Source organism: Triturus cristatus, chromosome 6, assembly GCF_964204655.1.
Source record: "Triturus cristatus chromosome 6, aTriCri1.1, whole genome shotgun sequence".
Taxonomy (NCBI): Eukaryota; Metazoa; Chordata; class Amphibia; order Caudata; family Salamandridae; genus Triturus; species Triturus cristatus.
In genome coordinates this window covers 1,491,037,360-1,491,181,538 of record NC_140589.1, presented here as the reverse complement: position 1 = coordinate 1,491,181,538, position 144,179 = coordinate 1,491,037,360, and positions in this window count along the sequence as shown.

The following is a 144,179-nucleotide window of genomic DNA, read 5'->3' as shown; positions in this document are numbered from 1 at the left end:
ACTATCCCTCCTGGACTTACGTTTGACGCCTCTGGAATAACGGTTGTGTGGCAAACCTCATTCTTATTGCACACACCTCCAACGTTGCATCAGGCACGTAGCACCAGCTGGCCAGGTCCATTCTGTATAAGTAAGGTTTGCTCCAGGACATAGCTTTGTAATGATTTTTGCAACTACTTTATGGATAGGAAATGGAACTGTACAATGTGCCTGGCAGGTACATTGGACAATAAGAAAGAAGGCACTCCACTCTTCAGTGGAAATCTTAGACATTTTCTTAAATGGTGCAAAATATTGCTAGGCACTTGGTAGAGAATAGGTGCGTAGGATAAACAGCTCCTTCATTTACTGTAGCTGGATGCTTTGCTTAATTCACAGCTCGAATAAGGTGTTCTACTGCATGTTTTTTCGTGGAGGGAGCAGCACGTTTTGGTGACATTAGCATCAGTCTGTTGCCAGATTTACCGAAGCTGTTCAACTGATAGGTACATGAGCTACAGAAAGTAAGGTTAGCACAGTTAAGTGATCCTGAGAATATTATGTAGCACAGTAAGGTATTTCCTTTGCTTGGAGTGTTTTGCTAGTGTGCATTGTCTTGTATTGCCTCCGCTTAGCCAATGACCCACATTCATGTGGCGGCAGGGTCATTTAATAATCCCTGGGCACCAACCAAACAAGTTCAGTGCTGCATGCCTCGCTACCCATTTGTCTACATTATAGTAGCAAAAGGAGATTGGTAGACCCCTTGAGCTCTGCAGAAAGTTGGGTTAGCACAGTTAAGTCTTCCTGAGAATATTGTGTGGCACAGTTGGGTATTTCTTTTGTTTGGAGTGTTTCGCTAGTGTGCTTCGCATGTTTTGCTATTGCATTGTCTTGTATTTCCTCCGCTTGGCCAATGACCCACATTCATGTTGCGACAGGGTCATTTAATAATCCCTGGGCACCAACCAAACAAGGGGCATATTATCAAGACAGGCGATAAAAGTATCGCCGCTTTAGCAGCAGAAAACTGCCGCTAAAACAGAGATAATGGGCTTGATAATATGCTCTATGGAATTCCAATTGAAGCCCATGTTAGATGTGAAGGACGTCTAACATGGGCTTCAATTGGAATTTCATAGAGCATATTATTAAGCCCATTATCGCCGTTTTAGCGGCAGTTTTCTGCCACTAAAGCGGCGATAATTTTATCGCCTGTCTTGATAATATGCCCACAAGTTGGTTGCTGCATGCCTCGGTAGCCATTTGTCTACATTATAGTAGCAAAAGGAGATTTGCAGAATCCTTGGGCTTTAAGGGTCAGTGTTGCCATTGACTATTTGGCCCACGATAGTGGTGGAAGAAGTGGAAGGGTGACTGGGAACAATTTCGGGCATATTTATTATTATTTTTTCTACACAAGAAGCATTGCCTACATCTGTCTCCTGCATGGTCTATTTGTATGTGTCACTATCTTCATGCACACTTCTTATCAACCAGCAAGGATGGTTCACTGGTCTGCATTTTTATTACCCCTGGTAGTAGCTGAGCACCTGTCTTCAACTAAGCACAATTGTCTTCGCTTTCTCCTTATGCACTGACCATTACAAATTGATCTTTGCTTGTTTCCACTTGCTTTGTTATATACAAGCAAACTGATAAATGCAGCCTCTACTGAATACTATGAGCAGTGGACACTTTCTGCTACTTTTATGTTATTCGTGCCTCTCCTTAGGTGAATATACAATTTACAGTGATGCTTGCTAATTTAGAGATGTATCTCTGTGCATCACATGCAGTTTAACTACAACCTCTAAAGACCCAAGACCTGGCTAAAATAAATGTGATGGCCATCTTAAAAGTATAGAAAGCAACGGGGCTGTAATTAGGAGTGTATATATTGGTGGGCATGGTCTCCAGCAATGACATGGGTGATGTAGGGGCAAGCTGGATGAGGGAGCTTGCGAAGAAATGCAGTGCACACGGTGATGCTTTAAAGCCCAAATTATAATTGTTTTTTTATGCTGTTCTCCCCAGAGGTGAAAGTGAAAGACAAATGGTACATTCTGAAGAATGTCAGTCAAAAATGAACTTACTTTAAAGGCATTCTTACATAAAGGGCATCAGATTCCCTCATGGAATCTGTCGGACAGGAAGTTCCAGTGTTGCACATTGGGCTAGTCTATTGGAGTAAAACTAACCAGTATTTTCAGACAATTACTGGCATATGAAACGTTACACAACAAATTGGAGCATGCAAATTAGTTAAAATGGAATCAGTTTAAAGACAACTTTAGAGTTGGAGACCCCCCCCACTCCCGACCCAAGGATTATTCGAGAGGATTTAAGCTAATGGCACATTCTGAAATGAAAAGGGTCAGTAACACTGAGGAAAACTCAAATTTAAAAGATAACTTCATAGGTCTGGGCTCACAGTTAGCAAGTACTTGAAGAAACCAGAGTAAAATAAACGTCAAATTTACTGTTTTTTAATTAATTTATTTTTTAAATTGAGCAGAGCCAACAAGAAGCAGCCAATATTTACATTTAACAAATACTTTAAACTTAAACAAACAAAATTTAAAAAAATCCTTGTTAGTTAATTATTAATTACTGATAGCAGCAGCCAAAAGAAAAAACCGTCATCAAATTAACAATCAACAAAATACTCCCAGACCCGTGAAAATTTCTTAGTTGCCCCCACCCGTTTGTCATAGGCTTCTTTGCAGCGCTTTGTTTGTTTCATCTTTATCAACCATTTCTCGAACAAAGTTATTTCCGATGATCTCCAATTTTGTAAAATTAATGAGCGGGCAACCAACATAACAGTAGCAAGAAAACGTCCCTCAGTTTTCAATAGTATCGCCTCCCTAGTCCCTATCCCAAACAAAGCAGCTTCTGCAGAGGGTTTGTACATTCTCTTAATCGCCCTACTATAATATGCAAATATTTTTTCCCAAAAGAATATCAGCTTGGGGCAAGAAAAAAAAGTATGCCGCCATCCGCCTTCCACTAGAGTACCACAGCGAAAACAACTATTTGCCACCTCTGGATATATTTTGTTTAATGCTTCTGGGGTATAATATGCCATCCAGTGTGCAAGAAATGCCATTCTTTTATAGTCCGCAGCTCTCAGAGCCTTATTACCTAAGGTTAAAATCTTTTGCCATTCTTGATAAGAAAAAACACATTGGGGCAGATTTATGTTTCCTGGCGCATCCCTGCAAATCAGCAAGGATGCGCCAGGAATGATGCGTCACGCAAGTTTACCCTTGCGCCACACATGATGCACCGCATTTACAATGCGGCGCATCATGGCGCAGGAATAAACAGATGCGTGACGCATCCAATGGCGTAAGGTTGGCGCAGTGCTTCAGTTGCGTCGCAAGCGCGACGCAACTCCAGCACTGTTCCAACCTACCCTATCCCTAACATGGTGCGTCAAGCCTTACGCCTGCTTCAAGTAGGCGCAGGGTTTTGGAGCATCAGCGTTGGGAAAGTGACTCAGTCAAATCTTATAGATTTGACTGAGTCACTTTTCAGGGGCGTTCCTGCGACGGAACGCCCCCCCCCTCTGTCGACTCGCCCACGTGAAACCTGACGCAGGTTTTACGTGGCGCAGGGCTTTACATCGTGACGCATCTCCATAGATGCGTCATGATGTAAATATGGCGCAACGTGGCGCAGGGTTTACACCGCCGCTGCGTCACAAAAGTGACGCAACGGCGGCGTAAAAGTGGTGCATCTCCAATATAGATCTGCCCCATTGTGTTTGAGCTGCGACTTTTTTCAGCATCTTTAAAACCAAAGGAGATTCGTCTTGAGAGCTCATTAAACGATACCAATTGCCCACTCCAGATAGTCTCGAAATATATAATGCAGAAGCAATTCTTCCTGGGGGGATATTAAATATAAAATTATAGTTTTTCAAAAAATTGATAATTTGAATGAATTCAAAAAAAGGTTTATTGGGACCCAGGCTTCTGACCTGTACTTATTCCCAAGTAATCAGCCTACCCTGAATACAAAATGGATTAACTGTGCCCAAGCCAGAATCATTAAATTTTTTCAATTGAGTAGAATGAATATATAAACCTAAGTCTCGACACTCGGTTAATTTTAATGAAAAAAAAACAGAGAGTTTTTTTTGTTTAAAAATAGTACAAAGTCTATTTGAAAAGTCTACTAGCGTTTTATATCTTGTTCTCTTTGGGAGTTTGGATGTCTTTAAAAAAGTAGGAAGTTGAGTTCCGGCCTCTTGGATCATTCTGATGACAAAGAAGTTGTCGACCTGGTGCGGTTTAGACAGTAAACATGCTACATAATCAAAAAATGATGAATCATAATATAAACAAATATTTGGAAGAGCCAACCCACCCAGCTGAGTATCTAATTGCAGAATTGGCAGCTTAACTCTAGCTGTCCTTTTATTCCATACAAATGACCTAATCATAGAATCGATCCCTTTAAAAAAACTAACGTTAACCTTTACCGGAATGTTAGTAAAAAGAAATATCAAAAGAGGTAAAATAGACATCTTAATCAGTGCCACTCGTCCTATTAAACTTAAAGGAAGATTAGTCCATTTATCCAACAGTTTCTGAATCTTAATACTGGTGGCTTCATAATTATTCTTAACCAACTCCCCATAATGAGCTGTAACGTAAATTCCCAGATACCATATGGGATCGGTTTTTATTGCCTGTTGTTTTAATTCTTCTGGGAGGCGCTCAAGCCCGGGGTTTAACATTAAAATTTCAGTTTTATCAGGATTCATTTTATAGCCCCCTATTTGTTCGAATTTCCTAAATTCTGCCATAGTTGACTGCAGATTTAATTTTTCTGGATCTAAATATAAAATAGCATAATCAGCTAAAAGTTTCAATTTCGCCATTCCATCGATCGGGGTTCTAATATTCCTATTAGCTCGTAATCTAATAGCAAGAGGTTCAATAAAAAAGGTAAACAAAAGGGGTGATAAGGGGCAACCTTGCCTAGTCCCACGATTTATATCTATTAACCCTGCTTGGGCCCCATTAACTATTATCTGTGCCTGTGTCCCAAGGTAAATGTTTTTAAGCATATTTATTACAGAAGACGGGATTCCAAACCTAAAAAGTGAATAAAATAGTGAATCCCAATTAACTAAATCGAAGGCTTTTTCTGCATCTACCATCATGATGCAGGCAGGTGTCTTATTGATATTTAAAATAATCTAGGGCTTGAATCAGAAAGCGAGTATTGGTGGTCATCATGCGACCTGCTATAAACCCTGTTTGATCACCGTGAATTACTTCCTTTGCTGCAGAAGTGAATCGCTGGGTCCAAATCTTCATAAACATTTTATAGTCTGCGTTTAATAGACTGATGGGTCGATAGGAATTCAAATTATTAGGCGGTTTGCCCTTTTTTACGAAGCTTATTACTATCGCTCTTTTAAATTCGGAAGATACCGACCCGCCAGTTTTAATATGATCAAATAATTTTTCCAAAAATGGGGTCAGCTCCTTCGCAAAACTTTTATAAAATTCGATTGGGATTCCATCCTCGCCGAAAACTTTACCTCCGGCCAAAGACTTAATAACTGCAGATATCTCGGCTTCTGTAATTTTCTTCTGCAATATCGTAACTAGACTCTGGGATATTGTAGGTACTTGAAGTGAAGCGAAATACTCCTGAATCATATCCGGATTAACTGGATATTTAGTAGTCTATACTTGTTGAAAATTATTGACAAAAACTCGAGGAATATCAGCTCTGTCAGTTACTAATGTGTTTGTTTTGGGATCTATTATTTCTACGATACGGGCGGATTCTTGTCAAACCCTTGTTGACCAAGCTAGCATCTTTCCAACCATTTGGCTTTCTACATACACCTTCTGGAAATATGTCTGAGAGCTATTTATTTCTTCTAAGACAAAGAAATCTCTTAATGCCTTCCTGGCCTGTACCAGCTGAGCCCGATATGTGGAGCCCACAAGTTTAGAAGCATGGACCAACGACTGCTGGAGCTGTGCAATTTGACCTGAACGTTCCCTAGTTTTCTTGGCGGAAGCGGCAATCATCTGCCTGCGGGCTGCGGCCTTAAAACCCCCCCAGACAGAAAACATATCAGCAGCAGTCCCTTCATTAATAGTAAAATAATCTTGTAGCCAGCGTCTAAACTCTTCAAGCCATACTGGATCTTGAAGGAGGAGGCGGTCCATCTGCCGCTTGGACCTGCACTTTTTAGAAGAACCCATTTCTATACTAACTTGAACATAAGAATGATCGGAAAAGGCATTAACACCAATATCTGCATCTCTGAGAACCAGTGAGTGTGACAGCAAGAAAAATCAATTCGGGATGCTGTTTGATGTAGGCGTGAAGAGCAAGTATATCGACGAACAGTCTGATTGAGCAAACGCCATGCATCAATTAGCTGAAGATCTTCTACCAAAGCCTCAAAAAGCTTCCTTGTTTTAGGTTTGAGTTGTTTTTTTCCTCTATTTGAAGTATCCATTTTCAAATCCTGAATATAATTGAAATCTCCCCTAAACACTATTTGCCCTGAGACCCCAATCAGAAGTTTGTAAAGTGTACGTAATGCAAATACATCGTCAGTTATTGGGCCATAATAACTAACAAAATTCAGAAGCTGACCATTTAACGAAACCTGCACCCAACTCCACCTCCCCTGTAGATCCCTTTGCTCCTGGAGAAACACCCAATCAAATTCCCGAGAAAAATAAATAGCAACCCCCCGCATTGCAACACCCGCTGAAGCAAAAAAAAAACGTCGTAAACATTCCTGGAATATAACATTTTGGGGTATTAGTTTTCAGATGAGTTTCCTGAAAGAAAAGAATTTGAGGTTTTAAAGTAACTAGCCATCTAATCAAACCACCGTATTTACGTCTATTCAGTATTCCATTAACGTTGACAGATAGAATTTGACATTTACTAGATAAACTCATTCTGCCAGATAGACAAAGAAAAAAATAAGAAACATTATAAGAAACAATATTAGCTGCAATTCTATTCTAAGTTGATTCCTGCACCATTTAGCACTTTCCTGATAGCACCTGCTCATTTTTTCTGTTAATCCAAACCACCCTATCCCTCCCTCAACAAAAACCCTCCTCCCCTTGGGAGATGTGGCTAATCCCGCTATCCACATACTCCACCCCCCCAGTGCACGTGCTGGTGCCCTGATATTGCACCAAAAATTACCTCCCTCCCCTCTCCACAAAAAACAAAAGCGAATCTTCAAGACCAAGACTCTGCAAGTCCTCGAATCCACTAACCCAATATTCAAAAGGAATTCTTTAGAAAAAGCAACAACTCTAAATGCTAATCTTCTAGTTTAGACATAAAATAGCATCATAGCATTGTAAAATAACATAACTCGAGACAAAAAAAATTTAAAAACTATTATTTTCCGACTGAAATTGCCTTGAGCAGCTCCTGTGCTTCTTCTAAACGAGTGAACAAGTGAAACTTTCCCTGGACAAGAGCTTTGAGTTTAGATTGTTGTGCAATAGAAGCTTGTGCCCCTTGAGCCTTAAACACGTATAATAGTTTGACAAACTCTTTGTGTCTTCTAGCCGCCGCTGCCGACATATCAGAAAAAATTCTACATTTTACTCCATTTTCAGTTTTGAACTGTCTCATCTGGGTTGCCTTAGTCAGAACTTTTTTCTTTACGTGGTAATCCGCAGAGTTGACAAGTATCGTGCGAGCGAACTTCTCGTTAGGAGGAAGATGAGCGGGGACCCGATGAGCCCTTGTTAATGTTAAGTCCCTGGAAAACTCAGGTATCACAGCCTTCTTCATAAACATTTCGACCCACTTGAGTGTATCACCCCCTTCAAGCCGTTCCAGAACACCAACTATCCGAAGATTAGACCGGCGTGAAAAATTCTCAAGTTTCTCGATCTTATTCTCCATAATTGCTTTTTCACGGGAGACTGAATCCACTTGCTGAAGAACACCATTCATTTGATCCTCTAGGGAGGAAATCCTTGATTCAGCCTCATGAACACGAACCGTAAGACTGGCAACTGCTTCCTCTATCTTTCCCAATCGCTGCTGAATCGATACAATTTCTAACTGCTGTGTTTTCTTCATGTCTCAGATTTCTTCAAGAATCATGTTTAACATAGTTTTAACATCCATCTGGTATGAAACAGCCTTCACATCCTGGAATACAAAATCAGATTCTCTGGTTCCTTGCTGTGACCCAATGTTATCTGCACCGGTCACGGGATCTAATAAAATAGAACTGCTTTCCAGAAAGGATTTGATCACTGGAGGAGCTGAAAGCATTTGTTGGTTTAACGGAGCATGCTGGTCTTGCTTATCTAACTGACCCCGATCCAGGGCCAGGATGGTGCCATTTGATTGAGTTTGAGAGTCATTTACACTAATGTGGAGGGGAGAGGACGGAGACTGAGGAAGTGGAGTCACGATAGCCATCGCCACGGTCAAAGCATTAGGTTGGAGCGGGGCCAAAGGGCCCAGAGCTGGCTGTATTTCTTCTACCTGTACCTGTACCTGTGGGGCATGTCCTCCTGGGAAAGGCATCCCTGGAGGCGAAGAGGAGAGTGGCCCCGGAGAAGGTACTGACTCTACTGATATGGCTTCCGTTGTTGAATCACCTGTCGCCCCCAAAGTATTTTGCTTGAGAGAATCACATCTCGGTTTACCAGTCAATGTAATGGGAAATAGCACCTTCTTAACAAAGAGAGGAAAATCTCTAGCATTTTTCTACTCCTGATTTGGCCGAGCACCAGTAGTCCCTGGCTGAGTAGCCAAGTTTTGATCCCTTGAAGCAGCTTCTGGAGGCTCCATTGATCTTGTCTCTTTTAAGGGGGGATCATCAGTTTCTGAGCTTTGAGAGCTGAAGAAGGACTCACCATGATGTAATTTATTTCCTACTTTGGTCTGGTTCAGCTTGGCTTTCGTTAAACGTGTTTTATTTTTTGCAGCAATCGCGACATCCGCTTTCGCTGCTTCAGCAGCCAGCTTCAGCTGTTTCCTCATTATGTAACTTGTATAGGTTGAGCTCTATAGTCCAACTTCTAATCACCAAATGCAGGATGTCCACAACATTCTACCCAAGTTTCTCGCTAAGGACTCTGATCCTGCTTCCCCACCGTCCTGCTCCTGCTGCTTTCTTCCCACCACAGCTTTAAATTAGCTCCTTTTGCAACCTACCAGCTCCTCCAGTGTATTTCCAAGGGATTTTTCATTTATACTTTCTCCTTCCCTTGTCTTTTTCCTTCCCTTTTTTCTCCTTTATGTGTCTTTAGAACAATATAAGCATGCTTCCTTTCACCACACCGACCTTTAACAGCTCAACAGAATCAGCGCAATTCTCTTGCCAATTTCTGCCCATTCCTAACAGTCTCTAGCAGAGACTCGTTCCATTCAATTAAATAAGCTTCACCACTCTCCCAGCGCTCACCTCCCGGTTCAGATAAAAAAGCCACCGGTTTTACCAGCAATTTACACCGTCGTTTTTACTGTTTTTATGCTGCCCCTGTTTTTGTTCTGTTATACAAACTGCTCCACACTGCAGCAGCGAATCAGCGGATTAACACCGGCAAGTCAGCAGATTAACTCCGAGCCAGTCGCCAAGCCGTCATACTTTTCCTGTCGGCACACACAGAGCGGGTATGCCGATTACGCGATTACGGTGCCTTCCGAGAGGTGAAGAAAGCATGAGAATAACTCCATTTTCCCCCAGCCAGGTTCTGTTCCACGAACAGATGATATTCGGATAGCAAGCTGATGGCGGAAGGCACTTGCAAAATGCCGTGGAAGAGAGCCAGAAACAAAGAGAAGAACTAGCTGCTGCGCCCAACCTCAGCGCTCTCCACACCTGACTGCAGAGTCGACATCGCCATCAGGGGGAGGAGCATCACTGCAGCTACGTGATAGCGGGAAGTGCCGTAGCCGCCATCTCTCACCCTAAGCGTACCAGGTCAAATTTACTGTTGTATGCAAGTTTGTGGGAAACCATCAGTGCAAACTGTTATGGTTTAATATCAAGCCCTCAGTTTGATAAATAAAATGTTTGGAAGGGATACACATTAGTGCTAGCTACCCACTGTAGGCTCCATTGTATGTGCTAGTACCCCATCAGTGACCACCAATAGGTCTACCAAAAAAAAACAGTCTCAACAATCATTCCCAGTTCTCAAAAAGCAACATAAATCTATGCCTTTCAGCAATTACCACTATTATTCTGAAGAAAGGTGTTACTTATCAATAAATTACAGACCCATCTATACCCAAACGCTCATCTGTACCCACAAACCTGACAGAACAATTATTTATATCTTCTCACTTTTTAACTTTCCTTATAGATCTTCATCGCCCTGACCGCAGTGAGCAATGCATCCCAAACTGATAAACAAACCTAATGCACTAGATATAACAATCTTCTAAATAGATTGTAGAGCACAAGGAAGGGTGCATGGTATTTAAAAGTGGGAGAAGCAGGAAATTAATGTTACCATGTTCTTACAGTGACAACATCCTAAATACTTTTTTCACTGTGGCATGTCTAGCTGTCCTACATAGAAAACCAGAGTATAGATCAAAATACTAACACTCCTATCTCTGGAATGGGACAAGCTAGAAAAATAGTTAAACAACTATTTTAATAGCTATTAAAATTCAATTCAATGTGCAGTCAGATTTTTAATAGAAATGAAAAGTAACTTGTAGAAAGTTACCTCTTACTTGCCTGAACTGCCAGAAGGCTAATTAGCATACGCCAGTGCTCAAGCCCAGGAATAGATGCCAAAGAGTTGTGAAATGCATCCTAGGCACACACTATAGGCAGGTATGAATGTGCAGAGATGACCCTTCTGAGCACAGCAGAATATGCCATCATGTTCACTCCCCTGTGTAAAATTCTATTTGGCACATCTATTGAGCCACATGCAATACTTGGAGCACACTTGAAAGGGAAAGAACAGGATGCCAAGACAATATCTACGTATCACCTGTCTGGGTACTGAAGGACCCAACTTTTGCCCCTCTAGACATCTGTTTGGGATTATTGTGGGTACAGAGCCTCCTTCAAACTGGCTTTTAGTGTTAGAAGTGGAACGACATTATGATTACTATAGCCCAATCCCCACTCACACCCCTAGCATCAGAGCCCAAGTTTAGTATGACCTATTATGCCACTTTGGATTTGCCCTGCCACATTGCATTGTGAGCCCGTTTGCAATAAAGCAAATAGGAACTATTGCAAAAATAGGTAGGTCAGGGCCTGGAAACCTTTACTCCATTGGTCAGAGAGGACCTACGAGTGTCTTTGGGTGCCCAGCGCCCACAGGCTGGTGAACCCTACAAATCTTGACCTTCACACAGTGTTCCTCAGAACACTGCTGGACTTACAAAAGGATTCCAAATTAATTGAACCAGCTGCACTTGGCATGTGAGAAAGATTGAGGAGGTTAGACGCTATTCCAATTGAAATCCAAGGACAGAAAGTTATCCAAGGATCATTGGGCCTATCCCCTTGGTGAATCGAGGAACATAAAAGATTTGAAGAGGACATTCCTTTGAGGAATCCCAGCAGACCAGTGGCAACTGGACCTGGACTGGACTTTGCTGATTCTCTTTCTCTGACACCCTGATAGTCTCTGTGGTTGTTTGGGCACCTAAAGAAGTTTGGGAACTTTGTCAAAAGCTTTGCTCAAGACCATGAAAGATATCCAACCGACAGTTCCACAGCGTGGAGTTTGTTCAATGCAGAGAAGAGTTTTTCCTAAAAAAACAGCAAAGTCCCTTTTCTTAGAAACCTTTTTGATCTTCTCTACTTCCAGGACATAGTGGGACAATCTACTTGTTTTATATGTATATGTACTGTGACCATTGACTACCATTGGTGTTTTTCACTTTTTGATTCTATTTCACTTAAATCTTAAAACATTCATATTTCCTATTTCTGTTATTGGATTTTTGTCATTTTCATTTCCTTTTTATTATTATTGTTTTCTCTATTTTGATAAATTGGTGTGGGATTTTCATTGTGTTGTTTTTTATACCTTTTAACTGTTTTGGTGCAAATGCTTTACACATTTTCTCTAAGTTAAACCTGCCTGCTCTGTACTTTAGCTACCAGGGCTTGAGCCCGCGTTTAAATTATTGAAAACTTTGACTGGTCTTAACAAGTTAGTGACTTCATTATTTGCGGTAAACTACCATCCACCTCAAATAATAATTCACTTCCTCACACTGCTGAGTGGTGTGGTGTAAATATTCTTGCCCCAAATTGCACAAAGTGGGGGAGGGGGTAAGCAGGTCCATTGTTCTCCAAGTGTGTACCAAGAGAGGATGCTCTCTACCTAAGAATATTTTGCAAAATGGCGACCAGAAATCCGTGTGTCTTTCATAAAGTGTTCACAGGCATTCCTACGACACACATCGGCACATGTATTACTATGGCACATGGACAGATTCTACCTTGTATGCCCTTTAGCATAATATTATGCAATAGGAGCCCACATCAGAACCAGTATTTTATGTGAGGTAGGCATTATCATGCCATGTTTGCCCCCAATATTTATTTAAAAAATGACTATCACAATGTCAGTGTTAGCATCATACTACAAGCAGGCAAGATCATGCTGTAGATGCCTTCAGTAGGGTAATAATTACCAACAGTATGCTAGGCTCTTAAACGAGCATTAAAGACTCAAACATATTTTGATATGAACAAATTACATGTTCTTGTTGAAGTGGACACTTGGTGTTGTGACTCAAGAGAAACTTTATATGAACAGAAAGTTGTGTTTCCTCTGCACTTGCAGTGCATCTCCCTTATTACTAAAGATTCAGTATTGTGTTATGGTGTAACACTGATACACTTGGGGTCCACTGGGAACTTGACTCTGGAATTTGTGCACCAATCAAATGATATTGTGAATGAAGGGGACACGATGGACCCAACATGCAGCAGCATTCCATGCCTTTTTATATACTCACTCTGTTACCAAGTCCCACTGTACCCTTGTATAGACTGTGACTGACAGCTCAGGGCCTGCAATAAAGCTCATGTGGCTTGAGTCGCATGGAGGCTGGCAATTATAGGCTGTGCATTGTCAGTCACACTGTAAGCATGACACAAGACCTGTATTTGGCTATGGAGTGCTGTGGAGAGCTGCACTATACATTTCCAGAACCCTTGTTTTTTACAGATCACTAGTGAATCAGAGCACCGAACGGTGTGTGTGTACTAGTCTGAACCTACCCCGTCAATTGAGCATGTTTTTCCACATTACGCCGAGGGTGTGGACTTGTACTGACAAGGCTGTTCTGCAATGGTTCTCAACTTTGAACTAAAAAGGAGAAAAATGCAGGAAGGTCACTTAATGCCAATTTCCACTATATTTTAACTGGAGGTCAGATTGGTTAGCAAAACATTCAAGAAAGTTATGATCCGACAGATGGGAATATTTAATAACATATCATTTATGTAAGGTGCTTGATCACTACTGAGCCGTGGTTTAGCAATGATGGCAGATGTGTATTGCTGCTCGTCTTAGTGGTGCTCTTTTTATCTACCGGGCAAGGTTAAATGGTTTAGTGGACCCTCTGGGTGTTGATTCCTTCAGTGGATTCAACAGGGTACTGAATTACCAAACCTTAAGGCACCTTTAGAGACTGACAATGTTGTATGTTAATTATGTATTTATTATCGTGACTATTATATCGCTTGTAGACTTCTTGTCGTTCATTAATATATGCACTTTGCAAATATATATATCGTGTTGCTTGACTTTAGTATATGATGGATCTAGGAAAAAAAGAGGTGCAGTCATTCCCTCTGTGCTTGATCTTTTTAACATTTATTATTTATATATGAAGTATTATATTTTGTTTTCTATACATCTATATATATAGATAGATATTGTTTTTCTCTTTCTCTACATATACTAGAGTGTCGTATCTATGAACCTTTCTTGCACATGGGACTACTTACATTGCATTTTTACTGGTCATAAAGTTGTCTTTTTGGTGAGTGTTTGGCAATATATAATTTTACGTCAAACTGTTGCATTTATGAATTCCATTATATACTCTCTATTGACTACAGAATATTGAACCTTGTCGAAAATGAATGAATTATACATGTGGGGGTCGCCTATTGGGATTTGTAATGAGATATGGTACGCATATATGCCAGCAGATTGGCATGTGTCTATAGTATATTTGTATGTGTTTTTTATATATGTTTTTAAACTTGATGTTAGTATATATTTATGTTATCCATGTGTCGTTTTTATTAGTGTTGATTCTTTTCTCTTGTGCGGTGATATTATTTACAAACAAAAACCCTTTCTGCTGCACTTGTAGTTTGTATATTTTGTACTGTCATTTATTATTTTTCTGTTATGTTGCTTGTTTCAGCCCTGAAGAAGTTCTTGTGTAGAATAAAACGTGTTGGCTGAGTTTTATCTTTTTGAACTACAAGAATAAACGAAATATCAAGAATACCTATTGGGATTTGGACTTTTTTACTGGTGCACCTTCCTTTTTGTATTTAATGTTGTATGTTAGGATTAACAATGCTGAAAGACTTAGCAAACGGGGTAATTCCTGCCCTGAATGACAAAACACTAACTTTTAATCAGTGCTTAATTTGTAAAATATGAAGTCCAGGTGCTCAAATGTTTGTCAGAGGCCACACCCACTTTTCCCTGGCTCCACCCACTTACCCCACTGGCTCCTCCCACAATCAATCATATATATGTAAATCAGCACATAGTAAATGTTGCATAAGCCAGGCCCTTTAACCTAGTTAAACCCAATCTTGCTCTAGATCCGAAATTTTATTTCGCCCCAAACATATGAAGTAAATCAGAATTTCATCCTAAACCTCCTCTAATATTTATGATATAAACAAATAATCTCTTAATAATCTTGGAGTAACTATCACAGTACATACCTATGCAAGGATAAAGGCTAATACCTCTTATCCAATTAGGAGTATCAATGATATTGGCCAGGACAAGAGGTGCCCCTGATTCTGAATGGCGTAAAGGTATTTTGTCAAGACTATAGATGTAGAGAAATCAAAAATCATTAATGAACTTTCATCAACAAATGTAATGAATCAAAAAGTTCCCCCAGGATGGATCAGATTAAATAGAAATCACAAAATCCCTACTATATTATACAAATGAAAATAATGACCGGAAACCACAAGTAAACAATGATCCAGATCTGGAAAATATTCGAGGATTTGCCAGAAAAACATGGAATTGATGAATTTGGCGAAAATATTACAAGGGAGGCGTTATCATAACATATGGAGAAGAAATCTGGGGCACCAGGCCATGGTCTCTCTCCTGAGTGTAAATGGAAGCAGGTAATGGAGAAAAGCCTTGCATCTAGCTCAAAGCCACTCATACGCTCTCCAAGAGGTTGTGTCTTCACCAAATAGCCACAGAGCTAGCAACAACCACAATGATACATGCGGCAAAGCCAAGCCCCTAGCGTCCTAATAGCACTCACTACATATAAAAAGGTCATTGGAAATTAAGCAAATAACATAACTTTCGAAACAAACACATTTTTTCAAGCAAACATTCAGTCTCAACATCTCAAATAAAAGTAAAGTTAAAACAACTTATATGTTTGATGACTCGTCGTGGTGAGCCGCGAGCTGCCTGTTGCGCTCTGCGGTGGTTATGCTGGGGCGTGGCACTGTGTAAATAATCTGTGCACGTTGCCGCATAGCCCCTACCTCATCATAACCAAAATACAGCCCAAAAACGGACACACCAGTGTCCTCCTCCGGCCCGCCCACAGCAGCAAGTGGCTAAGGTCTCTGCGGCGCAGTGCGATGCGGCGCGGCATGCCGCCATCAACACAGTTTATTTATATATGAATAATACAGACTACAGTGTGAGTGTGACTCACTCCTCCGGAGATGCGAGGCGAAAAACACGCTGCAGCACGACTGCAGTGCACGAGAGTCTGACAGTACAGACACACACAGAAGTGTAAGTTAAATTGAAAAATGTGACGTGCGCCTGGTGCGCGCAGTGCAGCAAATGTGAGTAGACTGTAGACCAGGCCCTGTCATGTAAGTGCCGGTGCTAAGCACCCGAAAGCATAGGCACAAATTAAGCCCTGCTTCTAATTATACCTTGCCTATTATATAGCAGCTAGTATAACAGTTTTTACTTTCAAATGGTTGTAAAAAACAAGCATTATTATCACCCAATTAATTGTAGCCAGGTTATAAACCTGCAAAGGATAGAAGACTTAGGTGGCCCAGCTAGGGCTCCAAACTCATAAACGATCTTGGAAGACTTGAGGTGGCTCAAGAAAGGTCTATACTGGCAAAAGACTCCTATGGTGTTGTCTACTCAAATACAATATGATTGATTGGAAAAAAACTGGCATTGATTTTGTCCTACTGAATGTTGAATTGATGCCTGTTTCACTTTATCCATCACCCCTTCATTTGTTTTTCCGTGTGTGTCTCTCACTCAGTCCTCACTCCTTTCCCTTATTTTCACCCTCTCCGAAGAGATTGTCAAATTATTTCTCATCTTTTTCTCTCTTTCTTCATTGTTCCACTTCTCTTCTTACTAAATGGGTTTAAAAAGTGCAAGTTGAGTGCCTGACCTGCCGCAGTGAGCAGCAGGTGGCTTAAGGTCCAGTTCTGCGTTGTAGACCAAAGAAAGCAGAGACCCTTATGGCAGGTAACATCCAATGACACTGAAGGCACAGGAGCCCATAACTGTGCCTGGCTTTGGTGGTAATAGTGAGCCTATATCCTCAGTGGATGGTCAGGGGTATCCCCCCTCATATAAAAGTGTTAATAAATGGAACAATAACTTATATTTTCTATTTCTAGTCTTCATATTAATGGGCATCAGTGCTACACAGCAGCAAGGAGCGAAAGGCAAGGTGAATGAATAGGGAGAATTTCGAGACAATAATACTAGAGTGTGAGCCGTACACATGTCATTAAAAAACATCATGTATGCACTATTCACAAAATATATGCACTCAGTGGAAACAACTGAGTGCATTGTGTATTCCACTGGGCATTAAATATTGCCAAGCAGTGTCTGCTTTGCCTTTTTGTAATGCAGGTTGAAATCACAAAATACAAGTGGTAGTGATTGTCCATAAGGATGTGGCCTGTGACTGGGAGGCAGTGGAGTTATGGGTGTTTCATGAATCAGTGATCTGTTTTGCAAAACATAGGTACAGACTAACATTTCCCTCCCACAACATTTAAGGACAACACGGGCTGTTTGTTAGGAGCTCACATCCACTGCTGCCGAATGGCATGGTTGCTGAATCCCAAGCTGCCAATAGTTGATTGCACCTAATGCTTCATTCTTCAACCACAATGCCCTTCATTTCTCTATCTCACTCTTGCTGGACCTTTCTCGTCACTGGCTTTTCCCTTTGTCACTGTTTCCTAGCTTTCTCTTCCTGCGTTTTGCTCCTGTTTTTACTTTCTTTTTTGCTCTGAGTTGAATTCTGATAATGAAACATACGCCCCCACTACCCAAGAATGAGTGTAGTGTGACCACTGCATAAATTAGGTACTTCCTAGCAGTAGATGTCTTTAAAGTGTCTGCCAGTTCAAGAATGCAGCTTTGCATGAAACACACAAACATCAGAATCATGTTCTTTGGCTAGTTTAAAAATCTTATTAGAGGGTTAAATCAATAGTAGCATCAGGAAAGGGTTGAGGGAGAAAACAGACCATAGCTGGATTCGGAGAACCACTAATACGCCAAAAGTAGAGGGAAACTTGTGAGGAATTACTTCACTGGTATTTACTCACAGGCTCACCTGGGCTGGATGTGGGCAGCAGCAGTTACTGGGTGATGTCACTTACCGTATAGTGGTCTCCAGTTCTGCCTGGATGTATTGGGGAGTGACAGTAATTTTAACTCAAGTCTCAGATGCATGAATGCAACTGCACGCAGGAAGTGCAAGACTTAGTTTCAAGCGTGCCCCTTGTGGGAGCTGGTGGTCGGGCTCTTTTGGGTTGCCTGACTGCAGGCACAGAGAATCTGGTCAGGTATGATGGCAGCAGCCCAAACCTGGGGGCTCATTAGGATGGCGTAACGATCGATACCGCCGGGCCGGCAGTGGCGATCGCTATGCCATCCTATTGTCAAATATCCCCCGCCATATTATGGTGGCGGTGGGCATCGCGGCAGACGCACAGTCCGTCCGCTCCATTTCCACCGGTCGACAATCGTTACGATTGCCGGCCAGGCGGAGCTGGGCCAGTAATATGGTGGCGGTGCCTAGCAGGCACTGCCAGCCATATTAGGATGTGGGTGGTTAAAGGCCTTTCAATGGCAGCGATGCCGCCATGGAAAGGCTGTCAGGGATTGGCTTTGGGGGGTCGTTGTGGGCCCCCGGGAGTGGGGGACGGGGGTGTGAACTTGGGGGGTACCCATGGTAACCCCCTGCAGTTCCCTGCACCAAGTGGCAGGCACCGCGTGGTGCCTGCCACATGGTGCAGGGAAATGCTGTGCATGCCCTTTTACCATTGCGGATGGTGCTGCAGCCAGCAGCACTGTCCACAGTGGTAAAAGGCCAGGATGTGCCCGCCAGCATTCTTATACCAGCTGTAACCCTCCTTGAAAGAGTGAGCTCAGTGAGTGAATCCAATACTGTCAAGTGTACTTGGGGGTGGGGGGTCACCCCTAATCAGTGGTGCCTGATGACTTTTGAAAGTGTTGGGAGGTAAAAATCAACCCTGAATTATACTAACTGAGCGAGCACGCAAGCCAGCATTCCACTGGAGTGTACAAGGATGTTCTCCCACTCAAAATTTAGAAAACGTTAGGCCAAATGAGGTTTTTATAGCACAGGGGAGAGGATGTGGCCTTACGGCTACAGCGGACGACCTCCAACCTGGGGAACCGGGTTTGAGTCTCAGCAGGAACGGTCAACATGCTGTGATTCTGGGCAAATCACTTAATATCCCTGTGCGTAAAAAAAACCCTAAAAATGAATGTAAAGCAACTGGTGCTCATGTAAAGCACTCTGATACCTTCGGGTCAAGTTCGCGCTATGTAAAACTCCGGAAAAAAAATAAAAATACATGGCAAAAACACCACAGATACTGAAAGTGGACTTTTTAAATATTTCACTACTTTCATAGTGTGACAAAGAAGTCAGACCAAGCCAAGTGACGTTCAGGGTTCGCTGACGCCAAAATATTTTGTGGAAATATGGATAAAGTAAAGATTTTTTCAGTACAATTTCTCCAAGATTTTAAAAGCCAAACATAACACAGTCAGTTCTGTAAATGGACTCTCACATGGCATTATTATTCCCTTCTACTATTTTACTTCCTACCATTTTGCATTCCTGCCCCTTCAGGATAGATTCTAAGTCACGTTACTTATAACTGGAATTCTCCTTCAAAAATGCATGGTAAGAAAATAAATGATACAGAAATCTCTCAATGTCAGGAAACGGAAAGCAGAACTGCAGACTGCAGTACTGATTATCCCACAAATATTTGTGTGTGTGGGGAAGGGGTTGTGTGTGTGTGTTTTCCATTCATGAAAATACACACATTTTGCTATCTAATACAGGTTTATAATTTTAAAATTATAAATTGAATTTTTCAAAACATAAGCTGATCACTTCCTTCAAAAAATATAATTTTATCCTGACAGCCCAGCTTTTCATTTTTTGTGAATACATGCCTAGGGTTTAACTATCAGTTTATCATTTTCATCAGGCATTCATGTGTACTTGTTCCACGCAAGGAAAGCTTTTCCTTTGTATGACCATGTCCAACCAAACAATCCACATACAATATGTTGCCCAAACAAGGGTTGGTAGAGGGTAAGTCACCCTCACATGCATTCAAACTTTAATGAGATGCTTTTCTCTCACAATAAAATTCATGTTTTGTACAGCGCTTAGTGCTGCAATTTTGACACCTCTAGGTGCGGCACATGACTGGTATCAGCAGTAACTCAGTTTACCGAACTCAGAGGGATGGAAGGCTGACTTGAAGGTCTTTCACAGATGTCAGGGCAAACATGAAACTGACAAAGATAAACCAAGTAATTAAAGGTGAATTTTGTCTAAAAGAACCATGGCTTATCACAAAACACCATTTCCATCATTAAAACAGCAAAATTGCAAAGCTCTGACAAAGTTTGCTGGGACTGCTAACTATTACATTGCTGGCTTGCAACAGATATACAATTTCAATAAATGTGGAAAAGCTGCCAATATAGCAGTTTGCCAAATAATGCTTAGATGTTCATACCCAGCACATAGGCTTGTTCACCATGTGGGGCAGATGAATTTTGTATGTTTATATTAGATGCTTGTGTGTGCTTGCGGTTGTGGTTGTGTGCGTGGTTGTGGGTGGGTGTGTGTTTGTGGGTGTGTGTGGTTGTGGTTGTGTGTGTGTGGTTGTGTGTGTGATTGTGTGTGTGTGTGGTTGTGCGTGTGTGTTGTGTGTGTATGGTTGTGTGTGTGTGTGGTCATGTGTGTGATTGTGGTTGTGTGGGTGTGGTTGTGTGTGTGGTTGTGTGTGTGCTTGTGTGTGTCTGTGTGCTTGCGTGTGTGGTTGTGTGTGGGTGTGTGGTTGTGAGTGGGTGTGTGGTTGTGTGTGTGTTTGTGGTTGTGTTTGTAGTGTGTGTGGTTGTGTGTGCGGTTGTGTGGGTGTGGGTGTGGTTGTGTGTGTGGTTGTGTGTGTGTGGGGGGGGGTGGTTGTGGGTGTGTGTGGTGTGTGTGTGTGGCTGTGTGTGTGGTTGTGGTTGTGTGTGCAGTTGTGTGGGTGTGGTTGTGTGTGGTTGTGTGTGTGTGCGGTTGTGTGTGTGGGTGTGGTTGTGTGTGTGGTTGTGTGTGTGTGTGTGTGGTTGTGTGTGGTTGTGTCTGTGGTTGTGTGTGTGTGTGTGTGCTTGTGGGTGTGTGTGGTTGTGGTTGTGTGTGTGTGGTTGTGTGTGTGGTTGTGTGTGGGTGTGTGGTTGTGTGTGTGGTTGTGTGTGTTTGTGGTTGTGTTTGTAGTGTGTGTGGTTGTGGTTGTTGTGTGTGTGGTTGTGGGTGTGTGTGTGTGTGTGGTGTATGTGTGTGTGTGGTTGTGTGTGGTTGTGTGTGTGGTTGTGGTTGTGTGTGCGGTTGTGTGGGTGTGGGTGTGGTTGTGTGTGTGTGGGTGTGGTTGTGTCTGTGGGTGGGTGTGGTTGTTTGTGTGTGGTTGTGTGTGTGGCTGTGCGTGTGTGGTTGTGTGTGTGTGTGGTCGTGGTTGTGTGTGGTTGTGGTTGTGTGTAGTTGTGGTTGCGGTTGTGTGTGTGTGCTTGTGTGTGTGGCTGTGTGTGGGTGTGTGGTTGTGTGTGTGTGGTTGTGTGTGTGTTTGTAGTGTGTGTGGTTGTGGTTGTGTGTGCGGTTGTGTGGGTGTGGTTGTGGGTGTGGTTGTGGGTGTGTGTGTGTGGGGTGTGGTTGGGTGTGGTTGTGGGTGTGTGTGTGGTGTGTGGGTGTGTGTGTGGGTGGGTGTGGTTGTTTGTGTGTGGTTATGTGTGTGGTTGTGTGTGTGTGGTTGTGTGTGTGTGTGGTTTTGTGTGGTTGTGGTTGTGTGTAGTTGTGGTTGTGTGTGTGGTTGTGGGATTATGTGTGCTTGTGGGTGTGTGTGGTTGTGGTTGTGTGTGTGTGGTTGTGTGTGTGTGTTGTGTGTGTATGGTTGTGTGTGTTGTTGTTTGTGTGTGGTTGTGTGTGTGGTTGTGTGTGGTTGTGTGTGTGGTTGTGTGTGTGATTGTGGTTGTGTGGGTGTGGTTGTGTGTGTGGTTGTGTGTGTGGGGGTGGGGGTGGTTGTGTGTGTGGTTGTGTGTGTGTGTTATTGTGTGTGGTTGTGTGTGTGTGGTTGTGTGTGTGCTTGTGTGTGTGTGCTTGTGTGTGTGGTTGTGGGTGGGTGGGTGGTTGTGTGTGTATGGTTGTGTGTGTGTTTGTGGTTGTGTTTGTAATTGTGGGTGTGTGTGTGTGGATGTGTGGTTGTGTGTGTGGTTGTGTGTGAGTGGTTGTGTTTGTTTGTGTTTTTTTGTGTGTGTTTGTGGTTGTGTGTGGGTGTGGTTGTGTGTGGTTGTGGTTGTGTGTGGTTGTGTGTGTGCTTGTGGTTGTGTGTAGTTGTGGTTGTGTGTGCAGTTGTGGTTGTGTGTGTGTGGTTGTGTGTGTGTGTGGTTGTGGTTGTGTGTGTGTGGGGGGGGTGTGAGTGTGTGTGTTGGAGGGTGTGGTTGTGTGTGAGGGTGTGTGGTTGTGTGTGTGGTTGTGTGGGGGTGTGGTTGTGTGTGTGTGGTTCTGGTTGTGTGTGGTTGTGTGTGATTGTAGTTATGTGTGTGTGGTTGTGTGTGTGTGTGGGTGTGTGTGTGGTTGTGTGTGTGTGGTTGCGTGTGTGGTTGTGTGGGTGTGGGTATGGGTGTGGTTGTGTGTGTGGGTGTGTGGTTGTTTGTGTGTGGTTGTGAGTGTGGTTGTGTGTGTGTGGTTGTGTGTGTGTGTGGTTGTGTGTGGTTGTGGTTGTGTGTAGTTGTGGTTGTGTGTGTGGTTGTGTGTTATTGTGTGTGTGGTTGTGTGTGTGTGTGGTTGTGTGTGTGTGGTTGTGTGTGTGGTTGTGTATGTGGTTGTGTGTGTGGTTGTGGTTGTGTGTGCGGTTGTGGTTGTGTGGGTGTGTGGTTGTGTGTGTGTGTGGTTGTGGGTGTGTGTGTGTGTGTGGTTGTGTGTGTGTGGTTGTGTGTGTGGCTGTGTGTGTGGTTGTGGTTGTGTGTGCGGTTGTGTGGGTGTGGGTATGGTTGTGTTTGTGGTTGTGGGTGTGTGTGTGGGTGTGTGTGTGTTGTTGTGGGTGTGTGTGTGTGGTTGTGTGTGTGTGGTTGTGTGTGCGGTTTTGTGGGTGTGGATGTGGTTGTGTATGGTTGTGTGGGTGTAGTTGTGTGTGGGGTTTTGTGGTTGTTTGTGTGTGGTTGTGTGTGTGGTTGTGTGTGTGTGGTTGTGTGTGTGTGTGGTTGTGTGTGGTTGTGTGTAGTTGTGATTGTGTGTGTGTGTGGTTGTGTGTGTGGTTGTGTGTGTGGTTGTGGTTGTGTGGGTGTGTGGTTGTGGGTGGGTGTGTAGTTGTGGGTATGTGGGTGTGGTTGTGTGTGTGTGTGGTGTGTGTGGCTGTGTGTGTGGTTGTGGCTGTCTGTGCGGTTGTGTGGTTGTGGGTATGTGGGTGTGGGTGTGTGTGTGGTTGTGTGTGTGTGTGGTTGTATATGTGGTTGTGGTTGTGTGTGTGCTTGTGTGTGTGCTTGTGTGTGGTTGTGGTTGTGTGTGGGTGTGGTTGTGGTTGTGTGTGTGGTTGTGTGTGTGTGGTAGTGGTTGTGTATGGTTGTGTGTGGTTGTGGTTGTGTGTGTGGTTCTGAGTGGTTGTGGTTGTGTGTGTGGTTGTGGTTGTGTGTGTGCTTGTGGTTGTGGGTTGTTGTGGTTGTGTGTAGTTGTGTGGGTGTTATTGTGTGTGTGTGTTATTGTGTGTGGTTGTGATTGTGTGTGTGGTTGTGGTTGTGTGGGTGTGTGGTTGTGGGTGTGGGTGTGGTTGTGGGTGTGGGTGTGGTTGTGGGTGTGTGGGTGGTTGTGGTTGTCTGTGCAGTTGTGTGGGTGTGGGTGTGGTTGTGTGTGTGGTTATGGGTGTGTGTGTGTGGGTGTGTGGGTGTGGTTGTGGGTGTGTGTGTGTGGTTGTGGGTGTGAGTGTGATGTGAGTGTGGTTGTGGTTGTGTGTGTGTGGTTGTGTATGTGCTTGTGGTTGTGTGTGTGCTTGTGTGTGGGTTGTTGTGTGTGGTTGCAGTTGTGTGTGGGTGTGGTTGTGTGTGTCTGTGTGTGTGGTTGTGTGTGTGTGGTAGTGGTTGTGTATGGTTGTGTGTGTGTGTGGTTGTGTGTGGTTGTGTGTGGTTGTGGTTGTGTGTGTGTGGTTTTGAGTGGTTGTGTGTGTGGTTGTGGTTGTGTGTGTGCTTGTGGATGTGGGTTGTTGTGGTTGTGTGTGTAGTTGTGGTAGTGTGTAGTTGTGTGGGTGTTATTGTGTGTGGTTGTGGTTGTGTGTGTGTGCTTGTGGTTGTGTGTGTGTGGTTATGTGTGTGTGTTTGTGTGTGTATGGTTAGAATTTTAGCCACTACTCAAAATGAAATCCATTTTATCAGCGTTTCCAGTGCTCCTTTATGTTTAATGCCCTAATTGAAACACAATGTTATAAGCATCAAAGGACTGGCCGAGAAGGGAGGGGCGAATGCGAGGAGCAGAGGGGAATGTGAGGAGCAGAGGAGCCAGAATGAAACTGACGAAAAGGAGCCAGAATGAAAGTGACTAAAAGGGAGGTGGGAGATGCAAGCAGAGCATCAAAGGGCTGGGCGAGAAGGGAGGGGTGGAATGCTAGGAGCAGAGGGGAATGTGAGGAGCCAGAATGAAACTGACGAAAAGGAGCCAGAATGAAAGTGACGAAAAGGGAGGAGAGAGCTGCGAGCAGAGCATCAAAGGGCTGGGCGAAAAGGGAGGGGGGAATGCGAGGAGCAGAGGAGCCAGAATGAAACTCACTTTGAAAACTCACCTACTAAAGTCTCTCCGTGCAGCGCATCTCGTTGACTCAGCGAGACCTAAAAATAAATGTCTAAGATGACCATTCCATAAAACAATTGAGGCAATTAAGACAAGGCTTGAGGAAGTTCACAGGGGCCAGTCCCCAGCAGGTGTTCAGTAACCCTGCTGCTTCCGCCGGTACTGGTTTGCTGTGAAACCCGAACCACAGCGCTGAACAAGGGCATCAGTGGGGCTGAGCTGAAGGAGGTTTGGGGAAAAGCTGCCAGCAGGTTCCAAAGTGAGGTGTGAAAATGCCTGTATCATGCTTGAGAATGCTTTCTGGATGAAGAGGTCCACTGTCAGCAAAAAACACAGATCACACCATACAATGACCTGTCATACGTACCTATCAAGTTGAGTTGGATTTAGATTTAGGCGCCTTGACGCCCATCGGGCTATGTTTGCGCATGATAAGATTCCTTTATTATTATTATTATTATTATTATCAGGGACCTGACTTGATGCTAAATGTACTCTTGGGGGGTGGGGGGGAGAGGAATGTCCTGGCAGGAGGCAGGGCAAGGAAAAAGAAAGCTACCATCAATGTCCTTATATAAGGTGTTTTGCACGATATGTCAGACTTCATCCTTTTAAGCTTGCTGCAGGAAAGTTTGTTTTATCAGGAAAATCAGCAGCTGAACCCAGCCCACCCACTTAGCCCAACAGGGTAGAAACAGACAAAAGTTCACTCACACACACACACACACTATCCTGTCTCATTTACGTGCTGCCTCGAGACCGGACTGCGCAAGTGACACAATGGAAGCTACCTGGTCCCACAGCAACGCCTATGGCAAATGCGGTCGCAGGCAGACACCCCCTTCCCTACCCTTTGGCTCCAACCTATATCCCGTTCTTACCGTCTCACCGGTTCGCTGCTGCTGCAGATGGCCTCAGTGACGGCACTGGAGGCTGCGGTACTGCTAGCGGACTCGGCCAAGGCGAGGAGTCATATGCGTCGCACAGCAGCTCTCGGTGATGCCTCCAACAGCAACGAACAAGTCGCACATGCACAATCTTTCACTTCCTACAGGTAGACATGTGCAGTACAGCGCTTCCCATGCTCGAACATGCTTGACATCGGAGCTGCATAAACGGAGCGCATATAATGCTTCCTTTGAAGTCATGATGCATGGGGGAAGCCCCATCCTTCGAACCCCTAGTTACCCCTCCTACAGCATAGTCTACACGGCACTCACCATGCTGCTTTAAATTCGGGTCCTATAGTCGTGGTAACTCCCTGGTCCCAACTTCTCCCTCACAGCACATAGGTTATGTTAAGATGCGTGATTAATGCATTTCAATGTGGTGATGCGGACCACCACACTAAGAGGCATTAGTCTAACGCCTGATGCATGGCTGCTGAAGGGAATCCTCACAGTAGTAGCATCAGAGGCTCCTTGGCACTGCTGCTGGTGATCAAATAACCACCAGTCTAGTGCTGTATAATGTACAGGCTGTGTACTCCAATGAAACAGAGGTAGAAGCAGAATGGGCAACATCTTCGTGTATCTCAGAGCTGGTAAAGAAGAATGCAAACATCTTTAATAGATGCCGATTCAGACTTTCCTGACAGATATACGTGAAATAATCAAATGGAAAGAAGCTGGGTACCAATGTTAATCAATACGAACTTCTTGGAATTAAATAAATCTACAGTACAGTGGCTTTCTTTTTACATACCTTCACACAGACACTCCTGCAGTACTGGAACCCACATGCAGCTTTGCCAGTCATCTCCTGACCTCCAGCCCCCACCTAGTGCTATGCCAGTTTTGGGAACTATGTGCAACATTTCCATGTGTCTCCTGACCCGAAGCAACAACCACTTATCTTTTAGTCCTGCAACTCATAGGCAGCTCTACATTCAACACATTTCCTAACTATATAGGCACCAACATAGAGCTCTGCTTCTATAGCTTAAGCCTCGCGTGAAGCACCAGCCCAATTCTTCCAGTACTGGCACCTGAACTCTGACCTGCAGCACTCAATGCTAATCCTTCTGTACTTCTGTACTAGGGCATATTGTCATACACTTTAGTCATGACTTACAAAAACACACCACTGTATTTTGAATACAGGGACCCACATGCATCAGTACACCTCAGTCCTGCCATTTTTGTTCAACTCTGCTCTTCCAGAACTGTGACGCACATATAGGTCCACCATATACCTCATTACTTGTACTTAACAATCATCAATTTTTCTACCCATCCTAGAATGCCCCACTAACTCTATAACATACCTCACTCCTGACCCACTGCTCTGCTGGTGCTAGGACCGAAAAGCAGCTCTCTTATACGTCTGAGTCTTGACATGCAGCAATCAACTCTGTTGTTCCAGTTGTAGGATCAAAGGAAGATGTGTGGTCCCCATCTACATGCCTGCCAATATTCCAGTTTCTCTATGTGTGACATTTCCATATTTTCAGTTCACTTGTGTGTGACTTTTCAATCCCCTAGGGGTGACACTTTGACACTCTATTGTGAGTAGACCACAGCAGTTATGTCCAGGTAATCAGATAAATATGATATTGCAGCCGTTACTACTACGTAAGATCTAGAAATATCCTTAAAACACCTTGCATTCTCCTGAAGTGCCTCTGTAATATTGCTTAACAATTTTGTTTTTCAAGCATGATTGTGCTGGAAACATTTGTGATCAGGGTTCGGACTAGCCTATAGGGCAATCTGGCAGTCCCCAATGGCTAGTCATTCGGGTCAGTGTGTAGGCCAGTTTTTGGCTGTTTATGTGCCTGTTTTATAGTCTGCCGGGTCACTTTTTACTACTGATGTAAAAAACCAAACATTGCTTTAGCAAGCTCAAATCTATGCAGCCCTCCATACCTAGCGAGCGCCTATGCAGCGTGTCTTTACAAGTTCAAACTGCCTCAATTTGAAAACATGGGCTACTTTTTTTAGCTATTAATTCACCAATGGTGCCACTTTATGTTGGTACCCAGGCCTATTTTCTGTCTCAGTCCGACCCTGTTAGTGATGCTGGATTAAACAATATACAAAGTCTCTTTGTGGCTGTCCCATAGTTTATTAAAGTTGTATGTTATATCAAATACCAATGTGAAAATACAAGTCCCAGAATTCAGTTGTATTATTGGCTTGAAAGGCAGGCAGGATGAAGGTGTGGTACACATAAGCTGCAGGTTATTGCACGTTATGTCAAAAGTTGCAAAGTCAGCATAACAAAAAAACAGAACACAATGCATGCCTAGATGCCTATGTTTCTGCTAGAACGTGTTCCCCCTAGTTACTCATGGCGAAATTTAAAAATCGTGCAAAATGTAACAGTAACTATAAATTTACTAAATGAAAGTGTACAAGGTTGTGAAGTCTAGTGGAAAAAAATAAAACTAATATAGAGGACTCACTACAACCCTGAGCACTTTGTGGCAAGCATTCGTGACTTGACCTCTAGGACTTCATAATCAATATCACCTTTCTCATCAGTTACTATCATGGATTTTAGTAGTGAGTACAATTATTTTTTTGTGCCATTCACTAGAAGACATTTTCAACCCAGAAATTATCAGACAATTAAGATACAAACACTACCTAAAGTATACAATCAAAAGTCTAGCAAATTATGTAAATTGAGCCAAAGTCTGTGACCAAAAGCTGGTACTACCTGGTGTGACGAAAAAATATCCTGGCTGTTAGTGCAGCATCTTTAAGTCATAACAAGGTGAACAGGCTGTTGTTTACCATAGCTGTCAAGTGACTTTATTATGTGACATAGTCAGCCAATACTGTCTTTTTTAAGTAACATATTGTTGCATTCAGGTTGATGTATTTTTTTTTTAATCATCCTTGCAAATATGGTGGGTTGGCTAAAATGCCTCAACTGGCTGAAGGTATCACACATGACAGCTGCTTGTACTTTACATGATTAGGTTACTTAGTAGAAGAGTAAGTGTATGGACAGGGCCACTGGAATTATACGATTGTGCGGACGTGGCGTTTTTTGCATATTCATTGATTTCCCACATTTGCCACATAATCTACCATCTACTGCATAATCTGAAGATTTTAGCTCAAATAGTTAAAACGTTATTAAAAAGGCAGCAATACCTATTGCTGCACAATGCAAGGCCCTTTCCAAAAGATGAATGGTCACCTTTCTGTTGCTTATTGCTATATTTGGGTGTTAACCTGATACTAATGAGGTGTAACCAATGCCCAAACAGTGTTAACAAGTTTAAAAATGACAAAATAATGCAATACTATCACAAAATGTGACACATTACACAGCATAATTTGGCTTTTCTTGCAGCATAATTACTAAAGCCTGCTACATAATGTGGGCTCCCCTGCAATATAATTCCAGTGCACTGGTGTAGGGGTAGGGTACTATTGAAGGTGGCTTTGTGAAGGAGCAGACTGCTCTTAACAATCAGCAATGCAAATTAAAGTGTACTGATAACTTTTGTTATCCTTTGTACTCATTTGTGCACAGACAAACAACTTGTGCATGTAATCCATGAAGTTGCAGTCCAGGACTGAGTTTAAGATGGCAGGCAAGGAAGAGTGGTGGATTCTTATTAGTGCCTCACACTAAACTCAGCGAGGGTGAGCATTTGCAGCATTTATTTCCAGCGTCCCACCTTCCTCTCAAGGCCTCAGTTAGCCCCATCTCCAGGCTATTCATTGAGCCTCACCACTAATGCATGAGGCAATAATCTTTACCAGAAAAAAAGAATATAATTTATTACTTAGCACACTGTCATTTCACTGGCCCTGAAGTAATGAATTTTCTCTGGTACCTAAACTTGTGTGAACATGATCCTCTGCATTTAGAGGCTGAAAGCTGTCAGCTACTCACTTCCGAACCAGTCCTATGCAGGATAACAGGAGTCAGTTTGTAAACTAGACTTTAACTTCATAGAACCAGACTTGCCTGATGTCCTGTAGGAGTCTGAATTGCAGAGGTATTGTAAGTGCCGAAGCCGTGTGATGGTGTGAGTTATAGGCACCACTCTCTTAGAATGAGAGAGGGAAGAAGGGGATGAAAATGTCTGAAAAGCAGGGACATAACTATCTATGTCGTAGCAGGTGAAATAGACAAAACCACAGGAGTGTAACCCGTAGACCCAACTGAGATCAGGGTGATAACAATGTAATTGCAACAATATCTCAGTAGGAGTTATTAAATTATTTGTAGTCGTATGTACAAGACATTACAAACACACAGAGAGAAAGAAGAGGCTGCAAATTTTTTTTGATTAATGCGCCCGTAGGCGTCATATATTAAGGGAAGATTAACGAAGAGAGTCAACAAATTATAACAGCACTTTACGGTCCAATTACCAAAACAACCCTAAGGGAAAAAGTGTACAATGTGCTCGTGACATAAGTGTGACGGCGCAAGTGACAACGTGTAGAAAACCATAGCAAGGGGCGCAACACAGTATATACAAAATATGTACAAATTCAAGGTTCCAAGCAACAATTTCAATTATTCATTTGAAAGTTCTCAAGGAGTAATTTTCGGGAACCAAAAGATCAAAGAGCGGCAAAAGGATTTGGAGCTGATGGGAACAGGTCGACGACGTTTCGATCCTTAGTAATTTCGGATCATCCTCAGGACCAGGGTCGTTAATTTCAGGGAGTGCTGTGTAAAATAAAGGTCCGTATCAGAGCGGAGGTGAACCGGACTTAGGGAAAAAGAAGGAAAGAGGGGAGTCTCGACTAGAGCCTACCTGTGGCCCAGGTTAGGGGGACTCTGTCAAGGAGGGTTCCGGGTAAGTTGATACAAGGTCACGGTGTGTCCAGGAGAGACATCAGAGGACTCGAGGTTAGTTCAAGCGTCTCTGGGAAACAAGAGGGTAAAATAAGCCAGGGAATGGGGAGGGTGAATGAGCAGGGGAGGAAGAACGGCGGTAAAGTATTGTTCACTTACCGCGGGCAGGAACGGAGCTGCGGAACCGGAGGGGCGCAGAAAGGCGCTTCAGTGTTATTCTGCGAATGGGGAAAGGATCGAATGAGTAATTAAGCAGAATGAGGAAAGGGAAGAGGGGGAAGGGGAAGGGGGGGAAGAAGGACGGGTGTCAACTTACAGAAAGCAGGTCAGGGGAGTCGTGGTCCAAAATTTCACAAAGGTACATCAAGCCGCCACGGACGTGTGCGGAGCTCTACCGAAGCCTGTGAAGAGAAGCCGAGCTCTCTTCTACATAAGGGAAATTAATCATCGTGGCAACGGGCACTGATTGGACCATTATGAGAGGGGAGGGACGGTAACTACGGACGCCGGGACAGTAACCAATGCGGGAGCTGGAGGAGTGGACCAAGGGGAGGTGATAGGGTCCTGAGCTGGTGACCAGGGGTGGTAACCAAGGACGCCTAGGGATCGTGAAAAAAGGGGGAAAGAGAAAAGGTACGGGGCTGCTGAAAGGAAAAAAGTCAGACTGTGAATGCATGAGACCTGGTCACGTGGGAACAGCGGGAGTGGCGAAGGAATCGATGTAAATTAAGTTGTGGTGACACGATCATAGTGATTGTCAAATACATTCTCCACTGTAGGTGTAAAACTTAATTAGGAGAGATAATTACGTTTCACGGCGAAAGACAGACCAGAAAGGATAGTGGTCTTCTGTTGGAGGTGCCTGGTCAATGTTACATATAAACGGAGACCCATTAGGACAGACAACATATGTAAAAAAATCATACAATTTCTGGAAAATCTATTTATCATTAAATTGAGAACGTTAATGTGTCAGGTCAGCAAATGTTAAGCATGACCAATTCAGAATGGGGGCAGGGGAAAAAAAGTGAATGGGGAGTAGAACCACTGGGAGATCATGGTGGAAGATGAATAGTGCTATTCCACTCATCGATAGTGTTCAAACCATGGTTTACCGAATTACAACGAGTAATCCATTTGCATTTGCATTTGTTCAAGAGTTGTTGTAAATTTCCACCTCTGGGAGGAAGCCACGGTTGCTCAATAACCTGCCACTTCATGTCAAGTACATCATGATTTTTTTCCAGATAGTGTGATCCCTATCTGGAAAAAAATCATGATGTACTTGACATGAAGTGGCAGGTTATTGACCAACCGCGGCTTCCTCCCAGAGGTGGAAATTTACAACAACTCTTGAACAAATGCGAATGCAAATGGATTACTCGTTGTAATTCGGTAAACCATGGTTTGAACACTATCGATGAGTGGAATAGCACTATTCATCTTCCACCATGATATCCCAGTGGTTCTACTCCCCATTCACTTTTTTTCCCCTGCCCCCATTCTGAATTGGTCATGCTTAACATTTGCTGACCTGACACATTAACGTTCTCAATTTAATGATAAATAGATTTTCCAGAAATTGTATGATTTTTTTACATATGTTGTCTGTCCTAATGGGTCTCCGCTTATATGTAACATTGACCAGGCACCTCCAACAGAAGACCACTATCCTTTCTGGTCTGTCTTTCGCCGTGAAACGTAATTATCTCTCCTAATTAAGTTTTACACCTACAGTGGAGAATGTATTTGACAATCACTATGATTGTGTCACCACAACTTAATTTACATCGATTCCTTCGCCACTCCCGCTGTTCCAACGTGACCAGGTCTCATGCATTCACAGTCTGACTTTTTTCCTTTCAGCAGCCCCGTACCTTTTCTCTTTCCCCCTTTTTTCACGATCCCTAGGCGTCCTTGGTTACCACCCCTGGTCACCAGCTCAGGACCCTATCACCTCCCCTTGGTCCACTCCTCCAGCTTCCGCATTGGTTACTGTCCCGGCGTCCGTAGTTACCGTCCCTCCCCTCTCATAATGGTCCAATCAGTGCCCGTTGCCACGACGATTAATTTCCCTTATGTAGAAGAGAGCTCGGCTTCTCTTCACAGGCTTCGGTAGAGCTCCGCACACGTCCGTGGCGGCTTGATGTACCTTTGTGAAATTTTGGACCACGACTCCCCTGACCTGCTTTCTGTAAGTTGACACCCGTCCTTCTTCCCCCTCTTCCCCTTCCCCCTCTTCCCTTTCCTCATTCTGCTTAATTACTCATTCGATCCTTTCCCCATTCGCAGAATAACACTGAAGCGCCTTTCTGCGCCCCTCCGGTTCCGCAGCTCCGTTCCTGCCCGCGGTAAGTGAACAATACTTTACCGCCATTCTTCCTCCCCTGCTCATTCACCCTCCCCATTCCCCAGCTTATTTTACCCTCTTGTTTCCCAGAGACGCTTGAACTAACCTCGAGTCCTCTGATGTCTCTCCTGGACACACCGTGACCTTGTATCAACTTACCCGGAACCCTCCTTGACAGAGTCCCCCTAACCTGGGCCACAGGTAGGCTCTAGTCGAGACTCCCCTCTTTCCTTCTTTTTCCCTAAGTCCGGTTCACCTCCGCTCTGATACTGACCTTTATTTTACACAGCACTCCCTGAAATTAACGACTCTGGTCCTGAGGATGATCCGAAATTACTAAGGATCGAAACGTCGTCGACCTGTTCCCATCAGCTCCAAATCCTTTTGGCGCTCTTTGATCTTTTGGTTCCCGAAAATTACTCCTTGAGAACTTTCAAATGAATAATTGAAATTGTTGCTTGGAACCTTGAATTTGTACATATTTTGTATATACTGTGTTGCGCCCCTTGCTATGGTTTTCTACACGTTGTTACTTGCGCCGTCACACTTATGTCACGAGCACATTGTACACTTTTTCCCTTAGGGTTGTTTTGGTAATTGGACCGTAAAGTGCTGTTATAATTTGTTGACTCTCTTCTTTAATCTTCCCTTAATATATGACGCCTACGGGTGCATTAATCAAAAAAAATTTGCAGCCTCTTCTTTCTCTCTGTGTGTTTGTAATGTCTTGTACATACGACTACAAATAATTTAATAACTCCTACTGAGATATTGTTGCAATTACATTGTAGCAGGTGAAATGGCACAAGGTTCCAGAAGCCTTAGAGGGCTCATGAACCTGACTGATTACTGCTGCACTTCACCACTCATCCAGCAGTTAGAGGACCCATTTTTCTTGCCTGCACTAGGGTCCTTTGCACAATTGCTACACCACTCCTGAACTATGGTGTTTTAAAAAATGTAATGCTCCAGCAGTAGAAAATTAAACACGCACTAATCTAAATAGAAACAAAGTAAACGAAAGCACCACTGCAGTGATAAATCTGTACCCAAAGTATTCCTCAGTAGCATGCAGTCTGTGCTGCAAAATATCTGGCTTGCAGAATGCCAAGGCTGTGTAGTCTTGTTTCACCCCATGTCTCTTTCATTGACCACCAGACACTCCCAGACACTTTATCAAACTCTCAGAGATTGTTTTATTTCACTTCCTGCTCCCATCCTCACTATTTTGATATCTTTCTGTTCTTTCTATTGCCCTTTTCTTCCCTTCCCTCATTTATTCTGGACCAAAGTCTGATAACAAAAAATACGTTTTGATGCCCACAAATTAGTGGACTGGCCGTAGCTGTCTACAGGAATTGTGGCATTTCAGAATGTTAGTACAAGGACATAAACGGTCCATTCCAAACACCTAAAAACTGAACTCCTTGTCCTGTGCAGATGTATCTGTCAATGGAGTTGCACACCAATAGTAAAAGCCTCCAGGACATGCATACTCATGTCATTCTTGTCACCCGTAAGGGTATTGAGGTGCTGGCAGGGTCCAGTTGATTAGCTAAATAGTCAAGTCTTCAGGGACTTATGGAATTCTGGAAAAGATGGAGAGGTCCGTAGATCAAAGGGTCCTGTATGTATATGTCAGGAGCTTGAACTGGCATCTTTTCTGTACAGGGAGTCAGTGGAGTTCCCTGAGGTAAGGGATTATGTGGGTGCCTCTAGGGAGGTCTAGGAAAAGTCAATATGTGGCATTCTGTATGGTATGTAGTGATTGGGGGAGGTGAGCTGCAATCCCTGTGTAGAGAGCGTTGCCGTAGTCCTGTCAGCAAGAGATGAAGGCCTGGGTGATGGTGTGTCTTGAGCTTTGGGGTAGCTATTTGAACATTTTATGAAGCATGCAGAGGAAGAAGAAGCAGGAAGAAGAGTCTGAGTTGACCTGAGTCATCATGGTTAGCTAGTTTTCCAGAATGATGGCTAGGATTCTAGGGTAGTCAGTGGGGGTAGGAGCTTTGTTTCTGAAAATCAATACCTCTGTCTTGAACGAGTTGAGCTTCAGGCAATTGATGTCATCTGTTATGCAGTTGTGGAAGTTGGTCTTGGTGTTGGTGTCTTCGGAGAAGGAGAGGATCAGTTGTGAATCGTCGGCGTAGGATATGATGTTGAGTCCATGGGTTTTGATGAAGCTGGCTAGAGGTGTCATATAAGTGTTGAAGAGGGTGGGACTGAATGAGGATCCTTGATTTCCTTAGGTACAAAGGTAAAGGCCCCTTGGCCAAATGTTGAAATTTCAGATGTTCTGGTCTAGGTTGTTGGAAGAGATGGGGTGGGGGTGTTGAGGATGTTGATCCATATGTCTTTTGAGACCTTGCCTCAGCTGTGGTAGGGGGCTTTGGGCAGACTGGAGGCAGACGCCTGTGAATTGGTGATGTTGAAATGGCCAATAGAGTGGTCGGTCCAGGTAAATTTCGTGGTGTGGCCATACCTGATATGGTCTCTGGAGGTGAAGATGGAGGTGAAGATGGGGTCTAGCATGTGGCCTACAGTGTGCGTGGGGTCATGGACAACTTGAGTGAGTCTGATGTTGTTCAAGCTGTGGAGGAGGTTGGTTGTGTTATTGTCATTATGGTCATCGAGATGGAAGTTGAGGACGCCACGGAAAATGTAGTTTGTTGGAGTCTATGGCAAGGATGCAATGAATTTGGCAATGAAATTGCAGAAGACTAGATGTGGTCCTATAGGATGGTAGGCGAGGGTGCCCTTGATGGAGGTTTTGCTGTCTGCTTGGAGTCGGACGTTGATCTGTTCCATGCCTGGGGTGATGCTGTCATTTGTGGTGGTTCATTGGATGGATTCCTTGTGTATGATGGTGATCCCTTCGCCAGGCTTGTTGATATGGTCATGGTGGGTGATATTTTGGGTATTGCGGTGGTGATACCAGGAGTAGAAGTGGGATTAAGCCAGGTCTCACTCAGTGAAGAGAATGTTGAGTGTGGGGTGGAGATAAGGACCCAAATCTTGGTGGTGTGTTTGCATAGTGAGCATGTGTTAAAAAGGGCAGTGTGGACCTGTTCCGTGGGCTGGTGTGTGTCCTATGGCAAGTGAAGTGGCAGTGGGTGCAGGTGAAAGATCCTACCTTGGAGTGTCAGTCAGTGCAGTGGCAGTGCTTGTTGTGGGTGTCCAGAGTTGAGGGTGTATAGCTTGGAGATGATGTATGTTGGACCCGGCCTCGTGGCGTGGTCTCGAACCCTCCTACCAGACTAACCGAGGGCTACCCCAACCCTCTGGGGTCCCCCTGGATTGTACCCCGCTACCCTCCAGCCGTCGCGACGTGACCCGCCCCCGGCCTCGGTCCCCGCGAAGCCCTGACCTCAAGGCGCCAAGACCTGACCGGAGGGGGTCGAGTGGCCACTCCACAGATCCCGGAGGAGGAGAGTTTCGATGGGACCTCCAGCCGTCCCCCGACGCCTGGTTGCGATCGCCCTTCGGCCTCCCTGGGCGCTGGCTCCACCCCCCGCTGGGTGTCTGGACGCTCTTCTCCCGGTCACTCCGACCTCCCCAGGCGCGAGGGTCCGGACATCAAAGGGCTCCAGACCTATATCTGGGGCAGCAGAAAACCAGGACGGCAGTTGTATCCTGGAGTCGAGAGCCCTGCTGATCAGATCGCGGCTGACCCTAAGGAGAGAGACTCATTGCCTGGAACTTGGAACTCGAGCCCTGCTGACTGCGTCGCGGCTCCCCCTTGCTGAGAAGAAGACCCTCACGGAACCATCGGAGCCCTGCTGACCTCGTCGCGGCTCGCCCTCGAAGAAGTAACCATCGGAGCCCTGCTGACCTCGTCACGGCTCGACCTCGAAGGAGTAACCATCGGAGCCCTGCTGACCTCATCGCGGCTCGACCTCGCAGAAGTAACCATCGGAGCCCTGCTGACCTCGTCGCGGCTCGACCTCATCAAGGCAACCCTTTGAGCCCGGCGGACGACGTCTCGGCTCCCGGAACCCCCCCAGCTCGAGGATTGAGAGCTGGGCGCTGGGTGTTCCCGTACCAGGCTGGTACTGAGACTGTCCCGCTACCCCGTCCCTGAACGACCCCGAGACTTTTTTGGATCCCTCGATCCGCCTGTAAATATTGCCACAAAAACCTGCCTTTTTACTACCGATAAAGACTTGTGAGAGTTGATACCCTTGTTGTGTCCCTTTGTGGTGGTGGGGGTGCTTGGCTGGTGTGATCATAGGGGAAGGACCTCGCCCAGGAGGCTTCTCAGCGGCGCTCGGCTACTTTCCTACGGAACGGTGGCTCTCGGGGTGGTCAGTCCGACACCCTCTGACTCCCCGGAGAGCGCCCTTCTAACAATGTATCTGTGGGGGGCAGGTAGGCCAGGGGTTGTGGCGCTGGGTGCAGTCAAGGTTCAGGCGGGTGCAAACGGGCTTGTTTTTGGCACTGCCGCCTGCATTATGTAAGTCCTGGAGTAGGTGGGGCTTCTGTTGGTGGGAAGAATGGCGAGAGAGAAAACCCAGGCGGGAAAACCCAGGCAGCAGCACTATCACTGGATCAGGCTGGAACAAGCAGGTATTGAAGGCCACTGGCAAGTGGCAGGCTAGGTGGCCAGGTGCCTACTAGTGCAGTCACACTATAACCTGTATTTAGTAGGGCCTGGGGTGGGTGGGGCTTCTATTTGGTGGGAAGAAAGGTGAGCAGAAAAACCAGGGCAAGAAAACATGGGCAGCCATGGTGTCACTGGATCAAGCTGGAACAAGGAGGAACTGGAGGCAACAGGCATGTGGCAGGCTAGGTGTTCAGGTGCCTCAGGCAATCCGTGACTTGGGAGGCCCAAGGAGTGTGTTGTTAGGTGACACCTCTGCTTTTCAGGCTGAATTGTAATAGCTGCAACTGTTACAATCTTAAATGAGCTGCTGCCATGAGAAACTCCAGTTTTCTTTACTCTGGAACATTTTACTTAGTAAGATGTCCCTATTCCTGGTGCAATCTTTTCCCCTCAGAGGCTAAAGGTTGCGGGGGAACTGTCAGGGGAAGCAGTTGGGACCATTGACAACCTCCAAATGACGTCCATGATCTGGCTCCTTGCTGTGACACAGGCTTGGGTGCCTATGCCACAGCATGGAGCCAGACACTCTTTGGATTTCTTCTTCGTGCACAGTTTTGGTGCATTAAATTCCAATTTGCAGTGGGTCGTAACCCCACTTACATTATGAATATTATTGAGATAGGTTACAAATTGAGATCCACTCTAATCAGAAGCCATCACAGGATTGATGGCTTCCTACCAACATACCACAATGTCTGTGATAGCCTATCAATATAGTAAACATTTTTTAAAGCTATTGCCTGTTTTCCTTATAGGGAATGGGGCTGCATTTTTAAAATAAAGTATACCTTTTTAAAGTTTGTTTGAGAGTTTGCAGTGGTCCTCTAGACCGCTGCCTCCTTTGGAAAGATTTTTTTAAAGATTTACATAGGGAAAGGGGTTTCTTGGGGAAATTAAATTATGCCCAAATATATGTATAATATTTTGATTGTAAAATATAAAATATAAGTTAAGTGCATAAATAAAATTGTTTATATTTTTGTTTATTTCAAAATAAATTCTATCGTAAAAATGGTTCATATAAATTGAAAGATCGTACCAATTGTAATTCACAAAATGTAGTTTATGCTATTTTATGTCCGTGTAATCTGATTTATGTTGGACAAACTGCTCAAAAGATGCAATCCCGATTATAACAACACAAAAGTAGAATTTGTTGCAATGTCATTTCGACCCCATTGATCCCTTATTAACTTGAACAGAATCATTTTCCTACCAACTATGGGTCTATCTTGAGATCTTGAGAACAGCTATCTAATTATTTATTACACTCTTTGATACCTTTTCTTATCTGATCTTTTATTGTGATGCTGTGAGCAGTGTAATTTTGCAATCCCAGCACTTTCTTAGGTTTGTTTGCTTATTTGTCTTAATTATTTCTTCAGGGTATCTAGGGTCTTCATTTAATATTTTTTTCTCGCTATTGCAGACCAATTTTTTAGGTTTTATTAGATGTAGTATTTCTTTTGTGTTTATTGTGGGCGCTGCCTATGACGTCTTTATTTTGGGTCTCCCAGCATGCGTGGCTTGTGCCTTTCCGTGTTCATAGAGTTCTCCAGTCTGACGCGGCCACATTGGAATAGCTAAATTAGAGAGCTACCATGTAACGTCTGGCTCTACTTTTTCTGTCCGCAACATTGTTCACTTGACTGCACAAGTTGTAACCAGCTGTTTCCCCCTTCCTTTTATAGAATTAGTTACACATTATGGTTTGGCATCCCAATTTTTCTGTGTTATCTCGTAGGCTTGAGTAAGTGGCAGATTTCTTTGCTTACCTTGGTGGCAGACCACTCTGAATTTTTTCTCACTAGATGTTTAGCTATTAAGTAAATAATCCATATTATTGTTTGGTGGCCCAATTTTTTGAGGGTGATACTTGGGTTTGAGTGAGGGGTAGATTCTTGTTTGCTTAGGTGATTTTCTTACGTTCATCGACTTTTTACTAACCGTTGCAACTTGCTGATTTATGGCGTTGGATAATTTTTCGGTTTAATATAGGTGAGCTTGTCCTCTTTCTTGATTTCTTGGTTGTCTAAATTAGTTGCAGGCTTTGTCCAGTTAGTCAAATTTGTGTACTGTAACAATGTAAGTATTACAAGAACTATTTGAGGTTTGGGTCCTCTATGCTTATTGTTTTTTTTCTTACTAACTAATGTGCCCTCTTTCTGTCTGTTTGGTTTTCAGATATTACGTTTTGCTCATTACATTAACTTTGTCCTGATGATGACCTTTTGACTTTGTGGAATCGAAACACCATCAAAGTTTCTGACATTTGGAAGGGATTTAAATCCTCAAATTTGGATCTGGATTTATGCATTATCTACAAAGTTTATTATTCTGATGTCAGCTTTTGTTTGTCTTTAACACACTATGTGGCTGATTAGGATGGCAGATTTTGGCACATCCGCGGTGCCGGCAGTGGCGGAAAATGTCCTTTTCCTCACTCCTGCGGCGGTCTTTGCATCCGCCATATTACAATGCGCAAAGTTAGCCCATTACTCGTCCGCTGTGGAGTTTCGGGACCGGACAGAATTTACCTTACGCAACGGTGGCAGAGGAAGCCAATAGAGAAAGACCACCGTGCGGAATGATGTTACGACCGCTGGACAAATCACGATGCCTCAAACAGCCCATCAGAACGCAGTGGAGAAACCAGCCGCTCGGAGATGGCGGAAGCACTACTGCAGAGATTGAAACTCGAATCCCAGGGACCTCCACGCGTTTCTGACCGCTATGGATCCAGCTCTTCAAGCCCTTCGGCTGCTGTACCTGATCCACTACCAGCGGATAAGACGTCGCCACGGTCAACACCTCAGGTAAGTACATGAAACATCTCCGCATACAACCACAGCACACAACTATTGTGCTAAAATAGGTCCTTGTCTACATCAGACACCCTGGTGGAGACAGGAACATATCTCCAGTGTCCTCACACATGTCCTGCCTGCTAAAAATCGACACCTCTGCATCCGGGTCATCCATCAACATAGAAATCACTGCAATGTCCCGTCATATCACCGCAGCGGTGAACAAGCGGGAAGACCTGCGCACAATGTAGTAGGCACGGCCGGCGCCAGGCATGGGCAGTGTGGGCAGCTTCCCAGGGCTCCACCTCCACCCTACTCACATGGTGCCCGCCATCAGTTGGTCACAGTCCACAGCACGCTTCCCACATCCATTTCTGCCCATGCTGTGTGCTCCTCTTGTGCCCCCCCACATGCACTATTTACCAGGCAGGTGTGGCTGTACCTCGCACCTCACACTTCAAAGGCCAAGATAGATTGCTTGGGAAGGGGGGGTGAAGATCAACACCCTGCACATAAGCTCAGGGGCAGGATAACCCTCTTCCTCACACCTGCCTTCGACTCATGTGAATCAAACTGAGTAAATTAAGAAATGAAGAGTCACTCTGCAATTTAACAACCATGGAACTGTTCACACTGCATGTCAAGTCCCTCAGACAGATCCCACACTGAAACTCTGCCACATACACATACCATAATTCAGCAGCAATGTATGACAATAAATAGACTAGACCAAAGTGGGGTGCACAGTGCGAGAAAACAATGGAGCAACCCACACAGCATTTGTACATGACATACAAGAGGAGGAACATATCACACTACCCTTAGGCCATCAAATTAGACATGGGTGGCACAGTGATTGACATTAAACTAAAGTAACATCTGTGTAATATCTCTGGGATACAGCAATGCAAGCTATACATTGGCACAGGAATGATAGAGTCAGAAGCCATACAGTGGCAAGCCCCACATCAGTGTCAACTACCTTGACATGTGTATGCCACCAGCATAACACACATGGCTCGTTGTGACACTCCCTGACTGTCAAACCCAAGTAGGACCTTCACACATACCCCTCATCTACCCATCTCACACGTGCACTACTCAACACCTGTGAGAAACACAGATAAAGGTGCAAATAAGGTCCTGTGAGTTTCCTGACAACCAATGACACACCCTGGTGTGTATCCACATATGTCAGAATCCCACTCGGGGATGTCTGAAACAATGCTGATCAAAAACCAATAGCCAAACACAAATCTCACAACCAACATCCAAAGAAGTCCTACAAGCTCAGCCACGTGCAGGCAAACAGTGGATTGGCAATGTGACCCTTGACTGAACAAGAATACACAACATTTTCACTCTGGACAAAAGCACAGACACCATACCTCAACCCAATTTAAAATAGCATTATCCGATGCCAATCATGAACACCAACTGTGATCAATAGGACAAATCTGCCAACACAGACATAGACACCACACTAGTTATCAGGTGAGCATTGTGTCAATGTGTAGCACAAGCATGCACATGCACACTCCTAACAAGTCACAGGTCAAATATAGGAGGACATAGCCCAAATGTGCACTCAAAAGAATCTCATGAACATGAATACACATTGCTGCATGTGACATTCACACAAGAAATGCACACTACAAATTCAACACACATCAGAATGTATTACAATGCACAACATTCTCACACATAATGTCATGCACATAGAACATTACACACACATGCACCTGTCAGTAGAAAGAGCCAACACAGGCCAAACACTGTATACATCATCAAAAACACAACATATGCACATACCAATTTCTCACATAGCAAACTCAGCTGGACATCAGGGTGATGCTCGCCAGGCAAGTACAAGGCAACATACACTGACAGCAGTGCATGCACAGCAAGCAGTGTGTGAACACCAACAAAACCAGTATCACACATATCTGAGTGCTCCACCATGAACTTCAACATCACAAATCATCACAGCACACAGATCACATCACACTCAGGAAGGGTAGAAGTACCTCAGGAAACAGACATGCACTTTAGCCATCACCGACAGCTGCACAACTCAGGAAAACCCAGATGCATACAACATGACGAGAGGACTGTGCTGGTCAAACATATGCACTGCACATGAGCAACCATGACTGCAATCAAGTAGAAGAAAATACCACATAACTAATTGTGATAATGTCCTGAGTGGCACCTTGGTCCTGTACACAGATCATCCTCCCACAGTATAGTGTCACAGCATGACGTGGTGTTGAGGGTCACACACTGGTAAGGCATGGGGTGGAAGACATGAGACTGTAGTGGTGTGTACATCAGTATTGGACAGGTGAGGAGTGTACAGTGCACAAAACAATGTGTAGGCATCAGAAGCACCTATAGGGGATGGTATTACTTTTCATACCACACACTATACTTGTCCCAAAAATGTGTCAAGTGACAGCAATGTATGAAAAAAGTCACATATAATGTTAGTGTGGCTGAGCAGGTCAGCACAGTGAGCGCAAACTGAAACAAGACCCATGGCTGATCAACAAAACACAACACAGACGTTGCAGTGACACACTCTGCATACTCACAACTGACAGCCACAACCACTAGGTGTACCAGGGGATTGCAAGGTCACACCGACACACTGCACAGTGCTCAACCTACAACTTCTACATGTGCCCACAATCTAAAGAACATGCCTGATAATGTAAACAAACAGTCACTCATCACCTGGATTACACATTTGTGTAGGTGTCATGTGCAGGGGCACACACACCTCAACACTTCTGACAATGACAGGCCAATCACACTGTATGACTACTCAAGTGCACATATTCAAATGTCCCCAAGTGACTATGAAGACAGGCCTACACAAGATGACTACACATCAACACCGCTGTTCACACATCAAGAAAGATCCCACAGATATGACGGACCATGTCCACTCCGCAAGTTGTCCTGTGGTTAGAATTCACCTCTTTTGTGGAACTGCATCCTAATATGACAATTGTACATTTTTGCTAACCTGACTAAAGAATAATTAGGATAAGAGTAGATCATCACAATTAACCATCACTGCACCCTCAAGCCTCAGAATCAAGAAGCACAAAAGTGCCTCTAACCTCTGAAAAAGTAAATCAAGTAATTGCCTATGTGAATGTGGCATACAGAGCATGTGTCACATGGACATATACCCATATATCAAACTTTTTATTTAGCAAGGACAGCGACAAAGCAGAGAACATGAGTAACAATCTTTATTACATTATCTGGATAACCATCAAAACTGCAAAACATTAAGGCCATCGGCCAGTTCAAACTTCTAGTACGCACATGTGTGCATGAGAACTTGCACAGGAAATGGGCATCAAAAGTGCAAAACATCAAGGCCATTGGCCAGTCCAAACTTCTAGTACGCACATGTGTGCATGAGAACTTGCACAGGAAATGGGCATCAAAAGTGCAAAACATCAAGGTCATTGGCCAGTCCAAACTTCTAGTACGCACATGTGTGCATGAGAACTTGCACATCAAATGGGTTACACCGTCCACTGCCATAGGAATCACCACAGCTCAGGGGCTACATATGGGCAGTCCAGGCACCGCTGTGGGAGAAATGGTGTGGGGGGAGGACTTGGCTTCAACTTTGGCTTTAAGTTGAACTGGGAGGGGGCTGATTGTCGGAGCCAGTTGGAGGACAGGACCTGGGAGGGAGAGAACCGGCTAAGGTAAAGGCATCGGTGGCTGTGGGAGTCTGAGGGCTGCTTGGACCGGGTGGAGTGGTAGGACGGGGAGGTAGAGACATGCTGCGTGGAGGCACAGTGACTGAGGTGAATGTGGAGGACTGGGTCTCAACTTTTTGGGGATTCGATAGCCCACAAGTGTCGTGGCCGGAGTGGTAAGTGAGATGGGCACAACAGCCTCACTCTCCACCAAAGGTGTAGCAGGTGCAGGTGGCTCTCCACGTGTGGATTGGCTGGACCTGGTGGTACGCTTGGGGTGGCCTTGCCTCTTCCTATGCATACCCTGTTGTCGAGGTAAACCCCCCACTTTGCTCTCCTGTCCCTGCTTCACAGGGGTGTGTGTGGGAGTTGACATGTCTGGAGTGGGATTGTGCTTAGTTGTGGTAGGCCGCAGGTTCACAGCAGACAGGGCAAGTGTTTGTGGGTCCTTGGGTGCAGGTGTGGGGATGGGAATGCCCTTGGATGGTGGTGATTTTGATGAATGTGATTTTGATGCCTGCTTTTTGGCCTGATGGCCCGGAGTGTCACGTGACGGGATTTTTGTTTTGCGCTCATGTGTACCCGTTTTGTGTTGTGGTGATGGTGTCTGTGGTCTGGTACGCTTAGAGTGCTGCTGTTGTGGGCTGCATGTGGAGAACTTGGTGCCTGAGGGCTCTGGTGTGTGTGCACTCTCATCAGGTGGTGCAACTGGCAGGTTGGTTGCTGAATGGACAGGAGCTGGACTGGGAGCTTGTGACTGCTGAATGGCTGCCGTCACTGTGGAGGACAAAGACTGGACAGTCCTGTGTAGGCCACCCACGTCCGAATGAATGCCCTCCATGAATGCAACTACCTGTGCCAACTTCTTGTCATGATCCTGGAAGGCATTCAGGAGAGCAGTCTGACCCACACACAGATGGCGCAAAATGTCTACCGCCTCCACACTGAGGGCAGCAGGGGAAACAGGGGCAGCGGTGGCTGGGGGAAGGAGACTCTACCCTCCCTAGGGCTGCGTGCATGGACAGCACTTGGGGGAGCATCCGGAAGGGTGGGCACTGGACGAGGTGTGGCAGAAGAAGATGCAGATCTGGAACTGCCTGTGCCCGCCAACACCGAGGAGTCAGCACTGGTGTCTGAAGATGTTGAGTTTGGTGTTTCCGGGCACTCCTGTCCCCCTCCGAGGCACTGGTCCCCTCAGTGAACTCCTGTGTAGCAGTCGTGCCAGTAGATTCCCCACCGGTGTCGGTCCCAAGTCCTTCCCTGCCCTCGGTAGATGCTGCAAGAGACAGAGACATAGGTTCAGTATAGTGCCACACTCACAAACATCATATGCAAGCAAACCACAAAACTTTAGAATGATACTCCCATGTTGAACTTCTCCATGAACATTCTGCATATGCTACCTTTATGCAATCATCAGATGACGCATGGAAACATGCATAGTTGATAGTAATGCTCCATGTGGCGTTGACACAGCCAAATAGCTGGGCCTGTGCCTCTCAGTAACCACACATACTATTGGCTGTAAGCATATCTACGTGCCTGTAGTTGAGATAGCTATACTTCAAAACATGTTGCCTCTGTCACATATGTCTGTACTTTTATGAATTTAAGTAATTCGAATAAAGGTCTTATGATTGATTGATTGATTGAGTCTCTTTAAGTGAACACCACAGATACAAACTCTAATCTGTCCTTTTGCAAGGGCTACAAGCTCCTGAGATTCAACATGTTGGGCTTCAGAGCACAACTACAGTTGTCCATTGGTGTCAGCTGTGTAGATGTTACAATGTATCTGATGTGCACAGCACATCTATGAATGCACACTAACATGATGCTCACTGCTGTTCACTGCCAGTTGATGTCTATAACACTCATACTGAAGTATATGTCACAATGCCACATCTTATCTGTCAATGAAGTGCCAATGAGCACCATTGCACAATGTAGTCACACACACACTGCACTTGAGAATGTTAAGTCAATGCAAGGCCTTCATTGGTTGTGACATGTCACATACCAACATGTCCACAGGTCCCTGAAAGTCTCTCAGTGAACCAAGACAAGATTATGTCTGCTGTCGATGATGAAGTTGTTGGACTCCATAAGGACAGCTAATGTGTGACAATACCTAGGGTCTGGCATATGACATCCATATGTTGTGCTGACTGATGACACTGAGGACACATCAATGCACCAATAGTCACACTCTGATTAAAAGCATCAGCCACAACTTAACCATGCACTGATGCACAAGGACACCCCTCCACAATGCACACATAGGTCCCGACACACAGAACTAACTTAAATCCTAAACTTACTACCATTTTGGTATTCACAGAATGCACTTATGTTATGTTATGTTATGTTAAAAGAAATTTGTAACGCGCGCTATCACCATAGGTTTCTTGGCGCTCAATTGACCGGTAGCGTGATCCAGGAGAGAGGGTTAGTCATATGCAGATCGGAAGAGCAAAGTTTTTAAAAGTCTGCGGAAGGAATCATACTGAGGACAGAGACGGAGTGAAGGTGGTAGGGAGTTCCAGGTAGAGGAAGCCTGAACTGAAAAACTCGAGCCACCGTGCTTTTTCCTTTTAAATTTGGGGACCTCAAGGAGATTGAGAGAAGCTGAGCGAAGGGCCCTAGAGGGAGTGTAGCGAGTCAAGCACGAGGAGATGAACGCAGGGGCTGCATTCGAGAGGGCCTTGAAGGTGGAACATGCCAATTTGTAGATGCAACGCTTGGAGATGGGGAGCCAATGCAGACTAAAGAGGAGGGGAGTGACGTGCTGATATTTGGGCTGGTGGAAAATCAGGCGGGCAGCTTGATTCTGCACCAGCTGAAGTCGGTGAAGGAAACAGGCCGGGACACCCGCATACAGCGTATTGGCGTAGTCAAGCCTTGAGGTAATGAGTGCAATAACAACTTGGGTCAGAGCATCTTTGGTAAGGAACCTGCTGATCTTACGGATCCGCCTGAGATGGAAAAAACAGGCTGAAGTGACCGAGTTGATTTGCGAATTCATTGAAAGATCTTCCGAAATGATCACCCCAAGGCTTTTGACTGAGCGCACGGGAGTCGGTGCCGCCCCCAGAGCTGTTGGCCAGTAGGTGGAATTCCATGGGTGGTTAGGGCCACCTACCAAGACAAGCTCGGTCTTGGTAGGGTTCAGTTTTAAGTGGCTGTGATACATCCACTCTGCAATGGTCAGCATGGTGGTCTGAAAATTAACACGGGAGGAAGGAAGGGAGTCAATAGGAAAAATTAACTGAAGGTCGTCCGCATAATTAAAGATTGTGGCCGGGGAGTTGCGGAGGGAGGCTAATAAGGGTTGGAGATACAAATTAAAAAGAAGCGGGGATAATGCCGAGCCCTGTGGGACTCCGCAGGGGAGGGAAGTTAAGGGTGCGGACAAAGTGGAGAGATGGACGGACTGTGATCGCTGGTGGAGAAAAGATCTGAGCCAGTCGAGGACCACTCCCTGAATGCCGGCATTGTGGACACGGTCGATCAGGATGGTATGATCGACCGTGTCGAATGCTGCTGAGAGATCCAGTAGGACAAGGGCCTGAGATATGTTATTATCAGCGCCCTTCCTGAGGGTGTCCAAGACTGCTACTGTGACCGCCTCGGTGGAATGGAGGGGTCTGAATCCCGCTTGTTGAGGATCCAAATAAGAGGATTTCTCTATAAAAGAGCTCAAGCAGCGGGTAACGTAGGTCTCCAGAATTTTTCCTAGGTAGGGGAGGAGAGAGATAGGTCTATAGTTGCTAAGTATAGTGGGATCAGCGTTAGATTTCTTCAAGATGGGTAGGATAGCAGCTTGCTTGAAGGAGAGAGGGACCTCCCCCTTTGCAAGAGAGTTGTTTAGTAAAGCAAGGGGGGGGCCAGGACAAGCAAGAAAGGCCTCTCTCAAAATCTGCGGGGGGCAACAATCGTTAGGGGAACCTGACTTGACTTTGAGAAGGAGTGAGGAGAAATTCTTGAAGAGAGATAGGTGGGAACTCCGACAAGATACTGGTGTTTCTGGGAGGAAGAGTGGGGGGGACAGGAGATACCGGGTTAGGGATATTGTTCCTTATGATTGTTATTTTCTCTATAAAGTAAGAATTTAGTGCGTTACAGAGGGTTTGGGTCGGCTGGGGCTGAGGGGTAACCCTGTCCGGCAAGGAAAGCTCATTTACTATCGAGAAGATGTCTTTCGATTTGTTGTTAGAGTCCAGGATTAATTGTGAGAAGTATGCCGTCTTGGCTGTTAAGATCGCTTGTTTATAGGTTTTTAAAGCCCCAATATAGACAAGTTTTAGCTGTGGGTCATAATGGTGACGCCAACGGCGTTCAGCTTGCCGCAAGGCAAGTTTATCTGCTTTGAGTTGGTCCGTAAACCATCGTTGTGCGTCATGGGGGCGCTTAGTTTTGATCTTGTTTAGAGGGGCTACTTTGTCACTAGCCTGACGTATCCATTCTTCAAGATTGGCTGCCTGAACCTCAAGAGAGGTCAGAGATATAGGAGCAGTAGAGGCGAGAGTGTCATGGAATTCGGACAGGTTGGCTCTTTTCCAGTTTCGGGCCATGAGATTCTTGATGCGGGGGGGAGGACACAGAATGTGCAAATGAAGATAAAAAGAGATAAAATAGTGGTCCGACCAGGGGCAAGGAAAGACTAAAGGAGATGAAATATCAAGGTCCGATGTCCAGACTTGGTCAAGGATATGACCTTTTTGATGAGTGGGGGTGTGAATGTGTTGGGAAAGATTCATGCCTTTCAAAAGGTCAGTAAATTCGACCGACAATTGACTTTCGTGGGCATCTGAAGGCCAGTAATTAAAATCACCAATCACCACAAGGTTAGCGTGGTCTATTGCTAATTGGGCAATAGAGTCGCTAAAGAGTTTGGGGAAAAGAGGCATGTAGTCAGGGGGTCGATATACAAGAACACAAATGAAAGACGATTTAGGGGAAGTGAATTTCAGTGCCAGGAGATCCGATTTAGGGATAGAAGTCGCCGTAACCTCGGAGAAGGTGTGTGCCGAGCGGATGATGGCCGCCACTCCGCCACCAGTCTTCCCCGCAGGCCGGTTAGTGTGCATGATATAGTATCCCGAGGGGATTGCTGCAAGAATATCCGGAGCTGAATCTTCAGTGATCCAGGTTTCTGCTAAGAGAAGGATATCTATGGTACTTTGGTGCAGTAATTGAAAAATCTCAAGCTGATGGCAGATAAGGGAACGGGTATTGAGATAGTAGATCAGTAAGGAGGCAGAGATCTGCGGTGGCAGAGGGGAAGGGTCATACAAAGAGTCCTGTGCCGGGAGGTCAGAAGGAATGAAAATGCCACATGCTTGGGCCGCTCTAACAGCACGGGCAGGAACGGGACCTGAGGATTTGAGTCTCATAAGCTCAGAGGAGGAATAAGAATAAGATTGGGCATTACGGCAGGGCCCTGGGCCTGGTCGGCCGCGGACGGGCGCAGACGGGCTTGACTTGTGCGCGACTTCGGCGCGAAGTCGGCGCTCCCGCTGCGCTCGTCCGCTGCGCTTCCTCCAGATTGCCATTAAGTACCTGAGGCGAGGGAACACTAGACCGCTAACCTGCAAAGATGGCGTGCAGGGCGGAAGTGGTGTCGCGAGCAGGGAATGAGATTCCTCGAACTGACCCTCCGCACAAACGGCACAAAGCCGGGACGGAACGGGGTCACGAGGGAGTACAAAGCAGGTCAGTACCAGAGGTGCAATATATTGTTTTAAAACAAAGATTTTTTAAACGTGCTCATTAAAATCATCAATGAAGTACAATTCCATAAGCAGAGTCCACATCAACATGCAACACGCAGCCTAGATCGCCGCGTTTTAGTCAATGGGCTGAAAGCTGTAACGGAGGCTAAATACCCTTCACGCTCGGCAGCACTAGACCGCTAACCTGCAAAGATGGCGTGCAGGGCGGAAGTGGTGTCGCGAGCAGGGAGTGAGATTCCTCGAACTGACCCTCCGCACAAACAGCACAAAGCCGGGACGGAACGGGGTCACGAGGGAGTACAAAGCAGGTCAGTACCAGAGGTGCAATATATTGTTTTAAAACAAAGCTTTTTTAAACGTGCTCATTAAAATCATCAATGAAGTACAATTCCATAAGCAGAGTCCACATCAACATGCAACACGCAGCCTAGATCGCCGCGTTTTAGTCAATGGGCTGAAAGCTGTAACGGAGGCTAAATACCCTTCACGCTCGGCAGCACTAGACCGCTAACCTGCAAAGATGGCGTGCAGGGCGGAAGTGGTGTCGCGAGCAGGGAGTGAGATTCCTCGAACTGACCCTCCGCACAAACGGCACAAAGCCGGGACGGAACGGGGTCACGAGGGAGTACAAAGCAGGTCAGTACCAGAGGTGCAATATATTGTTTTAAAACAAAGCTTTTTTAAACGTGCTCATTAAAATCATCAATGAAGTACAATTCCATAAGCAGAGTCCACATCAACATGCAACACGCAGCCTAGATCGCCGCGTTTTAGTCAATGGGCTGAAAGCTGTAACGGAGGCTAAATACCCTTCACGCTCGGCAGCACTAGACCGCTAACCTGCAAAGATGGCGTGCAGGGCGGAAGTGGTGTCGCGAGCAGGGAGTGAGATTCCTCGAACTGACCCTCCACACAAACGGCACAAAGCCGGGACGGAACGGGGTCACGAGGGAGTACAAAGCAGGTCAGTACCAGAGGTGCAATATATTGTTTTAAAACAAAGCTTTTTTAAACGTGCTCATTAAAATCATCAATGAAGTACAATTCCATAAGCAGAGTCCACATCAACATGCAACACGCAGCCTAGATCGCCGCGTTTTAGTCACTTACTACTTTTGGTATTCACAGAATGGACTTACTACTTTTAGTATTCACAGGATGCACTTACTACTTCCGGTATTCACAGAATGGATTTACGACTACTAACTTTACGTCCGCACTCGTACCAGAATTCCCGCACCCGGAGTGGGAATTCCACTTACGGGCCGGAAACTCCGCTCTCGGGCCGGAATCTCTGCTTATGGTCTGGAATCTCTGCTTTCAGGCCGTAATACACGCACTGTGACCGTTGATCATTTTCCTCAAGGGTAAACACCTGTCCAAGTGCCTACCATCCCCCACCATGCATCAGCTGACACACTGCAGCCAATCTCAGCCCTGCAGCATGTATAAATGCAGAGCAGACACACACAAGCCCTTTCAACATGTCGCCGAATGTGTTTGTTGCTCTGCCCCTTGCCATGCGGCAAAACTACTTGAGGAGGAGGAGGAAGAGAGCAGAGAGGATCTTCAGACAGGGGATCAACCTATTTGGAATGTCCGGCCAAGATGTAAGGGCCAGGTACCATTTCCTTCTAGAAGACATCTTGGATATGGTATGTGAGTGGTAGCAGGAACTTGACTCTTTGACCTGCTGCTCCCATGCAATACTAGCCTATCTCAAGATCCTTTCTGCTCTCCATTTCTTTGCCACTGGGTCTTTCCAAAGGGTCTTCGGTGACCATGTGGGCATTTCCCAGGCAAGCCAGTCGCAGTGCCTGCATCAGGTACTGAGATGCATCACTGCTAGAGCCCACAACCACATACAAATGCCCCATACACTGGCCAAGAGACAAAGGGCAGCACGAGATTTCTATCTCATCGCACACTTCCCACGTGTGCTGGGTGCAATTGATTGTACCCATGTGGCCCTTCAGCCACCCCACCGCATTGCACACATCTTCTGCAACAGACACCAATAATATTCCATCAATGTGCCAGCTGTCTGTGATGCCAGTGGGAGATTCATTGATGTACATGCAGTGTTCCCAGGCAGTACCCATGACAGCTTCGTATTCCGCATTTCACCTCTTGCCCGGTGGATGGCTGCGGGAGAATTTGACAACATGTGGCTACTGGGTAAGTACCAAGCACTAAAAATGAGGGATATGTGTTATTGAAATGTCTGAATGCCACCCAACATTAACCATTGTACAATAAGAATCATAAAGCTACATACACGGCCCAACAGACAATGCATGTACTAAAGTATAGATCATGTCCTGTGAAAATCAAAGAGGGAAATGTAACCAACTGCCCTTTCTTCCCTCCTTAGGCGACGCTGGGTATGCCCTCTCCCCACATCTCCTCACCCCTTACAGGCGTGCAAACACTGTACCTCAGCGTAGGTACAATAGAGCACACATACGGACTAGAGCCATCATAGAGCGCACTGTTGAAGTCACGATTCAGATGTCTTGACCGTACAGGGGGTGTGCTACTTTACTCCCCTGAAGTCATGTGCAAGATCACATTAGCCTGTTTTGTATTGCACAACATTGCTTTAACGCATGGCTTACACATACCTCTGGAACGTCGGCTAGCTCTGAATCTGGGAAACCAGGCCATTGCACATAACCATGGTCAGGGTATGCAAGTCCATGATCAGCTCATTGCCACGTTTTTCAGATGAGCAACCTGTAGTGTCATGGACAAAATGTGGTTTGCTGTCTGTTGTCAATGATGAAACTTGGATATACACGACTGGGTCAATAAATTCCATCCTGAGACTTCTTTGCAAGCCACACTAACGGCATGACAATCACAGCTGTTGAAAGTAGTCAAAAGGTTGAGTGTGCCTCAGGTCATGTGCCCATGTCAGCGATCAGTGTAGTGGATATCCCTAAAAAATGTATTCACGCAGATGAAAAACGATACATGTTCTGAGAGACCTACCTGGACCTTACGAGGATGGGTCACTTAATCACAAAAGGCCATAACCATTGCATTCTCAGGCCTCTGCCCTCAACAGATTTGACTCCCCCATAAATGATGGGCCCACAACGTGATTGAGGATGTCATGGGTGAATCAGGCGCCATGTGTCTATTATATACAGCACTGCTCCACCCCAATGTTACGTAACACATCACACAACTCTTGTAATGAGCACTCAATATGGACTACATGTACCATAATGCAAAGTAGGAGAAAACAAAACTGGGGTTTGATGTTGTGTCAGCCCCCCGTCCGCGCAGAAATGTCATTAAATGGTCTGTTTCCCCTTTTGTTACATGTTCATGATTCTCACCTGCACTGTCATTTCAGGTTTTTCCTCAACAGAACAGCAGGATGGCAGTGGATTTGATTAGTGATTGTGGATGGATCAGGATGACTACAAAATGGATGCCAACAAGTTCCTGTGATGTATTTCATGTCTCCCACTTTCTGTATAAAATTTCCTGTATGAAATAATGTGTTCATGGGTCATTTTCAGAGGTAACAGCCTGAAAATGTAATTTCCGATTTCGGACCGTAATGCGCGGATGCGGACCTGCCGCTCTGGAACCGGAAACTACGTCTCGGGCCGTAATCTCCGAAAACGAACCGGAACACATTATTCCATACAGGAAATGATTTACAGGAAGTGAGAGACAGGAAATACATCACAGGAAGTTGTTGACAGCCATTTTGTGTTCATTCTGTGTGATCCTCTATCATAGATCAGATCCTCTGACATCCTGCTGCTCTCATCTAAGTTATTTCCCTCAAAATGGCTGAGGTTTATGAAGAGAAAGCATCCCCTTTCACTGAAAGGGAATTAGACATCTTAGCTGAGGGGGTGCTGTCCAAATAACTCAGCTATATGGGGACCCAGAACACCAGCTGAGCAATGCAGCCCGGGCCAGGCTATGGGCCAACATCGGGGAGCGCTGCAGTGCAGTGGGAGTCCACACCAGGAGTGCTAGGGCATGCTGCAAGCGCTGGGAGGACCTAAAACGCTGGTCCCAGCACAAGGCTGAGGAGGTGGTGGGCCAGTCTTCCCAGCACCATGTGCATCGTCCTCACCTCTCCCCACTGTACAGGAAGGTCCTGCAAGCAGCTTGGCCGACCCTCCATGCTCAGCTGGAGGAGCATGAGCAGCAGAGACCTGGTAAGTGCATCATATGCAATATGTGTCTGGCAGTGTGATGTGAGTGAAGGCAGTGCTGTACCATTGTGTGTCCCATGCCCTCATTCACCTATTCCGTGTCCATGCAGCAGTCATCAAGAATAAAAAGGCACACTGTGGCATATGGACTGTACAGGGCAGAGTGCATTTTGGGAGTTGTAGTTTCTTCATGACAACTGGGTAAATGAGCCACACTAGTGCATTTAAAAAACAGAATTTGCTCTGCCAGTATCACTACCAGTGAACCAAGGGTATCATAACTGATATGTGCATTGGATGAGCAATGGTACAGACACTGTCCAGTGTGTGCATGGCAGGTCAAAGGCTATTGGATGCTGTGACTTGCATTGCATTTGTTGAGTTTGGGTTTTAATTGAGACAGATCATCATGTGCCATGGAGGCAAGAGACACTGAGATCCCTGCCTCACTCTTAAGTGTTTCTAAATTTGCAAAGTGTGTCCAATTACACACTTCTTATCCTCAGTGGCTTGTATGACATTTCAATGTACAGATAGCTGTCACAACGACCCACCACTGGTCACCGGTGTACTGCACTACCTTATCAGTCACCAAAGCCAATATGTGGCACAGGATTGTCAGATTTTGTGAGGGGACACCAAAAGTCTAGACTCACAATATAGCAAAACAAATAGCCCAGACCCATGTGGATGTGTGACCCACATTCGGCATTTGTCTTGTCCTATACAATGCTACACAGCAGATGACATTTGTCCAGACGTAAAAGAGCTGCGACTACATATCACTGGCCAATTTCGATTAAATCTGGACTCTCTCTGTTCTCCTTTGGTGGACTGGTTTTGGAACCTATACATGTAGCAGTGACAGGACACACAGATCACAAGAATGCCAAAGTTAAGGGTTGGCCAATACAGTTGTGTAAGCAACAAATATTCACGTGCGATGTCCATGTCAGACTCAATTCAGGAGATGACAGTGAACATACACGTAATGTAAGCTCATAAACACTGACAACTATATAGTTGATCAGACGAAAACAAAGTCTGACCTTAGCTCATCTATGTATGTGTCTCGTCCTGAATAAAACAATCACTACATCATGATTTTGCTTACATTTCAGTGGGCACAGCTGGCCAAATGGCGAACAGCAGGACCAGGTCCGGAGCAGGAGGCCATCAGTGCGCCTGCGGCTATGACCTCTTTCGACCAGTGAGGAAGAAGAGAATGAGGAGGGACCCTCAACATCTGGAGGCAAGGGGATTGCGCCGACCCGGACTGACAAGGAACACAAATCTGGTGCTACAGCCTGGGCGGAGGCTGTGGACATTAAAGTGGGGGGGAAGAACCCGACACCTCTGGCCATGGGGTGGTGGAGAGCTACTCTTCCCCAGACTATTCACCTGTGGGTTCGGTCGAGGTGTCCTCGGGGCAGGTCAATGAACTGTTCCTATGAGGCACAGGGTCAGACTGATTTGCATATGACCATGTCTGAACTGGGGTGGTGGAGTGAGCTAAAGAATGATGATGGATTAAACCCAGATCAGTTGACTGGGGATGAGTGTCTGAGTTGCTCAAACGCTCCGCCCATCATCCCCTTTGGTATCGCTTTACACAACCTGGACCTGCCATCAGCCCCTCCCTACCTCCAGAGGCCCCCATTCCATCGGGGACTCCAGCTGCATCCCCTGCAACCAGTCCCCCTCATCGTAGCTGCCTGCTCAACCACAACATCCGCTCCAGACCTGAGGCACCACATCCCTCCTCTCCCACCCAGGCCCCTCCCTGTGTTGTTCCTCCTGTGGCTGTCCCAGAGGACTTGAGGTGGATGTGTGAGGATCAGCCAGACATGTCCACTTACATCATGCTGCAGGTGTGTCTGGAGATACGCATGATGTGAGCGGAGATTGTCGGTGGCCACCCTCACCACCAGCATCAATTCCCTGGCCACAGCCATGTCGTCTGTTGTTTCCCAACTCCCTTCCCAAACCACTGACAATGTCTCCCCCTGTCCGTTGGCCCACACTGTTTCCCCCGTACCCCTTGTGTTTCCTGAACCCATGTGGTGCCTGTTACTGCACCAGCCAGCCGTGTGCCTGCATCAGACTCGAAGGATCTAGACATTGTGGTAGTAGAGGATGACTAGAAGGACACTTGACTTTTTGACTGATACATCTTTGTGGACAAAAATGTATTTTCCCCTTGTAAATAGACTGGTTTCCCTGACGCTCCCTGACGTGTCCAAGTTCCCCTCTCCATCTGCATTAAGATCATTATTTGTTTTCCTTTCTCCATTCCAAACGGACGGTTGTTCTTCTAATCATTCATAAATATCTTTAAGAATCCTACTTACTTTAACTTGTTTGTCTTCATTGTGAACGCCTGGTACAGAAAATGGACACGTATCTGGTGAGTCATCTGCTATACACATTATGGCTTGTTGCAATGATGGGTTACACTTGTAACTGTGTCACACACACACACATACCTCCTCACATCTCCATGCCAGAATTACAAAAATCTGATCTGGTATGTGATTAAATGCCATATGTGAGCATATTGTGATACAGGACAACAGTGTTGTACAACACATACAACATACGGTGGAGATCAAAGGTACATTTAATGAGCATTCAGGTTCATTATTGGGTTTACTCACCATGGCCCAGCACCGACCCAGTGAGTGGTCCCGGACCAGATGTCACAGCCAACCTTGTAGCATAATTCAGAGTGTATCTCTGATTCTGCAAGGACCTCATTGTACCTACAATGATAAGTGTGTTTGCAACTTTGCATTTCTGCTGTCACATGTGATGCACTCAATTTCAGACCCAAAGGAGAAGCACAAGCAGTTGTGGTCGCCACCGTTGCAGAAGTGTGTGTCACTTAATATCATTAGTGATCCCACATATAACTTATAATGGGCCCACTACCTAGAAGTGACATATATCAAAATGACATGACTATGAATCCTGAAGTAAGGTCCACTATCGTGTTTTGTTGATGGCCAACAAACAAGCCATCCAATGTAAGAAGTACATGACCAGCTGGGCGGACAGGGCGATTTCATGTATAGTGAAAACATTCTAAGCTGGACAGTGGATGCATTGTCAATACTACTGACAATGGTAGCTCACTTCTTGTTCATCATTGTCATACCTGTTAATATTGGAATTCTTGATTATGTCTACAGACACTTTTACAATATGGTGGGGACACCCTTTTTACTTGTTGTGGCACTAGATTGCAGGATTGAATTCCCAGGTCTGGGACTGTTTGTGGAATACATGTTATGTTCACCAATTACAAAGGTATGATGAGCCAAGACATATTATATTTTATCTTTCACTATTCACATGTCATTTGTTAAAGGTGAATGTCCATTGACAAATCCAATAGTTATTAAGCGAGTTTTTCATCTCTGGTTACCTTACATATTCGGGCACTACATGTCCCTCTGTTGTCTCCTGACAATGTATGCCTTTTGACCATCTCCTGACCAGTTTGACTTACCAGTTTGTGAGGGTGGTATGCCTTGCTCTGGACGATGTTGTTTCCTCCCAGAAGATGCAGGGACCTCTCTTACTGTGGTTGTCTGTGCTCTGGCTGAATATGTCAATAGGTGAGAAGAGAGAAAAGTAACCAAATGGGAAATGTACATGTGGAACTTTTCAGGGATTTCCCCATATCATCTGCATGCTAACAGTGTTGTGAAGTACTGCCGCAGACGGGGCAGGTAGGTGCAGTGGGGTGTTGGGGATGTAATGGTGTCGCAGGGTGGGAAATGACCAACGGAATATGTGAATTACATACTTTGATCTGAGGATTCTCTCGCCTCCTGCTTTGTGATTTTTACAGGCACAGAGTAACTTACTTCTTGGATAATTTCTGGCAGATTTACAGGCCCCTTGCAAGACATTTAAGCCGCCATTGCATCACTTCTGTGACACAGCGGCGGCAGAAACAATGCGCCACATTGCGACTTAGTTACAACGTGACGCAACTAGGGAGATGCGTCACTTTGTAAAGCCCTGTGCAACATTAAACCTGCGTCAGGTTTAATGTAAGCAGGGTGGGCATTCCTTTGTGAAAGATTTCACAGAGTCACTTTTCATAGGTCGCTGCGACGAAACCTTACGCCCGCTTGAAGCAGATGTGAGGAGTGGAGCAGCACGTTAGGTATGGGCGGTCCATGAACATTGTTGGAGTTGCGTTGCACTTTCAACACAACTCCAGCAAAGCGCCGTCCTTACGCCATCAGAAGCGACACACATCTGTCTATCCCTGTGCCACGGTGCGCAGCATTGTAAATGCGACGCTTCCGTGGTGGCGCAAGGGTAGAATTGCGTGTCGCATCGGTGCTGGCACATCCCTGCTAATATGCAGGGATGCGCCAGTACTTGTAAATCTGCCCCTTTGTATTGTCCCAATTCGTTTGTCAGTTGATTTTCCTATGCTCCGCAACCCCTTACATTTTTGACTGACTCAGACACATCTGGATGAGTGGAAAGGGCACTTTGTCAATTGCTACTTAGCAGGATTAGATATATACGGCAGCGGTATTGTGCCCATGTTTTCAATAGTGGGAGAGGGATTTGTCATTTCTATTAGAAAGGATTGTGGGACTTGTGGTGCAACATACAGAGGGTAACACATGAGTCTCTGACTGACTATATTTTTATATACACTTTGGACAACTTCCTTTCTCACAATGCCAGTGCAACACAGACAATCTTTTCATACACTTTTTCTTGTCATCCCTTTTACCTGGTACCATGTTGCGGACATCACTCACAGGCAGCTCATGGAGCATGTGGGGCTGGATTGTGGTGAGGATATCATCCTCTAGTGGGGTGAGATGGAGGCGGGGTCCGGAGTGTGGGGCAGGGAGGATCCTGTTCAATTTGATCCTGGAGTACTTCTCCTTCACCCTCTGCTTTTCATCCTGCCACTTCTTCTTGATGTCCTTGACTGTGCACCTCTACTCCCCAAATACTGTGACAGCAGTGGTTAATTGCTGCCCTAGAGCTGCCTTCTGTATGCCACTGGTGCAGTAAGGTGGGAGACCATATAGGCGTTTGTGCTGCCTCACTATGTACTCCACAAGCATGGGGGTCTCCTCAGTGGTAAAGTTCTTCTTCCTCCTCATTTGTTCCATTTTCCTGTGGCGATGTACAGCGATTCGGATCTAACCATCCCAGTCATGTTGCCATGTGCACAAATGGCAAAGGTAAAGTAGCCAATGCATCACTGCAATCATCACCATCTACCCTTTATGCACCTGTGCCACTTGCGGTCACTATGGCTGGTCATTCCATCCTGTAATGCCATGCAGCTGACAATGGGACAACATACTTTTACATGGTGCTCTCCTCTATATCATTGTTGAAAAAGGGACCCAAGGGACAGTTGTGACCCTTACCAACTCACTTCTCCCTGAGTCCACAACTGTGCATGTCTGTAGCCACTAACACATCATCACATGAGCACACTATTGAGCTAGCCACACAGCGCACACAAGCACAACAACTGTCCTGGGCTACCCACTTCACACAATGAATAATCCTGAGTAGGGGGGTTCTCAGTGCAGACAACATTCATGCAATGTGAGTTTGAAATTTATCAAGATGATGAAATGTGACCAGGTTCATGGGTTGTTGACACATGAAAAACACAATGTTGTACAAATGCAGAACAGCTGCACTCAACACAGAGGCCACTTAGAAGCCATTGCATCACACTAGAGACATCACAGAGCTCTGCACTGGCACCGGTTTGGGATTCATGCGGTCACTCACACCCAAAGTTACACTTTGCACAATACTCACCCCCAACTTGCTGCTGATGGGCCCTCAAGCATCCATCCAGCTCTGGCTGTGTTACTGCCAAGACGCGGCCATTAGTGGTGTCATGCTCCTGTGTGCCAAGCTGCCACTCCGAGGGAGAACTCCCAGGGTAATCTCTGCCACGTTCTTGGTCAGCCGGTAGATGTCATCCCACCTCTTGTGACAGTGGGTGTGCCGTCGGTTGGAGACACCCAGAGCCCGCACCTTGCGCGCAATGGCCCTCCATATGGCCTTACGCTGATGGACCTTAAGCTGCAGGCATGGGAGACAAGAAGAGGAAGTTTCAGTGACACTGTGTTGTGTACCACTGTGTGTCAGTACAGGAGCATGAAAATACATATCACACTAATACATAAATGCAGTCATGGATCTGTGGAAATAAGGCTACACACCCCATTGACATGAAGTCAGCATGCTAGGCAGTGTATCACACAGATACATTACCCTGTCTAAGACCAACGTGTGTTTGTTTGGGCTTAATAAGAGCTGTAAAAGTGTCCATGTTGCTATCCTCTACACAAACTCAAATGCAAATATTAATAGGCCATGTATGGAGCATGCTATTGGAAAATTATGGATGCATGCACATTAACTTGCACTCACAGGCACATACTACTGCACAGTAACATCATGTGAGCATTCTGAGCACTCTCAAACTTTTACTCAGACACTTACCAGTACATCTGGGGCACCATATGGCCTCCCATACTGTGCAAGGACTTCATCCATCAGGACTTCCAGCTCCTCTGTGGTGAAGGGACGGGCCCTGATGTTCTCAGTTCTCGCCATCACTCGGTCCAGGATACAGGAACAGCAGCAGTTGGTGGTGATGAATGGCAGGCAGCAGTGTCTAGATGCAAGTGAAATGTGTGGCTCTCTCACAGACATTTATAGGCTTCTGGGGTTGTTTCAGTGGAACTCTGCTACTGCAATTAGTATGCCTGGTTTGCATTTTTCAATTGTATCCAATGACCAGGCCCGCGGTAGCGGAGCACACCCACCGCGGGTTTCAAAATTGTATTGCACTATCGCGATCGCAGTCCCCATTGGCTGCAATGGCATTGGGGATGTCACACCGCGTGTGACATTTAATTTACTGATGCTCACACATGCCATGTCAGTGCACATGATTACATGCATTGTCGTGTACTTCCGAACATGTCACATATGATATTTGTGAATGTGTGAGATGGCTAATCAACCCACAGTAATGATGGACTGACCACATAATGTGCCTATTTTACTGTGTGCATTGCTGTTATCATTTTGATAGTTGATCAGCTTACACACACTGTGCTCTTTGTGTAGAAACGTTGTGCTCTGTGCAACTTGAGCAAGAAGGTGTGGCAAGTACAGCAGCTATGTAGAGCTCACAAGTGTTGCTGTTTGCCACATGTGCTATGTTACCTACCCCCTGGGCTGGTGACACAAGATGGAGGAGTGTACCATTTACTATTCACATAGTCAGATTCTGTTTTGGAAGTAGTCAGTGTGTACATACTGACCACATATATGACTACATGAGATCAAGGCGTCTCTGCATGTGACTTGTGCATCAAGCTGTTGTTACAGTCCAGTCAATGTTGGCACTGTATTAGTCAATATGTAAGCTGTTTGACACATCTCATTTGTGAATTAAAACTACGTGTCCTCTTTTATTTTATGTAGGAAACGACCAAATGTGCATCGCCCGTTCCCAGTGCTGGCGAACATGTAGGATGAGGACATCATAAGGAAATTGCGTCTGGATCACCTTACCCATCAAGACCTATGTGCTCAGTTGGAGCCCCACCTGAGGCCTCGCAGAACCTATCTGACTGCTTTGATGCCAACAGTTAAGGTGATGATAGCCCTGCATTTCTTTGCCACTGGTTTGTTTCAGTACACAGTGACCATTGCCGATGGGATGTCTCAAGCGATGTTCAGCATGGTGCTACATGATGTCCTGTCCGCAATGTTGAACTACAAGGACCACTACATCCATTTCCCAAGGAGACATGAATTGGCAGCTGTGAAGGGTGATTTTTAGGACCTTGGCCACATACCTAATGTGGTTAGAGTCATTGACTGCACACATGTTGGCCTGGTTCCACCACAGGCACGTGAGCAGATAAGCAGGAACAGGAAGCATTTCCATTCCATTAATGTGCAAGTGGTACGCCAAGCAGATATGATTATCTCCCATGTCTGTGCCAGATTTCCCGGATCAGCACATGACTCCTACATACTGCGGAACAGCATCATCACACAACTGATGGCAAATCTGCATCCGGAGCGTGCGTGGCTTGTGGGGGAGTACGCAGAGTCAAGTAGTGTGCTGTATGTGTGACATGCTGTTCTCAGCTACTGTTTATGTTACAAAATTGTCTGTGTATCTCACACCTAGGTGACTGTGTGTATCCTAACCGGTCTTGATTGCTGAGCCCACTGAGGAATCCAAGGACCCCCGGTGAAGTCTGCTACACTGATACACATGGGGGGACACGTCGTGTAGTGGAGCGTACTTTTGGGCTTCTGAAGTCTAAGTTCTGGTGTCTGGACAGGAGCGGAGGTGCATTACTCAACTCTCTCCAACAGGTGTGTCAGATTATAGTTGCATGCTGCATGCTCCACAACCCAGCCTTGTGCAAGGAGATCCCCCTGCTCCTAGACGATGATGAGCAGCAAATTCCCTCCCCTGCAAATCCACACATGCCCAATGATGATGATAGTGGAGAAGAAGAAGGTGTTGACCTGCGTCAACAGCTCATCGACAACTACTTCCCTTCAGTGTAAGTGACATTGTACAACAGTGACATTGTGTGTTGGTTTTGACGGTAGTGGCAAGGCATAGATGATCGTTTTGACTGCTGGCTGTTGTTGGCTCGGTGCTAATGGCTGATGTGTGTGGCACAGGGCATTGTTTTCCATGTACCTCATGTCTATGTTGATGTTGTTGCTGATTGTGTTCAGCTGTAATGGCATCACCTGACAAGTAAATGTCATTCTCTTGTGTCTTTCTAGGTTCTTTCACCCTATCAATTCCTCGTCACAATCAGCGCTTGTGGTACATTGGAATCGAAGTAGACATTGTACATACTGTGATAAACATGGAACTGACACAAATACATAGGTGTGTAAAGAGTGTTTATTTTCTATAAGTTTTTGTCAAAGTGAAGTGATTGTTTATAAATTGTGCAGAGTGAATTTGTGTCAGTGAGGGTAAATGAGACAAATAGAGTAGTCACCACATTGATGTAGACACACAGTCCAACAGACTCTAGTCATCAACATGGCTATATGGGTAAGGATAGTTAAAGTCAATGTCAAGGGCAACACAAGTGCCATCATGGCTGGCTCCGCGACTTGCATTTGGATGGTGCATTGCCACGTGATCCTCCCGTGGTGTTTCTCAGACGTCCCCTTGTGCGTTTGGCAGGGGGGCCTCTACCGCAGGCTCAGCGGTGTCTGAGGAGTCATTCTCTTGCAGCTCACTCCTCTCTGTGGCCGCAGCTGAGTTGGTGGGAGTATCAGCAGGCAGTCCACTGGAGGGGTGTTGAGCCGTCATTTGAGCCACATGTTTGTCCCTCAGAACAAAGAAAGGGGGGAGAGGAGGATATGGCTAGGTTCGTCCTCCTTGGTACTTGTAAGACAAAAAAAGAGTCGAGAATCGTGGATCAGTGAACCTAGCTAATAGGGAAAAAGGAGGGGTCTAATATATGAGTAAGACGCACCTCAAATAGAGAAAAGAGAATTCTTTTCTCGAGTCCCTTCACTCACCAAAGGTTTCCCCTAGGTGACATGCTTCATCATTGGGGCCATCCCAAGCATCTACTGCTTGGGCGTGCTGCGACTTGCGACAGTTACGTAGGAGCACTGAGTTATAATGACTATGTGTAGTGCAGTGAAGGTGGAGTGGTGTAGGTGGTTGTTTAAAAATTACCTAGCTAGGGAGAGTATATAAATTTATTCTTGCTCCTAGTTGGCAAAGGATAATAAAGGGGGTTAATAAAAGGGAAGAATTAAATATTTATGTAATAATAGTCCCTAATATTTAAAGTCAACATGTTTCGAGGTTGTCCCCTAAACCTCTTCTTCAGGAAGCATGGGGACCAGCCCCATGTGTACCACTCTGTGCAAAACCTGTACTAAAGTGAGAAATAGGAAAAATAAATGTGCACCTATGTATCAGCGTTAATATAAATTACATACGGTTAGACTGAACACGTAGTATCTAAAGGCATACAAAAAACAGACATGTTAATATACTGCCTGCCCATAATTCTCGTGGGCAGGTAGAAAACGCTGTTCTTCTTGGATCAAATCAATCCACAAGTGATTGTGCTCTTGACTGTAACTTAAAATATGTGTATAAATCCAGTGCAGTCTAGTAATCGTGTCTTTAAAGTGAGAAACCACATAGTAAAAACGAAAGACAAACACACTTGTGGTGGGACATCCGACATAACAAACATAACATGAAGCACAAACAATAGTGTATTGCCTTATGAACCTACTTAATAGTTAGCCAAAATTAGCCTCATGGTCTGCCTGGGTGGAGGAGCCTGAATAAACCCTAGGAAAAAACACGGGTTAGAAATCTTGAGTCGGTATGGCGTTAATTAAACCCCGAAAAATGGGAAGTCAAAATTTGTGAAAGAGCACAGTAGGGCTCTCGGTCGAGAGGAAACCTAGAAGCTGGGGAAGAAAAAACTTACTTGACTCGGCTTGCCTCCGTCAAAATGACCTACTCGTTCCCATCGGCGGACCGCATCTTAGCGTGTCTGGGGTTCGAGCTGTCTAAATAGGAAGTCGGACGGCTGTAAACTTCCTGGTCACAGACGCGCTGGGGAAAGACTATGCCACGTACTCAGGTAGAATGATGGGGTCCATCTTGGGTGTCCTTGTCGGACGCGTTTGGTCTAAGAAAGGGGCAGAGAATGCTCGAAAAAAAGTTTGTGTTTCATGTTATGTTTGGTATGTCGGATGTCCCACCACAAGTGTGTTTGTCTTTCGTTTTTACTATGTGGTTTCTCACTTTAGAGACACACGATTACCAGACTGCACTGGATTTATACACATATTTTAAGTTACAGTCAAGAGCACAATCACCTGTGGATTGATTTGATCCAAGAAGAACAGCGTTTTCTACCTGCCCACGAGAATGATGGGCAGGCAGTATATTAACATGTCTGTTTTTTGTATTCCTTTAGATACTACGTGTTCAATCTAACCGTATGTAATTTATATTAACGCTGATGCATAGGTGCGCGTTTATTTTTCCTATTTCTCACTTTATTACAGGTTTTGCACGGAGTGGTACACATGGGGCTGGTCCCCATGCGGTCCTGAAGAAGAGGTTTAGGGGACAACCTCGAAACATGTTGACTTTAAATATTAGGGACTATTATTACATAAATATTCAATTCTTCCCTTTTATTAACCCCCTTTCTATCCTTTGCCAACTAGGAGCAAGAATAAATTCATTTACACTCACTAGCTAGGTAATCTTTAAACAACCACCTACACCACTCCCCCTTCACTGCACTACACATAGTCATTATAACTCAGCGCTCCTACGTAACTGTTGCAAGTCGCAGTACGCCCCAAGCAGTAGATGCTTGGGATGGCCCCAATGATGAAGCATGTCACCTAGGGGAAACCTTTGGTGAGTGAGGGGACTCAAGAAAATAATTATTTTTTCTCTATTTGAGATGGGTCTTACTCATATAGTAGACCCCTCCTTTTCCCTATCAGCTAGGTTCCCTGATCCACAATTCTCCGATTTTTTTTGTCCCACAGAACACCCACAAGCTGGCTCATGAGGTCCACAGGTTGTCCCATACGTGTGTCCATGGACCTCAGCAGCAGACGGAGCTCACGCACTTCTTCGACAACCTGGCCCATCTGTCCCTGTGTCTGTTCATATGCCCCAATGACTCTTGCGACAGTGGGCTTCTATCTCAGTGTCCTCTTGGGATTGTCCCCCAGTTGCACTCTCACCTGCCCTGCTGACATGGACCTGTGGCATTGGGACTCGACGCACCTGCACCCTCTCCCTGGCATCCTCGGAATGAGTGGTGGTGTTGGTAACCACTGAAGCAGGGAGAGTGTTGCAGGCAGCAGTGGTGATGGTGGAGGTGACTGCTGCACAGGTCGTTGTAGCAGGGGTCAGCGCTGTTGTTGTTGCTGTGGTGGTAGTGGTGGTGGGGCCAATGAGGCCCTGAGACATAGCGCGCAGTGGCAGTCCTGAGGGGCCAGGCTGTTGCTCCTCATCCGAGAAATGTAGGGAATCTGCATCCGAGAGTTCACGTTCCAGGGGGGAGACAGGCTCTGCAGTTTGGTGGTCTTTTTGCTGCAGTTGCTTGTGGATCTCCTGTTGGAGAGAGGTTTAATTGTCATTTAAGTGCACTCCACAAGCTTGGTGTTAGACTTTAGGATGTTACATTTGATACACCAAATGCTTTACATTGCAATCACTTGGTATGGCTGAAAGATAATGAGCATCATGACATGATGTTGAGGTACATACATTACTTGTCCATAGTGTGACATGTAAATTGAAACCATGTGCCACGTACAGTTTGTGTGATTACAAGGACATGTCATCACCAACAACTTGCGGCACATCTACTTTTGATAATGCGTATTTTTTGTTTACTCTTCATGGACTGAATTTCAGCTAAGCAAGAATTAGCCATTGGATGTTATACATACCTTTTCCATATTATGTACTTTACTTTGTTTGTCAGATTGACCATACATGTTTTCTGTTCATATGGGCCTTCATGCTCTGACACCATGGCACTTACACATTGCATTCTGTGCTGTGAATATATGGGCCCTGAACTTCTTTCCTATGTGACTTGGTGAGTCAAAGTTGTATTTCTGTGACAGTTACATGTGCTTAGCTGTCTGCACACTGGATGTTGCTTTTGGATGTCTGCCAAGTTGGCTGACATGTGAGGGCTGGTGTGGTCATATGGCTCCATGCATTTTGAGAAGGATTGCAGGGTGCATGCACTGACTAACGACCTGTTTTGGTGACATAGTGGAGGGAAATGGCTGCCACATTGGTTCTGGGTGTGGGGAGGGCTCCATTTTGCTGAGCTGTGGGACACGGGTGCCTGGTGGGAGTTGTAGTGCTGGCTGCCTATCCACAAACCCCCCTCCCTGTTAAGATGGCTACCTACCTGTGAAGTGGGTCAGAGGAAGGGAACAGGTTACACATGGCTCTTGGGTGGGGGGGGAGTGTTATATCCTGCTCAGGGGTGAGACAAGGGAGCATGAGAAGGCTGACTACGGTACGTTTGATGGGAACAATGAAATGGCTGCCACATGGTTGTGGGTGTGGGGAGGGCTCCATCTTGCTGAGCTGTGGGACAAGGGTGCCTGGTGGGAGTTGTAGTGCTGGCTTCCTACTCACAAACACCCCTCCCTGTTAAGATGGCTACCTACCTATAAGTTTGAGGAGAGCAATGAAATGGCTGCTACATGGTTCTGGGTAGGGGGAGTGCTCCATCCTGCTCAGCTGTGGGACAAGGGTGCCTGGTGGGAGTTGTAGTGATGGCTTCCTACCCACAAACACCCCTCCCTGTTAAGATAGGTACCTACCTATAAGTTTAAGGAGAGCAATGAAATGGCTGCTACATGGTTCTGGGTAGGGGGAGTGCTCCATCCTGCTCAGCTGTGGGACAAGGGTGCCTGGTGGAAATTGTAGTGTTAGCTTCCTACCCACAAACACTCCTCCCTGTTAAGATGGCTACCTACCTGTAATTTTGAGGAGTGCAATAAAATGGCAGCCACATGGTTCTGGGTGGGGGGAGTGCTCCATCCTGCTCAGCTGTGGGACAAGGGTGCCTGGTGGGAGTTGGATTGCTGGCTTCCTACACACAACCCCCCTCCCTGTTAACATGGCTACCTACCTGTGAAGTGGAGCAGAGGAAGGGAATAGTTTACACATGGCTCTTGGGTGGGGGAGTGTTCCATCCTGCTCAGGGGTGAGACAAGAGAGCATGAGAAGGCTGACTACCTGTAAGTTTGATGGGAACAATGAAATGGCTGCCACATGGTTCTGGGTGGGGGGAGTGCTCTATCCTGCTCAGCTGTGGGACAAGGGTGCCTGGTGGGAGTTGGAGTGCTGGCTGCCTGTACACATGCACCCATGCTAATATTGCTAGCTACCTTTGAGGTGATTCAGAGTAGGAAAGTATTAGATATGTGAGACATGTGTTGGGAAGAGTGTATTGCACGTAAGTGCTTTTAGGTCTAGGAAGTGTAGCTTTGTAGTTGTGCAGGACAGTACATAGCAGTGTAATGGTAGACATGTGTTGGTACTTACCAGCCTCCACTCCCCTGGGTATTCCTGTAAAACTCTCTGGATGCAGTATGGAAAGCACCTTCTCCTCCCATTCGGTGAATATTAGTGGTGGAATTCTACCACCAGTCCTCTGAGCCAGCTCATGGTTCTTGTAGGCACGGTCTTTCACCCTGGTCTTGAGGTCATGCCACCTCCTCCTGAAGTCACGCAGGATACGCGGGGTGGTCCTTACTGCATTGACTTTGTTGACTATCGTTGCCCACATTTGATTTTTTCTGGCTACTGGTGTCTGTTGGACCATGCTTCCAAACAAATGTGGTTCTACTTTGATTATATCATCTACCATGACTGACAACTCAGTGTCTGTGAATTTTAGAATTTTTTTCTGTGCCATGGTGTGTGATGTGCAAATGGGTGAGAAGTGTATGTGGGAAGGTGGTGGTGGAGATGTGTGAGGTGTGTGTTGTGTGGGTGGTTGTGATGGTGTGATGTGTGTTGATGTGCATCTCCTTTGTGCTGTGGTGTTTGGCCCTTCACTTCTTGAGTTGTGCAAAGGATGCTTGGCAGGGAAGGGGTTGGTTTTATACTCAGCTATGTGGGTGGGTCCAAACGGAGTATTGATGTCAGGTGTGTTTTCTGGGTTGACCTGGGATTTGTATTTTTTTCTTGCCATGGGGATGTGTCAGATGTTTTTGGAGGCTGCGCCAGGGAATGAGCCACACTTGGTAGCCTTGTTGTGTGGTTGCTTCCGACAGCCATTTCTCTTTCCGCGCGACCGCAATGGTACTTCCGCCGGCTCTACCATTAATCATTTTGCGCGATCGCAGAGGTCGGCAACAACTGAATGTCCCGCTGGCTCCGCGGTAGCATCATAATTTCACTTGCGCTCATTCCGCAGGTCGATCGTCAGTTTTGGACCTTTCCGCAGCAATTCCGGCCACCGGGGATGGATTTTCAGCTTTTCTGGACATTACCGGTGGAGTTTTGTGGAATCCGTCCGCCGTGGTCAGAGTTTTCTGGCAGTGCATCCTAATCTGACCGCCGGTTTTGCCGCGGTACATGCAGACAGTTATTTACCGCTACCACGGCGGTCGGAATGCTTTTCCGTCCGCCATAATAATCGACCCCTATGTATTACCCAATGGTTTTTTGTTGTGTAATTATTTAAGCACTGAGCACTGAAATACTCTTTATTTATGTTTTGTTTTTGTTTTTTGTAATAATAATCGACTATGATTTCTCCAACTATTGTGCAGTCACCTTACTTTAGTTATTCATAAATGCTCTTTATTGATTCATCTTGTATGCATAACCTCCCCCCTGAAACACTTGTTGTTTATATATACAAAACATAATATAGACATTATTTTATTAAGGAAACACTTTAACTTTAAGGCCCGTCCTTGCCCGTCAGTGACCGGTTGAGGCCGGGCTGGGCCCTCTCTCTTGGCCCTTGGATCCGGTGGTTAGTTTGGATGTTGTAGGGATCTACAAATCTATTCTGTATCATTTGTGGGGTATTTGTTTATTTAAATACGGGTTTCCTAGGTGGCAAGTAATCTATTGATATGAGTAAGAGGAAGGCTGAGGGCAGGATGGTGGGGACTCTTGACGATTATTTAACTAGGGCAGAAACCAATTAATCAGAAGATATTAGCCGTGGAGCAAAGGCTATCCCTGGAACCAGCCCTAATATTACCCTGTGCACAGCCTTTTGTTGTACAGGATAATATAAAGAATAATCGGGCGGGTAATTGTTCCCCGACGGGACCTATATGTTTAACATCTAGGTCTGGGATTACAGACCCCTCTTTAATTGTAAGTAGCCCCTCTAGCCCAGCTATGGTAACCACACGGGGGAAACAAAAAGTTACTGGAGCCAAAGCTAGCGAACCGCCCTGTAAGAAAAGGAAAGGATGAGGTCCTAGTAAGAAAAGTGCTCCTAAGGCTGCTTCTGGTAACATAGGGGCTCAATTCCATGGGAACCCTATTGCCCCTGTAGGCACCTCACCATCGCAACCTATGGCCTAGCATAACTTCGAGCTCTTATGTTCTCTACTTGGGGAACAGTTAGTATCCCTCATACAACCCGTCCTGGAAAAGTTAGATTCTGTGGTGGTAAGGCTTAACTGCATCGAAGCAAGCTTGATAAATAAACAATCTTTAGCTGTATCATTACTCGAGTCGAATCCCAAGATAGTGGCTAGCTGCACTGGTGAAGGGGCTATTAATAGACACTATGCCCCAATACCTCAAGCAGATAACCCTCATGATCCCTTAGTGATCAGGGAACTCCCAAATCGGTCTATGGTCCCTCCCAATATTGGTAGTAGGCCGTCGACCGAACAGCAGTCAATGGGGAATAGGTTAAGGTCTGTTGCCCAAGTTATACAGGGCCCTGATGCGATATCAAGTTTACATCTTCCCCCGGAAGCCACACCCTATACAGTTATTCTAGCTAACGTTCCAACACTTCCAGAAGGGTCTAGGGAGCACTGGTCTAATCTTAAAGACAAAGCCCTGTACTGTCTTGGGAATACATTTGGGGCAAGTAAAACGTTGTTTGAGGAATTTAAAATGGTTAGGCGGGTGAATTGGGTTGGTCATTCCCAAAAGTAATTGGCAGGGGATTGTGTGGTACTGAGCTTTAGGTCCCCGGTACTGGTAGAACATATACTAGATATGGCCTCCCATTATGCTCCCACCCCCAATGAGATTATGATTCTACCCCTAGGTTATTTTTATAGACCAGCAAGGGCCATGTTCAACAGACAACACTGGGCCCCGCACAGTGCTCCTCAGCAGGGTCTGCAGCCTATTATGACACATAATCGATTTTCCGCCTTATCTACCTTGGAGGATAACGACTTACTGAGGGATAGCATTGTCCTCCCTCGGCCTGTGGTAATAGGGGGTCTAGTAAGATCATGTCGGGAGTTACTTGTTCAAGTAAATCTAATGGCCCAAGGGGAGAAATTAATTTTATGCCCTACATATGAAGGTTTACGCAGTGTCTGTCCTGTTTCCCCTTCTAACCTGGCTAATCAGGTGGTAAATACAAAAACTGGTTGCCACAATGTTACGATCTCCTCTTGGAATATAGCCGGGTTACAATCCAGGTTGGCTGTACCCGATTGGGTGGTTTTTGTCGGCCAGGCGGATATATGGTGCTTTCAGGAGACCTGGGCGGTAGATCCTATATTTCGTGTAGGGTTTTTGAATTACTTTAAACCAGCCGTTAAGGGCCCTAGAGGTAGACAGGTGGGAGGTCTGACTACATGGGTACGTCAATGTGAGGGTATTACCGTAGTGGAAATTCCGATCGATAACCCTGATATCCTGGTCATCAGGGTTACCTCCACAAGGGGTCTTAACATCCTTATCATAAATATCTATGTGAGGGGTCTTCCAGGAGGTAAGTGTTCCCCGACAGTTTTTCTTCTGGAGCAATTACTTAGCTCTGAGCCCATAGATGGTCACAAGGTGCCTTTGGGCGATGATGACGGGAATCTGTCTGAGGTTGAGGACTCTGTGTGGGGAATCCCTCAGTTGGAACTAAAACCCATAAGGAAATGGACCCAATCAGCCTTACACGTGAAGGGACTGTGCCTTGAAAAGGGTGTGAGGGCTGCTAATGGCAGAACGAAATCGGATAGGTCTGGGAAGATGATTTTCGTCAATGGCAGAAGTGGGAGTAGAATAGATTATATTCTGGTTAATCGGGAGATGTGGCCGGCTATCATAGATATGGTGGTGACTGATAGGTTAGAAAGTGACCACAACCCCCTGACGTTTTTTTTATCTGATAGTAGCTTTATTGGTTTCCCCATCGATGATGCTAGTATTGTGCAAGCGCAAGTTATGCTAACTAATGACCAGAGAAGGGTTCGTTGGCCAAAGATAGCTTCTAATGTGAATACACGGGTTGCTATTGGGAATTTAGTTAGTATAGCCATGCATAAACTGACCAGATGTGAGTCCGAGGAGGGGATTAAGTGTAGCATTCCTGTTAATGGTAAAACTAAACTCCTGAGGGAAAATTCCTGGTATGATGTAAGCTGTAGACAGACCCATAAAGCTTTGTTAACAGCTATTATTACCAGTAACCATTAGGAGTTGTAGAGTTGCATACAAAGCTGCCCAAACAAAAGCAAAGAAAAACTGGGATGAAACTCGTTGGAGGGAGCTATACGAGGCGTGTGAGGGTAGAAATATGTGCCAATTTTGGCACCTCCTTAAATGGGGCAGGTACCTGCAGGATATGACCTCGGCTACTCATGTTGAACCCGAACAGTGGGTTAGCTTTTTTGAAAACCAGTTCAAGTCTAGGGACAGGTTAGAAGCAGTAACTTGGTCATTTAGTGGTGAAGAAGTCCTACAGTTTGCTCCCAGTGAGGTAAAGGCAATTTTGAAATCTCTTCCGAGTGGTAAAGCTCCGGGACCCGATTGTATTCCCGCAGATTTATTTAAGCAGGAGCAGGACCTATGGGTCCCCTATTTAACCATCCTAGCTAATGCCCTGGCCAGTGGAGCATTGGTTCCGGATTCTTAGTTCGGGGCAGAGATATTGCCCATCTATAAGAAAGGTGATCGCTCTGCCCCGGCCAACTATCGCCCGATTAGCCTTATTGATGCAGTTCAAAAAATTATAGCTCGTTTGCTATTGGGTCGTATTCAGAGTTGGATGTCCGAAACTGATATACTGACGCCATTACAGGCGGGTTTTCGGACGCATGTCGGAACCCTCGACCAAGCTTTCAGGTTCATTCTCTTATATTGGAAGGAAGTATATCTTGGGGGTGGCATGCTTTTTGCAGCCTTTGTGGACCTAAGGTCTGCATTCGATTTTGTGCCAAGGCCCAAACGGTGGGAAGTCCTCCGGGAGATGGCTATGCCGCCAGAACTGTTGAGGCTGTTGATTAACCTGCATGAACATACATACACCCAGGTTCGCTGGGGAAAACCAGGGGAGGTGACAAGATTTGAGGTGTCCAAAGGGGTAAGACAAGGGTGTGTACTGGCCCCCACCTTGTTTTCCTTGTTCATTAATGGGGTTATAAATTATTTTTTAAATCTTCCCGACAGATGCACCCTCCATAGCTGGCATGAAAGTCCCCTTGCTCATGTTCGCGGATGACACTCTTTTAATTCCTAAGACGCGACAGGGGATACAGTTAGCACTGTCCCGTTTTGAGTTGTTTTGCCGCGAACATGAGCTTTAGTTAAATGTGGGGAAGACCAAGTTTATGGTCCTTCGTGGTGCTAGACCAGTAAAAGCAAGGGTTGAAATGGGAGGAGCCACTCTGGAACAGACATCTACTTTCACCTATCCGGGGGTCACTTTTAGTGACAATTTAAGCTGGAAGTCCCATATTGACCTCTTCACCCTAAAGCATATACAACTAGGTGGAGCCTTGCTCAAAGAACATAGGCATTCCATAACTAAACCTATGGCCCCCCTGATTAAAATTTATGGGTCTAAAATTCTTCCAGCGGTAATGTATGGTGCTGAACTATTGGGGTTTAGCAATTTGGATTCCCTGAGGGTGGCACAAAACAAATTTCTTAGGTCTGCAGTAGGGTTACCACAATCATCCCCACGCATACCTCTCTTATATGACCTAGGTTGTCAGCCTGTTGAGGACATGGTGCGGTATAGGCCGCTGCCGTTTTGGCGGCGCCTGTGGATTACCCCAGAACTGTCCCTGTATGCCAAGGCATTACTAGAAGTTAAAGCTCTAGGGGGCTCTCATAGGATCAGCTGGCTGTCTGAAATTAAAACTATCTTGATTGATATGGGGATGGGTGAGTTATGGACCAACCCGAGACGGTTGTTTTCCCCCCGAAAAAGATCTTTAGGGACACCTATTGGCAATGGATTAAAGTTAAGCATCATGCATCCCTGACTGGTAGTTCTTTGACTATAACATATCTGGCAGTCAAGGATGATTCCTTTCTTGAAGAGTATTGGGACATAATAACAAAGCTGCAGGATCGAAAACTTTACCATCAGTTTAAACTTGGCTCCCTACCGCTACGTTGTTTTACAAAAAGCTGGAATACATCTGGTAGTGATAAATGTCCCCTATGTAAGGATAAGATCGAAACAGTCGATCATTTTCTCTTTGTCTGCCCAGAGTATCTCCAACCAAGACGGTTGTGGTTACGCCCTGTATGCCGTGAACTGGGCGTTAGATCTGCGCAGGCAGCTAGCAGAATATTGAAGTCTGATACATCAAAATTTGTGGGTATTGGTGTGGCTAAATGTATTAGTTGGGCATGGCTCCTACGGTACCGGAGGATTAGTCCCTAATTATCTGGCCCCTAAATAATGCTGAGACAAACGTGGTAGAGGCTTTACTTGATTTTAAGGTCAAGGCAGGAGGATTTCTACTATTTCTTTTATTATAACCAATTTTATCAACTGTCAAGTCGTTTGCAAAATTGTATATTTAATATTTTCTTAATACTGATTTTAGTATGTTACTTATTTATTTGTCTTATTAAGTTTATTGTGTTACACTATATTCTTACTATTTTTAATTAATTGCATATTATGAAATGTTAGTATGTCTTTTATGATGAAATATTCGCAATAAAGACTTTTTTGACTTGACTTGAAATACATTTTATGATAATATACTTACACAATGTAATTATTAAACCAAATATTTTAAAATACTTCCCACTGTAATATTAAAATAATATAAATGTACCTAATTATAATCCTTACCTTAAAAAATCACTTAGAAATAAAAATAAATAATTTAACAGAATTATATTTTGTGATTATTTATACAATTAAAGTAAAAAACACACACTTTTAATATACAATAAGGACAATAAATAAAAAAACAAATTAAGACATATTATAATTAATTAAACAGCTCTCTCTATCAATCTATATATATATATATACACATATATAGATATTATATAGATATTATATATCTATATCTATATATATAGATATATAATATATCAACACTACAATTGCTTGACCATCAGCTGCTACACGACCCCCCCAACCTTACCTGGCACACAACAGCGTTCACTGGAACAACATTGAATCCTGCCTTTGCACACACTCTGTGTTGCATTCTGGGAATTGCAGTCTCCCATTAGACTGCATTGGACTCAGCGCAGCAGGTGTAGCTGATCTCCCCCGTCATTGGGAGCGCCAAAGAACATTAAGAGGATGGGGAAGTTGGTCACGAGGTATCAGCAGCACTGAAGAAGGCAATCATGCCGAAATGCATTTGCACGCTGTACCGGTGAATAAAGAGGTTCCCTAAGGAAATCCCCGCTGTGTCCTTGAGCTTTTTCTTCCTGGAGGGGCTTCTTGGTGATAATTTTCGTGGCTGCCAACGACGCGATACAAGGACCCGCCCTTTCAAGTGTCCTGGGCCTGTTGGCATTTGACTGTGTGACAATCAAGGCGATTGATTTACCCAGGGCCGCCACGACAACGAACCACGTCCGTGGCTGCTGTTTCGGCAGTCCGTGATTACACGGGGAGGCAAGTGTGATTTCTACATGCTTCACGGCCCGGCTGATTCCACGTTGCGGTTGGGGCGCTGGGGACCGGAGGGAACTTTCAACACTACAATTGCTTGACCATCAGCTGCTACACGCCCCCCCCAACCTTACCTGGCACACAACAGCGTTCACTGGAACAACATTGAATCCTGCCTTTGCACACACTCTGTGTTGCATTCTGGGAATTGCAGTCTCCCATTAGACTGCATTGGACTCAGCGCAGCAGGTGTAGCTGATCTCCCCCGTCATTGGGAGCGCCAAAGAACATTAAGAGGAGGGGGAAGTTGGTCACGAGGTATCAGCAGCACTGAAGAAGGCAATCATGCCGAAATGCATTTGCACGCTGTACCGGTGAATAAAGAGGTTCCCTAAGGAAATCCCCGCTGTGTCCTTGAGCTTTTTCTTCCTGGAGGGGCTTCTTGGAGATATATATATATATATAAACAAAGTACCGCTGTTCGGCAAAAAAGAAAGACGCACTCTCTCGATTGCAGGATTGATGGCGGATTTATTTAATGGCAGCCATTAAATAAATCCGTCATCAATCCTGCAATCGAGAGAGTGCGTCTTCTTTTTCGCCGAACAGCAATACTTTGTTTATATGCACCGGCGTGGCTCTGCCGGAAAAGAACGCACCACCTCTTAATTGGAGAGCGCCAACGTCGCACTGTGGGCCAGCTCGTGGATATATATATATATATTCACTGAAAAAACCATAGGTATCAGGCACGTTATAGTTAGGAATTAGCATTTTAAAAAACCTTAGAAATTCACTGAAAAAACCATAGGTTTCAGGGGCGTTATAGTTAGCTGGACTTTTCACTCGTACAAAACCATTGAAATTCCCCCGTTATAGTTCAGCTAACTATAACTCGCGCGCCCGCAATGCACTGCTGATGACGTCACATATTACATCACTCATGACATGGTCAGTGACATCACTCATGACATCACTGATGACATCTCAAATGACATCACTGATGACATCATCTTTGTGATAGAGTGGCAGACCTCCTCTCCCCCTAATATAACCTTTGATACACACATTCAAAAATAGAAACTAAAATTTTCAAAACAATGGACATACCAATATCAGTTACAACAACCTATTCAGTAATTCTAAGATCCACATACACATCCACTCATTCACCAACAGTCCTATACAGTCACTCATACATGTACTCACTCATCATATGTACTCATACACCTATACATCCTGTTACACAACGCCACTCATCCATAGTTACTCACACACATAGTCACTCATGCTAATAAAGAATCAAACATCCATTTACTTGCATCTACAGTTATACACACACCACCACACTTACTTCTACAGAAACTTACACATACTTAGTCTTTTAAACAATCACTTATAGAAACACATACTTATTCATACAGGAACTCTTTCAATCTCTCACTCTCACATATACTCACTTATATACACCAATAGTCACATATACTAGTTTAAAACATATGTAGTTACTCATAAAGACACTATTGAGACAATCATTCACTCACTAACACACCCATGCACACACTCATCCACCAATACAGTCCTGCACACATGCTGTCTTCAACACATACAAACAGTGATTCACTCATTCATGCACTTATGCACTACGTAATACCCCACCGAACCATACAGACACTCAGACACTCATTCTGATACTCAAAAAACCAACTAATAACCTATATAGACACTCATTTAGCTACTCACCAACCCATGCAGCCACTTATACACAAAGTGAGAGACTGATACAGATATTTACATATTTAAACATTACTCACTAAGCCATGTATTCACTAAGATACACTTAATCAGTCAGTTATACAATCTATTTTTCAAAAACAAATCATCCATTTAGTCACTTATATACCCATTTATTCTTCCATCGACCTTGAGATATACATATATAAAACATATGTAATTTTCAGAAAAACACACATTCACTGGATGATGTCATCAGTAATGTCATCAGTGATGTCATTTGAGATGTCATCAGTGATGGCATCAGTGATGTCATGAGTGATGTCACTGACCATGTCATGAGTGATGTAATATGTGACGTCATCAGCAGTGTATTGCGGGCAAGCGAGTTATAGTTAGCTGAACTAACTATAACGGGGGAATTTCAATGGTTTTGTACGAGTGTAAAGTCCAGCTAACTATAACGCCCCTGAAACCTATGGTTTTTTCAGTGAATTTCTAAGGTTTTTTAAATGCTAATTCCTAACTATAACGTGCCTGAAACCTATGGATTTTTCAGTGAATTTCAAAGGTTTTTTAAATGCTAATTTCTAACTATGGCTACAGAGATAGGACATGTGAAGAAAGAAGAAAAAACGCACAGAAAGAAAAAAAAATGCAGAAAGAAGCAACAGAAGTCCTCAAAGACAAAGAAAAGTGCAGGAAGAAGGATAACGTGCAGAAAGAACAAACAGAAGAACAGAAAGAAGCCTTTCAGACGGATACTGGTGTTAACTGAGTCTGACTAACCAGTCCTAGAGCCAGTGCTATGTTAAAAGACACTCAGAATACAGTGAAAACACCTACATACACTAGGTAACACTATGCGTTGGGGTCCCCCTGTGATCAGCATGACCTCCTCTGTAAACCCCTAGTATATAATAGGGCAGGTGATTAAAACTACCTCTTAAAACGCGCCACAGGGCGTGTTTGCACATGTCACCTCAGGCCCCGTCCCCTCACTTCCCCACTGTGTAAACACGCCCTGTGGCCGTTTTAAGTTGGGAGATTAAGTCCCCTTGAATCCTGAGGGTCCCTAGGGTCCAACTAGACCACTAGGTACCTCCAGTAAGCGCCACAGAGCTGCATTGCAGAGAGGTGTAAAAAGGGGCACGGCCTAGACCACCTCTCTGTAACGCAGCGCAGTGGCGCTTACTGGAAGCACCTGGTGGGATAGTTGGCCCCCAGGGGCACTCAGGATTGAAGGGGAATTATTTCCCCAACTTAAAACGTGCCACAGGGCGTGTTTGCACACGTTAACTCAGGTCCCGTCCCCTCCCTCCACCACTGTGTAAACACGCCCTGTGGCCGTTTTTAGTTGGGAGATTAAGTTAATTTGAATCCTGGGCGTCCCTAGGGTCCAACTAGCCCACTAGGTACCTCCAGTAAGCGCCACAGAGCTGCATTGCAGAGAGGTGTAAAAAGGGGCACGGCCTGCACCACCTCTCTGCAACGCAGAGCAGTGGCGCTTACTGGAAGCCCCTGGTGGGCTAGTTGGCCCTCAGGGTCCCTCAGGATTGAAAGGGAATTATTTCCCCAACTTAAAACGTGCCACAGGGCGTGTTTGCACATGTCACCTCAGGCCCCGTCCCCTCCCTTCACCACTGTGTAAACGCGCCCTGTGGCCGTTCTAAGTTGACAGATTAAGTCCCCTTGAATCCTAAGGGTCCCTAGGGTCAAACTAGCCCACTAAGTACCTCCAGTAAGCGCCACAGAGCTGCGTTGCATAGAGGTGTAAAAAGGGGCGTGGTCTCAGAACACCTGTCTGCCACGCAGCTCCCTGGCGCATACTGGAGATACCTGTTGGTCTAGTTGGCCCTCAGGGACCCTCATTATTGAAGGGGAATTAATTCCCCAACTTACAACTGGTCAGGGGGTGCATTTGCAGAGTGCTGCTAGGAGGGGGCGTGGCCTCCGGCGCGATGCCAGTCTTTTATTTATTTTTTTAAAGAAGGAGGGCTGTGTGGCCCCCTTCTTTTTCTAATTTACTGGCCCTGGGGACCCCATCCCCCAGGGCCTGCACCCTAATATTTTTGTTTAAAAAAAAAAAAATGTGGCCCTCCCAAGGCCTTAATCGGCCCCGGGGACCCCAACCCCCGGGTCAAGGCCTTTTTTTTTTATTCTTTAGGAGGGGGCTGCGTTGCCCCCCTCCTCAGGCCACTTATGGCCCCGGGAACCCCATCCCCCGGGGCCGGCCTTTGTTTTTTATTATTTTAAAAATATATTTATTTTTAGAAACACTTAGGACATGCTGGACAAACCGTATGTACCTATCACCATGACGATTTGCGTGATAATCATTAAAAGGCAACTATGCATAGAATGAATCCACATGGAATGTATTTACACCGCTAGTGAAGCTCTGACGTGTCTGACGCCCTACCGTGCCTAATCCCGGCGCCCCCGCCGGTGGGTACTCTCCAAGTAGACACGCTTGTCGTTTATTTATACAAACATGGGTAGCTATTGACGGGCATATTTAATATACACGCACACCAAGCCATTCAAAGGGGATTACACAAAAATTCGACCAAACTATGCAAGAAACCCCCCTCACGGTTAATAAAACACACATCCACCGCCGGATGTGTAATACTTTTTATTTTACTCTCTGGAAAGGAGACGAACCTCACTTGAGAGTCACAGTGTGCTCCTGGCTGAGCCCAATGCTGTGTTACACCCACCAGTGCCCGCCGAGTGCCTCACACCTCTGTGTTGTATTCCACCAGCTAGTGCGTATGCTATGACACTCTCTAGCCCATGTGCACTGTAACACCACCCTGTGAATATGTCGTGCCACACTTGCCTTCGCATGGGTTATATTGCCCCATCTAACGTGCCTTCCTCGATGCCTATGTTATAACGCACAGCGCTATGCCATACATATTACAATCTGGGATCCATATCTTTTTCACAGTGCATATGCAACATTACACTCCCCAGCACATATTTTATATTACAATTTTAGAGACTAGTTAGGTTACACAACACTGCCCTGTGCATATTACACTCCAAGGCGCATATCGCATAGCACGAGCTAGTGCCTGTGCTATCTCGCGCTCTCCAATGAGTCTGTCATTGCGCACAATGTATTGCATATTATATTTCACGCCCCGGTTCATCTTATATCACACTTTTTGGTGCATAGTTTATACCATATACTATATCTAGTTTTCATTTTCAATCGTGCTCTCAGGACTATGTTCTATATAACACTGCGTCCACCTACCCTTTTCACGGACATTACATTTTGCGATGGGGGTGGAGGGTCAGGGGGTGTTTCTGCCAAGTGAGCCCGGAGTCACAGTCACAAACGTCCTCTTCTTCCTGAATAAAAGTGAGATTATGCTGCATACTTGTTCATATTTTAAGTAGTTTGTACAGACACACATTTTAAAAACAATAAAGTTCCTAATACCCACCTTCTCTGAACAGTTAGCGTGCTGCCCCATCCACCTCCTCCCTATCCTCTGCTCTCTGAATCCATGGACTAGCCTCCTCCCTCCTGCCATGCATGGTCTGATGTGCTGCCACTGCCCTCCATTTAGCATGATGTACCAGTCCACTCCTCCTGCCCTCCATTGCCCAATTCTATGGCCCATCATTGACCTCCTGCTTTGCCTCTGTGCTTAGCTTGCTGCCCCTATTCTCCTTCCCCCTGCCATCCGATGTCTTTGTGCATGCCCCTGCTCCTTCCCATGGACCTGCCACTCCTATCTACTCTGAGTGTTCTGTTGAGCTGCCACTTCCCTCCCACCTGCCTAGCATTGTCAGATGACTGTAACCTGTCCCTGCCACCTCTACCCTGCCTGTCCACATGCCATGCCCCTATCCCCTTCCTCCTGTCCTCCATGGTCCATTTTACTGCCACACCCTTCTGCCCTCCCTGGTCTATTGTGCTGCAACTGCTCCTCCTGCCTGCCCCGTGCAGTCTGTTGTGAGGCCCCTTCCCCTGAACTCTCTTGTCTGTGCCCAGGTCCTGACCCTCCCTTCTATCCTCCATGGTCCTTTGTGCATGCCCCTACACCCTCCTTCTTGCCCATCATAGCCATTGTGCTGCCACTAACCCTCCTGCTTGCCATGCATGGTCTTCTGTGCTGCCATGGCCCCTCCCACCTTCCCTGTGTGGTCAGCTAGCTGCCCCTGCCCCCTCCCACCTTCCCTCCATGGTCTGTGTGTATGACATCATAGTCTCATTGTTGCTCTTCATGGTGTGTCTTGTTTCTAGTGCCCATACTGCCTGACCTCCATGGTCATCTTGCTGCTCCTGCCCCCTTGCCCCAGCCCTCTTTTTCCATGTGCAGACCCCTATTCCCTCCCTCCTGGCTTGCCTGTTCCATTGTAATGCCCCTGATCCGTCCCTCCTGCCCTTTATGGTCTGTTATGCTGCAGCTTTCTCTCCTGTCTGTCTATTATGATCAGCTAGCTACCATTGCCTCTTTCCCCTCTGTTCTCTGTTGTCCATGTGCATGGTCCTGTCCCCTCCCTATTGCTTTCCATGGATTGTTGTGCTGCACTCCCTGATGCCTGCCCTGTAGGGTCAGTTTGGTGCACCTCTCCATGTCCCTCCTGTCCTCTGTTATCCGAGTCCATGTCCCTACCTCAATTCCTCCTGCCTACCATGATCCAATGTACCATACTTGCAAACATTTTGAACTTGGTAAGAGGGAGATTTTGAAAAAAAACTGGGGTATTGATTTTCCCCTTTGAGTTACATTAAAAAAGAGGAGATTGTAGACAGGAGACAGATCAAGTAAAGCCCATTTGAGCTTAAAAACATTGGACGTTTCCTGGCTGAAACGGGTCTGTTGGCATGTATGGTTGTACTCCCACTGCCTCTTCCCTCTGCCCACAATGGTCTATTATATTGCCACAGCCTCTCTTGCCAGTCCTGTATTGTTGGTTTGTTACCCCTGCCCCCCTTTCCACTGCCCTCCATAGTCTGTTGTGCTGCCACTGCCCTTCCTGCCTGCCCAGTGTGGTCAATTTGTTGCCTCTGCACTCTCCTACCTGCCTTCAATTTTCAGAGTCCGTTCCCCTGGCCTCCGCCTCTCAACAGTATCGCAATGAACAACTAGATTGCTAACATTCTATATTTATTACAAAAGTGTGGAACGCCTGACGTCATCTTGATGTAATCAAAACTGTAATACCTAGAGTATTTCCTTTAGAAATTACATATATGAGAGGGTCTTATTTGCATCAAAATTATGGTTAGTGCTCTAAAAAACTAAAATGAGGACATATTTTCTGAGTTTTCAAATAGCGACAAAGAACTTTTAAATTATTTGTAATCTTTATGTTTTTTTATCCAGTTGACCACTTGATTAAATGGTGCACCTAGGGGAGAGGATGTGGTGTTACTTCTAGAGCTGCAGACTTTGCAACTGGGGAACCAGGTTGGAGTTTCTGCTTCAGCTCAACATTCTGTGATTCTGGTCAAATCACTTAATCTCCCCATGTCTACAACCAGAATGAATTTGATCTTGTGTGATGTAACCAATGCTCATGTAAAGCACTCCAATACCTGACAAGTCTGCACTATATAAAACTGCAAATACACAAAAAATAAGTGTTTTGCACACTTCTGTCATTGGGCTACAAGTGGGCTACATCTGGGTGATATTTGTGCTGCATTTGGGCTCTTTTGTCTCTGGTGGCCATCTTGGGAGATTTATTTGTTATGAAGTTTCCTAATTTCCTCATTTACTGCAGTCTCCTCAGTAGGAAATGCTTTCAGTTTTTTACTTTGATTCCACCAAGAAGTCATTCAGGTATGTCACACATTTGCCATAAACTCTGAATGTTAGCACTCCAGTTGCTCATTAGATCACTGTAGTAAAGCTACTGCTCACCAGGGAAGTCTGCTGCTGGTATTAAAAGTGTATGTTTCAGTCTGCATGTCAGAATATTTTTATGAAATAGAAGAGAATTTGAGAAGTCAAAATGTGCCCCAATTTTTCTTTCTGCAGAACTATTCATAATTTCTATGGGAAAATGAACCCCCTCATTTTGTTCCATTGTAAATTAAATGTTTTAAGTGTTACCACTTTATTCCAATCAAGATGGCTTCAGGTGTGCCATACTTTTGTCATAAGTAAGACTGTTAGCGCTCTAGTTGTTCGTTAGAACACTCTGGGACATTCTGTCATTGGGCTATACTTGGGCTACATCTCGGTGATATTTGGGCTACATTTGGGCTCTTTTGTCTCTGGTGGCCATCTTGGGAGATTTATTTGTTATGAAGTTTACAAATTTCCTCATTTACTGCAGTCTCCTCAGTAGGAAATACTTTCAGTTTTTTAGTTTGGTTCCATCAAGAAGGCATTCAGATGTGTCACACATTTGCCATGAATTCTGAATGTTAGCACTCTAGTTGCTCATTAGATCACTGTAGTAAAGCAACTGCTCACCAGGGAAGTCTGCTGCTGGTATTCAAAGTGCATGTTTCAATCTGCATGTCAGAATTATTTTATGAAATAGAAGAGGATTTGAGAAGTCACTCAAAATGTGCCCTAATTTTTCTTTCTGCAGCACTAATCATACTTTCTATGGCAAAATGAACCCCCTCATTTTGTTCCTTTTTAAATTAAATGTTTTAAGAGTTACCACTTTATTCCAACCAAGATGGCTTCAGGTGTGCCATACTTTTGTCATAAGTAGGACTGTTAGCACTCTAGTTGTTCTTTAGAACACTCTGGGAAGCTGCAGTAGAACACAAAGTAATCAACTGACAGTCTCTGCCCTTGTTGGATGTACATGTTTTACTGAGAATGTCAGACTTCATTCTCCCATGACTGAGAAAGATAATGTGAATTTACAGAAAATATGCTCTCAGTTTAGCTTATTGATCACCTTCCAAACCTCTGTGGGAAAAGCATGAGAAAATAGTTTTTTCTCAAACATGATTCATGATATCACAGCAGAAGGCTTTTTCACATGGTAAAATCACCTTAGAACACACCACAATTCCTAAAATGAGTATGGTACCATCAACAAATGATTTATAATGTAACTAAAGTCTTAAAATCTTCTATTAACTGCAAGGCTTTTTAATGAGGTGCTATCATGTATATTGGTCCCAAGATGGCAGCCAACACTTCTTGGATGAAGTGCTGACAGCCAATCAGATCTCACGATGAGATGTGTGGTTAGGCTCCGCCCAGATATATATATGATTTTACTTTTGATTTTCTCAGGAACTACTGAACGGATTGACACCAGATATGCAAAAGGCACATCCCTGACCTGAGGACTACCTCTTTGCCAAATTTAAAGTAATTCTGTTCAGCCGTTTGGGCTGTACCTTGGACTAAAGGTCCCTATGCAAAATTGCATGGGAAAAACGTGTTTTGGGACCCCCCTTTTTTCTCAGCCCCCGCTTGACGAATCCCCCCGAGACTTTCAGGGTACAAGCGGAGCGGAGCGCCCCACCTATTTTGAAAATTTCGTGAGGATTTGTCAATCGGCGCCAAAGTTATTCTAAATAGAATGTTGCGGATTTCCCATGGAAACACGGTCCTAACTATAACTATCTACTGGCGACCGCCAGTAGATAATATATATATATATATATATATATATATATATATATATATATATATATATATATATATATATATATATATATATATATATATATATATATATATTTACATAGATAGATAGAGAGAGAGCGAGAGAGAGAGAGAGAGAGAGAGAGAGAGAGAGTTAGAGACACATAATAAACCTTGCAACAGTAAAACATCAAACTTCAACATTTAATTCATTATTACTATACTGATTAACAAATATAATATACCTAACAACCATATTATTAACCTCAATATAAATATACTCACAATATTCTGTCTTTAATATTTAGTACCATCGAGATTGTGACTTCGATATTAAGGGTGCACACCTCGATCAAAAGGACTTCATCATGAGCATAGGGGATTTCCTTTTACAGTTATATTGACTGCAGATGGAATAACAGGTTCAACCTTATTTTACCGGTAAACATTACTCCTGTGCTAATTATGGGATGGGCAAAAATGTCACTCCATTTTACTACTGTCTATAAGATGTGCATAAACCCTGTGCAAAATTGGTCATAAAAAAGACCCAAACTAATCACAAATGCTGTTTGTGCGCAGGTGTTTGTGCCCCTCCTTTCTTCTGGACTAAAACAGAGGGCTTTAGACTGTTTATTATTTCATTTGCACTTGACTCAGGAGGAACAGCTTTAGTACATGACCGAGGTAAAATAACAATGCTTATCAATCCATACTAAATGAGTTATTCTGTTTATTATTATTATTTAATATTATTATTATTGTTGTTGTTTTTGTTGTTGTTAGTAGTAGCAGTACTAGTAATAGTAGTAGTTTTAATAATGGCAGTAGTGGTATTTCCACTATTATTCTTTTACAAGTGGTGTGATGTTAACAGGGAACTCAAAATAAATAGAACTGTGGTGGAGTGGAGTGTGCCTAGTTTCCTCTGTCTACTAGCCTGCAATCAATACTGGATAAGGTTCTGCACATTAGCATTAAGGTAAGCATCACAGTAAAGAGCTTTGGACAAGCACCATGATCGGTCAAGGTGTAGAGATTTAAAGAGAATTGTAACAAGAACTAGCAAGCCTCTTTCAATAAATTAATGTGCAGATCCAATGTTGTTTAGGAATACATGACTTATGGGTTAAAATATCATGAAGATGAAATACTTTAAAGTACCTGTCTGAAGCTCCTAATGGGGAGCTTTCAGTACATTGCATTTAATATGTGGACAATTAGCTACTATTTTGAACAGACATATTCAGACAAGTCTCCTACACACTTGTTTTGCATCTTCTGCTTGGCAGAGCTGTTCTATGAAATGTTCTTTTTGGCTCCTTGATCAGAACCACATTGCAAAATTCCATTCAGTTCATTATTATGTTTGCTGTTGTCCTGGCTTTAGAAATATATTTTTTATAAAAACAAAACATAATAAAAGCCCATAATAAGCCATGACTCATTCAAGTGGTGAACCGTGTACGGTGTTTCTTGAGGATGTCCGTTTGCATTCAAAATTTCTTTCTACTGACATAATCTGTTCCTTTGGCATATTTGCTTCTGAAACAGTGCAGCCATAATTGTTTTTCTCTCTTTCTTGTTTTCACCAATATGTCCTAATTTAGGGCCTCCTTTAGAGTTTAGCAGACAGGTACTCCATTCCGAATGTGTCAGATATCCTGTCCACTTTATAACAAGTGTAGTGTATCCTAATGCATCTATCATAGTAAGCTTTCAATAAGACTAACAAGATATCAGTCATGTTTGTGATGGAGATCAGCCATATATAGAAACCACAGTTTCATTAGGAATCATTCAAGCCAACAATTTCATGATTTAGCAGGAGCTAATTTCCTTGTCTTTCCTGCCATTCCAACACAATCAATGTAACAAAGGGTTTTTTCATCAAATATCATTTACATATCTTAAAAATGTAACAACAGTTCCAAACAAACACATTGGTGACCCTAATGTTGCGTAGTGCAGGTGAAAACAGGTGAAATGGAGACAACAAAGTGCACATACAATGCGTATACAAAAACATAACCATCAGGATAGGGATTTTTGGGAATCCACTCTAATGAATATCATGGATTTTGTAGTGTGGGACAGCAAAGGAGATATGGTTATGATAAAACAAAGTCGACATTTGAACCCCTTGCAATGATTCTGACAAGGTTTTCCTGATGAAAAAACAAAAAGAAGCGGCAACCTATAAATGGGCATAGGTCTTGCTGAGGATGGGGTCATTCCCACCCACACAAATATGGGGCGAGGCAGAAATGGAGACAGAAGTACGAATAGTAGGGCTCATTCCCAACACTGAAAGAACCACACTGCCACCTATATTCAATTTGTCCAAGCATATGTTAACCCCAATACAGCTCTCTATATTAGGTAGGAGTGTCAGCTTAAAGCGGGAACACATGTTAAGGAATGACGTAGTGTTCTTTTGTTGGGTTACAGTGATAAACCTTTTAATAGAGTTACAAGTAATATGCACAGTCTTATAAGTCACTTTCCTCTTCTGTTCCTTCTTGGGTCAGTCCCGCCAGAACAGTCAAACGAGGGCGGCCCTCTGGGAAGAGAAACAAAATATAGAGGCAAGTGCTCAGGACGGTGTACACAGGACTTTAGGGGAAGAGGGCACAGTGAGGGGAAGTTTCACCCAAAGTAAAAGTCTCCTGGGCCTGTCACCGAGTGTAAACAAGAAAATTAAATGACTTCTAACAACCTTCTTAGTCCGGTTATCTCACTGGGTTCTCTATACGCCAATAAGCTTAAAGGAACACACAACATAAAAAAAGAAAAGAGAGAGAGCTTCTTCTGACACTCTTCTCTCTGATATGTATACGACTTTACTCTGCCCGTCCTCCTTTCGTCCCTCTCCCTGCCTCCCTCTCCAGTACTGTAGCCGTGCACATACCTTGGTTAGCCAAGCTCCTCCGAGAGCGTGGCAGTGCGGCGCGTGGGATCGTTGACCTCCTTGCGTTTCTCCGACATTGGGAACAGACTGTCTGCCATCCTCGGCTCGCAGTCTGGTCTTAGCTCCTGCGACGTCTCACTCGGTTTTGGCTCTTCCTTTGGTTACCCGCCTTCCAGGACCTCTTCCGGGTTCTTCACGGCCAAGAACTATAGCAATTGGCTGTGTGTATCAGAAGGACCTGCGTTGTTCTCCTAGTCAAGACGTTCCGTCAAGGTCTTAGAGGTGCAGGCAGTCCAGGTCGTCTGTATCGAAATCAATAATGCTGTGTGTGACATCGATTGCACCCTCCTCCCCATCACACACCCCTTCGATAGGATTTTCCCTGTCGGGGAAAAGGGGGAACTAAGAGTGGAAATCCACGCTGCCCATGTCTCCACCCCTCGTATGGTGTATCTCAAAATGGAAAGGCTGTAATGCTAGAAATCATCTGAGAACTCGGTCATTGTTTCCCTTGTATCTGTGAAGCCAGGTAAGGTGAGAGTGATCGGTATATAGTACATATGGTCTCCCCTCTAGGTAATAATGGAGATAATTGATACTCTACTTCAGGGCAAGCCATTCCTTCTTGATAGTAGGGTAAACAAGTTCTCTAGGGAATAACTTTCAACTAATGTAAAGGAGCGGTCTCTCTTGCCCGTCTTCGTCTAACTGTGAAAGGATAGCATGAATTCCGGCTCCTGACGCATTGGTCTGTAGAATGAAGGGTTTCTCGAAATTGGGTGATAGCAAGACGGGGGCAGTGGTGAGGACTGTTTCAGGTTCTGAAAAGCCTCCATTGTAGGATCTGATTGGTTCTTGAAGAGGGAATGTGACACAGCATATCACATCAGAGGGGCAGTTAAATTAGAGAATTGTGGGCTAAACTTTCTGTAATACCATACTAGTCCTAAAAAAGCCCTCACCTCTTTTTTTTCTTGGGAAAAGGAGTTTCTCTGATCACTCTCATCTTTTCAATTTGGGATTCTACTACCCCTCCTCCTAAAAATATCCCAGGTATTTTACCTTCTGATGTGCAAATCTGTCTTTTTTTGCATTGATATGGAGGTGTGCCTTTCGTAGTTCAGATAGGACGGAATGTAGATGGGTTAGGTGTTCTGACCATGTCCTACTGAATACGACTATATTGTCCAGATAGGCCAATAAATACTCCTGATGTCTTCAGAGAAGGGTGTCCAACAGCCTCTGGAAGGTAGCTGGTGCTCACTGTAACCTGAATGGTAACTTGGTGAATTGATAGAGACCGTCGGGAGTAGAGAAAGCAGTTTTTTGTGGTCTGAAGGATTTAAGGGAATCTGCCAATACAATTGGTTAAGTCAATTGTACTGATGTATTGACCTTCACCTAGCTTTTTGATGAGTTTATCCACTCTGGGGAATGGGTACCCATCTAGTTTGGAAAGTTGATTAACAGCTCGAAAGTCTATGCAAAAGCAAAGACTTCCATCCGGATTCGGGACCAGAATAATAGGGGAACACCAGTTATTCTTGAAGGGACAATAATTCCCATCACAAGCATCTGTTTAACTTCTGCTTGTAAGGCCTTTCTACGTGCTTCAGGAATTCGGTATGACCTTTGCTTGATGACAATCCCCTTCTGGGTAGGGATGGAATATACAGCCAAGTGGTTTTTCCAGGTAGATCAGAAAAAAGTTTTGAAAAGAGGTAAGCAGTGTGTGAATCTCCTCATTTTTTCTTCAGTCAGATCATGATTGATATCTGTGTTCCCAATGGTATGGTTGGATGTACATTCTGGAACCATGGTTTGGAGGTCACAGCCATTTTTTTAACAAATTGATGTGGTACAGTTCTTGTTTCCTAGAGGGGCGTTGAAGGAGGTTAGTAACCAGGTCTACCTTCTTCAGAATTTCATAGGAGTCTTGCCATTCCTTCTTTAACTTGTGATGGGTTTGGGTAATAATTCAAATAGTCTTTATTTCGATAAAATTTCATCATGAAAGACATTTTGCAGACATAAAATTTAAAATACAAAATCATTAAAAACAGATAAAAAAGAACGTAAACCATGTGACACTGTAAGAAGGGAGGAAAATCACAGCATCATACCAGGCTACTATTGGGACTTATTACGAATAATCCAGACCCAGGCAAGGAATTTAGCCACAGCAATTACAACGCACTCACTAGTATCGATTCTCAAAATGTTGAGTGCTACAAAGCCTTGCCGGGTGCCCATATTCTGGCAGAGTGGTTTTAGCCATTTAGCCCGGGGTGCTACATAGGCCGGGCAGGCAAAGAATATGTGGCCAACGGATTCGACACAATCCGAGCACCACCTACAGGTATCTCGAGAGCCACCCTTCCATTTTTTAGTAAATGAGTTGGTGGGTAGGGAGCCTACCCTGAATTGATGGTATAGTTTCCTGTCGCTAGGCCTGGTGATGATATCCCAATACTCTTCAGAAACCGGGGTTTGTTTAAATCCATAAAAGTTGCCGGTCAGGGACTCAGGGGAAATAGATAACATGTGTTTTTGAAAAATCATGGACCAATAGAGGGTCTTAAAACTTTGTTTCGGGGGAAAAGAACTATTAGCTGGGTCATTCCAGAGGGTATCTAAGCCCATAGAGGACAATAGGAGACTGACATGTTTACACCAAGGGAGGTCACCCGCCCCCAAAATACAACGAACATCCATAAAAGCTTTGGCAAAGGGAGCCAATTCGGGGACTGTCCATAACCTCCTCCAGTAAGCCAGAGGTTTGAACCTGGCGATGTCATCAAATGAACAACAACCAAGGTCCAAAAGAAGTGGTTTCACTGGCGTTGAGCTGGGGAGTCCCGTTAACTTTCTGAAAAATTTGTTTTGGGCTATAACCAGGGAGGAAAGATCTACATGACCCCATAGTTCGGCGCCATATAAAATTGCCGAATTGATTCTGGCTTCAAAAAGTTTGATAGGCGGACCTATCATTTTTGCTTGGGATCGTTTTTGCTCCTTGATCAGACTGCCCGATAATTGAGCAAATTTGAGAGAAAGAGCATCAATTTGAGGTCCCCAGTTCAACTTATTTTCAAACAAAACACCTAGGTAGGTCATAACATTTGTACGTTCCAGAACACCACTATCCATGGTCACCTGGCCCCTCACAGATTTCCCTTTATTAAAAACCATATATTTGGTTTTTGAAACGTTAACTGACAAGTCGTGGTCGGAACAAAAGGAAGAAAATAAATTCAAAGCCGACTGCAACCCTGACAGGGTTTGTGAGAGGAGTAGGGTGTCGTCCGCGAATATAAGCAACGGAACCTTTGACCCTCCTAGTGTGGGGGCATCTGTGGATTTATCGGAGAAGTATTGAACAACTCTATTGATGAATAGTAGGAACAAGGTAGGTGCAAGTACACACCCTTGTCTGACGCCTCTGTTGACATTAAACTTATCAGTGACCTGCCCTTGGTTACCCCAGCGGACTTGGGCAAAGTTATTGTCATGTAACCTAATTATGATGTTTAAGAGGTCAGGAGATAGCCCAAGCTCCGCTAATTCACCCCAAAGTTTGGTCCTATTGACCAAATCAAAAGCAGACCGAAGATCTACGAAAGCTGCATAGATTGTACCACTGCAAAGATAAACCGTTTTCCAGACAATTAGTTGGAATTTAAAACCTGGTCAATGGTACTAATGCATGAGCGGAAGCCTGCCTGAAGGGGTGAAATGATATCAAACTGCTCAGCCCAGAGCTGAACCCTTACCAAAATCATCCTTGCTATAATCTTTTGAACGGAGTCAATAAGACTAATGGGGCGATAATTGCCCGGGCACGAGCGGTCGCCTTTTTTAAAGATGGGCAGGATTTCGGCACCCTTCAATGAGTCAGGGATAGGGGCCCCTTTAACTAGTGCATTGGCCAAGAGGGCGATGTAAGGGGCCCAAATTCCAGGGTCGGATTTAAAGAGGTCCGCGGGGACACAGTCGATACCTGGGGCCTTACCGTTAGGAACCCTTAATATTGCCATCTTGACTTCATCAACATCAAACTCAAAGTTAGAGGATATAAACGGGTCCTGGCAAAATGAATCTGGAGATGTAACGGCCATGTCAACGTCGGAAAACTGGGATTCATAATGGGATACCCAGTTGTCCGGAGAAACGTTATTGGTGGGAGCCTGAGAGTTAGAGGTATTACCCCACTTCAAGGTGTGCCAGAATAATGTTAGGTTCCTTGATTTGCTGGCTGCCAGTAGGGCACTCCAGTGGTCATTATCCCAGTCACGCTTCACCTGGGCTTTGGCCCTGGTGTAGAGTTTTCTCATAGATCTTATGGTGGCCTGATCCTTAGAAGCGATGGCAGCTTTCAAAGCATTATATGAGTCTCGGCAGTTTTTGTTATACCAAGAGCTTTGCTTGAGAATCTTGGGGTGCATGGCCTTGCAGGGTTTTGAAAAGATGGATTTTAGGTCCAAAAACAGATTGGTATGTATATTAGTGGCATTGTCAAAGTCGCCATTTTCGAGCCTAAGTGACTGTAAGGCTACTGTTGCTGTAAGGACTTTGTCACCAATCTCAGAAAGTAAGGCACTGTCAAGGGCAACCCTGTCCCATCGCACTCTGCGATGATTATTGGTTAAAAGGGCGTTTGCAGTCAGTATCTCAGTTTGAGTGTTTCTAAACTGAGGACTGAGCAGGAGTGTCAGAACCAAGGGATTGTGGTCGCTCTCAATTTGCTCCCAGAGTATGCCAGTACTCCACTTTTATAAGAGCATAATCAATTCGACTACTACGACCTCGGCCATCGGAAAAGGTCGCTTTGCCAGACGGGTCCGATGGGGTTCGTCCATTGGCTGCTCTAAAACCACGTTCAAGGCATAAACTCGTCCATTGAACAGCAGATTCACTCCAGCATTTAATAGGAGTGAGGGCGAGAAAAGGTATGTTCCAAATAACATCGATTTCCGAGGTCAAAGAATCACATTCTGGAAATAGTGGCTCGAAACAACAGTTGAAGTCACCTATAATGAATACGTTGGAATTGGGATCAACTGACTCAAGGAACTCGTCCAGTTGAAGGAATGTGTTGGTTCCACGCCCTCCTGGAAGACCCCGGTTGTAAATAATAATTAATAATATTGAGGGTTCATCGTTACTCTGCAAGGAGATAATCAGAAGGTCAGGATTTTCTGTAGACACTTCGGTTAGGCTATACTTCAAGGTTTGCCTAACCCAAAAACAGAGACCACCAGAGGGACGACCCCTGGGGTTACTTATTGCCCCCTTGAAAAAGTTAACGTATCCAGGATAACACACAGGGTCGACAGCCCATGTCTCCTGGAAAGCCAGGATATTGTGGGTAGAGACCCAGGCGGACCAATCCTCGTTGGTTAATTTACTACGGAGACCCGCAATATTCCAGGAAGCCAGGGTAAGAGCGGGGGGGCCAGGGGAGGCCAAGGGAACTGGGGGGCAAGGTAAAGTTAGGCAACTGGAAGACTCCAAAGGAATCAAGGGACATAGTGGAGTTGAAAACACGGGAGGGAGTTTGTCACCATCCAAACCCGTAAACTTAATTCCAGGGTTACAGGAAGCGATTAATGCGGGGGATGGAGGTACTAGGAGCAACCCACCAATATCAGATACCACATCAGAGCATGTGCTACTGGTGATAATGGGGGCACATGGCAGGGATAAATCTAAGCTCTCCAGAACTGCGGGTGGTGCAGCGGACTTATGGGGGTGTGTGTGTAAGCGGTCACATGAGAGACCGGGGGATGAGATCCCCTTGACCAAGCTAAGTCTACCATGCATGCCCCGGCCACTGGTCCTAAAAGGCACGGGGCTATGGTTGCAAAGAGGTCAATCAACCCCGTTCAAGTCGCTCAGCGGGGCGTATGGGTTGAATAGTGGTAGATGGAAATCCAGGCCCTGTACTCTTCGAGGACCCCTAGAGACCATCTCCCAACCAAGTGACCCGGAGTTGAACTGTTGGAGAAGTGCAGGGGGATAAAAGTAAGATAGATCTGTAACAAAAATTCCCGAGGCACCCAGGATGTTAGGGTGGGAACATAGGTAACGCACCACCCGGGGATCACAGAAATTTACAAGCACACAGTCCCCCTCCACTCCCTTAACCCCACTACCCAGCCAACATACCCTACGAACAAGCAATATTTCTGCGCAAGTAGAAACGGGCAGAGGCCTGTTACGATTTAACCAGTGAGTAACCTTGTTTTTTAACTCACTGTGAGTCTCGGCCTTACCCTGCATAAGACTGGGAACACCCACCAGAATAGCAGTATAAGGACGGGACTCAGGCGGAAGGTTAATACGAGGGAGTTCAGAGGATGGAGAGGAGACCTGGACGGGGGAACGATTAATAATAGGTTGGTTACTATTGTTATTTGCATTGCTATCTGGAATGTGGTGAGAAATGATACAAGGTGGCTGGTGAAGAGTGGTTGTAAGAGGGACAGTGGGAACAGAGGGATCAGGGAGAGCTCCAGACATGGGGGTGATGTCATTAGAAACGACCTCAACCGCAGTGGTTACATCAGGAGGAGTAGTAGACCCAGTAGGCACTGAGGGAGCTGAAAGCTTCTCTGTTATTGCCAAATTGGCGTGCATCGTAACCTCTAGTTTTTCAACCACATGGGAAAGACGATTAACCTTCTCATATAGTGGAGTAAAGAAAGCCTTGAACAGCTGCTCTAAGACCTCAATATGGGCGGCAGAAAAAGGGAATGTAGTGGTTGGGGGCACAGGGCGAGAAATGGGCGCGGAACTCTCGTCAGTGGCAAAGTTAACCTGTGGCGCTGGGAGGATGGGATCGAGACTGGGAGCAGAAATAGAGGACATTTTGATACTATTAGCTGTATTGCCCTTGGAATGCGCTTCCCTACACGAATTCGTCCGCTGGGTTGTCGGTGACAAGACACCCCGTGACGAGATAGCGGGACCAGGCAAATCAGGAGGAGGCTGTAAAGGATTGTCTGAAGTGGTAGAGGGCAAACCGAGGGGAGGAGAACCAGATGTAGAAAGTGGAGTGTTAACCAGTGGGCCTGTTACTAAGCCGATATCCAGGCCAAGCCCAACGCGCTCTGTAAGAACAGAAATAGGTTGTGGGGGCCTGGGAATGGGAGAGGAGACTGTCATAAGGCTGCCCAAAGAGGATCTTTTGGAGGACAGCTCAAGAGACAGTCTTTTTTCTGTTAAATCTATTTCTCGTTCAAGAATCCGGGCAGCTCTGGTGATAAAGTTATCTAATGTCCCCGAAACACAACCCCCGGTACTACTCTGTGCTAGTTTCCTACCTGACCTCAGTGATGACATCGCTGTATACGGCAATTTGGAAGTAGGACTTGGGTCTGGGACAGGTAGGCTAAGGTTATACACAGCCTAAGTACAGAGTAATGGCCCGTCCCGTCCACTTCCGTCCACGAACGGCCACAAACGGCCCGCTCTTTGCCCTGTCTTCGCCCGGTCTTCGCCCCGGGCCTCGTCCCGCTAGCGCGCTAGGGCGAAGGCTGAGATAAGCTCGGGGGAGGAGTCAGGGGCGTGAACGGGAAGAGGAACCAGGTGAGCAGAGTTGGAGGAGCGCAATGCTCCGTGGTCCTCGCAGTCCCGTGAGTGAATCAACCAGCGTCCAGCCCCCAGCAAGCAGCGTAGCGTCCAAAGCGTGTGGTTCAGCAGAGAGTCCCACCGTAGAAGTATCCCAGCCAAGGTTTTATACACCAGGGGTCAACGAGCGGCTCCCACGCAGCGGGGGCCGCGAGGCGTGGCGGTTGAGGGAGGAACCAGGCGGGAAGAGGAACCAGGTGAGCAGAGTTGGAGTAGCGGAATGCTCCGTGGTCCTCGCAGTCCCGTGAGTGAATCAACCAGCGTCCAGCCCCCAGCAAGCAGCGTAGCGTCCAAAGCGTGTGGTTCAGCAGAGAGTCCCACCGTAGAAGTGCCCCAGCCAAGGTTTTATACACCAGGGGTCAACGAGCGGCTCCCGCGCAGCGGGGGCCGCGAGGCGTGGCGGTTGAGGGAGGAACCAGGCGGGAAGAGGAACCAGGTGAGCAGAGTTGGAGGAGCGCAATGCTCCGTGGTCCTCGCAGTCCCGTGAGTGAATCAACCAGCGTCCAGCCCCCAGCAAGCAGCGTAGCGTCCAAAGCGTGTGGTTCAGCAGAGAGATACCATTTACAAGGTCAGCCACCATTGTGCCAAGCATGCCATGCTCGCGGTTCCTCTGCTTTCAGCGGTGCACGAACAAAGCAGCAAGATAGGTTAATCACTAAACTCAGACGCCGGGTACAGCAGGAGGGATGCAGGTAGCTTAGTAACCCTATCCCCACAATGGAAGTACCCGAGAGCAACCAGATACTTACTGCTCAACAGGCAACACCACCAGAGGGGAAAGGGAAAACAGGGAATAAAAAGAAACAATAAAGATGTGGCTGCAAAACACCCTCAGGAAAGCTGGCCTAGAGTTGGAAGCTTTACTCTAGCTGTCTCACCCCGTGTTCACTGTAAGAGAAGAACACACCACTTTGTAGTATCTTATATACGTGCTGTACGATATGCATCTATGTAGGGTTGTATCAGAGAAACAGTGAACACTTACATTGTTCATAACGTGGGTCTTTTTGTATTGTAGCCCAAATGATATTAACCTTGTTCCCCCCTACTGGTTCTTAGCTTAGTGGGAGTCCGTACTATGAGTCACCACGTCGAGCTCAGGGAAGGACCAGCCACCATACCTAATGCGACTGACAGTGTCGCTCTCCGAGCTTTTCAATCGGCTCTAAGCGCACTGTTGCACAGGAAATAGTTCTGTCTCCGAGCCTTTCAATCGGCTCCAAGCGTTCCGAGGAATCAGGGATACTGAACCGGAGGCGAACCTCTCCGTGACTACTCCAGATAGCAATTAACTCAAAATCAGCAAGTAAACAAAAAGGAAAAATCAAGAAATGCCGTGGCGTACTTCTCAATGGCTACGATGCTTACTCCAGCGTGCTTCAGGCGGGTCCCTTGCATGGAACTCGCTGATGTAGAACCACGCTCCAGCGCGGTGACACAGGGTACAGAACGCTACAAGATTACTAGATTGGGTAATAAGATAGGAGCTCAGTCCCCCACAGCTAATTCCCTCCAACGCTTACCTTGTCATAAAAATACTTCTGTTTCTGTATACTTTTTTCAAGGTTTCCATGTGGAACGGTTCTTAGTTTGCCTATTTGAGCCCTTAGTTGAATGGCATAATCATGTAAGGCTCTAGCCTCTGTTTCTGCTTCATTTTCCCAGGTTTCCTTTGTGATCTCTAGAAGTGTGTGGGGCTTCCGTCCAAAGAGGAGCTCAAAAGGGGAGGTACCAAAGCTGCTTTGGACATGGCTTCTTATTACAAAAAGGGCAAGGGATAACAATTAGTCCTATATTCTTCTATCCCCAGACAACATTTCTTTTAAGGGTCAGTTTCAGATTACCGTTATACCTCTCAATGAGACCATCAGTCTGAGGATGATATACGGAGTTAGTCAGGTGTTTAATTGTAAGCTGTTTACAAACTTGTTTCATTAGTATGGACATGAAGGGAGTACCCTGGCCAGTAAGGATTTCTCGGGGGAATCCCATGCGGGAGAACACCTCTATAAGGTGCTGAGTTATGGTTTTTAAAGTAGCAGCTCTCAGGTGGATTGCTACAGGGTATCGGGTAGCATAGTCTATGATTACCAATACATATTGGAAGCCTTTGGTGGAGCGTGGCAGCTGCCCTATAATGTCTATGCCTATCCTGTCGAATGGCTTCCCTATAATGGATAAGGGTTGTAATGGTACCTTAGGGGGTTGGTAGGGGTTCTTTTTTTAGCATATGCTGCACTCTTGGCAGTATTTTGTTGAATTGGACATATATTCCAAGCCAAAACAAGTTATACAAAATGGCCTAACTAGTTTTCTCTGCTCCACAGTGTCCAGTAAGAGGATGCAAATGTGCAAAAAACAGCACTTGTTCCCTAAAATCCGAAGGGACCAGTAACAGGGGATTATCCTTCTCCTTCCCAATACGGTAGAGAAACCTCTTTTGTATGATAAAACGTGGACACGAAGGATTAGGAGAATCCTGTGTGTACTTAGCATTTTGCCATGCAGTTTGGAAGGTTTTATCATTCAATTGGGCCATTCTGAAATGTTTATCTAAAGCCCAGGGTTCCGGTGTGAGAACAGCATCACGTTTGGGGACTTTCTCGCTATTGTGATTGCCTTGCGTAAAGGTCAGGATGTTACTAGATAATAAATCAAGGAAGTGGGGGTTATCAGTACCAAGGATAAGTTGCTCGGGGAGACAAGGAAGATCTCCAATCAAAACCATGCTTTCATGTGCCTCCTTAATGATAAGCTTCAACCTCGCCACTGGATAGTTTTTGGTGTCTACATGCACACACCGTATCCCTACTCTTTTACTGGGGACTCTCTGGGTGGGGATGACTAGTTTGTTTTTTATGACAGACTGTCTACACCCTGAGTATAATAAAGAGGTCACTATGTTATCATTCAATAGTAAACTCACGTAGCATATGGGTCCTGTTTCCTGGGTATATAAAATTGAGTGAGGTACGTAGCTAACATCCGTGGGTTCTTCCTCCGCTCTTTTTTTTTCTTTTACAAAACCTGTCGATATGACCACATTCCCCACAATCATAATATTGGGGCCCTGAACTGGTGAGGGCCTCTGGTCGTGTGTGTTTTGTCCATATCTGTTCGCATGCGATCTTGATCAGTTTATTTTCATGTTTTTGATGAGTAAAGGAGGTAAACTTATGGCTCTTCTCAGGTTTGGTTGTAAAACTACAGGACTGGGTCCATGAAAATGTAGTAGCCATTTCTACAGCATGGTCGACTGTCAATCCTGCGTGTTGTCTGAGCCATTTCTGAGTACTGAAAGGAAATGCTTCTAGAGTACTGTTCTAAGTAGATTTTCTCCATTCTTTCTTCTTTTGTGGACAGTCTGTGCTTCTCCAACCAAAAGACGGGCTAGATAAAAGGGCCAACCGTCCAGAGGCCAAACACTAGCCAAGCACAAGCCCTAGCAGCTCTCTCAAAATTAAGAAAAAAGGCAATGGAGTCCTCCCCTAAGACATTTTGTAAGGGTATCACAGTACCGGGCAAAGCAGGGCCCATCCTTGTCCCAGCCCAGCGACTATTTGAGTTTGCCTTTCTGCTTATTTGGTCACATTATCACTTTATCACTTTAGGAGCGAATAACATTTGAAAAGACCGTTCGATCTATCTCAGCTTACTTTATGTGTCGCTCTAGAGCCCATTCCAGCTTGTTCTGGCCTTCCCATAATTGGTGTACTACGTGTTCCATCTTGTAACAGACGGCTATGCCCGCATTCTCCACCCCTTGTCAGCCTAAAGTGGGAACATGCGTTAAGGAAGGACGTAGTATTCTTCTGCTGGGTTACACTGATAAACCTTTTATTGTTCCAAGTAATAAGCACAGTCTTATAAGTCACCTTCCTCCTCTGTTCCTTATTGAGTCAGTCACCGCAGAACAGTCAAACGAAGGCACCCCTTCGGGAAGAAAAAAAACAAACAAATGTAAGTGCTCAGGAACGGTGTACACAGGACTTAAGGGGAAAAGAACATAGTGAGAGGAAGTTTCACCCAAAGTAAAAGGGGGCACGTCACCTAGTGTAAACAAGAAAATAAAACAACTTCTAACAACCTTCTTAATCCAGTTATTGCACCGAGTTTTCTATAAGTCAATATGCTTAAAGGTACACACAACATAAAAAAGAAGAGAGAGAGAGAGAGAGAGAGAGCGAGCGTCTTCTGACACTCTTCTCTCCGATATGTAGACCACTTAAATCTCCCTGTCCTCCTTTCATCTCTCTCCCCGCCTTCCTCTCCAGTCCTGTACGCGTGCAGGTACCTCTCGCTCAGTTTCGGCGCCTCCTTTGGGAACTCGCCTTCCAGGACCTCTTCCGGGTTCTTCACAGCCAAGAACAATGGGTATTGGCTGTCTGCATCGGAAGGACCCAAGTTGCTCTCCTCGTTGAGACAGGCCGTCAAAGGTCTTAAAGATGCAGGCAGTCCAGGGTGTCTGTATTGAAATCAGTAATGCTTTGTGTAATGGGTAAGGGGAGGGCCACGGGGTGACATCGATTGCACCCTCCTCCCCATCACAGGGGGTCTGAGCTTTGTCCCCCCAAATAAACCTGACTTATTCATGGTGAATTTGGAATTACATAGATTTTACCCCCAAATCAGGCTAAGACATTATTATGATAAGAGTAGTTCAGTGAACAACATCAGTTCTACAGGGTTACAACCCTTGTTCATGTTCAACCATCCTCTTAATGCTATCGCCCCTGAAATATTCACCTATGAGAGGTTTGTTATCAGGGTCATCAAGAAACTCCACCGTGCACGGAATACATAAGGCTTAACATCTCACAAGGAGATAATGATGATCTACAGGCTCTATCATCTAACCCTGAGATTATTATAAAAACAACAGACAAGGATGGAGGCATAGTGCTCCAGGATAAGGAATCCTATAGTTCTGAAATCTTGAGGAAATCATCTGTGGAAGCACACTACATGCAATTTAAAGACAACCCTACCACTGACTTACAATGTAGAATTGCTGACATACCAAGAAGGGGGCTACATGAAGGGTTTGTATCTAAACATGAGTATGAATTTCTAAATGTTAAAATGAGAAACTCAGTGTTGTATATTCTGCCTAAGATCCAAACAAATCTGAACACAATTGGTTGCCCAATTATCTCTGGCTGTGAGTTTTTCTAGAACCATTGTGTTAATACATTGACGTATTTTTTAAACCGTTTGTTCCCCTTACTCGTTCTTATGTCTGTGATAGCATGGATCTCATCAATCTAATAGAGAGATTTCATTTTGACAACTCACAACAACTGCTGGCCACGATTGACATACAGGGGCTCTATACCTAAATAAGAGACATAGTAGTAAAGGCAGCCCTCCCCCTGGTATCGAGTGAAACAATACAATCACAATGGGTTATCCAACCTAGTTACGATCCAGTGTTTAGTCCTTTGTCACTCTTCCTTATGAGCGTGTGCATGAGCCTTATCTCCCTATGACTCATCCTCTCTTTTGATGGCCATGGGGTGCTCGGGATGCCTTCACCTACACGCTGAGGTGAGGGATAGCTTCTCCCATTCCATCTGAAGCAGTGTATATGTAATTGGGATGGATGCTTATTTACTAAATGCTTTCCTTTTTCAATGAGACCTTTTAGCAGTGTTTGGAAAGTACAAAGTGTGTACCTTTTCATTTGTTGTGGTGGTTTTTAGAGCCTCACTGTGCTTGGTGAGAAGGGTTACACTGGCTGCCAGGCAACACATGCATGTTTTTAGATTCTGGCTCATGACTTGTGGGATTTGTATATTACGTGGGGACACGTGTGAAAACATTTCGGTTCACAGTTTCTTGGTTACTGACCACCAGTCTAAAGTTTGGATCTGCTAAGCAGTCATTATCGCTGGGGAATTATGGGGGGAACTATACCCTTCCTTCACGATATGAGGTCTTTTCATTTTTACGTACCCTCTCTCAGGCTTACTGTCACTAGGCATGCCTCTGGCATAGGTGAGATGTGACCGGGATACCACAATTATTACATCTGGAGTGACCGTTCCTTGATCATGGGTGGGCTTGGTGATCAAGATCAGTGCTTGCACTCACTGATTTCTTAAGAATGCCATCTGAATCATTGATCCTAGCATTATTAAGGTTCCTCAATTTGATATTTTTAGGACACTTCTTGTCCAGGGTCTCGTGATTTTCCATCCATGTTTTTCCAGGATCCTTTGGGTAGGTGAGCAGATCTCACATTAATTTTTAACTGGGAATCATGTTGTTTATGGTTTTGGGCAGTTGCTATATCTTTTAAAGATTGCTATCGCTATTTGTTTTGTCCCGAGGAAGACCCCTCAGAATCATTGTGTGAGGTCAAAACGTCGACTTGTTGATCATAAACATATCTCATTTGATGTCGGACAGTGGGAAATACTGGATATTTGTAACAGAGGATTCCCAATAATGTTTGTCACATTTATTGTGTAGCAATGGTAGGAAAGACAAAGGGGCTGAGTTTCTGCTAAATCATGACATTTTTGCTTGAATCATTCCTTACGGTGCTTTTTTTCTATATATGGCTTCACTACCCAGGTTCTTTGGAAAAGAGGGTGCCCTGTATTTGTATTAAAAAATTCTTAGTCAGGCCCATAGTTAATTCAAAAATCACTGCAAACAGATTTGGTGATACATTTTGCTCTATAGTACTGTGCTGGACTAGCTTAAAAGTAACCATCATTCATACCTTCACTCAGAACCTTCATCCCAGCCCTCATCTCAGCAAAAGCTAATTCTTATTAGAATATTAACACAGTTGGCTGCCAGTTGTACGAAAATACTGGGTGTGATTCACAATGCTTTTTCCAACTATAGGTGCATTTTTCTTCAGCTTGCAATATAAGTTACACCAACATTTCCAGGCTGGATTCACAAAGCCTTTTCCAATGAATAGGCATGTCTTATGCCAGTATTATGTTGTATTTACTCAGAGATTTTCAAGGTTATGAATTGGCTACTCAGTGTTTCTGTGAGCAAGCATGTTTTACTCCATGGAAAATACTCGCAGAATCAGGCATGGGTATTCAAGTGTATACTCAGTTTTACTGCAGGAGTAAGATACACCTTCTCATAGATAAACCTTTATAAATGGGGCATCTTCACAAAGATTTAGCTTTGGGCTGGTGTGACTTACAAGTGCATTACTCTCTGTTTGCTATATACACTTCAGAAATAGTGCAGTTATAATTGTGCTTTTAATTTTAGCCTGGATACAATTCTGTCCTCATTTACTTCACTTATAAATCACTGCAAAGTGAATTGACGGTAAAGCTTTGCTCATGAGATGAGTACTCTCCACACTGGCTCAAATATAACATTCATTTGTTCACCAATAGACTCTGACCCAGATTACATCGCTGAAAACTGATTCTAAATAAAATATTGACACCATCTGTTGCCAGTCCCAGTGCAACATTGGGACTGATCCACAAAGCTTTTTAAGAAGTAGGTTAATTTTACTCTGGCTAAGGTGCCGGGTATACCTGAATATACAGACCTGATTCAAAAAACCTATTTTTGAGTAGGTATGCTTACTATAAGGTTAGATGTGACTTACTCAAGTATTTTCAAAAGTAAGACTCAAGACTTACAGGATGGTGGAAATGTAGTCCAGGGGTCTTGAAATCGCTTTTCAAATCCACTGGACTAGAATGCCACCCTTTGGCAGGCAGGACTCACAGATGGCAGAGCCCAGGTGCCATTGCAGGGTTGAAGGAAGTCTGTGATGGTCTTGAGACTTCAGAACAGAGGACAAGCCAGCAAGTCATTGGAGTTGCTCTGGGTTCAAGTGAGATGGGTTCATTCCTTGTCATCACCAAAGCAGAGATCAACAGGCAGCAGGGCAGCACAGCAAAGCAGAAAATCAGTTATTCTAGAGCAGCAGTCAAGCACAGTGCCAATCCTTTTAGCACCGCAGTCTTTACTACTGATAGATTCCTTCACAGGTCCAGTAATGTACTTTTTTTGTAGGGTCAGAGCCCCAGTACTTATACCCAAATGTGCCTTTGAAGTGGGGGTGACTTCAAAGCAGGCCCCTGAAGTGCACAGGTCCCCTTTCATCCTAGCCCTGTCTGCCAGGCTATCCATGGGAGGTAATCAGCTTTTTGTGGGAGAAACAGGACACTGCCTATTCAGGTGTGTCAGCTCCATCTCTCTCTTTTCGTGCCAAGGAAGAGCTATCAGAATACCAAAAAATGTAGATGAGTTCTCTGTTATCCCACTTCCTGTGTGGAGTAACAGTCGAAGTGGCAGTAAACTCCACTCCTTGCAATGGCAAACCTATGACAGGTTTGAAAGGCTACTTGTGTACGTGGCACAATTAGTGCTACAGGCCCATTAGTCACATTTAGATTACAAGCCCTGGATACATGGTATGCCACTTTACAAGGTACTTATAAGTAATCTAAATATGGCAATCATATATAGAACAATGTCACCATGTTTAGGGGAGAAGCACATGCACTTTAGCACTGGTTAGCAGTGGTACAGTGCCCAGAGTCCTATGGCCAACAAAAAGAAACAGCAAAAAGAAGAGGTAAACAGGCAAAAGTTTTGGGGGAAGACCACCATAAGGATGACAGGTTGAAGACCCTATAAAATAATTTCTGTATTACCAATTTGATGCATTCCAGTGTCAGTCTGATATTCCTGAAATTGAAATAACTGTCTATACGTTGACTGTCTGTTTTCCTCTATTAATAAGGTAACTAACCACCTTGTGCCTCCTAAATATGCACTGATTCAAAAAGGGTTTGTATCTAGCTTGCCTTTTTTTAAAATAAAAGATAATTATTAATGATCTGTATTCTGTGGTTCATGCAATTAGAAATATTTGCTACATACCACTTGTTCCTTAACATATAACCATATATACATATCATGAAAATTCAGAGGCCTTGGTTCAAAAATCTTTCTCATTCCTTCAAGAGACTATATCCAATGTTCATATGAGACAGTCTTTAACTATACTGAAGCAAAGGTTCAAACAGTTCAAAGTTAGTTTTCCCAGGCACATCTTGAGCTCAAGAGACAGTCTTTTTTCTGTTAAATCTATTTCTCGTTCAAGAATCCGGGCAGCTCTGGTGATAAAGTTATCTAATGTCCCCGAAACACAACCCCCGGTACTACTCTGTGCTAGTTTCCTACCTGACCTCAGTGACGACATCGCTGTATACGGCAATTTGGAAGTAGGACTTGGGTCTGGGACAGGTAGGCTAAGGTTATACACAGCCTAAGTACAGAGTAATGGCCCGTCCCGTCCACTTCCGTCCACGAACGGCCACAAACAGCCCGCTCTTTGCCCTGTCTTCGCCCGGTCTTCGCCCCGGGCCTCGTCCCGCTAGCGCGCTAGGGCGAAGGCTGAGATAAGCCCGGGGGAGGAGTCAGGGGCGTAAATGGGAAGAGGAACCAGGTGAGCAGAGTGGGAGGAGCGCAATGCTCCGTGGTCCTCGCAGTCCCGTGAGTGAATCAACCAGCGTCCAGCCCCCAGCAAGCAGCGTAGCGTCCAAAGCGTGTGGTTCAGCAGAGAGTCCCACCGTAGAAGTACCCCAGCCAAGGTTTTATACACCAGGGGTCAACGAGCGGCTCCCGCGCAGCGGGGGCCGCGAGGCGTGGCGGTTGAGGGAGGAACCAGGCGGGAAGAGGAACCAGGTGAGCAGAGTTGGAGTAGCGGAATGCTCCGTGGTCCTCGCAGTCCCGTGAGTGAATCAACCAGCGTCCAGCCCCCAGCAAGCAGCGTAGCGTCCAAAGCGTGTGGTTCAGCAGAGAGTCCCACCGTAGAAGTGCCCCAGCCAAGGTTTTATACACCAGGGGTCAACGAGCGGCTCCCGCGCAGCAGGGGCCGCGAGGCGTGGGGGTTGAGGGAGGAACCAGGCGGGAAGAGGAACCAGGTGAGCAGAGTTGGAGGAGCGCAATGCTCCGTGGTCCTCGCAGTCCCGTGAGTGAATCAACCAGCGTCCAGCCCCCAGCAAGCAGCGTAGCGTCCAAAGCGTGTGGTTCAGCAGAGAGATACCATTTACAAGGTCAGCCACCATTGTGCCAAGCATGCCATGCTCGCGGTTCCTCTGCTTTCAGCGGTGCACGAACCAAGCAGCAAGATAGGTTAATCACTAACCTCAGACGCCGGGTACAGCAGGAGGGATGCAGGTAGCTTAGTAACCCTATCCCCACAATGGAAGTACCCGAGAGCAACCAGATACTTACTGCTCAACAGGCAACACCACCAGAGGGGAAAGGGAAAACAGGGAATAAAAAGAAACAATAAAGATGTGGCTGCAAAACACCCTCAGGAAAGCTGGCCTAGAGTTGGAAGCTTTACTCTAGCTGTCTCACCCCGTGTTCACTGTAAGAGAAGAACACACCACTTTGTAGTATCTTATATACGTGCTGTACGATATGCATCTATGTAGGGTTGTATCAGAGAAACAGTGAACACTTACATTGTTCATAACGTGGGTCTTTTTGTATTGTAGCCCAATTGATATTAACCTTGTTCCCCCCCTACTGGTTCTTAGCTTAGTGGGAGTCCGTACTGTGAGTCACCACGTCGAGCTCAGGGAAGGACCAGCCACCATACCTAATGCGACTGACAGTGTCGCTCTCCGAGCTTTTCAATCGGCTCCAAGCGCACTGTTGCACAGGAAATAGTTCTGTCTCCGAGCCTTTCAATCGGCTCCAAGCGTTCCGAGGAATCAGGGATACTGAACCGGAGGCGAACCTCTCCGTGACTACTCCAGATAGCAATTAACTCAAAATCAGCAAGTAAACAAAAAGGAAAAATCAAGAAATGCCGTGACGTACTTCTCAATGGCTACGATGCTTACTCCAGCATGCTTCAGGCGGGTCCCTTGCATGGAACTCGCTGATGTAGAACCACGCTCCAGCGCGGTGACACAGGGTACAGAACGCTACAAGATTACTAGATTGGGTAATAAGATAGGAGCTCAGTCCCCCACAGCTAATTCCCTCCAACGCTTACCTTGTCATAAAAATACTTCTGTTTCTGTATACTTTTTTCAAGGTTTCCATGTGGAACGGTTCTTAGTTTGCCTATTTGAGCCTTTAGTTGAATGGCATAATCATGTAAGGCTCTAGCCTCTGTTTCTGCTTTATTTTCCCAGGTTTCCTTTGTGATCTCTAGAAGTGTGTGGGGCTTCCGTCCAAAGAGGAGCTCAAAAGGGGAGGTACCAAAGCTGCTTTGGACATGGCTTCTTATTACAAAAAGGGCAAGGGATAACAATTAGTCCTATATTCTTCTATCCCCAGACAACATTTCTTTTAAGGGTCAGTTTCAGATTACCGTTATACCTCTCAACGAGACCATCAGTCTGAGGATGATATACGGAGTTAGTCAGGTGTTTAATTGTAAGCTGTTTACAAACTTGTTTCATTAGTATGGACAGGAAGGGAGTACCCTGGCCAGTAAGGATTTCTCGGGGGAATCCCATGCGGGAGAACACCTCTATAAGGTGCTGAGTTATGGTTTTTAAAGTAGCAGCTCTCAGGTGGATTGCTACAGGGTATCGGGTAGCATAGTCTATGATTACCAATACATATTGGGAGCCTTTGGTGGAGCGTGGCAGCTGCCCTATAATGTCTATGCCTATCCTGTCGAATGGCTTCCCTATAATGGATAAGGGTTGTAATGGTACCTTAGGGGGTTGGTAGGGGTTCTTTTTTTAGCATATGCTGCACTCTTGGCAGTATTTTGTTGAATTGGACATATATTCCAAGCCAAAACAAGTTATACAAAATGGCCTAACTAGTTTTCTCTGCTCCACAGTGTCCAGTAAGAGGATGCAAATGTGCAAAAAACAGCACTTGTTCCCTAAAATCCGAAGGGACCAGTAACAGGGGATTATCCTTCTCCTTCCCAATACGGTAGAGAAACCCCTTTTGTATGATAAAACGTGGACACGAAGGATTAGGAGAATCCTGTGTGTACTTAGCATTTTGCCATGCAGTTTGGAAGGTTTTATCATTCAATTGGGCCATTCTGAAATGTTTATCTAAAGCCCAGGGTTCCGGTGTGAGAACAGCATCACGTTTGGGGACTTTCTCGCTATTGTGATTGCCTTGCGTAAAGGTCAGGATGTTACTAGATAATAAATCAAGGAAGTGGGGGTTATCAGTACTAAGGATAAGTTGCTCGGGGAGACAAGGAAGATCTCCAATCAAAACCATGCTTTCATGTGCCTCCTTAATGATAAGCTTCAACCTCGCCACTGGATAGTTTTTGGTGTCTACATGCACACACCGTATCCCTACTCTTTTACTGGGGACTCTCTGGGTGGGGATGACTAGTTTGTTTTTTATGACAGACTGTCTACACCCTGAGTATAATAAAGAGGTCACTATGTTATCATTCAATAGTAAACTCACGTAGCATATGGGTCCTGTTTCCTGGGTATATAAAATTGAGTGAGGTACGTAGCTAACATCCGTGGGTTCTTCCTCCGCTCTTTTTTTTTCTTTTACAAAACCTGTCGATATGACCACATTCCCCACAATCATAATATTGGGGCCCTGAACTGGTGAGGGCCTCTGGTCGTGTGTGTTTTGTCCATATCTGTTCGCATGCGATCTTGATCAGTTTATTTTCATGTTTTTGATGAGTAAAGGAGGTAAACTTATGGCTCTTCTCAGGTTTGGTTGTAAAACTACAGGACTGGGTCCATGAAAATGTAGTAGCCATTTCTACAGCATGGTCGACTGTCAATCCTGCGTGTTGTCTGAGCCATTTCTGAGTACTGAAAGGAAATGCTTCTAGAGTACTGTTCTAAGTAGATTTTCTACATTCTTTCTTCTTTTGTGGACAGTCTGTGCTTCTCCAACCAAAAGACGGGCTAGATAAAAGGGCCAACCGTCCAGAGGCCAAACACTAGCCAAGCACAAGCCCTAGCAGCTCTCTCAAAATTAAGAAAAAAGGCAATGGAGTCCTCCCCTAAGACATTTTGTAAGGGTATCACAGTACCGGGCAAAGCAGGGCCCATCCTTGTCCCAGCCCAGCGACTATTTGAGTTTGCCTTTCTGCTTATTTGGTCACATTATCACTTTATCACTTTAGGAGCGAATAACATTTGAAAAGACCGTTCGATCTATCTCAGCTTACTTTATGTGTCGCTCTAGAGCCCATTCCAGCTTGTTCTGGCCTTCCCATAATTGGTGTACTACGTGTTCCATCTTGTAACAGACGGCTATGCCCGCATTCTCCACCCCTTGTCAGCCTAAAGTGGGAACATGCGTTAAGGAAGGACGTAGTATTCTTCTGCTGGGTTACACTGATAAACCTTTTATTGTTCCAAGTAATAAGCACAGTCTTATAAGTCACCTTCCTCCTCTGTTCCTTCTTGAGTCAGTCACCACAGAACAGTCAAACGAAGGCACCCCTTCGGGAAGAAAAAAACCAAACAAATGTAAGTGCTCAGGAACGGTGTACACAGGACTTAAGGGGAAAAGAACATAGTGAGAGGAAGTTTCACCCAAAGTAAAAGTCTCAGGGGGCACGTCACCTAGTGTAAACAAGAAAATAAAACAACTTCTAACAACCTTCTTAGTCCAGTTATCGCACCGAGTTTTCTATAAGTCAATAGGCTTAAAGGTACACACAACATAAAAAAGAAGAGAGAGAGAGAGAGAGAGAGAGAGAGCGAGCGTCTTCTGACACTCTTCTCTCCGATATGTAGACCACTTAAATCTCCCTGTCCTCCTTTCATCTCTCTCCCCGCCTTCCTCTCCAGTCCTGTACGCGTGCACGTACCTCTCGCTCAGTTTCGGCGCCTCCTTTGGGAACTCGCCTTCCAGGACCTCTTCCGGGTTCTTCACAGCCAAGAACAATGGGTATTGGCTGTCTGCATTGGAAGGACCCAAGTTGCTCTCCTCGTTGAGACAGGCCGTCAAAGGTCTTAAAGATGCAGGCAGTCCAGGGTGTCTGTATTGAAATCAGTAATGCTTTGTGTAATGGGTAAAGGGAGGGCCACGGGGTGACTGCACCCTCCTCCCCATCACAGGGGGTCTGAGCTTTGTCCCCCCAAATAAACCTGACTTATTCATGGTGAATTTGGAATTACATAGATTTTACCCCCAAATCAGGCTAAGACATTATTATGATAAGAGTAGTTCAGTGAACAACATCAGTTCTACAGGGTTACAACCCTTGTTCATGTTCAACCATCCTCTTAATGCTATCGCCCCTGAAATATTCACCTATGAGAGGTTTGTTATCAGGGTCATCAAGAAACTCCACCGTGCACGGAATACATAAGGCTTAACATCTCACAAGGAGATAATGATGATCTACAGGCTCTATCATCTAACCCTGAGATTATTATAAAAACAACAGACAAGGATGGAGGCATAGTGCTCCAGGATAAGGAATCCTATAGTTCTGAAATCTTGAGGAAATCATCTGTGGAAGCACACTACATGCAATTTAAAGACAACCCTACCACTGACTTACAATGTAGAATTGCTGACATACCAAGAAGGGGGCTACATGAAGGGTTTGTATCTAAACATGAGTATGCATTTCTAAATGTTAAAATGAGAAACTCAGTGTTGTATATTCTGCCTAAGATCCAAACAAATCTGAACACAATTGGTTGCCCAATTATCTCTGGCTGTGAGTTTTTCTAGAACCATTGTGTTAATACATTGACGTATTTTTTAAACCGTTTGTTCCCCTTACTAGTTCTTATGTCTGAGATAGCATGGATCTCATCAATCTAATAGAGAGATTTCATTTTGACAACTCACAACAACTGCTGGCCACGATTGACATACAGGGGCTCTATACCTAAATAAGAGACATAGTAGTAAAGGCAGCCCTCCCCCTGGTATCGAGTGAAACAATACAATCACAATGGGTTATCCAACCTAGTTACGATCCAGTGTTTAGTCCTTTGTCACTCTTCCTTATGAGCGTGTGCATGAGCCTTATCTCCCTTTGACTCATCCTCTCTTTTGATGGCCATGGGGTGCTCGGGATGCCTTCACCTACACGCTGAGGTGAGGGATAGCTTCTCCCATTCCATCTGAAGCAGTGTATATGTAATTGGGATGGATGCTTATTTACTAAATGCTTTCCTTTTTCAATGAGACCTTTTAGCAGTGTTTGGAAAGTACAAAGTGTGTACCTTTTCATTTGTTGTGGTGGTTTTTAGAGCCTCACTGTGCTTGGTGAGAAGGGTTACACTGGCTGCCAGGCAACACATGCATGTTTTTAGATTCTGGCTCATGACTTGTGGGATTTGTATATTACGTGGGGACACGTGTGAAAACATTTCGGTTCACAGTTTCTTGGTTACTGACCACCAGTCTAAAGTTTGGATCTGCTAAGCAGTCATTATCGCTGGGGAATTATGGGGGGAACTATACCCTTCCTTCACGATATGAGGTCTTTTCATTTTTACGTACCCTCTCTCAGGCTTACTGTCACTAGGCATGCCTCTGGCATAGGTGAGATGTGACCGGGATACCACAATTATTACATCTGGAGTGACCGTTCCTTGATCATGGGTGGGCTTGGTGATCAAGATCAGTGCTTGCACTCACTGATTTCTTAAGAATGCCATCTGAATCATTGATCCTAGCATTATTAAGGTTCCTCAATTTGATATTTTTAGGACACTTCTTGTCCAGGGTCTCGTGATTTTCCATCCATGTTTTTCCAGGATCCTTTGGGTAGGTGAGCAGATCTCACATTAATTTTTAACTGGGAATCATGTTGTTTATGGTTTTGGGCAGTTGCTATATCTTTTAAAGATTGCTATCGCTATTTGTTTTGTCCCGAGGAAGACCCCTCAGAATCATTGTGTGAGGTCAAAACGTCGACTTGTTGATCATAAACATATCTCATTTGATGTCGGACAGTGGGAAATACTGGATATTTGTAACAGAGTGTTGGACAGGCCACACGAAGGGCTTGCTCCCTCCCCGCATGACAGGGCCTAAGCCCCGGCCCGCCAGACGTGACCCACACGAATCACCCGCACTCCGTCTCCCGACGGAACTCCTGCCCCCGGACCTCCATGTATCCCGGGACCGAGCCACCACCGGTTCCCCCGGCCGGATCAAGCCGCCATCTTGGGCCCTGCGCCACGAGGCCGCGTGGCCTCCACCCGACCCTAACCCTGGGCCTGGCCGGCCCCGGCATCCCGGCACCACCATCCACCCAGGAGGTGAGCGGACCACTTGGCAGGTCAATGGGAGAAGAAGCGTCAAGGGCTCTCCCCCGCCAGGTGCCGATCGCCTCCAGCTCCCCCAGGCGCTGGCTCCACCCCCTGCTGGGTGTCTGGACACCTTCATCCCGGACCCTCCGACCTCCAAGTGCGAGGGTCCGGACATCAAAGGGCGCCAGACTTATAACTAGGGCAGCTCCGGAGCAGGACGGCAGTTGTATCCTGGAGTCGAGAGACACCGAGAGAACTCAGCCTTGACGGACTACTGGCGCTGCCGTAGCCCTATCTTGTGAACTATCGTCCTGCCTGCTGGCGCTGCCGCGGCCTTCTGCAACATCCATCCTCGTCGGGACCTGCTGGCGCTGCCGCGGCCCGTTGTAACGACCATCCTCACCGGGACCTGCTGGCGCTGCCGCGGACCGGGCATCGACCATCTCTCCGGGACCTGCTGGCGCTGCCGCGGACCATGTATCAACCATCTTCACCGGGACCTGCTGGCGCTGCCGCGGCCCGTCCCAGCTAGAACACCGAGCTCGAGGATTGTGAGCTATCCACCGTACCACCTCAACTACCAGACTGGTAACCAGACTGTCCCGCTACCCCCTTTCCCCATCTTGAGAGACTTGAATCGAGGGGACCCCTGAGTCCAGACCTCCTTGTACCTTCCATCGTACCGTAAGAAGTTGCCTATAAAGAACGCTAAATCTTCTCCTTGTGTGGTGTCTGTCTGTGGGGGGGAAGTTATTTATCTGTACGATCGCTGGAGACGGCTCTCCCCGGAGACCTCTCCCCTTGTCCTCGGCCGATCCTCCCGGTCCGTCTAACACAGAGGATTCCCAATAATGTTTGTCACATTTATTGTGTAGCAATGGTAGGAAAGACAAAGGGGCTGAGTTTCTGCTAAATCATGACATTTTTGCTTGAATCATTCCTTACGGTGCTTTTTTTCTATATATGGCTTCACTACCCAGGTTCTTTGGAAAAGAGGGTGCCCTGTATTTGTATTAAAAAATTCTTAGTCAGGCCCATAGTTAATTCAAAAATCACTGCAAACAGATTTGGTGATACATTTTGCTCTATAGTACTGTGCTGGACTAGCTTAAAAGTAACCATCATTCATACCTTCACTCAGAACCTTCATCCCAGCCCTCATCTCAGCAAAAGATAATTCTTATTAGAATATTAACACAGTTGGCTGCCAGTTGTACGAAAATACTGGGTGTGATTCACAATGCTTTTTCCAACTATAGGTGCATTTTTCTTCAGCTTGCAATATAAGTTACACCAACATTTCCAGGCTGGATTCACAAAGCCTTTTCCAATGAATAGGCATGTCTTATGCCAGTATTATGTTGTATTTACTCAGAGATTTTCAAGGTTATGAATTGGCTACTCAGTGTTTCTGTGAGCAAGCATGTTTTACTCCATGGAAAATACTCGCAGAATCAGGCATGGGTATTCAAGTGTATACTCAGTTTTACTGCAGGAGTAAGATACACCTTCTCATAGATAAACCTTTATAAATGGGGCATCTTCACAAAGATTTAGCTTTGGGCTGGTGTGACTTACAAGTGCATTACTCTCTGTTTGCTATATACACTTCAGAAATAGTGCAGTTATAATTGTGCTTTTAATTTTAGCCTGGATACAATTCTGTCCTCATTTACTTCACTTATAAATCACTGCAAAGTGAATTGACGGTAAAGCTTTGCTCATGAGATGAGTACTCTCCACACTGGCTCAAATATAACATTCATTTGTTCACCAATAGACTCTGACCCAGATTACATCGCTGAAAACTGATTCTAAATAAAATATTGACACCATCTGTTGCCAGTCCCATTGCAACATTGGGACTGATCCACAAAGCTTTTTAAGAAGTAGGTTAATTTTACTCTGGCTAAGGTGCCGGGTATACCTGAATATACAGACCTGATTCAAAAAACCTATTTTTGAGTAGGTATGCTTACAATAGGGTTAGATGTGACTTACTCAAGTATTTTCAAAAGTAAGACTCAAGACTTACAGGATGGTGGAAATGTAGTCCAGGGGTCTTGAAATCGCTTTTCAAATCCACTGGACTAGAATGCCACCCTTTGGCAGGCAGGACTCACAGATGGCAGAGCCCAGGTGCCATTGCAGGGTTGAAGGAAGTCTGTGATGGTCTTGAGACTTCAGAACAGAGGACAAGCCAGCAAGTCATTGGAGTTGCTCTGGGTTCAAGTGAGATGGGTTCATTCCTTGTCATCACCAAAGCAGAGATCAACAGGCAGCAGGGCAGCACAGCAAAGCAGAAAATCAGTTATTCTAGAGCAGCAGTCAAGCACAGTGCCAATCCTTTTAGCACCGCAGTCTTTACTACTGGTAGATTCCTTCACAGGTCCAGTAATGTACTTTTTTTGTAGGGTCAGAGCCCCAGTACTTATACCCAAATGTGCCTTTGAAGTGGGGGTGACTTCAAAGCAGGCCCCTGAAGTGCACAGGTCCCCTTTCATCCTAGCCCTGTCTGCCAGGCTATCCATGGGAGGTAATCAGCTTTTTGTGGGAGAAACAGGACACTGCCTATTCAGGTGTGTCAGCTCCATCTCTCTCTTTTCGTGCCAAGGAAGAGCTATCAGAATACCAAAAATGTAGATGAGTTCTCTGTTATCCCACTTCCTGTGTGGAGTAACAGTCGAAGTGGCAGTAAACTCCACTCCTTGCAATGGCAAACCTATGACAGGTTTGAAAGGCTACTTGTGTACGTGGCACAATTAGTGCTACAGGCCCATTAGTCACATTTAGATTACAAGCCCTGGATACATGGTATGCCACTTTACAAGGTACTTATAAGTAATCTAAATATGGCAATCATATATACAACAATGTCACCATGTTTAGGGGAGAAGCACATGCACTTTAGCACTGGTTAGCAGTGGTACAGTGCCCAGAGTCCTATGGCCAACAAAAAGAAACAGCAAAAAGAAGAGGTAAACAGGCAAAAGTTTTGGGGGAAGACCACCATAAGGATGACAGGTTGAAGACCCTATAAAATAATTTCTGTATTACCAATTTGATGCATTCCAGTGTCAGTCTGATATTCCTGAAATTGAAATAACTGTCTATACGTTGACTGTCTGTTTTCCTCTATTAATAAGGTAACTAACCACCTTGTGCCTCCTAAATATGCACTGATTCAAAAAGGGTTTGTATCTAGCTTGCCTTTTTTTAAAATAAAAGATAATTATTAATGATCTGTATTCTGTGGTTCATGCAATTAGAAATATTTGCTACATACCACTTGTTCCTTAACATATAACCATATATGCATATCATGAAAATTCAGAGGCCTTGGTTCAAAAATCTTTCTCATTCCTTCAAGAGACTATATCCAATGTTCATATGAGACAGTCTTTAACTATACTGAAGCAAAGGTTCAAACAGTTCAAAGTTAGTTTTCCCAGGCACATCTTGAGTTTCAGAATACTTCTTTGAATTCTCAAACTGTAGTTCAAATGATTTTACATATACAAGTAACAAGGTCCTTGCTGCAGGAACATTGTAGCGCAACTGTCTAGCAAGAATTCCATGGAATAAGAGGAAACTTAAAACCTATGTTTCAACATGGCCACTGCCATCTGCAAACAATGTCAGAATTTAACGACTCTTGGGAAATGCTGCTTTGCAGTTGCAGTGGCATAGTGCAATTTCTAAAAATGAGAAGTGTTTTGCCAAGCAACACTGACACTCTGACAACCAGCAGCCGTTCCTTTCTCAAAACAAACTTGGCGCAAGTAGGTATGCAGTATTGCGTTTCCCTGCCAGCCAAGTCTTAAACTAGAACCCATTCATCGTGACCACCCCCATAATGATGGTCCTGACCAAACTGCCTGTCCAGGTACCCAATGAACAGGAACATAAGCAACTCAGGAAGGGTTTTGGCCTTCTTGTGGTGCATATATGAGGTGCAGGTTGAGTCCTATGACACAGTCAGTTTGGGACCCAAGTATGCCCCTCCCACTTAGAGAGACTCTCTTAGCACAAAAAGTGGTCGGTGAAATTCTTGAAGTCATCTCAACCACTGATCATACCCCTCTTAACTAGAGTGACTCACTTAGCACAAAAAGTGATAAGTTAAATGCTTGTATTAAGCTCAGTGACTGGTAACAGCACTTCAGTCCATCGATTTACAGCTTGTCTGTACCATTAAAGACCAGTAACAACCACATGCGCCTCTCTCTTGGCCTTACTCTACAAGGAAAGTCCAGATTACTAAAATGCCACTCCAGTTCCATCTGAATATGGAAATAAGCAACTCCAGACTGATTTGAGTGATGTGAAGCTTGAGTCCTGTGGTGCAGCCATCTTTGGCATACCTTTTGTATTGTGGGAGGCTCACATAGCACAACAAATGATGAGTTAATTGCTGGGTTTAAACTCAGTGCCTGATATTCACAATATGCAATATTCTAGTCAATTCAAGAATACTTTATTCGACAACTTAATGCCTTAAAAGTGATCATATTATACAACATTAAACCAGATTGGTCGCACACTGCTACACCTACCAGGCGTGTTCCCCCAATGAAAATGGTCCCTGAAGGTCAGCGTCGGCGGATACACCTATGCTCGAGTATGAATGCAAGTATGCGTGGCGTGTGCCATCCCTGGACACGTGTTTCGAGGTAGTTGCCTCTCGTCAGCAGGGAGTAGGAAAATGTGTGGGGTTGCTGTGTAAGCTGCTAAAATCGTTATCAGGTCTAGTACCTCTCGTAGCGCGCAGGTGCGTAACCATGAGTCCGTCGACTCCACCGGCTCAAGGGAGCCTGAATATAAAGTTAAACCAGATTGGTCGCACACTGCTACACCTACCAGGCGTGTTCCCCCAATGAAAATGGTCCCTGAAGGTCAGCGTCGGCGGATACACCTATGCTCGAGTATGAATGCAAGTATGCGTGGCATGTGCCATCCCTGGACACGTGTTTCGAGGTAGTTGCCTCTCGTCAGCAGGGAGTAGGAAAATGTGTGGGGTTGCTGTGTAAGCTGCTAAAATCGTTATCAGGTCTAGTACCTCTCGTAGCGCGCAGGTGCGTAACCATGAGTCCGTCGACTCCACCGGCTCAAGGGAGCCTGAATATAAAGTTAAACCAGATTGGTCGCACACTGCTACACCTACCAGGCGTGTTCCCCCAATGAAAATGGTCCCTGAAGGTCAGCGTCGGCGGATACACCTATGCTCGAGTATGAATGCAAGTATGCGTGGCGTGTGCCATCCCTGGACACGTGTTTCGAGGTAGTTGCCTCTCGTCAGCAGGGAGTAGGAAAATGTGTGGGGTTGCTGTGTAAGCTGCTAAAATCGTTATCAGGTCTAGTACCTCTCGTAGCGCGCAGGTGCGTAACCATGAGTCCGTCGACTCCACCGGCTCAAGGGAGCCTGAATATAAAGTTAAACCAGATTGGTCGCACACTGCTACACCTACCAGGCGTGTTCCCCCAATGAAAATGGTCCCTGAAGGTCAGCGTCGGCGGATACACCTATGCTCGAGTATGAATGCAAGTATGCGTGGCGTGTGCCATCCCTGGACACGTGTTTCGAGGTAGTTGCCTCTCGTCAGCAGGGAGTAGGAAAATGTGTGGGGTTGCTGTGTAAGCTGCTAAAATCGTTATCAGGTCTAGTACCTCTCGTAGCGCGCAGGTGCGTAACCATGAGTCCGTCGACTCCACCGGCTCAAGGGAGCCTGAATATAAAGTTAAACCAGATTGGTCGCACACTGCTACACCTACCAGGCGTGTTCCCCCAATGAAAATGGTCCCTGAAGGTCAGCGTCGGCGGATACACCTATGCTCGAGTATGAATGCAAGTATGCGTGGCGTGTGCCATCCCTGGACACGTGTTTCGAGGTAGTTGCCTCTCGTCAGCAGGGAGTAGGAAAATGTGTGGGGTTGCTGTGTAAGCTGCTAAAATCGTTATCAGGTCTAGTACCTCTCGTAGCGCGCAGGTGCGTAACCATGAGTCCGTCGACTCCACCGGCTCAAGGGAGCCTGAATATAAAGTTAAACCAGATTGGTCGCACACTGCTACACCTACCAGGCGTGTTCCCCCAATGAAAATGGTCCCTGAAGGTCAGCGTCGGCGGATACACCTATGCTCGAGTATGAATGCAAGTATGCGTGGCGTGTGCCATCCCTGGACACGTGTTTCGAGGTAGTTGCCTCTCGTCAGCAGGGAGTAGGAAAATGTGTGGGGTTGCTGTGTAAGCTGCTAAAATCGTTATCAGGTCTAGTACCTCTCGTAGCGCGCAGGTGCGTAACCATGAGTCCATCGACTCCACCGGCTCAAGGGAGCCTGAATATAAAGTTAAACCAGATTGGTCGCACACTGCTACACCTACCAGGCGTGTTCCCCCAATGAAAATGGTCCCTGAAGGTCAGCGTCGGCGGATACACCTATGCTCGAGTATGAATGCAAGTATGCGTGGCGTGTGCCATCCCTGGACACGTGTTTCGAGGTAGTTGCCTCTCGTCAGCAGGGAGTAGGAAAATGTGTGGGGTTGCTGTGTAAGCTGCTAAAATCGTTATCAGGTCTAGTACCTCTCGTAGCGCGCAGGTGCATAACCATGAGTCCGTCGACTCCACCGGCTCAAGGGAGCCTGAATATAAAGTTAAACCAGATTGGTCGCACACTGCTACACCTACCAGGCGTAAACCGTGGCATAGGCATACTCGCCGTCGCCACTACATTGACCACAGTTCCTTGGGGCAACTTGCTGGTGTGACGAGCAGAGTGCGACCAACTTTTGATTAATTTATTACGGCTCCCTTGAGCCAACGGGCTGACGAGCCTTGGACCTGCACCTGCGCGCCATGAGAGGTACTCTACCTGTTTTAATTACATTTTGGCAGTCCACGCGGCACCCCTTTACACTGACCTGCTCCCTGCTGACGAGAGGCAACTACCTCGAAACACGTGTCCAGGGATGGCTAATGCGACACATACTTTTCTACATAAACCGTGGCATAGGCATACTCGCCGTCGCCACTACATTGACCACAGTTCCTTGGGGCAACTTGCTGGTGTGACGAGCAGAGTGCGACCAACTTTTGATTAATATATTATACAACAATACATTTCAGTTACACAATTTAAAAAAAAGCTAAAGTATTCCTGATAATGGTCCCTATGACCAAGATCTAAAAATACAACAATATAATACAAAAACGTTATAAAACACAATGTGCAAAAGAGCAAGATCTCTGAATAAGTGTTTCTAGTGTCAGACCAATAAGCTGAGACCTAGTATGTAGAAAATACAAAACAATTAAAAATTGCAAGGCACGGAGAGGCGGCTCAAAAGAGTATAAAGAGGGTCCCTAAAAAAGGCATTCCCAATGACGAACCAGGCGGGTGCAATCTAAAGTGCATATTGTGCATGGCAAAAAAGTACGAAGTACAAGGGAGTGAACTCATGGATCCAAGGGCATTACAAATATACGTACATCTGGTTTTAAGCACATGATAGTACAGTCCAGGGCGAGTCCGTAAATGACAATCAATGTCCTCCTTCTCTTTCACGAATAACCCAGGACCAACTCAGAAACTTGGCGACCCCTATTATGATAGTAGAGTCGCCACCATTTTTCAATAGACTTTTAGCAATCAATGCTGAGTTCGTACCCAAATTTCTACACAGGGGTTTGAGCCACACGCTTCTGGGTAAACGGTAAGCAGGGCAAACATATAAAAGATGGTCTATATTTTCAACAAGGTCTGGGCAAAATGGACACTTGTCTCCCTTACCGATTGACCAGTTGCGAGTGAAATTCCTAAGCGGGAGAGTTTCTACTCGAAACTGGTGAAACAACCTGCGATCTCTAGGTTTCGTGATCAAATCCCAGTAGCTTTCCAACCAGGGGTCATCTTTGAAATCCAGAAAAGTTCCTGTCAGAGGAGAGCCACCCGTGATGGAATGCCTCCGGTTTTTGATCAAATCCCAGTAGGCTGCTTTAAACACAACTTTCATTGGGAATACAGCCGACTCTGGAGACACCCATAAGTCCTTCATCCCCATCTCAGTAAGAAGGAGTTTAATTCTGGAAAGCCATAAGATCTTGTTAGAACGATCCAGACCCCTTATTTCAAGTAAAGCGTTAGCAAATGGGAGTAATTCTGGAACCGTCCAGAGCCGTCTCCAGAAAGCCAGCATTCTAAAGTGGGCAATGTCCTCGATTGCATTGCAACCCAGGTCAAGAAGAAGGGGAATACGGGGGGTCGATCGGGGGAGGCCTTCAATAGATCTTAAAAACTTATTTTGGGCCAGTGTTAAGTCGGTTAAATTACTACAGCCCCAGATCTCAGCACCATAGAGAAAAGAAGGTATGATTTTCAGGGTGTACATTTTAACAACTGGAGCTATTGGCTTAGTCTGGGAGAGCCTATGTTTCTTTAACAGCGCCCCAGCTAGTTGGGAATGTTTCAGTGCGAGTAACTTCACCTGGTGGGACCAGCTCTATTTTTCTCCTAAGGTGATACCAAAGTATGTGAATACGTTGGCCTGTTCCAGGAGCTTCCCACTCATAAAGACTCTAGTAGTAACAGGCCTCGTCCCATGGAGTACCATAAATTTGGTCTTACCCACGTTAATCTCTAGCTCATGGTCGCGACAGAACTCCTCAAAACGAGACAGTGCCAACTGAAGGCCCTGCCTCGTTTTAGATAAAATCAGAGTGTCGTCGGCGAACATGAGCAGAGGTACCCTTTGGCCGTCCAGCATGGGCTCATCTGTGGGGAAGTTATCAAAATACTGTACCACCCCATTGATAAACAATGAGAAAAGTGTTGGAGCCAAGACGCACCCCTGACGAACTCCCTTCCCCACGCTAAATTTCTCAGTGACCTCACCTGGTTTCCCCCACCTAACCTGTGCATAGTTGGAATTGTGGAGTTTGACCACAAAATCCACCAATTCCTGAGGGCGTGGCTAGGCGCCGAGGTGAATGGCCGCCTGATCCCGGAGCTCCGCCGGGACCGTTGGTGTTCCATCAAAATCCGGACTTAATCCGCGCTGCGGGGAGTGCCCTTGGAGCTCCCCCGGCTCCCCCTGACCCGGTGCACACGGAGGCGGCTCGGCGACCCCAGGCGACACTCGCACGGCCCAGGAGGGTGGCTGCGGCGGATGACGGCGGCCGGACGCCTCGGCTCCGGAGCTCTTTTGCGGCTCCCGGCGCTACCTGAGGCCCCGGCGAGGGCCTGCCCACCGACGCGCTCAGAGTGACGCCGTCGTAGGAGAACGCTGCTGATATCGCGGCTCGGGGCCGGAGACCAGCGGATGTCTACGGAGCGGGTGCGAGATCGCGACTGGGGCTGCGGCCGACTGATTCCCTGGCCAAGAAGAGGGCGCCATTTTGCGGCCACGAGAGACCGGAGGGAGGCCTGTTGCTGAGGGACGCCCTGCCCTCCCCTCCGGTGAGACTCCAGAGCGCGACTGGGACTGCGAACCGCCTTGCTGCCCGGGGGTGAGACGGAGTGCTCTGCTTGATATCGGGCCTGGCTGTTGGCGGCGGAGACCTCCTTCCCCCTATCGATCCCTGACAGAGAACTGTGGGCTCAAGGCTACGTCCGTCAAACCCAGCTGGATCAAGGGGCGCCTGGGTGCTGCGGAGGGGACCACCAGTCGTCCTAGGGAAGGTGCACGATCGCGACTGGGGCTGCGGCGGACTGTTCCCCTGGCCTAGAAGGGGACGCCATTTTGTGGCCACAGAAGAGCAGAGGGTGGCCTGTTGCGTTGGAGCGCCCGGCCCACTCATCCGGTGAGGCCCACAAGCGCGACTAGGGACTGCGCACCGCCTGGCTGACTGGGAGTGGGACGGTGTACTGGCACTGATTTTGGGCCTCTCGTGTGGCGGCGGAGGTCTTCCTCCCTCTATCGATCCCTGAGCAACAGCGGTGGGCCCAAGGCTACGTCCGCGAACGCCGGTCGGACCACAGGACACCTCGGTGTTGCGGCGGGCGGTGTCGCATACGACCCGCGGGGTGCCCGGACCGCCATGCGACCCAAGAGTGGAGCCGCAACGCAGGCCAACAAGCTTGACCAGTACACAGTAGCCAAGGCTCCGCCTCCGGCGGAAAAGGCTCCGAAGGATGACGCGGACCCAGCGGACCCTTCATTGAAGTCCATCATGGCTGCGATTCAAACCCTGGGCACGAACTTGGAAACCAAAATGGATAAGATCACCATTGAAGTGGCCCTGCTCCGAGCTGACCTGGGGAAAACCACTGACCGCTCCAAGGCTAATGAAGTTGATATTAAGGCCCTACAGGACTCGGAGAAGCGGCTTGAGGGTAGGGTGAATGAGCTAGTACACCAGCACCGCCTGATGGCCCTGCGGCTCGATGATCAAGAAGGGAGGGCTCGGAGAAGTAATATCCGCGTCGTGGGTGTGGCGGAAGGACTTGAAGGAGACAGTGTGGAGCTCTTCCTGGAGGACCTGATCCTACGACACCTTAAACCCAAGCGTCTCTCGAAGCTCTTCACCATTGAGCGGGCGCACAGGGCCCCTATCCCACGACCCAAGCCTGGGGCCATGCCACGGACGATCATAGCCAAAATTCTGAATTTCCGGGACCGGGACGCAATTCTTCAGGCGGCACGACAGCACGGTGACCTACAGTATGAAGGGGCCACGATCCGGTTCTTTCCCGACTTCACGCTCCAGGTCCAACGGGAAAGGCGCTCCTTCCAAGGGGTCAAGGCGGCGCTCCGCGAGCGTGGGATCAGATATATGATGTTTTTCCCAGCCAAATTGAAAATCATCGCCGGTGGGCGATCCCTCTTCTTCACCACGCCGGAAGCGGTGCAGGAGTGGCTGGATGCGGGAGAGGCGACGCAGGATTCCAGGCGTGAAGAAGTACAGCGGCGAGACGCGTGCCTGCCCGCCACGGAGTCGGCGCCGGGACACCCTGCGGGTGGTGCGCCGAGTCAGCGGTCCTGGCATTCCAGGTCCAACAGTCCCCGCTGGGGCTCGTCCAGAGAAGGGACGCCGCGCTGAGACCACGAGAGATAGCGCTGAGAAGACATCAGACAGTAACGTATACCACATGTGCCTTTCTTTTGAGACTAGTTGACTCTGGGGTACCCTGGCCGCCTCACTGCCTCTACGGGTGGCTTCCCTCTATGGGTGACTCCGGGGCAGAGGGGCTGAACGAACTGGGACACCACGGATGGGCGACCAAAGGGGACTAGCCCACAAACTTCCCAAGTTGAGTTCCTCGGTGGGTTCACCGGGGTGGGGTGGGGCGACAGGCGCTCTGCTAATTGGGGTGGTGGGCAGTTCAAGACCCACGGAGCAGGGGGCAGGGTGGGGGGTGTTGTTTTGGGATGGGGGGGCAGGGAGGTCAGGGCCAGCTCCGGGAGGGAGGGAGTTGATTGTCCGGCTTGTTGGGTTTGTTGCATTTTGTATGGTTTGTTATTGTGGGGTGGGGCTCAGGGAGGGGTGGGAGTTGGGGATCCTTTACGGTCACACACACTATGTTCACACAATTGATGCCCGGGTGGTGGGACAAGAAACCCTCTTACGACACAGCCATGGCTAGAAGGTGGGAAAAAAGCCTGAAGATTCTCAGCTGGAACGTCAACGGTATGGGGGACAGACTCAAGCGTACTATAGTTTTGCAGTTCCTCAAACGGCACCAGCCAGATGTGGTGCTTCTGCAAGAAACACACTTATTGGGGAATGTCTGTCACGCCCTGAACAGATATGGGTACACTCTAGCAGCACACTCAGGTTTCACCACTGGATCGAGAGGAGTGGGTATACTCCTGCGACGCTCGCTGCCCCTTCATGTAGATATCATCAAGACCGACCCGCAGGGCCGCTTCACGGCTGTGTCGGGGCGTTGGGAAGGCCGGGCGCTTAACCTTCTTTCAGTCTATGTCCCCCCAGGCCTACAGGCCCGGGCCTTCGCAGACCTGGGCTCATTCCTCCTATCGCTACCCGAGGGTCGGCTCGTTCTGGGAGGGGACTTGAACGCAGTGGCATCGGGAGCCCAAGACAGACTGCCACCTAGAGACCTGCCCCAGGGGCAACGGTGGCTGCCGGACTTCCTCGAGTCCTTCGGGCTGACGGACGTTTGGCGCCTACTCCACCCCACTGAAAGTAGCTTTAGCTTCTTCTCCGGGGCGCACCACTCCTTCTCACGGCTGGACTACATCCTCACCCTGCTCCAACACGACATGGCGGTACTGGAGGCCGAATTCCTCCCCAGGGGCATCTCCGACCATTCACCGGTCCTTGCACAGATTATATTCGGAAGTAGACGGGAGGGCTGCACTGCGCCAATTAATCCCTGGCACTTGAAACACGAGGTCACTAGGAAACACATATCCACTTCCATCTCGCGCTACTTCACAGAAAACGATGGGTCGGTCGCCTCCCCTGCCACCCTCTGGGAGGCGTTTAAAACTGTGGTGCGGGGCGAGGCGCTTTCGGCTATCGCGGCTCGGCGACGGGAACGCAGCCAACAGACCGTAGCGCTAGAGGAGCAACTTGGGGAACTAGAAAGGGAGGCAACGACCAGTGGCGACCGGGAGCTCAGGCACGCGATGCAGCTAAAGGCGGCGGAGTATAGAGCGCTGGTATCCCAGGAGGCCCAGACGGTGGCTCGGCATAGAATTGGTAGAATATATGATCAAGGTGACAAAGCCGGGAAACTTATTGCCTGGCTTGAGCGGAAACAACAGGCCAGCAGGGTGGTGCCGGAGTTGCACACTGAATTGGGGAGAGTGCTCACGGAACCCCGGGAAATAGTACAACAGTTCGCCGACTATTACCAGCAGGTTTACAAGCGAGAGTCGGACCGGCCGGAGGAGGACTCCATGGACCTCCTCGCGGACATACGCTTGCCCACTCTCTCGGACACAGATCGGGAGGCTCTTGACAGCCCGCTCACCGAGGCTGAGCTCCAGCAGGCGATAGGAGACCTCCGTCCTGGTAAGGCGCTCGGTCCGAACGGCATACCCATAGAGATCTACAAACTCCAGCCAGACGTCACTAGTAAGCACCTCAAACTCATGTTCGACTGCAGTAAAGCAGTAGGGCTGCTGCCCCGGGACCAGCGGTTGGCGACCATAGTGGCAATTCCGAAAGAAGGCAAACCCAAAGACTCTTGTGCATCGTACAGACCCATTTCGCTTCTAAACGCGGAACCTAAAATACTTGCCAAGACGCTGGCCAATCGGCTTAAGCCGGTGCTCTCGTCGCTAATCCACCCTGACCAATCGGGATTCATGCCCCACCGAAATACGGCCCTCAATATTAGGAGATTGCATGGGGTGCTAGGGCAGTGCCACAGTCTTCAAGAGGACGCGGTGGTGGTCTCGTTGGATGCCACCATGGCCTTCGACACCCTTGAGTGGCCCTACATGTTCGCAGTCCTGCGTAAGATGGGCTTTGGACCCCAGTTTATTGCTTGGGTGCGATTACTGTATGCGGAACCCCTGGCGCAGGTGCTGGTAAATAATAAGGTGTCTGAAGTCTTCACGCTGGCCAGAGGAACTCGACAGGGCTGTCCCCTGTCCCCCCTTCTATTCGCCCTCTCCCTCGAACCGCTTGCGGCCTGGATAAGACAGGTTGCCACCGTGCAGGGCATAACATGGGCGGAGGGGTGGGAGGATAAGATATCTCTCTATGCCGATGACATACTTCTCTACCTCTCGAAGCCGCGTGGGTCACTGATCGCGGCGCTGAATATACTGGACAGTTTCGGTCGCAACTCTGGCTTCCGAGTCAACTGGGCCAAATCGCATCTATACGTCCTCCGTGGGGACCCTCCCAGACTCCCTGAGTCTTGCCCTATTCGGGTGGCAGAGGACGGGTTTAAATATCTCGGAGTGTATATTACTGTTAACAAGGCTCTGCTGTACGAGCACAATCTCAAGCCGCCGCTGCTTCGGCTTCAACGGGAGGCGAAATCCTGGCAGCATCTGCCCCTGTCATTGCTGGGCAGGGCAGCCTTATTTAAGATGCTCTCGCTCCCGCGGTTTCTATACGCACTCCAAAATTACCCGCACCTGGTCCCGAACAGTTACTTCCGAGCGATCGAAGCTGCGCTGCGCGACCTCCTCTGGGCCGGGCAGCCCCGAATCTCACTGTCCAAACTTACACTGGGGTGGTACGATGGTGGAATCGCTCTCCCCGATATTCGTAAGTACTACTGGGCGGCCCACCTATCCGCGATCTACCAAGGGACATACGGGGACGGGAATGACCCGGCTTACGGCATGGATAGATGGCTGCTTCCCGGAGGGAACTACGAAATAGCACTCTACTCTAGACGGGGTGTGAGCAGACTCACCGGCCCGACACTTCATTCGGTGAAGCTGTGGCACATCGCACAGAAGAAGCTCGGGTGGTCCGGAGTCCTCACGATGGCCACGCCACTATGGGCCTCAGAAGCGTTGGGAAATCTGCGACGCACCAAAGGATTCCGCAAATGGGATCTTATCGGCATCTCTCAAATCAAAGACATTTGGGGACCTGCCGGGGTCCGCTCATTCGCCCAAATGCAGGACGCATACGAACTGGCAGATGCCGAATATTTCAGATACTTGCAGGTGCGCCACTCCTTGCAGGCGAACATCCCACCGGAGGTCAAGCTGCCGCCAGCCTCCCCGCTCGAAGATAGATTGCTCGATGGACTCCTCGCGGAACACGCCATATCCCTTACCTACAAAAAACTTATTAATAACCTCCCAGATTTGCTTCTTCCCCTTAAAGAAAAGTGGGTCGCTGAAGGGCTGGAAATAGATGACGAGGAGTGGCTGCACGCTTTGGCTTCTCCACGTGAGGTCGCGATATCGGCCCGATTGCGGCTCATCCAATTGAAGATCCTACACAGATTTTATATCTCTTGCACAAGACTACATATGATGGGTAGGGCGGACACAACGCTATGTAGAAGGGGGTGTGGAGGCGATGGAACCTTTTTTCACGTGCTGTGGGACTGCCCGAAGATTCAGAGGTACTGGAGAAGGGTGGTGCGGGATATGGAGGAGGTGTGGGAGGTGGAGATTCGCCCGGAAGCCAAGAGATGCCTCCTCAACATATGGGAACCAACTGACCTGCCGCCAAAGGGGAGGCTCTGGGTGACACTCGGGCAAATGATAGCAAAAAGGAACATTGCCAGGCTCTGGGGCAGCGCTGTTACACCGAAACCTTCAGACTGGGCCAGCGACATGGACTGGTGCATGCTGCAGGAAAAGACAGTATATGTGGCGAGAGGGTGCCCGCGCAAGTGGGTTGAGGTGTGGTCCAAGTGGAATGATTTTAGGGGGGGACTCTGCGAGCCCCCTTCCATTGTGCAGGAAGAACCCGGAGATGTTTAGACACTTGCTATCGCGGCTCGGGGAGCTGGGAAAGGGGGGGGGAGGGTGCTGGCTAGCCAAGGGCACACATGAAAGCGCAGTGTTGACCGATGTTTCGGGAGGGAGGGGGGGGAGTTGGAAGTTTCGACACCTTATGCCTCCTGGGGCAGCTTGCCCCTAATTTGTGATTGTTTACTTAATTCTGAGACATGTAATATTCTTCTCTACCTCTCGGTACGTTTGCACTCCTCAACGCCGCCGTACCTCCGGGTTGACGGCACAGGGCTGTGTGATCCGACATACATCCAAATGGGTTTTTCGCGGCCGGCCCGCAGGGTTGTAGGCTCTCTGCTGTGTACCGAAATGTTTAAATAAAGGTTTTCAAAATCAAAAAAAAAAAAAAATCCACCAATTCCTTGGGCATCCCCAGTCCCAACAGAACATCCCACAGTTTAGATCTGGGAACAAGATCAAACGCAGATTTCAAATCTACGAAAGCTGCAAAAATCAGGCCCTTACCTAAAATAACCTCCCTCCAATAGAGCATGACAAATCTAAAAACTTGGTATAGAGTCCCCATATGCGCCCGAAACCCTACTTGTAAGGGAGATAAAATATTTTCGTTAGTCATCCAGCTTTGGATCCTACCCAGAAGGACCCGGGCTGTAACTTTTTGTAGAGCATCAATAAGGCTGATGGGCCTATAGTTGGCCGGAGCGGAACGGTCCCCCTTCTTGTAAATCGGGATAATTCCGCCCCGGGCCACGAAGATGGGAAAGGAGTTCCCCCCGCCAGAGAATTAATCAAGGCCGTGATGTAAGGGACCCAGAGATCACCGTGCTGTTTGAATAAATCTGGGGGAATGCAATCGGGCCCAGGTGCCTTACCACTTGGAATATTCCTTAGTACCACCTCAACCTCCTTGGTACTAAACATCAAGGGAGTATCTATAATTATAGCTGGAGACATGATTTCCCTCTCTGTACCCTGGCGATATTGAGCTTCAAAGAAGGCAACCCAGTGGTGTGGATCCACATTGTTGTTTGGGGTAATCAACCTTTGCCCGTTCCCCCATTTTATTAAATCCCAGAACTGGGTCATATTTCTCCCTTTACATGCCAACAACAGATCCTTCCAGCGCTCAGCATCCCAGTCTCTTTTTGCAGTTCTTAAGGAGGATTTATAGAGTGCCCTGGATTGTTGGATGGAAGTGCGATTCCTGGATTCAATGGCTTTCACAAGGACCTTGTGAGTAGACCTACACAGGTCTATTATAGTCATTATTTTGTAGCTTATCTCTGCCTTAACACAGGGATCAATCATATGCAAATCAGCAATGGCTCAGCCACACAATGGGTGGTATTGTTCCGTGTGGAAAGACTTTCCTGGTATTACATAGATGCCAGATGCAAGCCAGGCTTGATTGTGTGTTTACTTAAGGCTGTGTTCTGAACACATTCAGTTATTAGAGTGTGTATGTGACAGGCTTAGGGCCTAGAAAGCTATGTGAATGATAATGCTAACAAATGGGTGTATGATTTCCATATTATATTTAGAATTCCATTTTAATATTGGTCATGTTAACAAAGCAAAGAATGTAAATAATTCCACTCTCTGAAAGCTCCGGGGCTAACTGTAGTTATTACAGTACAAGGCTATCCTGCCTTGTACAGATCTGACTTGAAAAGAAGCAAGAACAGCTACATTTGCTTGTCTTCATCTACTTTGTCAGAAAGAGCATTGTCTGTGTTCTGTAGTGGCAACACAAGAGCTGTCCAGAATAGTCCCTCCCATCTCTAAAGAGAATCATTGGAGACTACGTTCTAAAACAATGCTAAATTTAGTGAGCAGCAGCACACAGGAGAACTGGTTGATGATGGGGTATGTTGAATGGCTGCCCGACTGCATCTCAAACAGCTTTGTAAGATATGCAGGGATATCTTGCATGACATGGCATGTTAGAATCTAGGGAAATACAGCCACCAAACATGGCTAATTGGAAGACTGAGAGCATTTATGCAAAATAGATAGAGGTAAGGCTAACAGAATACTGTTGTGTCATGAAATATTCTAGATGCATTTAACAAATTCCTTTAGTTTTATAATGACTGCTTAGATTTTTACAATAATTATCCTTATTCTGATATACAATATTAGTTGACAGATAATGAATAATAAATAATTGTATACTGTAAAATATCACTTATTGTATGTATAGGAAATACACCTTTTCTGCATGGTCACCCCAGCTTTTTCACCTTTTGCAGGACTCTTTATTTTTGCTGACTATAGAAGTCTGTGCACTTTACCCCTGCTAACCCCGAACACAGTGCCTGTGCTTCCTGTTTAAACATGGTTGAATTTATATTTTCCCATAATTAAGTTGCGTATAAGCCCCTAGTATTTGATACAGTGTACCGAGGTCCGGGAAGTTAAATGCCACCAGTGGACTGCAGTGCCTATTGTGCCATCCACTACCATGGCAGTGCAAACATGGCTCCCATCCTACCAGTGTAGCCTCACTATAGCAGCGTAAAAACTGCAATTCAACATGTCAACATAAGCTCTTTTGAGAGATCAAATCCTTCCTTTCAAATATAAATAAGTTGCTCGCTACATAGGCCCTTGTAGTCCTCAAGGGAGGAAATGTGGTATTTAAAGGCAAGATGTGTAGAAATGTAAAGCTAACATGTCTTTACAGTGGCAAGCACCTCAAATAGATTTTCACGGTAGGGAGGCAGGCTGAACCATATAGGCACACTGGGAAGCAATACTAGGAAAATGATTAAACAACTATTGTTGATAGTTATTAAAAATCCAATGCAATGGTGAACTTGGATCAATTTTAAGTAAAAGTAACTTTTAGAAAGTTACCTTAACACTGTCTAAAATGTCTGGAGTTTCATTTGCATTTGCTCTCCTTTTCTTTCGGTCAGTGATAAGCATTTGAATAGTTATGAAAAAGATGTGAAGTGGGTCCCAGAGCAAACCATAGGCTGAACTGAATGGGTACAGATGACTCCTCAGAACCTCAAAGAAAATGCAAGATGGGAGCTGTTGGCATCCTTTTGGCACTACAGTGTCAAATCTTGCAGGAATGTCAACTGGACCTGGACTGGACCCTGCAGTGGGCCTCTGACAACGCTTTGTGACTCTCTCTGTGGGTCTCTAAGTGCCTCCATTGAGGACTTGGGGGCCTCAGAAGTGTACTCCTGTGGTGGATTGGGACTTAAAGAACTATGGGCCTGATTTAGATCTTGGCGGAAGGGTTACTCTGTCACAACGGTGACGGATATTCCATCTGCTGAAATATAAATCCCATAGAATATATTGGGATTTATATTTTGGCGGACAGGATATCTGTCACCGTTGTGACAGAGTAACCCATCCGCCAAGGTGTAAAGTAAACCAGGCCTTAAGTTAGAAGGTAACATTTTTGACGAGGACAAACCTGGTTGGTGTATCTGACCTGCACTACATGCGTGTTGGCCTGAAATTGTGCATAGATCCCAGTCTACTGTAACCACTGACCATCTTTGATACTTTGCACTTCTTGGAGCTATTTCTACTTAAAATTTTACAAATTCATATTTCCAGTTCTCCTTTTTGAATTTTGGCTATTTTTGGGTCATTTTGTTTACTACATTTTACTTTATTGTTGTAATTCATTTTGGAATTTTTATTGTTATGCATTTTGACTTTGTTACTGTTTTGGTACTGCATAAATACTTTACGTGTTGCACACAGTTAAGCCTGTCTGCTCTGTGCCACAGCTACCAGGCGGTTGAGCTCAGGTTAATTTAGTGACTTTGCAGGTTCACCGGACAAGGGTTGTGATTATTGGCTGATGTGGGTAGTCACCCACCCCAAATAATAATCAAATTTCGAACAATACCTTTTCCATTCTTTTCAGAAACCCAGAAGAGACTCTCTTTTACAAATATCCTCTGTAGATGAGAGGTTCTCTGAGAGGGCTTTCCAACTCTTAATACTTCCTACCTAAACAGCATGCCACTTTAGAGAGAAAAGTGGAAGGCAGTTGCCAGATTTGATTTTCTCTGAAGGGCATGTTATGCATATTTCACTTGGCATTTAGAAGACCAAATGTGCACCCCAAAGTAGTGGGGATCAAGAGTGTAGACAGATCTGAGCCATGTTAGTTCCCTGCATGTGTGGAGGATGGCATTTTACTGGAGCATGTCTCTTGAAGGCCCTCTCAATGCTTTTTCTGCTTTGAAAGTTCCAGACCTCTCCCTTGGTATGTGTTGCATGCATAAAGGGTTAGGCAAGGATGGTTGGTCTCCAGTGATAGATTCAGATGTGAAATGTTTGTTTGAATCATGTGTTGGTGATTGGGGGTCAGGCATTAGATGAGGCTGTTATTTATTCAATAAAAGTCCTCCAATTTGAGGCTGCAAAACCCTTCTCTACTGAAGGACCGAAATGGAGGAGAGGCTGGAGATGATGGGCAGAAATGTCCTGTCACGCTCACTGTTAGAATTTGGGTTTCTCGTTGGCAGCGGTATGTACTCTGAACAGAGAGGAACCAAACTCCTAGTCAGGGTACACAAGATGTACACCTTAAATTAACTTGTGCTCACCGTCTGGTATCTTGGCACAGAGCAGTCAGGCTTGACTTAAGAGGTAATGTGTAAAGTATTTGTGCAACACTTAAAACAGTAAAACAGTGAAAACACCACACAAAAAGGCACCACATCTAGGTAGAAGGATAGAGATTAATGTAATGAGCAAAACTAGACCAAAACAACAAAAATCCAATAAGAACTTGAGATATGAATTCGTAAGGAATTAGGTGAAAATAGTGCATAAAAGCGGAAAGCACCGATTGTGATTATCTGATCGTGCCAGACCGGGACAATGTCACAAGTTCAGGCAGACTACGATGGAGCATGGCCCGGCTCCAGAGACCTACCTGTGGCTGCTGAACACAGTACCTTAAATCCTGGTGCGCGGTCTGTGCTGCATTGCTTTGCAGTTCTGAGAAGGACCACAGAAGGCAGAGTACCTTAGGCCCACTTCAAAGGGTCCCGGACTGGGGTGGCATCACTTGGCAGGGTAGACTCACAGACGACAGAGTCCAGGTGCTATAGCAGGTGAGTTGGAAGTCTTTTGTGTCCCTTAGAGTTTGGAAACCAGAGGCAAGCCAGCAAGCCTTTGGAGTCACTTTGGTTCTAGGTTGGAGAGATGCAGGTCCAATTCTTCTCACTACCAGGTAAGGAAGGCAGCAGGAAGCAGGTCAGCATAGTGGGACAGGAGTCCAATAGAGTGACAGTCCTTTAAGCAGCCCAGCAGTCCTTCTTCCTGGTAGAGTATCCACGAGTCCAGAAGTGTACTGCAGTGGTGGTATCTGAGGTCCAGTAGTTATAATATGGTGCCCTGATTCTCGAAGGTGGGAGAAACATCTAGACAGGGGCTTTGAAGTGCAGGGAACCCCCTTCCTCCCCTGCCCTGGCTCCAAGCTGGCTGGAGTGACAACACAGGGCCGTTAGGCCTATTGTGTGGAGACAGGGCACATCCTATTCAGGTGCAAGTGGGGCTGTGCTTAGCTCTTCCCCCGTCAAGCCAGTTAGTGGCCCATTAAGGCCAATCAAGTCACACTTAAGCTCTTTTTGTGTGTGACTGTCTAGAAGGAATGCACAAGGACCATCTGTCACCCACCCCAGGTGTGTATTCAGGGACAGGCAGAAGGCCCAGAATAGTTAGAAAATGCCACCTTTCTAAAAGTACCATTTTGAGACTTGCAACTTAAAATTCTATTTCACCATGAGTTGTGATTTTAAATTGTGAGTCCACAGACACCAAACTCGAAATGTGTATCTTTTCCCAATTGGAAATTACACTCAAATGTATTAAGGTAAACCCAATGTTAACCTATGGGAAAGATGGGCCTGGTATTAGTGAAAAACAAATGTAGTAGTTTTTCACTACCAGGACATGTCAAACATAAAAGTACATGTCCAACTTTTTAAATACATTGAACCCTGCCCTCTGGGCTGTCCGGGGCCTACCCTGGGAGATACTTATAAGTATTAACAAGCATTTGCAATGCAATAGGTCTCTCATTTATGCAAGTTTGAGCTATTGCCATTGTAAATGACAGTGCCTTTTATTTATGTTTTGGGTTTTAAAACATAAATAAAAGGCATTGTCATTTACAATACTAATAGCTTAAACTCTTGCGCGGCACTGTGAGGGTCAGTGCGTGATGTCTCTCTGTCCAAGGAAGGGGATCTTCACTTGCAGGCAGGCGTGAACGGCCCCTTATTGGACCTGGGCAGGAGGCAATCCGATCAGGTGTATTGATTATTGATTGGTGTGTTTTTAGATGTGTTTATTGCTATAGTGTAAAAAGTATTGATGTATGAATTAAATGTATTGATTACTGAGCGGTGAAATGTCTTGATTGCTGTGTGGTTAGATGTGTTTGCTGTAGTGTAAAACGTGTATTTGTAAAGCACATGTTCACTTCTTGGGGACGTCTTGTCGCTGAAGTACAGATGTTTCATGTCTCCCACCTCACTGGTGTCGTAGACCAAGGAAGGATGAAAGGCCGGGTAGACCCGCCAGGAGAGACCTGTGGCCATGAGATTAAAAGCCGATCCCTCAAGAGGATGTGTTTACTCCCCCTACTCCCACCACCAACCCCCTCCAACTCAAACCCCCCCCAACCCCACCGGATAAGGAGTGCCTGGTGTATGTACATGGTTTCCTTCTTCAAGTCGACCTGCGTTTATTATTGTCAACGTGAATAATACACTTTTCAACTGAACCTTTTTTCTTTTAATACTCGTTTTTTCCCCAGTGTGTTATTGGCTCCAGTAACTGTACTGGATACATTATAGTGACCTATATCAGATACTGTGCGGTTAAAGACATTGACATCTGCAGGGCATAAGTACGGCTAAATGTACCTGTTGTTTAAATATATTAACTGTCTTATTGCTGTTAAATAAATTGGTAGAAGTAAGCTTACGTGTATAATGTGGTATTTTTTAATTAATTAATGTAGGACTAAAATAAAGGCCACAGATTACAATATACAGTATTTCAGATTCAGCCAGTGAGGCACAGATGTCAGAAGGTAGCTCAGGTGGTTCATGTCAACGCCACCTCCCAGAAGTTGTTACTGAGAGCACACAGAATCACGGAGGTACAGAGCCCCTATACCCAAGCACACAGCGCTTTATGTCTGCCATAACCCCAGCCATAACCCCAGCGCATCTCTTGTCTTTGAATGCCAAATAGGTCAGCAGGTTACTGTTCCTGCTGCAGCAGCCTATGCGCAGTTGTAAATCGCAGCTTTGGATGACCCACTTTAAGCGACAGGTTGGCGTACGTGATTGGGTTAAATATGATGTATCCGAAATGCTCATTAAAATGCTCTGCCCCGGGGTATATTTCAGGACAGTTTACAAAAGAACTGTGTCTGAAAACGTGCAGGAGAGGAGGACACAGTATCCCAGTAAATTGTGGAACCAGTGCTGGCATTAAGGCATACCAGGCGGTAGGGAGGGGGCGGTAAGGTAAAAGACCAACACTGGCACAGGGCAGTACGGCACCCCAGGCATGCCCTCGCATCCACCCCAGCCCCGCCGGCCTCCAGAGAGCCTCTTGTTCCATACACACCAGTTGCTGCTCCCGGTTTTCCTCTGGTTCAGGCCCACAGCCTCCAGCTTCGGTCCATTCACCCTCAATAATCCGGGATTATCCCGACACAGACCCTGGGGCTAGGGGGAAGGGCACCTCCCAGCTGCTGCCAGTTAAACACTCCCTGACACGAGCAGTGCACGTCCCCGAGGCCCAGCTTAATACACAGCAATGCTCCTCTCCCTGCCCCCTGCTTCAGCTGCCCCCTCCCTCCTCGCCCCTTTCTCTCCAGCTGAATATTTTACTCTCAGTTCTTGGGTTTCTCCTGAAGCCACCTCCCATGACGCGTCCGCCTCTCCACCGTGTCACTCATGAGGTGTTCACTAAACCTCAGCATTGTCCTGATAGTAATGAGTCTCCGCGTATAGCGCCTACTCCCTGTGTGCCATTCTATAGCGTTGTTAAGAATAGGTGTAACTAGCTCCATATTTAATGACACTCGATGTAGCGATGTAGCGACCTAGTTGGCCCCATCAAGATTAAAATCTGTAGCTGCTGATGTTAGCAGTCAAAGCGCCAAGAAGCAGCCAGAAGGTGTTATGTCAGTGTTAGGAGTAACACACGAGCACAATGACCCTGAAATAACCCGGTCGCCCCTTAGTAATGCGCCCCGATCTCTTCTGCTACTCCCATAGGAGGCAGAAAGGCAGGGTGCACACTAGCCTATGGCGTGCAGAAGCACCCAACTCATTGAGCTGCTTTACAGTCTTGCCCCAGAGCAGCACAAATCTGTAAACACACTTTGAGTGGGCACTAGGCATGCCCCTGCTGCACCCCCTCATTAACAGCACATTCTTATGGAGATGGTTGAGGGAGGCCCCAGCTCCTGTTTCAAAGGTGGGGGCCATGAAAGACACACACTGTGCCCCACTCCCACAAAGGCCTCTGGACTGGGGGGGAAGTAGATTGGGCCAGGTTTAGTGCTTTAGCTGCTCCTTAGATGTTCCGATTTAAACACCAGTAAGAAACCTCCATTAGCATGTACATACATTAGTCATGAAAGAAAATAGTGCTCACCGACTACAATAATGCCGACCGTCTAACACCGCAAGTAAAAGATCCAGTCCTGGTGGGCGGTCACAAAAGGAGACAGGGCGGTAACAAGGAGGGACTAAGAAGCCTCATATACAATCGGAGGCCAGCATTCACCATGGACGATGACGCCAGTCAATTAAAAATATGGGCGGGTCTTCCACGGGACTTCAACTACAATATGTCTCGCAAAGCGAGCAGCGCATGCGTTGCAACACTAGGCAAGACCTAAAAAGGAAGGTTTGGGCTTGCAACAGGGTTAAATTTAGGCCTGGGCTAAAATTCCGTTCCACTCGCGGAAATTGCGATAATTTGACTTTTCCGCGTTCCGCGGAGAGCGCAAAAATGTCAAAATTTCCGCAATCCGCATTTTACCGGAAATTTTTTGCTTGCTCGTGCTGTTAAATAATACATTCTCGCGTGCGCGCGATCGCCTTACCTGAATCCCCGCGTTCGCCGTCAAGTTTTCCCGATCCGGTCGCGTTTTCCACGAGATGTTGGATTGTTGGTAGCCATTTGGTCTGTCTCGCGACAGTTCGCGCCCTCAGTAACGTCATTAGTCGCGCGATCACGTCTTTCTTCTCGCGATCATGCACCGCGAGACAAGTGAAAAAATTGCCGCGCCCGCGAGCAACCGCATGTGTAAGTTGGCGAGCCGCAACCACGCAGAAAATACCGCGAACGGGCGGGAAAGAAACTTCCGCATCTTCGCGATATTTCCGCGTGTTTGCTTTTTAACATTTTCGCGATAATTTGCGAAAGTGAATTTCGCAAATTCTGCCCACCCCTAGTTAAATTGCCAGGTCGACATGGCAGTTTAAAACTGCACACACAGGCTCTGCAATGCCGGCTCTGAGACATGTTCAAGGGGCTACTTGAGTGGGTGGCTCAATCAGTGCTTCAAGCCCACTAGTAACATTTAATTTACAAGCCTTGGGCACATGTAGGTTTATCAAAGCTGCCTTTTCACAGCATCTTTACTAAGAATACAAATCCTTCATGTCCTCAAAATGGGTTTAAATTCTCAATGTGAGTCAACACAGTTCAGAGCAAGAATGAGGACACCCAGACCCACAGATAACTGTTCCTAAAATAATGCCAGTGTTTCTTTGACATCCTTCCAATCTCTCCTTTAACAGGAGTGCATCCTTGAATAAAAAATCAACTTGCCTCCAAATATACAGGAAGGAAATCCATTCTGGAGAAAATAGGACAAGCAGCTGTACCAACCTGCTGTATGCATGTGGGCTGAATCCTACTGAAGCATTTTAATCTGGCATGCTTAACTCTCATCCCTAAATAAGACAATCGAAATGTGTGTATGAGTGTAATAACAGCCAACTTTCAAAACATATTTGTTAGTACTGTGGAGTTCTCTGCTTCCTGCAAGTAACGAAAGTTTGGGTTCATTTATACATTGCAGCCTAAAGCGAACTGAAAAGGGAAAGGGAGCATAACACTAATTATTAATTTAGCACAGGAGTGTCACAGATGTTGTGAGAAGGAGGAAGATGTTTACAGGCAGCCAATTTGGATTCTTTGTTAACTAACAGGTAATTTCTAATCCTCTCCGCTTGGGTGCTGCCACGGTACTGCCTAGCTTGGGTCAGTGGCGGCTGGCATGTAAGTAGGGTAGTGAGGCAGGAGGGATAAAAAGTTATTAACAAATAAAAAATAAAAAAAGACTCACCTTCGATCCTGGCACAACGTTCTCCTCGTGAAAGATCCAGGCAGGCATGCAGGCTTCAACACGCGGAACCAAGAAGTTGGTGTAACCAATCCTGGTGCTGCTTTCATGCAGCATGAAAGCAGCACCAGGATTGGAGGAAGGGGCCCCTCTTGCCACTCCTGAGGTCACTAGAGCCTATGCGGTCTCTTAAGACAGCTGGGTTAGAGAGGTTTTAACTACGCATGTCAGGCTGGCTGTCGCAAGATGGCCGACCAAAAAGACATGAATAGTTTAAACCTAAGTGCCCTGCCTATCACTGCTTTCTGCTGCTGCCTGACTGGCAGCAGCAGAAACCAGAAAGCCCTGCCCCCTGTCCTGACATTCGGCGCAGGATAGGGTTTGGAAAAATAAAATGGTAATAATTTAAGTTTATTACCATTTTATTTTTCAATATCTGGGGGCAATTTGGTTAGTGGGGTGATGCTCCTTCGCCTTAACGGAGGAGCCGCCCCTGGTCTGGGTGCTGCAGGTTAGGCCAGGCTGCCTCTTGGCTCTGGCATCCACAGGCAGATTGTGGAGGCTATTCACAAAGGTAACGTTACATGAGTAAATATATACCTGTAACGTTATTTTTAAATCTTTGAGTAACTTTACTACACTTGGCTATTCACCCTTTACAAGTGTAAAGTTACTAAAAAAGTGTGGAATTATATGTCCTCACCTCCTGAAATAGGGGGTGGAGTGAGGAAAAACGTAAAATGCAACTGTAAAGTTACTACTACTAGACCTTAATCGACACTCCGCACATTTGTTAGAGACCTCCACAATCAGTGTGGAGATGTCCCTTTGGCAAAGTATAGGAAAATTATTAAAACTTTATTAAAGTGTTTTAAAAAATGTAAACGTAATATTTTAATAGTAAATTATTTTAGGTATATTATTAAATGAAGAATGTATATTTTTTTAATACTATTGGATTATAAACTAAATTAAATTATTTACTCAAACCGTTTATATTAAATTAAATTACAAATATTTTAAAAATATACCCACCTAATGTAAAATGTTTACACCTATTTATTATGTTTTAAAAGTTTTTAAAGTTAGTAAACATTATTTATAAAATTATTTCTGCTAAAATTATTACATTTTTATGAAAAAAAATAAGTTACATTCATTTTCAAAGTGAAAAAAGTCACTAAATGATATTAAAATAAAAAAGTTGTCTATATAATTCAAATGTACATTTGTTTAACATTAAAGTAATCTTATATATAATCTCTGCACGCAGGTTTGTTATTAGTATTTTCTAGTAAGTTAGTAGTACTTTTGTACTACTCCTAAGCATACTGCAAAATGCAGTTTCGGAATAGGCCCCAGTGGGCTGCTTCTCCCATTCCTGTTTCTTTTAAGGGGAGGGTGGTGATATATAGGGTGGCTCTTCTTTCCTTGGGGTGGCCTTCCTTGGACCCACTGCTGATTCCCCAGATCCAAAAGTAAATAGCTCTTGTGAGACCTGCAGCAACACCAGTGGGGATGTGGTGACATGCAGGGCAGAGGCAAGGCAGGGAAGAGGTAACAGATCCAGCGAGATTTTTCAGCTCATTACAGTCTAAGGACACAAAAGAAAATAAATGTTGCTGCATTTGGAGAGGATGATTATGTATGTAAGGGAAGCAACATAACACAGTTTATCAGTCTTTAAAAAAATAAATGGTGACCATATGAAAGCAGAGGGCTTAGCTGCAGAAACACTAAAACCGCTGGACACAATGAATTTTAGAACAAACGGCCAGGCAGTGCCGGTCTTGTTGCAACCCCTATAAATACACCCAAAAATACTCAGCTCCCCAAGCAGCAGCCAAAGCTTTATGCTGTATAACTGAATCGTTCCCCTCTTCCTGTGTAAGGGTACGTGATGCAAATAGCAAGGTCTTTACTGTTCTTCCATTAATCTGAGACAACACTGCACCCAAAATAGTAGCACTGGCATTCACAGTGAGTATCAATCTTAATTTCACATAAAATAAGTAATAATCCCTGCTTCACAAATGTCATTCTTAATATTATTAAAACTCCTCTGTTGTTCCTCCTCCCACACAAATGTATTTCCCTTCCGAGGTAATTTCCTCAAGCTTTCTGTTTTATCTGCAAATCTCTCCACAAATTTAGCATAATACTCTAATAGGCTTAAAAAGGACTTCAATTGCTCTTTGTCACTGGGAAATAGTTCTAATCTGATGGCATCCAGCAAACACCTTTTAGGTTTAAAACATCCCTGGAAATTTTGTATCCCAGATACTCAATCTGTTCCGTTAAGAATATACACTTTTCACAATTCAAAGAAAATTCCACCTCCCCAAATTTCCTCAACACCATTCTTAAGATGACATTGTGCCGTTCCATCGTTTCTCCCACCACCAAAATGTCATCTTGAAAATAGACAGCGTTTTCAATTCCTGCAAATATTTTCGCCATCCTGCACTGAAACACACTTGCAGCTGAGGCTAAACCAAATGGCATACAAGTGAATTTGAACGTACCTTCCGATCTTATGAAAGCTGTCAATGCTTTAGAATCTCCATGTAGCCTGTTCTGGTGGTAAGCACATCGCAGACCTAACTGTGAGAAAAACTTACCACCCTTCACAGATGATAACAACATTCAGGAGAGAAAAAGTGTCTGCAACAATGTCTTGATTCAATGATCTTAAGTCCACACAGAATCATAGGTGGCCATCAGACTTCTGGGAAATCCCCTCTGGAGACACCCATGGAGAGGCTTTCACAGGTTCAATTATAGCTTCACGAAACATGTAATTCAATAACTCTTGGACCTCATCTCTCACAGACAAAGGCACCCTTTTGAGCTTGTGTTGCTTCAGCACAAGATCCTCCCTCAAAACAATCTTGTGCATGTACCCCTTCAAACACCCCAAAGTTTCATCACACACCCTTTGAACCCTTTTTATGATATCTCCCAACTGAGCCTCTTCCACCACCATTATCTGATTGGGCGTCCCAGGGTTAAATATGACATTGAGGTCAAATTGGTGCATCCATCCTAGGACTGGAGGACCATCCACCGCTAAATACACTTTGACTTCTATGTACTGTGTACCATACTGTATGTCCCCCACCATGTATCCAAGTAGATTAATTGATTCACCCTGATACCCCCTGGATTAATATCCTTAGGTAACAACACAGTATCCTTCCAATGTGGTATGTACAATCTCTCTGGAATGATGGTATACATTGACCCAGAATCAATCATAGGACCAACCTCATGATCACACACCCTAAATTTGGCTGTGGGTCTACACATCCTGCGCTTATTGCCTGAATCCATACTCTCGTCCCTACTTTCTCCTACCCCTTGGTCAACCACCAAAACTCTGTCACTGAACCTGGACTTCTCTGCCACCTCCACTACGCTCACTCTAGATTTATCATCCTTGCCCCTTTACTGTTTTCCCTAGACATAAGCACATAATGACCTCTGTGTCCACACTTCCTGCAGTCCTTGTTAACTTCAAAGCAGCTTTTCGAGTCAGACATATGATATTGACTCCCACAACGGGTACATTCTTTCACCTTATTGTGCGCTCCTGCATAAGTGCCCCCCTTGGCATCTTTTTTAGACACCACATTGACATTCCCCTCTTCACTCAGATTATGATTCATTACCACAGACACATCATTAGTTTTCACTCTCCTGTTCAACTCCTTCATACACCTCTGATATTCTTCAATTACTTTAGGCATCTCAACAGCCTCCCTAAGAGAAGGGTCTTTAGCCAGCCACAACCTCTCTTGATTCTTCTTTTCTCAACACTGAACAATAAGCTGATCACATATCAACTCATCTGCCATAGTTACAAAACTACGCTTGACAGGCAGTTCCCTCAGCCTCTCTATGAATTCCTAGTTCACCTTGAAGTTGTATGTACACTTTATATCTAGCCATGGCCAAATTAACTTCTTACGCAATTCTGGTCTCCAACCTTTAAAGTGCCTCCATATGAACGTCATCCATCAGCTGACCATTTGGTCCCAAATACTTGAAGACGCTCTGACCCTCACTTCCTAACTCACTTAAAGGAAGTGCCGTCTTGCGTGCTTGTGAAAAGTTCTGCCCATCTAAGGCTGTAATATGGTTCTCTAACATCTCCACCCAATCCTCCCAAACTATCACAAGTGCCCCTGGATGTGACAAGAAAGACGGCGGAGTAATGATGTTACTCTGTGATGACATATTTCTCATGTAGCAACCAGTAAAATGATACAACAATATGCCTCAGAAGAATACAGTGCACAAACTTTACTAAACAGGTACAACTTTGAAGAGGTCCTAAAGTACAAGGCAATCTCCAAATACAGGTGTGCACATCACAGCTGAAAGTGTCTGCACTTCATTATATTTGGAAGGCTGCAAAACGATAGGTAAGAGGATTACTGCATGAAAGCTTACCCGAACACCTCCAAGGTAGAAGTATCCTGATAGCAAAAAATGTGGAAAAAAGGTGTGCAATTCACCGACTTAAAACAATAACTTGCACTCACCTTCAGGTGTGATCCCATCTCCGCAGTGCCGGATCCAGACAAAGTAAAATTGCATCACAAAGGTGTGTCGATCCCTGACACGATGAACTGTACCGGGTGTACTCCTTCCTCCACACCCAAGATGGTGACATGTTGCCGTAATCAGCATTACTCTCAGTGACATGATGCACACTCCACAGGAAGCAACATCAGAGACCACTCCTCTGAACACTTCCACAGCCGCCTCCTTCTGTCTCTCCAAGCGCTGCTCCATGAGCGCTCGTCGTGGACCGGACTGCTGCCGCAACTGCGTCCTCACTTAACCGCACACTCACTGTTGCTAGAGAGGACGTGAAGGGCCAGCAGTAAATGCCTCCACGGTATTCACAAATAAATTAGCACAGTATCTTTAATCCTCAAGGTACCAACACTCCTCATAAAACTGGGGTCCTAAAACACCACCAGATGCCTCTTTCACTGTCGCTTGGCCCCCTGTCAGCTCCCTTCAGCACTTGCTTCTCCCTGCGCACTAGGATCACCCAGGTTGTGTGCTACCTCCACAGCTCATGAAGATAAATTGTCACTAACAGCGGTCGAAATGAACACAGAACCCCTGTAGTTTTTCCAATGGAAGCTTTATTGGAGCACACAACCTGGAGTTGATCCGCTCCCAGGAACGAGGGCTAACTGCCTTCTTAAGAACATTCCACACCTTACATTCTAGAATAAGTTAACATCATAACATAAATCATTAAAGTGTGTAAATCAATGTACAATGGAAGATATAAGGTGTAAGCATCACATATTGTCCTACTTTTAGACATTATATGTTAGTAATAAATAGTCGGGAGAAACACAAAGTGAGAATATAAAAACATAGGTCAGTGATTGGGCTTGTCTGTGCCAAAAAGACTTTATTTATTACCAGAGGATCTCTTCCTTGCAATCTTAGAATAAAAAGAGATTGAGCAAAAAAAAAAAAAAAGAATCTACACCCATGACTTACAACTTGCATGCAGCTTATTTTCGCTGGTAAATAGATAACAGTGCTAAATTAGAAGGACTGCAACTTATGGAAGTAACAAAATGACCTTAGTATCAAAAGTAGTAGCTCACCTACCTATCTATAAATACAAATCTAGTATCTGCATATTAGATGATGTGCTTTGCAGCAGGCATATTAACCCTCCGTGCTACCTTATAAGTCAAAACAGTGATTGGACAAAACACAGAACTCTCCCAGAATTGAATTAACCATCAGAGTTATTTTACCGCTATTATAACCCCCTAAAAATGTAACCCCCTAAAAATTGCTGAGCGCACAAAGATCTCTGCAGCAGGAGTCCTAAACGGTACCTCTAAGATATTTTAAAATGCAGCCCATTTGTGGCCAATTAAGTGAGCTAGAACGTATTTGCCATCCCATTTGTCCTCGTTACCAATTTCTTTGCAGCACATTTTATTTTATTTTTTTAAATAAATGTATATGTGGACTGTCAGACTCTGCTTTTCAAGCTCCAGCCATTGTGACTCCACTCTCTTTCCTTTGCCACATCTTGACCCCCAATGTATGGCTACTGGGAGAAGATGTTTTCCAATTCCAGCATTGATCTGGTCGTAAAATACAGGTTGCAAATTGTGAGCAGTGGATATTTTTAAGAATTAACCTATGTACTGAGCAGTCAGAGTTTAACAATCTGTATCGTAGTAGGTGGCAGTCTGAGCTAACCCATAAATATTAATGAGATATGTCATAAATTGTGACTCACAAAGATTGAAGGCCATCATAGGAAGAAGGTCAGCATGGAAATAGGCTGCATTTTTTTTAAGTGTTTTTTTTCCAAAGTATGTTTAAGAGATGGCAGTGGTGACCTAAACACCCGCCTTTTTTACAGTCACAACCGGCAAGAGGTGCCTAGGGGACTCCTTCCCTTTTGCAAATGGCTTATCATCTGCATTGAGGTCTCCATACCTTTTCAATGTTTTGCGGCTGGATTTCAGTCCCAAAATATTGACACATAGTATATTGATTCAGTATTTAGAAGCTTATATTTAGACACATGGAGTATTGGAGCTACTTGGAGAGAGGTTAAAGAGCGAAAGAAACGGGTTGACAGCAGGGGCAGCTCCTCCACTAGGGTGGAGGAGCATTGCCCCACTGCTTTCCCGCAGTGCGAGAAGCAGAAACATAAAATAGTAATAATTTCCAGTTATTACCATTTTATCTTTGGTTGCGGGCAGGTGGGTGGGCTGCTCTGCGAGCAGCCAGGGCAGGGGAGGAGTGGTGTGCCCACTCCTGAGGACGCAATGACTGTTTGGTCAGCCCTCTGGGGCCGCTCAAACCAGTCATGCACACTCTGATCTTCTCCATGCTGGCTGCAATACAGCATACATGGAGAACATAGCCTCCCCGTCAGCCCCCGGCTGGGCC